The sequence below is a fragment of the Stegostoma tigrinum genome, chromosome 29 (assembly GCF_030684315.1).
Source record: "Stegostoma tigrinum isolate sSteTig4 chromosome 29, sSteTig4.hap1, whole genome shotgun sequence".
In the NCBI taxonomy this organism is placed as follows: Eukaryota; Metazoa; Chordata; class Chondrichthyes; order Orectolobiformes; family Stegostomatidae; genus Stegostoma; species Stegostoma tigrinum.
Genome location: NC_081382.1, coordinates 21,854,026 through 21,969,065, shown reverse-complemented (window position 1 = coordinate 21,969,065; position 115,040 = coordinate 21,854,026). Strand labels below are relative to the sequence as shown.

The 115,040-nt window shown below is 40.3% G+C and overlaps 1 protein-coding gene and 1 long non-coding RNA gene across 2 annotated transcripts; one reads left to right on the top strand and one right to left on the bottom strand.

Moving 5' to 3' along the window:
- Positions 1-6,252: 6,252 nt before the first annotated feature.
- LOC125465591 (hemicentin-2-like) lies at positions 6,253-109,960 on the bottom strand. Its single transcript, XM_048559286.2, has 18 exons — positions 109,847-109,960; positions 104,789-104,910; positions 97,338-97,425; positions 93,210-93,311; positions 62,284-62,473; positions 61,152-61,246; positions 60,515-60,707; positions 59,527-59,624; positions 50,022-50,180; positions 46,734-46,847; positions 46,168-46,371; positions 44,117-44,185; positions 36,089-37,058; positions 18,837-19,000; positions 15,286-15,352; positions 12,386-12,599; positions 10,588-11,115; positions 6,253-8,411 (listed from the first exon to the last, which is right to left on the bottom strand). Exons 4-18 carry the CDS (start codon positions 93,301-93,303, stop codon positions 8,388-8,390), a joined length of 3,183 nt encoding a protein of 1,060 aa, XP_048415243.1. The 5' UTR covers positions 93,304-93,311; positions 97,338-97,425; positions 104,789-104,910; positions 109,847-109,960; the 3' UTR covers positions 6,253-8,387.
- Positions 25,537-71,152, top strand: LOC125465594 (uncharacterized). The gene is made up of 3 exons (XR_007250284.2): positions 25,537-25,618; positions 27,783-27,818; positions 70,553-71,152. It is a non-coding gene; the product is annotated as an uncharacterized LOC125465594 (long non-coding RNA).
- Positions 109,961-115,040: the final 5,080 nt, after the last annotated feature.

The window sequence follows — 115,040 nt, the reverse complement described above, 5'->3', positions numbered from 1 at the left end:
TGAAAGTCCCAGCCTATTCAGCCTCCCTATATAGCTGAAACTCTCCAAACCTGGCAACATCCTTGTAAAGGTAATAATGTGTGAAGCTGGATCAACACAGCAGGCCAAGCAGCATCTCAGGAGCATAAAAGCAGATGTTTCGGGCCTAGACCCTTCATCAGAAACATTCTTGGAAATCTTTTTTGAACCCTTTCAAGTTTCACAACATCTTTTCTACATCAGGGAGACCAGAATTGAACACAGTATTCCAAAAGTGGCCTCAACCATGTCCTGTACAGCTGCAACACAACCTCTTAACACCTATACTCAAAGCACTGACCAATAAAGGCAAGCATGCCAAATGCCTTCGTCACCATCCTGTCTACTTGTGGTTCTACTTTCAATGAACCATGCATCCCCTAGGTCTGTTTGTTTGGCAACACTCCTCAGGACCTTACCATTAAGTGCATAAGTCCTGCATGATTTGCCTTTCTAAAATGCAACGCCTCATATTTATATTGATTATGCTCCATCTGCCACTCCTCAGCACATTGACCCATCTGATCAAGATCCAGTTGTACTCAGAGATAACCTTTTTCACTGTCCACCACACCACCAATTTTGGAGTTATCTGCAAACTTACTAACCATACCTCTTATATTCACATCCAAATCATTTGTGTGAATATCAAAAAGCAGTTGACCCAGCACCAATCCTTGTGTCACACCACTGGTCACAGGCTTCCAGTTTGAAAAACATCATCATTTTCTGTCTGCTATCTTCAAGTCAATATTGTAACCGATTGACTAGCTCCCCATGGATTCCATGTGATCTAACCTTGATAACCAGTCTACCTTGTGGAATGTTGTCAATTATCTTGCTGAAGTCCATATAGGCAATGTGTACTGCTTTGCCTCCATCAATCTTCTTTGTCACTTCTTCAAAGATTCAATCAAGTTAGCAAGACATGATTTCCCACGCACAAAGCCATGTTGACCATCCCCAGTCAATCCTTGCCTTTCCAAATACATGGAAATCCTATCTCTCAGAATCTTGTCCAACAACTTACCCATCACTGACATCAAGCTCACTCATGTAGAGTTCCCTGGCATTTCCTTACCAACTTTCTTAAATAATGGCACTACATTAGCCAACCTCCAGTCTTCCGGCGCCTCACCTGTGGCTACTGATGGTGCAAATCTCGCAGCAAGAAGCCCAGCAATCTGTTTCCCAGCTTCCCATAAAGTTAGGTGATATACCTGATCAGGTCTCGGGGATTTATCTAGCTTTATGCACATTAAGACATCCAACACCTCATCTTCTGAAATATGGACACTTTTCAAGATATTACTATTTATTTCCCCAGGTTCTCCAGCTTCCCCAGCTCCTTCTCCAACTTAAGTACTGACACAAAATACTTGTTTAGTATCTCACCCATTCATCTTATAGATGGCCTTACTGATCCTTATGGGCCCTATTCTCTCCCTAGTTACTGTTTCTCCACACCACTGGCAATCCTGGCTAGTTTTGGTTTGTCAGTAAACCATCCCAATCATTGATATATATTGTGAATAGCTGGGGCCCAAGCATTGATTCCTGTGATCAATTATATTGCTTTCCACTCTCAAAATGACCTAACTACTTCGATCCATACAAAACTCCACGAGCTTTATTAAACATGATTTCTCTTCCATCAATCCATGTCAACTTTGTGTAATTCTACTGATATTTTCTATATTTTCTGTTATCACCTCTTTTATCATAGACTTTTCCCATCTGTGGGAGCAAATGACTCTGTTATTACTGGACAAGCCAGATCCAAACTGACCTCTGATTTGATAGATCATAATTTGTTTTCATGGCTTTAACAAGGTTTGTTTTCACTCAAACACATGCACACAATGGTGTAAGATTGGTTTTAACTGTACATAGAAATTAAGATAAAATTGAATAAACCAAACTGTGTACATAAAATTAGAGCTTAAAGATTTTAAAATATGTGGTAAAGAAATTATACCAGCACCACTCTTTTATAACACTCCAACACCAGAGATATATTTGCCTTTGCTAAAGCATCAGTAGGCTAAACTTAACCAATGCATCAATTCCTGGCCTTGAGAATTCAGGTCTTCATACAACTGAGTTTAGACTTGCCCAGCTTCAAATAACTGGAGGTTTTAACCAAAGACTTCTGATCTGGAAATTTCAAACTAAACTTCTTAGACTTGGGGAATGTATTTCTTAACTGTCCTAATCATAGACTAAAATAGTTCTGAACTATCTCCCATCTTAGGAGAAACTGTTTTACATGTCCAGCTTCAACAAGGATGTTTACAAACTGAAACAAAATCAAAAACTTTCTTCGGACTATTGTGTTTTCCTTGAGCCAAAAAAAAATTCGATGTCCTTCTAACTGAATTCAAATGCACTACACTATTTACTTTATTCAGGGATAAAATCTTTCCCGATGTTAACAAGTTCCCATTAGCCTCAATGAACTATCTCTTTTATACTGTTTTATTTAAACAAACTATGGCTTCAGGGAGCTTACAAGTTAGTCATTAAACCCTTTCATATACAAAGATCAAAACCCACAGGCCATATGAGCTCAAAATTCAAACTCTAATATTGACAATATCTTAATATATATAACCCTGTAACTTGCATCACATTGACTTGAGATATTAGCTCTGTTTATCTCTGCACAAATATTGTCAAATCTGTTGAGCATTACAACAATGTAGATTTATGTTACACTTTTAGCATAGTAAATTAACCCAAGGCATTTGATAACAGTTTTATCAGTAAGTACACTATTTGTCACTGAACCATGGAAAGAGATAACAGTTCAGCCAATAGTTAGGCCATAAAGGTAGGTTTTAATGAGCATCATAATGAAAGTGGGAGAGCCTGGGTGGCAGAATGGTTCAGGGAGAGAATTCCAGCATTTTCTGATTTTATTTCAGTGTTCCAACAGCTCAGAATCATTCAAAAAAATCACAGATTTGTAACAGCAGAAATGGACCCCATAAAACCTATTGTATCTGTTCTAGCTTCCTAAAGGACAGTTCATCTTGCTCCATTTCCCTGCCTTCTCCCCAGAATTCTCCACACTCTTCCTTTTTAGATGAAAACCCAATTCCTTATGACTGAACCTGCTTTCCATCAGCCTGCATTTGTGAATTAGCTCTTTCCATTTTAACGTATGATCAATGAGGCTTCTTATGCTATGGATGGCTCCTCACCAACGCAATGTATCATCAGGAAACACCTGCAGTGCTCTCGGGTTTGGTAGTGATGAGATTGAAGGGGAATTGTGTTCTTGTTTATTCTTTATTCCAAAGCAAAACCATCTTTTGAAATGGGTGGTACTCCATCCTGCGTCTGTTCAGTATCAGAATTCAAAACAAAGGGAAATGCCAAAAGCAACTGAATTTCTCAAGAGTTTAATATTTTGATGTCCTTTATGCTGTAAACATGGCAAATCATTTAAAATGTTTGTATTTGTATGAATGAATGAAACTTTTGTCAAAATTTAGATATGCACTAAACAAAATGATTTATTTATATATTTTCCTTATTATAATGTCCAGAATGTCTAAGACATAATTAATATAAATTTATGAGGCCTAATTGGCAAATTCAAATGTATCGACATATATTAAGTTTTCTCATTAAGGTATCATGGTTAGTTGTGTTGGGCTGACTTTGGATGGATGTTTTATAATAAGCCAGGTACATTCCATAGTTGAAATACAGCAATGGTGCTTACAAAAATTTACTAATGCATTACCAGAAGACTGGACCCAATGTGTAAGATGTATTGTTCTAATCACTCTTAATATTAACAAGTCTTTTTTATGAGTAATTTGCACTGAAACTAAATACTCCAGAAAAGTTACTGCTCTGGAATTATTATTTCCAGACACAGTGACTGAATGGTTTCTGCCTGTGCTATAGGGTTCACTGGTCCTTTGGATAAATTGCCAGTTTGAGCTCAGTGTATATTCTCTCTTTAAGGCAACCTACATAATTCCTGTGGCTGAATTTACGCAACTTGGCCCAAAGAGATCCAATAACAAGGGCAAGGAACTGGGTGTGTTGTGTTGTGAACACTGTGTCAGGTAGCCCATGGCATGGCCCACAAATGACTCTGACACTGTCATTAGAAAAGCTCACCATGTTGTCATTATGATTTTTGTGGTGAGCATTTTCTTCAGAAAATGCTTTAATTGTTTTTGCAGAATAAATGCTGCATTGCAAAAGGACAAGATAGCATTTGGTTTAAATATTTAATTATAAAAGAATTACTTAACTAAGTTATGATCATGATCTTATTAAATGACAGGACAGGCTTGAGGGGCCAGATGACCTACTCCTGCTCATAGTTCTTCTGTTCTTATGTATGTGAGACAGGTTTGACAACCAAACAGGGGGATGCCATGATTAATATGACTGTGCGTCATTCCAAGAGTCAACATTTATGAAACAAATGTAATTCAGAATAGAATTAAACACAAGTAATTATTGACACAAGGGAGAATAAATACAATATCATTGTGCACAATTTTGATTGTGGACTTGACATGAGAAGGACCAAGTTCAGGGGGCAGTTTCCTGGACAGAAACACCTATTGAAGTGTGCTAGGTGCCACTTTGGAAGCTTGTCTCATTTAAGTGTGCAGATAGCCTGCTAATTTGAACATTAGATGGTCAACATGTGGAAGTCAGGTTTTGAACACTAGAATGTAAGTAATAGGGGTAGAAATAGGCCATATGACTCCTGAAGTCTGTTCCATTGTATGCATTAATATCATAGCTGAACTTTTATATTAACTCCAATTTTCTGCCTTTTCTGGATTGCCTTAGTACCCAAAAGACTATCATTTTCAGTCTTGAATGTACTGATTGACTGAGAAACCACTTGTTAGAGAATTTCAAAGATTCAATGGCAAGTTTCTCCCCTTCTCAATCCTAAATAGCTACCCACTTATCCTGACTCAACAATTCCACTTTCCACAGTGGAAATACCTTGTCATGTCCTTAAAGAATATCATTGATCTACACTGTAGGCTTCCCAATTGAAATGAATTTGGAAATTTTCCCAGGTCTTGATGAAGGTGGATAATTAGAAGGTGAGAAATATATCTTCATACACACTTTGTGTGAGTCAGCCGGCGCAGGAGATCTCCACAGAAATATTGTGGTCCACCATCAGCCTGGACCTACTTCCCCAACTTTGTCATGCCTCCACTCACAGAACTTAACCAACACCAAGATAACAAAGTGTGGAGCTGGATGAACACAGCAGGCCAAGCAGCATCTTAGAAGCACAAAAGCTGATGTTTTGGGCCTAGAACATCAGCTTTTGTGCTCCTAAGATGCTGCTTGGCCTGCTGTGTTCATCCAGCTCCACACTTTGTTATCTCGGATTCTCCAGCATCTGCAGTTCCCATTATCTTTGACCAACACTGAAACTGGCTAGGGTTTGTTAAGCCTCTACGAGACGGTGCATTGGAATGTCCAACTGGCAACCATAACCTGTTGTTTAAATACAGGTGGAACCTGATGTGCAAATTGAATCATCTTCAAGACCATGTTCTGGTTGAGTTGAATTTCTCCTGTAAAGAGCCAACTTAATCCAACATGAGAAATCTCATGACCCCAAAATTACTGTAAGGTCCAATCTTAGCAATGATAGAGCAGTTAGATTGTGGAACACAAAGCCACAGGGAGTTGCTGAAATGAACAGCATCTCTGTGTATAAAGTGTATGAGGGCAGAATGAGTAGAATGATACTTTAATAGAGCACGTTGAAGAGAGGTAGAACACTTGTATGGTGCCTAAACACCAGCATAGACAAATTGGGCTGAATGGCTTGTTTCTGTGTCGTAAATTCTGTGCAATTCTCTTTACTTTAAAAAAATTGCTTCCAAGCTAACATGATGTTTATCAGGGGTTGATGACAGTCCCTACTGCTTGTAGTTTAATATTTCAATTAAATGAACGCTTGCTTGCACCTTTACTCCTTCAACAAAAAAATGAACATTTTGCTATCCTTAGACATTGTTCATTGAAGCTTGTTTTAACTGGTCTATTAGATTAAGGATCTTAAGCTATGTTTTCTTTTCATGTATTATTCATCTGCTATTTTACAAAAAAATAAAAATGCTTTCTCAAGGGACTGATATTCACGGAAGTCAATTTTATTAGAATTTGCAAAACACAATGAGTCAACAAAAATAAAGAATTGTTTTACAGATTATTGTGCGTCTTTCCGCAATACAAAGAAAGTTTACAAAAGAAAGTGCCTCATTAAATCAACGGCAATTTAATGAGGCAAGGTCAATTGCCAGCTATGTTTAACACAAACGATTTCCTTCATTTAGACAACACTCATACCAATGGTGTAACACAAGTATTTGTAATACTTGTCTCAGCAGAACTATGCTGCACTAATCGTACTAAATGTCATGTTGATTCGCAACACTCAATTTTAGATTTAATTGTCTTTTATTTCTCCTATTCTATTGCTGCATGTATCTGTTTCACTATAATTACTACATATATATTAATACCCAGATTCACTTTCACCAATTTCAGACTAATTTAGGTTATTTATGATCTGTCTTTTCAGTCGTTCTGTGTACACACTTGTTACTTTTCACGGAATGCTGTCTGTAACCTGATAATGGACTAACATGAATAATGGGCATTTCACTCTAAACAATGCATCACTCCATACTGACTCAAATTAACTGCTACTGTAGTATTCAGCTGCTTCATATCAGTTTCAGTGTAACTGGGAATTCAAAATAATTAAAGTAAGCATATTAACCAGAGGGAAAGACTGAGGTTGGTATAAAATTGACAGAAACAAGTGGATCATCTACTCGTCATTAACAGCACCGCAACAACAATGTAAATGCAGCCAGTCCACTGAGGGTCTAACACATTCCTGTTATGATGTTAGGCAATTGATTGTCTTTGACCAAAGGACACATCTGTATAGGGTTTATATTATCTCAAACAGTCACGGGGGTGAGTGGCTCATGCAATTTACATTTAGGATATAACAAAAACACATAATTACTCCAGATGTAAGTGATGTGGCATAGTTGCATGATAGATAACCATGGTTTAATGACTAACACGTATGACATTCTCGTGTCACTGTTGCCATTGAGAGTGGTTACAAAGTGCTCTGGTAAACATTTCCATCAACAGAAACTGTTAATCCTACCATTTTGTAACAGAAGATGACAAATTACTCAGTGATCATTAGGCAATGGAAATTCATTCTTACTTTCAAGTAAAAGTATTGACTTATTGTAGACTTACATGAAAGATATAGAACATTTAAAGAAGATTTGTTGCCACATATATAAAACTTTTAGAAATACACCTTTCACACTTAAATGTTGATCTTTTCAAGCTAGTAATTGTGTATGCGTGAAGTTGATTAAATCATAGATCTTCCACAGATTCTATTATGCCACAAGTAGAATGGATGAATTGGTCTTCACATTGAATGATGTGGTTTGACAAAATGATGCAAAACAGAGTGGCCTTGTTACTAATTGCAGGACTCTTCAATGATCTCCCTCTTCAGAGAGACTGTTGGGAGTTAGACAAAAATTGATTGCACTGATCCTGATATATGTTTGTTGGGATGAATGTCAAGAGTGAAATTGCCACAGTTGATACTGACTGATGCCATTAGCAATTTTGATGAGCAGGAAGCTAATTGCCCTCATGTGGCAATCAAACAGCCATCTAAATATTACTACACGCTCAATGGTGACCTGCAAAAGTGTGCATTTGGAGGGACTGGCAATTTCTATTGATAGGAAGGTGCAACACTGCCATTAGATTTGGAAAGGGATGCAGAGACGTTAAGTTCTGGAGATATTGTCTACAAGTGAAACACTGCTTTCAGTGTAATTACCAAGGGCTTCTCTACTGGGATCAGGGAGCTACAGTCAAGTGTGTTGCTCCCGTTTTAGTTTTGTTTTTCATTCTTCACTGTCACTTGCTTTGGTAAATTTATAGTCAAGGGACACATAGGGATATCACAGGTTCATTAAAATATTTGTACAATGTTGATGTTTGATATGATGGATGCAATTCATTGGAAGTTTTCTTACTGTGGAAAGATTGTATGTTATGATACTTAAAATAAAAATATTCTTGTCAAAAAGAATGCCATTTTTTGATGAATGATCTTAAACCAGGAGCACACCCTTCACCTTATTAGCTTCTTGAATGGGATCCGGTTTCTTGATGGATCCATGCGTCCTCTGATTTGAGGTGACTGAAGGCTATCCAACCTCCTCAACTTCCATTTACCACATTCGCAGTGTTGAGGCAAACCAGCCTTTCGTGCTTTATCATCTATTTCCTGTCAATCATTCATAATCCAGTCCGTCTAGCTGTTGGCAAAAAAACACACAGACACATGATCTCAGGAATTTCAGAAAAACCAAAATCACTGATTTTGCGTCTAAAAAAAGCTAGAGACTGAATCCAAACTTGACAAAAAGCAAGCTGCTTTCAAAATCCAGGTAGGTAAGGCAATGCAGAATGATCAGAAGGTAATGCTTGAAACATGCCAAAGATGAAACACAGTTCAAGTTTTTGCCAATTTTATTGGGTTTCTTGTTACTCTGTTATACATCCAGGCCTTAGACATGTTTCAGAAATGAGGGGGACTGTGTTTTAAAAGCAGAAATGAGCAGGGTTTGCTATATAGACAAAAGCTTATTTAAAGCTGACCACAGGAATGTGAACAACAATTTTCTGCTTGATTCTACAACACCAGGAAAACGTTGGGTGGAGCGGAGGTTAGGGAATGTGTGCCTTTCAAACAATAGGCTGCCTTGTTAATTTCATGTGTAAACATTCCTTGAGGGCAGCCTACAGTTATCACATCTTTGTTGAGTTGGGCATATTTACAAAATCCAGAAGATGAATTGTATGTTTACTTATTTGTTTTTCCGGGGGGGTGACCAAACCTATCCTCCGTTGTGGGCAATTACACAATCGCCAATTACAATAAAAGTCAAGTACTGCAGATGCTGGAAATCTGAAAAAAAATCAGAAAAGTGCTGGAGAAACACAACAGATCTTGTAGCAACTGTGTAGAGAGTAATAGAGTTATTATTTCAATCCAGGATGACTCTTTATACCCCTGGTTCCTGCTGAGTTTCTCCAGCTGTTTGCGTTCTTACATTCATGTTTGGGAACTGTAAAAATTTACACATGCTCAGTACAGGATTAGCAAGTATTTAGGGCATGATATTGTGAGATTTACACAGTATATGGTAGGGACTTCTGTTGTTGCTTTGAGCAACATTTCTTGTTCCTCATGTGCCCAAACACTGCCATCAATGTCCCTCAAATCAATGGACAGAAATACCCACTGATACAATAAATAACTTGAGCACTTGAAGTTGTTTAAAGTTTCGCTCATTTTTGCCCTCACATTTTAATAGCCATGGGGGTGGATTTTCTCATCTCCAGGAGGTGGGAACAGCAACAACTGACCAACTCAAGGAGTTCGAAGGCTTCAACCATTTTCCATGACAATCCTCATTAACACCCTCTGACCAAACTGTTGTAGGTAATTGAAATCAATGGGAGAAGGGTTGGAATTCTACCACTCCACCATAAAACCGAATCATGCAGATGACTTAAGGATATAGTTGCATGAGTGCGCGTCTTGGGCATCTTGAGGCACAAACAGCAGTCCTTGAGTTGCTGTGGCAGCATGGACGTTTCCATGCATATCGTAGCCTAGTCTTATGGGTAGCGATGTTAGGGACTCCCAATTCCTTCCATCACTTGGCTGACCAAAAATCTCTCCCAATCTTACTGTCTGCTATTGGTATATGCTGGAAAGATTTACACGTTTGTACACACCCTGTTTGGCCAGGGTACGAACAGACCTGAATAGAAAACAAAGACGCTAGAAATCTAAAACAAAACAGAAGCAGCTGGAAAAACTCACAGGTCTGGCAGCATCTGTCCAGTGAAAGCAGTCAATGTGACCCTTCTACAGATAGTTTCTCCAACAATTTCTGATTTTGTTATGAACACACCTTCCTGAGTAATCAATTCTGGAGTGGACACGAACCCAGAGCATCTGGTTCATAGGTAGAGATGCTACCTACTGAGCCAGAAGCACTCCAATTACATTGCAGACTAAGCCTCAACAAAACTTAGCCCTTCCATGTTGTCATTATTCACACCTATGCACGAAATACATTTTTTGCTTTTGTGCCTTTGTCATTAATTCTCCATAATGATTGGTATCTCATTACGTTATCAAGTAGGAACAGCCAATATCTTCATTATCTACGGGGAATACTATGCTACTTTAATCTTGGAAATCAATAATATTCCAAGTACCAGCTAAGGATAAAAAAAATTTATTCTTTTCTTCAACGTCAATGAAATTGACACAATAGCCGAGTCCAACCGCACCACCTAATTGGAAATATAACCACACTAAGAAATGATTTTGCCCTTAGAGACAACAATGTTAGCTCAATGTGGTTATTTGCTGATTGTTCACAGTGTGCAGAGAGGTTCCTGCAGGAATGATACCTGTTTACGTGGAACCGACGCAAGCTGCACAGCTGCACTGCTGGAAACTGGGTTTGGAAGGGATGATGCCGCTGGGAGTTGGGAGTACTTGAGAACATCTGCAGCAACAGATTTAATCCCTGTGCTTGTTCCTGCAGCACTAGAAAAGCTTCTCGACAAGTCACTTGAAGTTGCCTCGGTGTGAAGCTGCACCATTCCGGGTTTCATAGACTGTTTTTCAATAGTCCACAAACTGGAATATGAGGCTCCTTGTATTTTGTCAGAATGGGAGCAAGCATTGAAAAGAGCTGGTTCCACCCTCCATGATGCCTTTTTGGTGCAACAGGGTATAGAGTTTGACCGAGTTAGCAGCTCTATTTTCCGATTTTCTTCTGTGAAAGAGTTCCTATTCAGTCCCACCATCAGCAGAGAGGTCAATAGCTTTTCCTGGAATAAAGTATTTTGCTTCCAAGTGTTTGGGTCCTGTACAATGTCTTCATGATGTGAAAGAGATGATCTACTCCTGCTGGGAATGGCAATTTTGGCCTTCTTATAGCAAAGAGAATCAGAGAATGATTAAAAACACACAGCATGGATTCTAAGCTTGTTAAGCATTAAACGTTAAAACATAAAACATTGAAAGGAAAACATTTTTCACTCACTGTACACAAAAATATCATTTAATTCTCTGAAATGGAACTTGGGAGGGAGGAGGTCAAAGTGAAGGGGTGTGAGATTCACTTCCATCGTTACTGAGTGATTCTTCCAATGTGAAAGAAAGACACAGTTTGGGGTCTGGGTGAAATAGGCAGAACCACAACACAGACCTGTTCAGGGATTATTGAGAAGAGTTCCTAGAAGGTGAATATCAAAGTAGTGGTGCTGGGAGATAATGGAGAGTGTCTGCAGTGGGAGGTTAGCCTTGGGGTCTCCAAGTAGTTAAAGAGGGCTGGTATGTTTTGCAGAAGTGAGAAGAATATTCTAAGATCAGAAGCATTTGCTTTGCTTAGGAGCACCCAAGCGAGGAGGTAAGGAAGCCAGGAGCAATGGAAGATGAGTAATGTACCTTGCAATCACCAAAATGTCCTGAATGCTGAGAACATTAGAAACAGGAGCATGTATATGTGAAACGTCAACAAGGAATGCGAAAGATCTGGGAACGTGGCAGAGTGGACATTTTTGGAGGTGGGTTGTGAGGATTTTTGATAATTGGGGATAGACCTGTGAGGTCCAGAATGACTGGTGTTAGGGTCCCATAATATTATGCGTGCCTGGGACAGAGCTCATTGGGCCAAATATTCATTTGAAAGGGAGGAGGTGAGGAAAATGAATTAATTCCTATAGATTTTTTTACAACACCATTTTCCCAGATTGACATGGTAAACCTGTTCTGATTACCTCACTCACCAATTAACAGCGTACACACACTAGGTGCCTTAACTAAGATACCACTTGGTCCTGTTTTCTGCTTGTTACACTTTGACCGCCTTTGCAAATGTTGCAGAAAGCTCTGTAAATAAATTAGCCAGTTTACACAGGAAACTACACTTCTGTGAGGAGTTGTTATAATGGGAGGACCATAGTAAGTTTAACCATGGCTATTTTTCCAGCTGACTAATTTCATAGAAACAAAATGTTCTCTTGTCAGTTATAACATTGACTGGTGCTTTTAAAAAGTTTCATTCATTGTGGCGCTGGTGAAACCCAGGTTCTGATTACCTCAGTTTCCCTGGCCTGATTACACTTACTCATGATTTCTTCCTTTCGCAAATTAAATTCATTCCCTACATCAGAGTAATAATGGAAGGACACCCCTGACCTGTTGCTCTCCTTTAGAAGAATCCTTGTTTGAAATCTGGAGGTGGTTGTTTCCACTGATGGAGAAGAGGTTCTCACTTTGACTGACCAGAGCAAATTCCGCTGTCACTGTTATGGCTTTGACTGATGACTGCTTTGGAGAGCAAGCTATTACATTTGGCCTCCCATGAGTAGTTTGCTCAACAGCATGACTGGGACTGTCCTCCTCAAATGCTCTGTATTCAAGAAATGTGAGATATTATAAAATCATGATTCCTTTTTTACAAATATATCCTACTTGTTAATTTATTTAGAGGTGATGTTTCATGTGTGCAATAAACACTTAACAATTTAAAAGTTGATGCATTATTTTGGACAATAGGGGCTTATTTTGGTCTTTGTACTTTCTCATTTTTTGGCACAGCAAGGCAGCAGAGAAATTGGACCACAATCTAACGATTTTGTGGTTCAGACACAGTTACACAGTTACAGAACAACAAATGGAAGTTTCAACAAAATCAAAGAAACATTTTATTTATTATTGGGCAGCACAGTGGCTCAATGGTTAGCACCATCATTAAGCTTTCCTGTTCCTCTGATGCTGCCTGGCCTGCTGTGTTCCTCCAGCTCCACACTGTAATGTCTCTGACTACAGCATCTGCAGTTCTTGCTATCCCTGGATACTTTGAGAATAGCGAACTGATTGGGCAGAGTCACCAGGAATTTATGAAAGAGAAATAATTTTTGACAAACTTGCTGAGAGTTTTTTTGAGGATATTACTAACAGCGCAGTTAAGAAGCAACTAGTGGGTGTGTGCGCTTAGATTTTCAAAAATAAGATCCCACACGAGATGTTCGTCAACAAAATGGCAGCACATGGCATGAGACAGTACATTGGCATGGAATGAGGATTAGTTTCTTGAAAGAAAACAGTGAGTGAGAGAAAATGGTTCAGTCTCAGGCTGACAGATTATGACCTATAGAGGACGATAAGGATCAGTGCCTGGGCCCCTAAGTCAATACTTTGGATGTGGAGACTCAACATAATATTCCCAAGTTTTTAGGTGACACAAAAACTGGTGGAAATATGAGATGTGAGGAGGATACAAAGAGGCTTCAAGTTTACTCAGGTTGAATGAGTGGGCAAGAGTATGGTAAATAGAAGGACAGGATTTCAGGTAGATGAAGCGAGGAGACGGATTACACACCACCACCTGCCGTAATCTAATCATTGATCAACTGATTCTCAGTCACTATTACTGGTAACCAATCAATGGTGCCAATAATCCTGTCCCTCCTCCAGTGACGTACACTGTCTGGAAAGAATTAAGGTCAAATGATCAAGAAAAAAAAAGGAAACCAAGAAATCATTTATCCCAACATAAAAAGGCATGCAATGCATTCAGCAGAACGCACTGAGAACACCGCCTCAACTTATTAGTAAAACGTTTTATCATGCAGTTGAAAAGCTTCCTAAAATCAACCACTGATTTGCTAAATTGAGGTAACATGGAATTAAAAACTTGTAGGAAACAAAAGAGCAAGTCAGAAATGAACATGATCATCTGGATTAGTGCATGGGTTTAGGAACAGCCTGTCACCTTCCCAACCAGGTTAATGTCGCGTTAATACATTGGTTCATGCCTACAAAGACACTTGTCCATACGTAGGTATTGCGGAGGAGGGGACAGCAGCAATGGTGATAATGTAATTACTTCAATAGCAGCCACATGTGCTGCAAAACGTGTTATCAAATAAAATTCAAACTGCATTATAAATTTGTATTGGAATAAGATGAGAGCAGTCAATTAGAGTGGGATACAACCTGAAAACAGTCCTATTCCTAACCAGGACAAAATATTTTCCTAACTTGATTTTCTTTTCTAAACATTTGTTGGCACCATGTTATTTTCACAATGGGTATTCAGATAAAGTACATTTAAAACAAAGAAATTCTGTTATGATACTCATTGAAACCACCTTTTAAAAAGTCTCCAACTCAATTCTTCTGAGTTAGTTGCACCTGCAGAACTTTTCCCTGTCAAATGCAGAGCTTGTATTCTCTTGCCACAAGGACATATTTCCCTACCCAAGTACCTTGGGCTTCAGCAGACCCTAGACTCGTATGTATCACAGATATGTGCAAGGGTTGAGAATGCTTGCAGACACTCTGGGTTTTATTCAATGAAAACCTCAAAATCATTGCTCCGTGTTTTCTATTTAGAAGCTTGAAATTAAACAACTTAATACCGATTGTTTACAGTTTATGAATGACAATAATTGGATTGTGAAAAGTCACAACACAGAAGGATGGCATTTGGTCTGTGGTGCTTATACAATATCTTTGAAAGAGCGGTCATTGTTAAACCCCATCCCTGGTTTCTGATTCTGATTGAACCGTTCATTGTCAATTGGTCTTGGAAGAATCCAGAACAATTTATGGCTTTACTGTGCAGACAATGCTCTATAACTATTGCTCCTAAATAGGAAGAATTTGTTCTCTTGTTAGTTTTCATTTGTCATTGTTTGAAAAAGCTTGGATATTTTAATTTCATACTTATGATTAATAAGTATTTTCCTTTTATTGGTACCCAGGACAAGTCGAGAAAAATGTGTTTTTCAAAAAAAAAGGAGTATCACACATATCTTAACCTACTGCTAATATACAACTATGCTGGGAAGCCCATCCCTTTAAGACTTTGGATCCTGGGGTCAATCAGAGTTTAACCCACATTGGTGGCAGAGTTCCGCACATTCATTGCTGTTTTTCTCACACTTTGGACACACCACAGTGTGAGATATGATATATCTGCAGCATGGCTTTTGCATGAAATTATACCACATGAAATTTGTACTTGGGCTCAAGATTATATTTTTAGAATGCAATCAGGTCTTGACAAATAATTAAATTTACTGCGGTACCTGTTTTCATGTGTGTGCATCTCAAAGCGATCTCTGTTCTGACATGACATTCTGGAATTACGCAGCACTGAAAGGAACCAGAGGAATGCAGTTGTCAAACAGAATTTCAGAAAAGCACGGGCTGATTTCTGACGTTAACTCCTACTGACATAAGTCTGTCATATCCCTCTTTAATGAAAATATGATGGAGCAACATGCACAAGCTGAAGCTTCCTGAAGTCATTTGCTTTATCCATATCAATTTATTAATGTTCTTGCATCATTTCTGGTAAGGGATTACACATTCCAACCTCCAATTCAATGGTACCTGCACTTCAAAATTACTTCATCAGCTACAGAGCGCTTTAAGGATGCCCTGAGATCAAAAGCAACATTGAACAAATACCATGTTTTCTCATTTTTAAATCTGTAGTCATATATATATTGTCAATTTTAAATACTACATAGATTTGCAATAGTCCTAATGTAATAAAAGAATTTTAAGCATTGATTCTTGCAGCTAGCCATTAAAAAAAACATATTTTATGTAGATTTTTGTCTGATCATGACCAAATATGATCTTTGTTATTCGGGTGAACAAAGCACAAATTTACGATCTTGAAGTGACCAGTTAGTCAAATGATCACCAAAAACAGAATAGCTAAGAAATATGTCTATTGTCCTTCAAGCAGTGGCATGGGATAGAACATAGAACATAGAACAGTACAGAATAGAACAGGCCCTTCAGCCCACGATGTTGTGCTGACCATTGATCCTCATGTACGCACCCTCAAATTTCTGTGACCATATGCATGTCCAGCAGTCTCTTAAATGTCTCCAATGACCTTGCTTCCACAACTGCTGCTGGCAACGCATTCCATGCTCTCACAACTCTCTGTGTAAGGAACTCACCTCTGACATCCCCTCTATACTTTCCTCCAACCAACTTAAAACTATGACTCCTCGTGTTAGCCTTTTCTGCCCTGGGAAATAGTCTCCGGCTATCAACTCTATCTATGCCTCTCATTATCTTGTATACCTCAATTAGGTCCCCTCTCCTCCTCCTTTTCTCCAATGAAAAGAGTCCGAGCTCAGTCAACCTCTCTTCATAAGATAAGCCCTCCAGTCCAGGCAGCATTCTGTAAACCTCCTCTGAACCCTGTCCAAAGCATCCACATCTTTCCTATAATATGGCGACCAGAACTGGACGCAGTATTCCAAGTGCGGTCTAACCAAAGTTTTATAGAGCTGCAACAAGATCTCATGACTCTTAAACTCAATCCCCCTGTTAATGAAAGCCAAAACACCATATGCTTTCTTAACAACCCTGTCCACTTGAGTGGCCATTTTAAGGGACCTATGTATCTGCACACCAAGATCCCTCTGTTCCTCCACACTGCCAAGAATCCTATCCTTAATCCTGTACTCAGCTTTCAAATTCGACCTTCCAAAATGCATCACCTCGCATTTATCCAGGTTGAACTCAACTGCCACCTCTCAGCTCATCTCTGCATCCTGTCAATGTCCCGCTGCAGCCTACAACAGCCCTCTATACTGTCAACGACACCTCCAACCTTGGTGTCGTCTGCAAACTTGCTGACCCATCCTTCAATCCCCTCATCCAAGTCATCAATAAAAATTACAAACAGTAGAGGCCCAAGGACAGAGCCCTGTGGAACACCACTCACCACTGACTTCCAGGCAGAATATTTTCCTTCTACTACCACTCGCTGTCTTCTGTTGGCCAGCCAATTCTGTATCCAGACAGCTAAGTTCCCCTGTATCCCATTCCTCCTGACCTTCTGAATGAGCCTACCATGGGGAACCTTATCAAATGCCTTGCTGAAGTCCCTATACACCACATCCACAGCTCTACCCTCGTCAACCTTTCTAGTCACATCCTCAAAGAACTCGATAAGGTTTGTGAGGCATGACCTGCCCCTCACAAAGCTGTGTTGACTGCATTTAATCAAGCCATGCTCTTCCAGATGGTCATAAATCCTATCCCTCAGAATCCTTTCTAACACCTTGCAGATGACAGACGTGAGACTTACTGGTCTGTAATTGCCAGCGATTTCCCTATTTCCTTTCTTGAAGAGAGGAATTGCATTTGCCTCTCTCCAGTCCTCAGGTACGACTCCAGTGGAGAGCGAGGATGCAAAGATCTTCGCAGGTGGCGAAGCAATTGCATTTCTCGTTTCCCAAAGCAGCCGAGGACAAATCTGGTCCGGACCTGGTGACTTGTCAATCTTAATGTTTGACAAAATTTTCAGCACATCAGCTTCCTCTATCTCTATCCATTCCAGCATGCACACCTGCTCTTCAAAGGTTTCATTCACTACAAAGTTCGTTTCTTTTGTAAAGACAGAAGCAAAATACTAATTTAGGGCTTCCTCTACCTCCTCAGACTCCACACACAAGTTCCCTATGCTATCCCTGATCGGCCCTACTCTTCCTTTGACCATTCTCTTATTCCTCACATACATGTAAAATGCCTTTGTGTTCTCCCTAATCCGTTCTGCCAAGCATTACTCGTGCCCCCTCCTGGCTCTCCACAGACCATTTTTCAGCTCTTTCCTCACCTGCCTGTAATCCTCTAGAGCTGAGTTTGACTCTAGCTTCCTCCACCTTATGTAAGCTACCTTCTTCCTTTTGACGAGAAGCTCCACCGCTCTTGTCATCCAAGGTTCCTTTATCTTACCCCTTCTTGCCTGTCTCAGAGGGACATATGTATTCATCACTCGCAACAACTGTTCCTTAAACAGTCTCCACATGTCTATAGTGCCTTTACCATGGAACAATTGCTCCCAGTCCATGCTTCCTAACTCATGTCTAATCGCATCATAGTTTCCTCTTCCCCAATTAAATATCCTCCCATTTTGCCTAATCCTCTCCTTCTCCATAGCTATGTCGAATGTGAGGCAGTTATGGTCACTATCACCAAAATGCTTCGCATCTGGCTAAAACCAGAGTTTAACATTCTCTCTAAAGGATCAATAGGGCTTTAACAATCTTAAATTGTGATGAAAGGTCAAGCTTTTAAATTTTCAGCAGTTCAATGAGGTTCAAGACAGAACTTCAGTCATGGGGAGCTTTACTCACTCCACTGCTGCAAAATGAGAGTTAAATACTAAGCGCGGTGCTCTTTTACATCCTATTGCGGTAACCCAGTTAAATAATGTTAATTTCATTCTTATTGTGCAGCTGGGACTCAGAAAGGATTCCATATTTCACTTGAAGAAAGCTATTGAGTCAAAAGTGGACAACGTCAAAAGTTCAACTGTTTCTTCACACCCCATAAAAATACTTTTAGGCTATTTCCACCAAGCAAGAACCCTACCAAACTTCCTGTCGTGATTGATCTTATTCCGACTGGATATTGTGCCAGTTTAAGGCTGGTGAGCTTCTTTTAGCTATGCGTTGGAGAAAATTGGCAGCTCATAGGCTCCAAATAGATAAAGCCCATAGTCCTCACCCCAGATAGTCTATGCGTGCACCCTGCTGGCTGACTGCTCAAGAGACTAAATTCCCCAAGTGAAGCGTTTTGCTTAAGCAAACAGCACAGCACTTACAGCGTTGTTCTGTCTCCTTGCTCTCGTTTTTCTTCTGCCTTACAGAATAGATGCACATTGTGATAAATATCATCACAAGGGAAATTGTGACGCCTACCACAATGGGAATATCATGCTTTTCTAGAGCAAAATATGAAGAGGACTCCTTTGGTTTTGTTTCTCCCCTGCCAAAAGGAAGAGAATCAATTCAGCAACAGAACCGTATTCATTCAGGCTCTTTATTAAAACAAAATTTTTCTATAACCCATACTGGAAGTCACAGACATTACACAAGAGAAGGTATACCAAGTGGAGTTATGACATTGAAATTAATAAACCATAAAAGGGTTGGCTTAGTGGCATCACTCTCATTTCTGATTCTGAAACTTGTAGGTTTGGACCCGTACCAACAGGTGAACACAATTTCAGATGGAACACACATGCAACACTGAGGGAATGCTGTACAGTCAGAGATGGAAGCATTCAACTGAGGTGAGAAACCAAGGTCCCATGTGACATTTCACATGGACACAAAAGATTCAAAGAAGAATTGGGGAGTTCTGCCTGGTGTCTTGACCATCACTTATCCCTCAAACAATCTCGGTGAAACAGATTATCTAGGTAGTCTCATGCTGCTGTATTTGGTATTTAGAGTCATAGAGCAGTGGAGCTGTATAGCACAGAAACAGACGCTTCGATCCAACCTGTCCCTGCCGACCAGATACCCTAAATTAATCTAGTCCCATCTTCCAGCATTTGCCCTATATCCCTCCAAACCCTTCCTATTCAGAGACCCATCCAGATGCCTTTTAAACGTTGAAATTGTACCATCACTTCCTTTGGCAGCTCATTCCATACACGCACCACCCACTGCGTGAACAAGTTGTCCCTTAGGTTCTTTAAATCCTTTCCCTTTCATCATTACCTGTTGCCTTCTAATTTTTGACCTCTCCACCCCTGAAAAAAACACCTTGTCTAATTACCCTATCCATGCCCCTCATGATTTTATAAAGCTCTGTAAGGTCACCCCTCAGCCTCCAACACTCCAGAGAGGATATCCCCAGCCTATTCAGCCTCTGTCTATAGCTCAAAACCTCCTTGTAAATCTGTACTGCACCCTTTCAAGCTTCACAATGTCCATCCTATAGCAGGGAGACCAGAACTGAATGCAGTATTCAAAAACTGGCTAAACTAATGGCCTGGCTAAACTAATGTACAGCAGCAACGAGACCTCCAAATTCTTATACTCAATGCACTGACCATTAAAGGCAAGCATACCAAACGCCTTCTTCACTATCCTGTCTACTCTCAACTCCACTTTCAAGGAACTATGAACCTGCACTCCAAGGCCTCCTTGTTCAGTAACACTCCCCAGGAACTTATCATTATTTGCTGTGATCAAATTAATAGCTACAAATCAGCTGCATTTGTAATTGTATTTCATTGATGGTTGATCATTGAGACACAATTTATGAAATCTGTAATGCGAGTGCAGATCTTTCTTTTCTTAAAATGTAAAACTTCAGTACTGACTTATTCAGCAATTTAAAAGTAATTTGTCAGGATTTCCTATGGATAGGCAAGTTCATTGACAACAAAGTGTGGAGCTGGATGAACACAGCAGGCCAAGCAGCATCTTAGGAGCACAAAAGCTGAGGTTTCGAGCCTAGTTTGGTTTTCACACTGTAGGATATGAGAAAACATTCATGTACAATTGTGGGATTTCAGTCATTAGGAAAAGAAAAGAGATCATTTGACTAAACGTGGAAATAGATGGCGAAAGTCCTTGGATCCAGAAGATGAGGTGACTGTGGTTGAAAATAGTCCTCTGGTCATAGTGTAAGTAAAGGCAAAAGAACAATAGATTTAGGAGGCGAGTATCCCCTTCTGACTGGGCACCTGAAATGTCTTAGCCTTTCAGATTCATCCACGTGACATTCCTGCTGCAGAGGGTTGTTATACATTGCAGTGTCTTTTAGGGGGAGGCAGAGATGTAACAGTAAAGTCACCAGACTACCAGGATAATGTTCAGGAGGCAAGGGTTCAGTTACCGTCATGCTGGATAGTGAAATTAGAATTCAATACAAATCTGGAATAAAAAGCTAACCCAATGGTGATTATAATGATAGTTGTAAAAACCCATGTGGTTCACTAATGTTCTTTACAGAAGAAAATCATTAACTGGTTAGCCTACATGCGACTCCAGACCCACTGCAAAGTGGTTGAATATTAATTGTCCTCTTGGCAATTGGGGATGGACAACAAATGAATGTGATGCCCAGCCAGTGATGCCCACATCTTGTGAATGAATGTTTTATAAGTTCCTAATTTTGATTTGGAATGGATGGGGTTTATGTTGTTGATTTTCTTCATTTTGGAAACAACAAAGTATTTTAAGAATGCTTAAGGGTTTCCAGACCGTACATTTTGATGTAATCTGTCTACATTGACTAGGTGTCAATTTTCTAGTTCTGTTATAATCAAGTCTAAGGATTGTAGGCAACAATGTTTCCTAAATGTATTTCTTTCATTGAAAATTATTTACAAGGTTTCAGAAAAGACCAGAAAAGTAAATTTCTAGCTGCTTCTCCCAATAGTTGAAAAATGTCAAAAACTCAGTGATCAAAAATACTTCTCACTGCATGGACATGTTCAAACATTGAGTATATATGATGAAAACACAGGGAAAATACCATGAAACCAGACCACATAAAATATAACAAAATGTGAGGCTGGATGAACACAGCAGGCCAAGCAACATCCCAGGAGCACAAAAGCTGACGTTTCGGGCCTAGACCCATCATCAGAGAGCCTTCATCTGCAGTTCCCATTATCTCTCACATAAAATATAGGTTGGTCATGGGGTTAAAGGGGACGATATAGGAATCTAAGAACAATAGACCATTCAACACCTCAAACCTTTGCCATTCCGTGAGATCATGGCTGATTTGTGGCCTACTCCATATAGCTGCTTTTTGCCTATATCCCTTAATACCTTCACTTAGCAAAAATTATCCATCTCAGGTGTGCAATTAACAACTGATCCAGTATCAACTGCTGTTTGTGAAAGAGCTCCAAGCCTCTACAACTCTTTGTGTGTAGAAGTGCTTCGTAACTTCTCTCCTGAATAGTTTGACTGAATTTTTTATACTATACACCCAGTTGTCCAACCAATCGAAATAGTTTATCATTATCTACCTTATTTCACTGTTAATATCATGAAGACTTTGATCACCCTATTTTCTCAACTTAAACTCTGACTTTTTTCACCTGCGTATGTCCATTTTTCACCCTCTTCACTGCTTACTTTCCCATCTAACTTGGATATATTATACTCACGGTACTCATTAATATCAATTGTCAATAGACCCTTATGGTACCTGATTAGTTACTGCCTGTCAATCTAAAAAATGCTTGTTTAATTCTGTCCATTGATCAATCCATAATTCATGCTAATGCATTACACTCAATCTCATGAGCCTCAATTTTGTGTATTAATAACTCAAGATATTTTGATGTTTTACATGTTGTCTATTTGCATTTGAACACGGAGTTCAGAGATCTCCTCAAGAGCAGGAGAAGAATGAGAGGTGCAAATGACTCCCATGCTTTAAGGTATCAGGATGACCATCAAGAAAGCCGTAGTGACAGCACAAGATGCCTCAACAAGGTACAACTATGAATAGTATTTAAGTCCATACATAATGAATGTCAGAGCTAGATAGACCATGTAATGATGGGGCAGTTACAGTTTTATTTTCCTGCCCTTCTTCCTCTCAGTCATTTCACCTCTCGTTTCTTCCATCACAAAGGGATCCTGACTCTCCAACTGCTCAACAGCCTATCCCTGAGAGCTCAGTAACGTTTCAGTAAATAAATAGCAACATTTATTCAATTAGGGTTCTTAGTTACTGAAATTATCTCATGCCTTCTCTAGTCTTCGAGAGTAGTCAGGCATCATATCAAGGCATGCCTTAGCTTCATTAAACAATGAAGAAACAAATGATCAGATGGTAACATGATACAATCACAGTGGAACTCAGTTACCCACAAAATAGTAACAATATATAACACAGTTAATAGCTTAGCTTACGCTTTATAAATAACTTAAATAATAATAATCTTCCTTGAATCATTTGGGAGCCTCTGAATCTAAACAATTTTTTAAAAAATCTCTTGTTTTTTTAACTTCTTCAAGAGTTTCAAACTGATCAGTTCCTTCGCTAATGTTTTCAGAACTAATGCCCCAGTTGAGAAAATCAATTAATGCTTTCATCCTCAAGAAATAGTAACTAACCCTATCGCAGTGGTCAGGATTCTCAATATGTAGCCAAGCATTTTTTCTCTCTGTGAAAGGGAGTGTTAATCAGATGGAAAGCAAACCAAGCACATATCATTGTTTTAGGTTGCATTAACCAGTGAACCTGTTATAGTAAAAACCAAATAATGGTGAAACTGTGCTAATAGAAACTTCATGAATCAAGAATGATAGAATTATAGAATCCCTATAGCATGGAAGCAGGCCACTCAGCCCATCAGGTCCACACCAACCCTCCAAGCAGCATGCTACCCAGACCTACCCATCGCACCTTATCCCTGTAATCCTGTATTTCCCATGGCTAATCCACCTAGCCTAAAAACCCCTCGACACTACGGGCAATTTAGCATGGCCAATCCACCTAACCTGCACATCTTTGGACTGTGGGAGGAAACCAGGGCACCTGCAGGAAACCCACGCAGACATGGGGAGAATGAGCAAACTCCACAGAATTGCTCAATTCTGGAACAGAACCTGGGCCTCTGATGCAGTGAGGCAGTGGTGCTAACCACTGAGTCGCCGCGCCTCCAAAAAAGACAACCTCTTTGTTGTGCTGAAAGAGGGTTCATAAGAAGGATCTGAACTGCTTTAAACTGTGACAGAGTTTTTAAAAAAGACCCACTAAATCATCATCACAAAATGATTACAATCCTGTGTCATTGTGGTTGGGGCCCAGCAGAGATCAAGCAGATTAGTGATGTCACTGGAATCTGTTCTCTCCTTTATCCCAGTAAAACATAATCAAAGGCCTAACAGGAAATCATGTCGGATTGAATAGGTTATTGCAAGGGGAAAACTAGGAGCTTAATGAGATTAAAGTAAATTGTATGAATAACTTGCTTTCCCAACTCAGCTTGTTATTTCCTCCCTTCATATCAAGCTTATGTTGTGGCTTTCTCAGTTTGTTTCCTGCATGTTTCTCTCTCTGTTTTCCTCAGCCAGATTTTACAAATGAGTCAAAGACCTGGAGTTCCTGTTTGTTCCCATTACTTTTATAATCTAAATGGAATCTACCAAACAAGCACAAAATGTTATGGAAATCTGGACATATATTACATCGTGGTAACAGGGCTCCTGTGATCTTTAATATTGATTAAATTTTTTTCTGTCGAATGGTGATCTGGTCCACCAAGCTAGCCACACCTTAAGTATAAGGTAATGGCTGTGGAAGAGTTCATGTTGAAGCGGCATTGAGCTCCATCCAATCTGATGCTGGCACACACAGTCAATGGATGGAGTCTCTGGCATTCCTGCACAAGGTCACAATGGAAATAAATGTTCACCTCTGAGTCCTGATAGTCTTCAGTAATTATGCCGAACTCATCAATGTAACCTGTATCTATTTTTATGATGCCATAAAGTGCCTCATATTATGTCAGACAAGTGCCTCTTCTTATTAAGATTCACCACTAGTCTATCCTGCACCAGGCTTTCCTCCAACTTAACCTCTGCCTTAAAATTATTTAAAAGATTCTTTTCTCAGTATCTTTTGTGAAGGGAATTCCAAAGACTTACAACCCTCTCTGAGAAAAAAATTCAGAGAGTTACATAAGCACTAGACTAGTTTTCAAAGTTTTTACAAAATAAAGAGCTACTATACAGAGGATACTTAATATTTAATATTATTCAGAGTTTTGAATGATTGAGGAAAAATTGATTTATGGCAAGTTTTGTGAAATTAGATGGGAGAATTTTCTTTAAAGGAGTTCTTTGAAAGAACATTGGAGATTTTTCATAAGAAAGGCTTCTTTAAAATCATGTGACTGGTGATAGCTGCCTACTTTTCTCAAGACCTCTGCTGAGGTTCTTTTGACTAGTGACTGGTTTTGGAGACCTCCTGCTTTACCTGGAGGAAAGCACACTGCCCAGCTGACCTCTCTCAATTCTGAAAAGAAAACCTTTTGTTGCGTGAAACCCATTTGTTTTATTTTGTTACTGTGATTGAAGGAACACCTCAAAACAATACTTTTGCAAAAGCTGTGTCTGTAAGATTCCAAAGCAACCAAGCAACCAGATATACCAGAAAATTAGAGCACCAGACTCCAGAATATTCTACACTCATGATTTTACTTTACAAGATTACCCCATTGACTAAACTTCTTTCAAGAAAACCAATCTCTGCAGATAAGTCGTTTTTTAAGCTTCTTTTCCTGATAACTGTATATATGTTTTTGTGTGTTTTGGGCACATTTGAAGAGATAAGCATTTCAATTTGTATAACACTAAATTTATGTTAAACGATTAATATGTCTTAATTGAATAAGTTTTCATTTTGATATTAAAGCAATAATTCTGTTAATTAAGAAACCTGGTTAATATATCATGTTATTTAAAACCTGAAAAAGTTAAGGAATTTAATTGATCATCTAGATATTTGGAGTATTTTTGTTTTATGTTGTGGCCCACACTATAGTGGTACAAGAGAGATGGTGCATTCCTCAAACCTCTGCCTTGACAATGCATAACCAACAAAGCCAGTAAGCAGGTTGGTACATTGATTTTTTGAGACATTCTATGATAAAAAACAAGTTATTTAGAAATGATAGCCTCGACACTTGTTTAGAAAATGCATATTTCTCTGACAACTATATTGAAGAAAAGCTGGTACAAAGCTTAAGTACATCAAAAATAATATTGGAAGAAAAGAAAAATAATTTGTGCTTTATTTCTATCAACCTAATAGAACTGGCTTGAGGGTGATTCGATGTTTGTAGTCAATTCATTGAAAGTGAAATTTGACAGTGATCCAACTGGTACGATTTCAAAAATCAAACCTCTCAACTGAGCCTGTAAATCAGAAACTCGGTCCGCAGTTTGATTGATATCTCACAAAGAAATACTTTAAATGTGTGTAATGACAAGCTTCACACATTATTCACGTTTGACTGCACAAACAGAAATATCAAAGAGTCATGGAGAGTCTGGCAAAGTGAGAAATAGACTGGAATGCTTATCACGGTAATGAGAGCCCAGAGACATGTTTCATTCCCAGCCAAACATAAAATAATTTTCACAGCATCACCAAACCATCAGGAAGTCTACCACATTATTATAAACTAACCCCTGGCCTTCTCCTCTGGTTTATGATCATTATCATTATGACTGTTGCATGCAGTATAACATTTCCCATGAATTTCCTTCCTGAAAATGGTGGTATTAATTGTCTTTGTTGAGAAGGATATCAGTGCCAAAGAAGAAAACAATGCAAAATTTTCCACTGTCTGGTCTTAATTGTCATTAGTTATGAAAAATGACTTCTGAGTCAATATACAAAATTTTGGGATAGTTAAGGTGGAGAATGTCTGCCAGCCTCTTCCTGGCAGAGTGCCAGCTCCACTATTTCTCACATTGGTTAACTGTGCCATTTCTTGAGTTAAGTAAGTTTAATAGCCCTTCCATAACACCCAACCAACAAAGGTGAAAATAGTTCTCCTTCACTTTTGGTATCACCTGTGCTGAGACAGAAAATAATTAGGACAGGGCCTATAACAAGGGACAATTTGGCTTAAATCTCTGCAGACATGGAACAGATTCTTGCTTTAACAGGCCTGGCACCTTACATCCAGTAATCACACCCTCATATCTATCTGCCAATATTTTTGGTAGGGTAGAGGATAGGGTATCTGGAATGCACACTCTACACATTTTTGGAAACAGTAATATTATGAAAATTGCAGCTGCCCTCTCTCAGAAGCAATTTTTGCCCCTAGAATTCTGAAACATGATTCATTATTTTTTACGAATTTGAGGAAGAGACCTAAATCTACTGGAGTTCTTTGCAGAGGTCAGAACAACCTTTCAAAAACAGAAACAGAAGTTGCTGGAAAAGTTCAGCAGGTCAAAGTTAACGTTTCAGGTCCGGTGATCTTTTCTCAGAACCCTCATCTTGGTTACCTCCTCAAAAAACTCAATCAAGTTTGTGAGACATGATTTCGCACCCACAAAGCCTTGGTGACCATCCCTGATCAGATCTTGTCTCTCCAAATGCATATCAATCCTATCTTTCAGCATCACCTCCAACAACTTACACATCATTGAAGTCAGACTCACCGGAATGTTAACGCTGACTTTTTCTTCTCAGATGCTGCCAGACCAGATAGTTTGTCCAGCTACTTCTGTTTCTGTTCTTGATTTACAGCATCCGCAATTCTTTCGGGCTTTTATTTACCCTTTCAGAAAGGTCAGATTTCCTTTGGATTTGTTAAGAGTAGACATGCATGTGCATAAAATGTGACTGAGGTTTGTGGAACTATTAAACTGGCAAATCATTGAAACACCTTGCTCTTCAAATTTTGGGTAAATAGGCTGCTGTGTCTCTTAGTATAGCAAGTTTTGGTATTTCTCAGCATAAGTCTGAAGGATGTCTTATAGCACCAGTGATGCTTACGGCTTCTACAATCTATCATTCTCACAACGTTGGATGGAGAGCTGTAAATTCACAGATGATTGACAGTTTCAATTAGTTACAAGGTCTTTGCTATTTTTGCAGGACTATAAATAAAGTTGCTTTTGTAAGGGATTTAATTACTTGAATGGACTTAAATGTGGTAAATGGGCTTTTTTGTTAATGAGATTTCAATGAAATTTTTTAAAATATAATCAGTGAAGTCTGTAACAAGTACTTGGAATTTTGTTTTATTTCCTCTCAGCAGAACATTCTGACATCAGCCAACGATGACCACATGGTGAGTATTAATGAAGGTTGTAAGGGCAATGGGTGATGGGTGAGGAACATGCATGAGCATCATCACAATATCATAGATTTGTTATGATACAGAAGGAGGCAATTGTCTTCTCTGAGATTAGCTCTCTGAGCAATTTAATAAGGTGCCAAACTCTTACCTTTAGTCTGTAACCCTAGACATGGTTTCTAATTACATAATAATCCCAGGCCCTCTTCAATATCTCAATTAAAACTTCCTCCATCATGGTTTCAGTCAGTGTATTCAAGAACCCAACTAGTTTACTGTGTGAATTTTGCTCTCCTCACTTCTCATTTGCATCTTTAGCAAGTCACTTTAAAACTATGCTGTCTGGTCCTTGATCTTTTAGGAGCGGGGTCAGCTTCTTCCTAATTACTCTGTCTATACCCTTCATGTCTTTGAAAACTTCTATGAAACCTCCTCTTAACCTTCCCCTCTCCAAGGAAAATAGTCTCTACTTCTCCAATCTTTCATCATAACTAAAATGTCTCATCTCTGGAATGATTCTTGTGAAATTATTCTGCACTTTCTCCAATGCAACACAACTTTCCTACAATGTGGCATCAAGAACTTCATATAATACTCTAGCTAAGGTTTAACCAGTGTCCTATGTAAGTTTATCATGATATTTCTGTTCTTCTGCTCTATGACAATATTGATGAAGCTTAGAACACTGCATTCTTTATTACAAGCTACTGGTTTGCCATAATGGCTATAAAGGGCAACAGAAAAGTGTCAGGAGTGATGGGTTTCATGGAAAGTATGAGAGGCCAGGGGCTGGGCAGGGGACATGAGTTGCATGGATGGGGAATGATGTAAACAACGCTTGACATAGAATGTGTCAAGGTGTGGAATGAGTATAACGGTGAGGGTGTAAGGCCACTACTGTTTTGATTATAGCTAGGATGAAATCCTACAGCTTACAAATGACACGTGAATTGATGGTGTTATTGTTAATGAGGAGCATTGTCCCAGGCCACAGTCCGATATTGATCAGCTTATAAATTGGGCAGTGCAATGGCAGTTGGAATTTAATCCTGATAAGTGCACGAAGATGCATTTTGGGACATCTAGTAAAGGAAGGATAGTTACAATGAATGGTATAGCTCCCGAGGGAGTAGTGCAGAACTAAAGGACTGTCCAAGTCCATAGATCCCTGAATGTATCAGGGATTCCTGAAGGTCAACAGGGTGGTGAAGAAGGCATATGGAATGCTTGCCTTCGTTAGCCAGAGCATTGACTATAGTGGTAATGAAGTCTTGCTACAACTCTATAAAACATTGGTTAGGTCACCAATGGAATACTGTGTACAGATCTGGTCGCTCTACTACCAGAAGGACATGATCACATTGAAGAAGGGGCAGAGGAGATTCACCAGGATGTTGCCTGGGATGAAATGTCTCTGTTATGAGGAGAGACTGGATAGGCTTGGCTTGTTTTCCCTGGAGCAGAAGCTGCTGAGGAGGCTGAGATTGAAACATACAAAATTATGACAGGCAGAGGCAGAGTAGATCTTGAGAATCTTTGCCCCGTGGCAAGACCACATAAGTTTAAAGTGAGGAGTAAGTGATTTCGAGGAAATCTGAGAAAAAGAAGGTGCACCCAGGGAGTGGTAGAAATATGGCATGCTGCCTGGGAGGGTGGTGGAGGTAAGTACTCTTGTGATGTTTAAGAAGCATCCAGATGAGCACTTAAAATGCCAGGACATTGTTGGCTATGGACCAAGTGCAGATCAATGGGATTAGTGAAGTTGGTATTTGTCTGTTCACATAAACATGGTGCTGCTATGCTGTATGAATCTATGACTCATGCTTCAATTGTTGTCTTCTCGATACTGAAAATGCAGGATTCTTTTTCTATGCCTTACCCTTGCACAAAGGATATGTTTAAACAAAGTAATAATGAAAACAGGGTTCCCACCTCGTCAAAGTAGCCTTTACTGTTGTGGAAATGGCAACTAGGGTCTGTGACAAAAACTTGTGCTTTGCTGTGCTGGTCAGAGATAACGGGAACTGCAGATGCTGGAGAATCGAAGATAACAAAGTGTGAAGGTGGATGAACGCAGCAGGCCAAGCAGCATCTCAGGAGCACAAAAGCTGACGTTTCTGGCCTCGACCCTTCATCAGAAAAGGGGGATGGGGAGAGGGTTCTGGAATAAATAGGGAGAGAGAGGGAGGCGGACTGAAGATGGATAGTGGAGAAGATAGGTGGAGAGGAGAGTGTGGGTGGGGATGTAGGGAGGGGATCGGTCAGTCCGGGGAGGACGGACAGGTCAAGGGGGTGGGATGAGGTTAGTAGGTACACCCCGCCCTCGCAATAACCGCCCCAAGAGAATCCCCCTAGTCCTCACATACCACCCTACCAACCTCTGGATACAACGCGTCATCCTCCGACACTTCCGCCATCTACAATCTGACCCCACCACCAAAGACATTTTTCCCACCCCACCCTTGTCTGCCTTCCGGAGAGGCCACTCTCTCTGTGGCTCCCTTGTCCACTCCACACTCCCCTCCAACCCCACCACACCCGGCACCTTCCCCTGCACCGCAGGAATTGCTACACCTGCCCCCACACCTCTTGCCTCACCCCTATCCCAGGCCCTAAGATGACTTTCCACATCAAGCAAATGTTCACCTGCACGTCTGCCAATGTGGTACTCTGCATCCGCTGTACCCAGTGTGGCTTCCACTACATCGGGGAAACCACGCAGAGGCTTGGGGACCGCTTTGCAGAACACCTCCGCTGAGTTCACACTAAACAACTGCACCTCCCAGTCGCAAACCATTTCAACTCCCCCTCCCATTCCTTAGACGACATGTCCATCCTGGGCCTCCTGCAGTTGCATAATGATGCCACCTGTAGGTTGCAGGAACAGCAACTCATATTCCACTTGGGATCCCTGCAGCCCAATGGTATCAATGTGGATTTCACAAGCTTCAAAATCTCCCCTTCCCCCACCGCATCCCAAAACCAGCCCAGCTCGTCCCAGCCTGCGGAACCTGTTCTTCCTCTCACCCATCCCCTCCTCCCACCTCAAGCCGCACCTCCATTTCCTACCTACTAACCTCATCCTGACGCCTTGACCCGTCCATCCTCCCCAGACTGACCTATCCCCTCCCTACCTCCCCACCCACACTCCCCTCTCCACGTATCTTCTCCTCTACCCATCTTCAGTCCACCTCCCCCTCTCTCCCTAATTATTTCAGAATCCTCTGCCCATCCCCCTCTCTGATGAAGGATCTAGGCCCAAAACGTCAGCTTTTGTCCTCCTAAGATGCTGCTTGGCCTGCTGTGTTCATCCAGCTTCACACTTTGTTATCTTTGCTGTGCTGGTGTTTGGCATTAGGAAAGTACACTGCATCATCAAGTCATAGTTTCTTTTCTGGAGAATTTTAAAGGTAGGGCAACGGGGAACTGGACTAATTAGGTGAGTGACAGTAGGAACTGCCAATGCTGGAGAATCTGAGATAACAAGGTGTAGAGCTGGATGAATACAGCAGGCCAAGCAGCATTAGAGGAGCAGGAGAGCTTTCTGAAGAAGGGTCTATCCCGAAAGCATCCCTGCTCCCCTGATCCTGCATGGCCTGCTGTGTTCATCCAGCTCTACACCTTATTATCCTGGACTAATCGGGTAGTATTTTCATCATGAATTATATAGTTCAGGCAGATGGGCTGAGTGGTCCCTTCTGTGCTGAAATGCAGTAGAAATTTACTGCAACTGAAAATTAAACAATGCTTATGAAGGCACAGGTATAATTTCAGTGTAAATGATGGTCTGAAAGCCACATCTCATTGAAATGTGTGTACGTTTGATTCCCTTTCACTTCAGGTCAGTGCATGTCTACACACATGCCTCTGCACCCAAAAATCAGCAAAATTCTGTGCCTTAATCAATTTTTCCCAAAAGCAAAATGAAACCATAGCAAACCAGAACACAGAGCAAGAAAATGTGGTTTCTCCAAAATAAAAATCAGTGGTGTTCGTGATTTATGCAATCAGCAACATTCACTCATTTAACTTTTGTAATTTATTATCAAAACTGAACACTGAGATTCTTTGTGAAATTCCATTAGCTTTCTCATTATGAAACAATGTGGTTCAGAGTCATCAATAAAGTTTTTCTATCCAAAGTGGCTGCATCCCAGCAAATTAACTTCTTGTATCAGGATTATTCCATTAGAACTACGATACATACTTACGAGAACCACAATATCTAGAGGTAGGCCGAACAGAAACAAATTATGCCGTAGATGTGAGATGGCAAATGAGACCCTACCACACATCTCAGGATACTGCCCATTCGTTAAGAACGCTCGAATCAAACGCCATAATAAGATCGCTGACCAGTTGCAGAAACACGTCAGTAAGTACGGCTGGACATCGTACGTGGAGCCCAGACTATTCGACAGACACGGCTCCCTATGGAAACCCGATCTCATATTTAAGAAAGACAAGAAGATCGCGGTCGTAGATGTCACAGTGCGGTACGAAAATGACAATAAAGCACTGGAAACAGCATGGCGAGAAAAAGTGGAAAAATATAAACATCTGAATGCTGAGATCACGAAACTGACAGGAGGCGAGGTGCCCAGCTATTTTGGCTTCGTGATGGGCGCACGAGGCAAATGGTCGGAAATGAATAACCGCCTCATGACATTCCTCGGCATCGAGAGATATGACACATTCGCCCAAAAGACCTCGAGACTCACTTTGTCACTGACACTCAAACTTCTGCAACTCTTCAGTGACAAGTGAGGAAAAACCTCAAACGGTGAGATAAGTCCCTTCACCAAGACATAAGAACATCAAAGTTGCACATAACATCTGTCTCCGTTAATGACAATAACAACCTGCCTCATATAACATCAGTATCACCCGGGCCCTTGGTCTACGGTGACGCTAGAGAGTACAACAACATCGACGAGCGATGTAAAGACTCGGAAAAGGCACTTTTGTGCTCCTGTGATGCTGCTTGGCCTGCTGTGTTCATCCAGCCTCACATTTTATTATCTTGGAATTCTCCAGCATCTGCAGTTCCCATTATCTCTGATACATACTTCAGCTTCACTTTATCAGCAGTGATGCTAATTCCCTGGCATTATAAAAATGTGTCAGCACTAAAGTTGTATTATATTGGAAATATATGTTGTGAGCAGGTTTACATGCTTTTGTAGACCTACAGTAACAAGTGGGATCTCAACTTCTGCTTTTTACATCTATCATTGAATGGATTTCCAGTTAGTGTGCAGTCTCAAACTATAGCCTAAAATAAGGTGGGTGTGTTTTCATGCATAGGTTGATTGGATGTAATACTTGACACACAGTCCAACAGTGACAAAATTAGAATTACAGGGGTTTAAATTGACAGTCCTCAAAACAGACGCAGAGATGATGATGCACAATTTACACATACTTGCTCACTGTAATACAGGCAGCATCCTGCTGTTCCCTCCTTTGAATGTTAGCTCTGCGTCACCAACTCTAAATGTGCTGTTCATTAGCGCTGACACTTCTACAAAAAGGTTGTTGCTTATGAAGAGAGCAGCTATAATTTCAATGTAAAGGATAGTTTGAAAGCCACATTTCACTGAAACAGGTATATATTTGATTCCCCTTAACTTCAGGTCAGTGAATATGTCTTCACACATGGCTCTGCACCCTTTACCAGCAGTTCTACCCAAAAATCAGCAAAAATTCTGTGCCTTAATAACTTGTTTAGACCACTTAAAACTTGTTTCTCTTAAAGGGAAGGTGCATTGTGACTGCAGCAGATGCAACAAACTGTGTAGGAAGAGAATCAGACCTAGCAAACAGTGAGGATTTGCACTATGTGGGGTGAAAGCAGCCCCAAGATTTTCGGATGTTGCACTGGAGGCTTAGTGGAGGAGAGGAAAAGCAAGTGAGATGTGCTGTATTCATAGACTCTCAAGAGCATGCTCTGAAGGCAGTGGGAGCAGATCATCATTGAGGTCAATGCTAGGTGTCAAGACCTGAAATCCTGCATGTAATGTCAAAAGCAGTTCATTAACCTCACACAGGAAGTCATGGTCAGCAAGATTGAATGTTATATTCTGCCTATCCCACCATTAGTCTCAGACAATTTACCACAGCCCACCATTCATGTACCCCAATCTTTATCAATCAGTCCCATTTCTAACAGTGACATGTTTCACCTCATCCTCACAAACTGAGCACCACTGTAAGCCTCTCAGCTTGCACACATACTGTGAGAACAGTATAATCGATTTGGTTGATCTGGCTGTTATGATTGAATCGATTTTTCACAAACTGGGACTGGGTCAGGGAGACATATGATTCCCTACATGTGCGGAATTCTGTGGCTGCTTTCTGTCCTCCTCTCTCTTCCAGCAGCTTGGCTAATTCTTCACAATCTCAGTTAATTCATTAAGTCTGCAATGCTCCAAAGGGAATGTGCAATAGTGCACCTATGTATGGCAGCAACTCGTTTGTGACAGAAGCTTAAAGTGAGCACCATTTCCTTCATGTCCGCTATCACTTTCTGTGCACTTATACAATTTAGAAATCTATCAAAATATCAAGCGTTCAGTCAGAAGTGGTCAATGAGCAACTAAACTGCAGGTAGTTGCTGATCCCTTTTAAAAGGGGACACAATGGCCTAGTAGTATCGTCACTAGACTGCTAATCCAGGGACCCAGGTTTGAATCCCACCATTGCAGATGGTGGAATTTGAATTTAATATTTTTATAAAAGGTGTCTAATGATGACCATGAATCCACTGTTGATTGTTGGAAAAACTCATTTGTTTCATGAATATCCTTTGGGGAAGGAAACTGCCATCTTTACCTGTTCTTACTAATGCATTTGGACCCACAGCAATGTGAGTGACTCTTAGGTAATTAGGGGTGGGCAATAAACGCTGGCCTAGCCAGTGATGTCCTCAGCCCGTGAATGAATTTAAAAAAAGCATCATTAAGTGTTTATTTCTGCTGCTGAACAGTTTTCCAAAGATTAAGTGAAACCATCGCCTGGATGGTTGAGCTCCACAGAAGCAACAGGCCAGGAAGAACTATTAATATTAATTCAGTGTTGCAGGCCAATTACCATCATGATTTGCCCATCTGTATGATCTCCCTGCACTGTGCACAACTAACATCAATCTGATTCACCCCACTTTAAAGTTCTCAGGGTATTTGGGCTTCATAATGGTCGGTGCTAAAGAGACCAAATTCTCACCTAGAAAACATTACAATGCATTTCGTGTTAGTCTCCATTGTGACCACTCTCTGAAAATGCTATTCTCTTACTGATATTCCCCTGCTTTATCCTCACAAACTTTCAAATATTTCTCTATTTTTTAAATTTCTCTTATAATCATATCTTGTAGTTGCTTGGAAAAGGTTTTTAAGTTTCCATCCTATTTCCAAGTGTCTCCCCATATGAATTACTTTGGTATCATAAATTACTTAATACTTTGCTTCACAAAAATAATAATGGACTTGTGTTACATTTAAACAATGGGCTTAAAACAAAATTAATTCATATTATTATTTGCAGCTCCTCCTAAAATCTTTAAAAACTGCTGCAGCCCACATTCTGACCATATAATTATTTAATTCCAAAGGTTTTAATAACAGAGAATAGTTCACATCTATTTTTACAGATAGCTTGTCGAAGTTTTGAAAAGCTTCATCAAAGATTCTTAATGAACTGATGAAGGTGTGGGAAAGTAAGCTGAATATTTTTTCCTCATTAATACTAAGCAGAGTGAACATTAGAGTTGGCTAATCGATATTATCCTAACAGTAAAATAAAGAAAATCATGCTTTTTATTATCTTGATCCTATGCACTTCACAGATGGCAAATACTTTTGAAATGAAGTCACTGTTGTTATGTAGGAAAAACAACAATCTATTTGTGCACAGTTACGTCCCAAAACAACAGAGGTACTTGACCAGAAAATCTGTTTCAAAGGTGTTGCTTTAGAATTGTTGGCTAATACACAGGAGAACTCTCCTGTTCTTTTTGGACCAGCACCAAAAATGCTTTTACAACCTCCTGAAAGGGTAGCTGAGGATTCAGTTTGGCATATCATCCAAAGGACAAACCATACAGCAATAAAATGCTCCTTCAGAACTTCAGCTAGATCATGATCTCAAGTTCCTGGAGCGTATTTTAAAGGGGACCTTCTGATTCAGGGGAGAGAGTGTAACCACCTTTGAATTACATAAATGTTTCACCCCTTATTCTAGTTAAAATTAAAAGGACAGACCGTTTAATGATTCCAATGGTTCCAGCTGATGAGCGAAATGGTTGGCTTGTGGTACAATTAGAACTCCAAGCTGGTTCTGAAGAATACTTTGCCATCTCTTTACTCAAGTAGCGCAGGTATGTCCTAAGTGATGGCAGAGTGGAATTCCTTGTAAGCAGGTGAAGTTGTTCCTGCGTGACAATAGTTGTTCTTCCTGGGTTTGAAGACAGATATATCTCCAGTAAAGAATTAGCATTGCTGGTTTGTGTTGTGCCACTCACTGTTGAGGAAACTCTAGCTGGATTTAAAGCAACTTCCACTGGAGTAGAATGTTGTATAAGGAGAGATGTGTCCAGGGATGGAGAACCTAAAGCTAAAGGTGTTAAAGTTGAGAATGCATTCATTATAGATATTGTTGGGATTATAGGCATTGCCTGAGATTGAAAGGGCCTCACTGAAGACATTGATGGAGAGAGGAAATATTTCATTGTAGATGCTACTGGAGATGATAAAGGCCTCTTTGCAACTGATGCTGAAGATGAAAAAAGTTTCATTGCAGATATTACGCAAGATTGAAAGGGATTCACTGTGGATATTTTCCCAGATGGAAAGCTTTTGCCTGTAGTCATTTCTGAAGATTGGAAAGGTCTCTCTGCTGCTAATGCTGAAGGTGGAGAGGGTCTCGCTGTAAGCATTGTTGCAGATGGAAATGGTTTAACTGTAGATGTTACAGCAATGTTTAAAGCTACAACTGCTTCTGGGGCTGAAGACTGTGAGTCAAGTGATGTTACTGAGCTAGCCGATACAGGCAATGATCTGATTACTTTTGAGGAAGGAGAATGAGAATGATGCAGATGTTTAGATTTCATTGAACTTGACGGAGACACAATAGCTGTCAGAATGTCTGAATGCATGAAGTTTTCCTCTGGTGCCAAACTTGTGGGAGCAGAGATGTAGGATGCTGGTATGGAAAGATCATCTGGCTCTGGAGCTAAAAAAAAATAACTTAATTAAAAATAGGCATCTGTATCCTTGGGCAGGGTGAACAGAAGTTATTGTAAATTTCTATTACAGAAAACATACTGGTAGCAACCCAGGAACTACTTGTAAATATCTGAAATTAATTTGCAGTCTTGATCAAAAAATATAATAGATCTAACTGATCTTCAGTACATATCTGCAATTCAAATTTCTGAGTTGCACTGTTCAATTGCAATCTCTCAGGCTTCCAGCTGCAAATTTGCTAACTTTCAGTAACCATCTAGAAATGTAACTATGAGATAAATAAAATGCAAAAAATGTAAATCTGAAAGGCTTTAATGTGCAGGATGAAATGAAGAAATCAGTCCACAAATAAATAGTTTGGAACAGAGAAACAAAATCCAGTCTAAAAACCTCGCTATTTGAATCTCCACTATTACATTTATCTTCCAAAACACACAGCAACATTACTTCAGACTCATATGCAAAAGTTCAATAAATATCATGCCATCATCTGGTACTTAATTCGAAAATGTGCTTGATTTGCTAAGATATATATGTACGGAACTATGGAGCCAAATTTAATCTCTGAAGAGAAAGCATTTCTGGTAATACAAACCGAACTGTTGAGTCACGGTGAGAGTTCTGTTTATAAATACAGCAAGTTATCAGAGTAGAAATTCTCAAATATTCACTGATGAGGCTAAAAATGGGCTGATTTGTGGTATGAAGAACTTAAATGTTAACAGTTTATAACATGTTGCTCGGTGGACTTTATCCAATGGGTGGAAGAATAAAGGCTTATGTATTGCAATTAAAATAGCAAGAGGGAAGAAAAGTGGGAAATGCTAGCTGGAGAGAATGACCAGCCACTAATCACCAACCAGAAACCTGCAGTAACCAAGGAACAAATGCAAATAATAAAATGTGAGGCTGGATGAACACAGCAGGCCAAGCAGCATCTCAGGAGCACAAAAGCTGACGTTTCGGGCCTAGACCCTTCATCAGAGAGGGGGATGGGGTGAGGGTTCTGGAATAAATAGGGAGAGAGGGGGAGGCAGACCGAAGGTGGAGAGAAAAGAAGATAGGTGGAGAGAGTTTAGGTGGGGAGGTAGGGAGGGGATAAGTCAGTCCAGGGAAGACGGACAGGTCAAGGAGGTGGGATGAGGTTAGTAGGTAGGAGATGGGGGTGCGGCTTGGGGTGGGAGGAAGGGGTGGGTGAGAGGAAGAACAGGTTAGGGAGGCAGAGACAGGTTGGACTGGTTTTGGGATGCAGTGGGTGGAGGGGAAGAGCTGGGCTGGTTGTGTGGGGCAGTGGGGGGAGGGGACGAACTGGGCTGGTTTAGGGATGCGGTGGGGGAAGGGGAGATTTTGAAGCTGGTGAAGTCCACATTGATACCATTAGGCTGCAGGGTTCCCAAGCGGAATATGAGTTGCTGTTCCTGCAACCTTCGGGTGGCATCATTGTGGCACTGCAGGAGGCCCATGATGGACATGTCATCTAAAGAATGGGAGGGGGAGTGGAAATGGTTGGCAACTGGGAGGTGCAGTTGTTTGTTGCGAACTGAGCAGAGGTGTGTTGCAAATATATTGATGTTAGTGTGGCATTGACTTTACATTGTGCCTTTTGTTCATGTTGGGTGTGAAAACAGGGCTTTTCTTAAATGGTGAGGAACTGGAAAGTGTTGAATGTCAAAGGGGCTTAAACATCCTTGAAAGTTAACATGTTGGACAACTGTTGTGAGGAAGGGTCACCAGACCCAAAATGTTAACTCTGATTTCTCTTCACAGATGCTGCCAGAGCTAAGCCTTTTGAGCAATTTCTGTTTGTGTTTCTCATGCCGGTACAAAGTAAAGAGCTTATTGGCCTTTGTTGTAAGAGGATTTAAATAAAAGAGCAAAGGTATTTTGCTGAAATTATGGGGCATGTTGGTGAGACTGTACATGGAGTATAGTGTGCAGTTTTCATCTCCATAGCTTTAGAAAGACATATTTACGATTGAGACAGTGTGACAAAGGTTCAACAAACTAATTCCTAAAATGGAGAAAAAAAAATAGACTGGGCCTGTATTCTCAGGAGTTTAGAAGAATGAGAGGTGACCTCATTCAAACATGGAAAATTCTTCCACAGCTCTGCAGGTTAGATGAGAAGGATGTTTCCCCTGGCTGAGTAATCTAGAATCAGGGCACACAGTCTCAAAAAAAAGCACTGTGATGAGAAGGAAGCCCTTCACACCGAGGGTGCTGGAATCTGTGGAATTCTCTATCCCAGAAGCCTGTGGAGGCCCATTGTCGTGTATGTTCAAGGCTGAGATTGATAGATCTCTACAAATTAAAAACATCAATGAAAATGTAGATTGTGCAGAGATAATTAATAGTGTTGAATTATAATGTCAGCCACAATCTCATTGAAAGGTGAAGTGGGTTCAAAGGACAGAATGGCTTACTTCTGCTCTTACTTTCTACATCTTTATATGTTTAAGGAGTAATTGGAGGCTACGTTGTCTCATTTTCAGATCATTCAGCTGAAATGGTATACACACTTGGGCGTACTGTGGACATAACGTGATGCCAGTTCCCTGTTCCCAAATCTCTGCTTTGCACCTAATGTCTCTCAAAGGGTAAAAAAGAATCTTCTGCAGCTTAACAAAGTGTGAAGATGGATGAACACAGCAGGTCAAGCAGCATCTCAGGAGCACAAAAGCTGGCGTTTCGGGCCTAGGCCCTTCATCAGAGAGGGGGATGGGGAGAGAGAGAGGGGAGGGGGACCGAAGATGGAGAGAAAAGAAGATAGGTGGAGAGGAGAGTATAGGTGGGGAGGTAGGGAGGGGATAAGTCAGCCGCCTCCCCCTCTCTCCCTATTTATTTCAGAACCCTCTCCCCATCCCCCTCTCTGATGTAGGGTCTAGGCCCGAAACGTCAGCTTTTGTGCTCCTGAGATGCTGCTTGGCCTGCTGTGTTCATTTAGCTTCACACTTTGTTATCTTGGATTCTCCAGCATCTGCAGTTCCCATTATCTTCTGCAGCTTACATCCCTTTTGACTCTAACAGTGAATTACAAGTATTATTTGTGATTCTTGATGGTACAGTGTAGATCATGCGTTAAAATTTTGTTTAGGAACTGCATGTGCCTTAAATTGGGTGGTGCACTTCGCAATAATTATCGCTTCAAAAATGCAGAAGTTGCATGTCTCCTTCAACATGCCTTTTCATAGGCTGCTTTTTCAGCCATTCTGATTGCAGTAACATTTTGGTAAACACTAGCAGTGTAACAGCATCAGAATCCAAACCAGAAGATTGCCTATTCCTGTATTTACAGACCACATCCTTGGGCCCTAACACCACAGACACAGTACATGTTCCAGACCCCACATTCAACATTGCGTGCAAAGTATGGACATTAAGACTAACATGAGCTTTCTACAATAAATTCACAAACAAGAATTTGCCATTTAAGCGCAAATAAATTGAGGCCAAGATTGCAGTACTGTGAGTGATAAAGTGAATATAAACATTTCTGTAAAAGCTCATGGTTGTTTCTGTTTGCTCTCTTTGAAATCCATTGATACCGTTAGTTCACTGAAAATACTCAAGTTATTTTATTTCGAATGTGATTTAGAAGCAGTGCATTCTATCTTACATAATCTAACTTTCTTTCTTTCAAATTTAAACCTTTCAAAATATTTACATTCTCTTTACTTAATTTATGACTGCAATTTAAAACCCTAACCATAGCCTATTATGGAATTTCAATGAAGCCAAACATAGGCAAGTCAGTATCAGTCAGCATGCTTCATATTCAAACATTTCAGGGAATGTCCATTTCCCCAGCCAAAATCCAACATTTCATGTTCATTCCAAATGAAAGCATGACTAAGTAGATGAAAGTTTTTATAACACGGTATTAGGTAATTACTTGATTACATCCGTTTCACCTCATTAACACAGATTTTGTGTCAACAGGAAAAAAAAGGTTGACATCTAAAAATCAACACACAAAGATTACGTAGTTTTAGACACCAGGGTCATTTTATTCAAATGAAAGTTTGAAGATCATGCCAACTGTGGAGGTCAGGAGCAATACAGAGATCAGGCAGACTTATCGAACAACAGGATTGAAGAATGCTCCCAGGCAAGCAATATAATGTAGGCTTTAATCATTTTACAGAAAGTGAAAGATGAATGGATTAAGATAGAGACTGCAATATCAAAATCAGGCATTAAGAAAACAAAAAAAATTCTTTTGTTACTTAAACTATGCCTTGTCAAATATTCAGACAGATTGTAGTTTATTACTTAAAAATTTAGATTTTCAGCATCAGAACAAATGTTCAGCAATATTTATAACTTAAAATTCTCTGTAGAAGAGTTATACCCAAATGTACTAGGCTTAAAATCAGCTTTGATTTTATTCGCAGGAACAATGCACAAAAAGTTTGAATTCATGTCAATTCATTGAGTCTATATTGATTGTAGGTGAGAAGGTTACAATAGTGCACACTTTGGAACAGCAGGGCAGTAGTGACTGCAGCATCCTGATTTCTGTGTTTAATTGTAAATGTATACATGCCAGGCATCGTTGTTAGTTCTACACAGTATTGGCAAGTATTGACCATTTGTCATCCTTCCAACCACAAAATCCAGCACAGTGTATCTTCTGATATATTTTCACAATATGGTTTCATATTATTTATGGATGAAATCCTAGGATTTAGAACTGAATCCAGGCAACAACTAATTTCTTGAGCATATGAATCCTAAGATATGTGGATCTTAAATTAGATTCAGATGGGTTTAAACCAGTACTAAGTGTGAATTTCATAAAATTTAATTCCTCACTACTTGAAGCAAGTGGATTATTATATGTCAACATCTTCATAGGAACAAACTATAAGTTGGCAAAAACCTTTAGAGTCTGTAATAATGCTCGGGGTGCAGGATATTAAAAAAAGCCGTCTTAAAAAATAAGTTACAGCCATTTTTTATGTCATTATAGACAAACATTATTGTTTCAGGTGTGAATTCCTTTCCATTCTGACATTAGACTGACAAGATACAACACAGCTGGATGTAAAGTGTTCACTCAGCTCTGACATCCCAAGGTGCCTAAAGCCCATTTCAGAAGAGCACTGTGAATGTTTCCACGTCCCTCATTACTTATAGCCCTTTTATAAAAATGCCAGCCCAAAACCTCAGAACATTAACCTGGTACTCTGAATTACAACATCTGGCAGCATCTGTAAAGAGAAATCAGAGTTAACATTTCCAGTCCAGTTCTGAGGAAGGGTCACTGGGCCCAAGACATTAATTCTGATTTCACATCAAATGTTGCCCAACCTGCTGAACTTTTCCAGCAACTTCTGTTTTTGTTTCTGATTTAAAGCATCCGCAGCTCTTTCAGTTTTTTCTCTGAATTGCAAGTTCAGTGGCATTACCTTGAAGCCACCATCTCCCCTAAAGAACAATTCATTGCACCAGCTGTGTTTTTGGACGAGCAATTATTACTCCATTAGCAAATGGCGGTAGCTGTAATGCTGCAGCATTGTCTCACTCTCAGCAAGGAAACAGACAACTGGTTCATGAAAAACATGAACACTAAAAATGCAACTAACAAAACATTTTCACCTGTAGCTTTCCCATGGGTTCAACAGACAGACTGTGCAGGGCTTTATGCAGTCAGCAAAGTCATGACTAAAGTTTATCATTTCCTGTTTACACATTTCTAAACCTGCTACCATTGTCTATTTGGTAACTAAGCAATAAAAGAGGTAAAATGATAAATTTGATGAAACAGGAAAACCGCTTAGAAAATGTCAATTGAAACCTGAAAAAAAACATTTAGGCAAATGCAACCAGTATCCCATTTAATCAATTATGTCTTGAATTGCTGTACTAACTCTCATCAATCCAATGAACTAGCAAACTTTTGTGTGAACAACCTGGCAGTGTTTAGAACAAGAGAGTGTCGTGCCACAGGTGACATACTTTTCTTATTGTTTCATGTGTGTATTTGCAAGAATTGTTTTAATTCCCGCCTAGTATTGTCTTGTTTCGAAACATGTGCAGCATCTCGAATATCAAACCAGAATCAACAGGCAAAGTCTGAACCCAGCCCAGAGGCTGAAGTTATTTTGTCAATTTTGCAAAAAACTAATACGATTTCAGAGTTTCTATCCTAAGATTTTTATAATTTCCGGATTATATATAAGAGTACGTTTGTAAGGCTCTGGTCCCAATTTGGGGAGCCAATAGATTGGAGCATGGGTTAGCAATAGAGCTGAAATCTATATCTAATGCTCCTTTCTGCTGAGCGACTCCCTGTCAGAGTCATAGCCACATCAAAAATTAGGGTTTTCAAGTACAGGTTACACCTAAAAAATTCCCCTTCATGATTTTGAATTGCCTCTTCATTTCTTCACCATGGATTAAAATCCTGGAACTGCCTTCCTGAGAGCATTGTGGGTATACGTCATCCCCATGGACTATAATGGTTTAAGAAGGCAGGTCGCTGTCACCTCTTCCAAGGCAATTACAGACCCAAATCCCATAAGCAAGTTATAAAATAAGCAACTAATCCCATCCAATCAGTTTCCAATGTGGGGTGCTGATTTATTTCAGCGTAGTTACCTGCTAGTAACATCACTAGGTATTTTGATAGGCACTATTATTGTCACATCCCACATTCCTGAGTATTGTGATTCTCTTAAGGAGAGTATAGAACCAGGTCAAACCTACAACTCTTCAAATGTGTTTGAAGTATCAAAATCTAGTGTTTAACCATGATGTTACATGTAGGTAGCTGTCACCTTGTGGAGCATGCACTATGATCTATTCAGACCAAATCACGGCTCACTGGGCAATCCACTTTTATTCCAAACACCAAGAGCCAATCAGTGTTATTTTTGTCTGATCTCCCTTACCAAAATTAGGTTGGTCACAACTCCCACTGCATTGATCAACAGCGCTGAGAACAAAAATATTTTGGCACTGTACGATAGTGAAAAGATGGAAGAGTAGAACTCATCAACACTTTTAAAACAATATAGATGGAGTTTAAAGAAAACTTACCTTCAATATATACAGCTACAGATCTTTTTGCTGACCCTGCTTCATTCACAGCTTCACATTCATAAATACCTGAAATAAAAAAACAATTTACATTGACCCAGTTAAGGTTGGCCATTAATCCATTGGCAGCTAAATATCGAGGCTCATCTAAAGCAAATACCAAACTGGACTCTCTCCTTTTAAGTAATGTTCCTTCCAAATGTTAAATAACTTCTACTTAACAGAGTTGAAGAAGTGTAATAATGGAATGCATCAAAAATATCCCACAATATACTATTTCACCATGTAGAATTGGTACAAAAGCAGGAACAGGGTACTGAGTGGATGATCAGCCATGATCATATCAAATTATGAAGCAGGATTAAAGAGCTGAATGGCCTACACCTAGACCTGTTACTATTTTCTATGCTTCTACATAGTTCCAACATATCACCCATTTTTAATTCAAGGAAGAGAAACTTGATGAACTTGTAGGCCAATGACATGATTAGAATAGTTACATAATCGCCATGATTCTCAGAGTCAGGCTGTCTCTGGAAGCATTTTAAATTAACAGGTAAAACCAGGAGTCCCACCCCTGTTCCTGCCACCAGCAATTTTCACTGGTATGGGATAAGGATGTAGGTAGTGATGCTACACCCTGCTCTCCCAATCCAGCTAGTTCTTTAGCAGGGTCAGCATCTCATTCCCCCTGTCATGTTGTGAAATCAGGGCAGGTTCTAAATGCCTCATGATTCAAATCACCAGTCCTGAACCATTGTCTGATTTTGAAAGGTCTGTTTAAAAGGTCTTATGCATGTTCCTCATGTCCACTTCATGTCTTCCATTTTCCTTTCCTGGCTTCTATGCCCCAAGACTCCTTCCTGAGCCTTCACTTTGCAGAAACAGAACTCTGGCATTGGTCTCTGTGCATACAGTTTCCAGAGAGCCTCATTATGAATGCTTAGCTAGATTCCAAGACAGTTGGATTATTTCAGCAGGTTCTTTGCTTTGAAAGGTTGAAGTTGGACAGATTGACATTTAATGAGTTTGTAAGAGCAATAATTAGATTTCAAATCTGATTTATGAATGGACATTCTTTTTCCCTTAGAATTCAAGATTGATCAATGTATTTGAAGTATCAGAATCTAATGTTTAACCATGATGTTACACATGGGGATCATTGTTATTATGTGGCACAATGGTACTGTGCAGAAGGTAAACTGGGTGAGTGAGCATGAAGAGGGCATGGAAAGCCTATGACAATACGTGAATGAGACACTGGGGTGTGGAGGGAACATAGAGAGTAAGTGGAGTGATGAGGGAGAGGTAAAAGCTAGAGGAGCAAACTATTCACAGACCAACAGTCCTAGAGAGCTGAGCTGGGACTTCTAACCAGTCAGCCTCAGGACTCACACACCGCTGAAGTCTGACTCAATTGTGCCCCATCTCCTCAGAGCGAAAAATGCTTCTAACTGGGTCTTTTATGTTGAGGTGAATTTACTAAGTCGGGAAGTTTTCTGACTTAAGCCATCCGTTTCGCCAGTAAAACTCCAGCACACTGAGTTTTAAATGTTGCTGTAGGCAAAGTAAATTTGTGTGCACTATTTTACTCACCCAGTTTATCTAATTTACTTATATCCTGCATGTGCCTTGTGTTTCATCCACTGGACAGCTATTTAATGATTTTATGGTTTATCCCATGTCTCCGGATTACTATCCCAGGGATAACACCACAACACATCATCTCCCACTATGTTATACTAATTTAAAGTCCTACACCAATGCTTACTTTGTAGACTTCAGGATTTGAAAACACATTTCACAGAAGGGCAGTGCATCAAAAATAGAAGTTGTCGTCTGGACAAAATACTGGTACTTTCTCCTTAATGGAATTGTGGATCTATCTACAGTATATGGACTGCAGTGATCAAGAAGGCAGCACACCATCACACTCTCAAAAGCAACTAGGGTGAGCAACAAATGCTGGCCCAGTCAGCGATACCCATGTTCCACAGTTGAATTTAACAAAAAAAATGTTATCCATTTAAAAATACCAGATTGGCACATACCTTCAACACTTTGCATTGCCTTTCTTATTGTAAGTATCCCATTCTCTGTGAGAAAGTTGGGCCAATCACTGGCAATTAAAGGCCTGTTCTTGAAGAACCAGAAGATATTAGGCTTTGGAATTCCAGAGACATCACAGAACAGTGTAAATTCCAACCCATGATGAACCTGCGTTGAGGCATTGAGGAACAGAATACTGGGTGGAACTGTAGCAAGAGCAGCAGATGAAGGAAAGCCAGAGTAAAGAAGACAAGAAGCAATAGAGGAATGGGAACCAAAAGATGAAGATGACAGAAAAGTGAAGAAAATAATGCAAAGTGCATGAAAGCATTGGGCACAAACAGTGAGAGATGGAATACAGAGAAATATGAAGGGAAAAGTTAAAAAGATGGAGCAACATTGTAAGACACAATGTGGGAATAGTAAGAAATAGAGAACAGAAAGGAATAACAGAATTTGAGCTAAAATTAGAAATATAAAAAATATAGTGATCAATTAGTGCACAAGAATAAACAGAATATCAAAAAGTAGTGACAGAAATCAACAGATTATAAAGCTGTAGCAGTACCATGCACTTTTAATCTTCCAGTCCTTTCATATCTTCCCAGTGTGCTTGAAGCCGCACAGCGATATATACTTTCATCAGCCAGATTAACCCTAGGAATCAGCAACATCTCTTGTCCTACAAGGCAAGGTTTAACACAAAGAATGTCAGTCGATAAGTGGTGGAACATTTTGTTTTCTCGTCCTGGGATTTCCCCTTGGACGGGCAGCAGCCCTATAACATATGACACCCGAGACACACGAAATTCAGAAATGTGGCCAAATTCCTATTCCACCCACACAGTGGTGAGGGCTCCAGCTTTCTATCAAAGAAAAAGAACAACAAGAATCAAAGGCTCTTCTTCTCAGGGCTGCCCTTGTACTCCTCATTTTAGCTCGATCAAGAGGAAATGTTGTTAACGACAAGATTGCAGAGCATCGACTGTACCTGAAAATGAATGACACTCAACGGTTTAAAAATTGGGCTGAAAATGGTTTTAACTTAACTATTCCTATTGGGGTACAATTATTCCTGCTTGCTAATATGCCGCAACATTACACATGTAATGGGACTAATGTTCCATTAACCCTGTGAATTTCAGCACAGCATTTGAATATAGCTGGAAAGCAAATAAGCTAACCCAACCACAGCTAGGAATTCCCATCAGTTTTGCAAGGTTCAGAACTGCAGCTTGCAACCTTCATGACCAGAGACAGTGTTGTCATAGAGACAGTCTCCCCGTGTTTCTGTTTCCTAAGCCTTTAAGAGGCCTACCTTAACATTCTTGGCTGGAACACTGAGTGAAGATCAAAGTGTCTGAATAGAAGGGAAGGATTAATCCAGGTGACTCCCATGAAATGAAATAATGGCACAGGCTTGATGAACCTATCTCTGTGAAGTAAACATTCCATCATTCCAACATTTTTCATGTAACTATTTCCACTTCCAGTTTGCTGGGGCTCCATTCCCATCTGAAATGTATAACATCCCCCAGTACAATTAAGGTGGCAAACAGTTGAGAAGCAACATACAAAGATCCATGACAGCTCAATGCTAAATGAACTGATCTCAGCTGCCCATAAGCAACAAACCAGGGCCAGGAAAAGAGATGAAGTTGTCTCTTGGTTATGCTCCAGTGACTGATATTGAAATGTCCATGATGTTGGTCACGAAGAGAATCGGGTTAGGTTGAGTAATCCGGGCTCACACATCAGGCTGGCAAACAGTCTAAGTACAACATGGTATACAGCACCTAAGAAGCTCCAATGCAACCACAGTTAACAGCATTAGGAAAGACAAAGAGAAGAAACAATGTTTGCACAAATCATGAGCCGCCTGGTGACCCAGTGGTTAGCGCTGCTGCCTCACAGCACAAGGGACCCGGGTTTGATTCCAGCTTTGGGCGACTATTTGTGTGGAGTTTGCACATTTTCCCCGTGTGTATGTGGGTTTCCTCCGGGTGCTCCCATTTCCTCCCACGACCCAAAAATTTGCATGTTAGGTGGGTTGGCTACGTTAAATTGCCCACAGCGTCCAGGGATATGCAGACTAAGTGGATTACCAATAGTAAATGCATAGATAGGGTGATGGCCTAGGTGGGATGCTGTTTGGAGTATTGGTACAGACCCAGTGGGCTGAATGGCCTTTTTCTGCACTGTAGGGCTTCTATGCATTACATTAATTTAGCCTATTGCCAGAGTGAAGCTTGTGTCTTATTGCTAATAGTGCTATTGTTGGTGATCAGCAGAGAGGGTTGTTGCTTTCCAAATCATAAGCTTTCCTGTTCACTTACTGTTCAAGTAATCTCTGAGGTATGCGAACTCTTTGATTACCTCCCTTTCAAACATTTCTTATTGATATTTTACATTTACTTTTAAAAGATATCTTACGGAAAATATAGAAAGGGAATTAAAAGAAGCAAAAAAAAATTCTTATCATGAATCAGCTGATCTCATTACAGCCTTGGTTCAAACATGGACAAAAAAGCTGAATTCCAGAGGTGAGGTGAGAATGACAGCCCTTGACATCAAGGCTGCATTCAACCGAGTGTGGCATCAAGGAAACCTAGCAAAACTGGACACAATGGGTATCAAGGGGCAAACTCTCCACTGGTTGGAATCATACCTAGCAAATAGGAAGGTGGTTGTGGTTGTTGGAACTCAATCATATCAGGTCCCAGCCACCTCTGCAGTAGTACCTCAGGGTAATGTCCTAGGCACAACCATCTTCAGTGACTTTATCAACAACCTTCCTCCACCATAAGGTCAGAAGTAGGAACTTTCACCGATGATTGCACAATGTTCTTCAACTCCTCAAACACAGGCACAACCCATGTTCAAATGCAACAAGATTTGGACAATATCCAGGGTTGGGCTGAAAACTAGCATTCGTGCCACATAAATGTCATGCAATGGCCATCTCCAATAAGAGACAATCTAAACATCAACCCTTGACATCCTAGCATTGCCAGTGACCAGAGACTGAACACAGTGGCTGCAAGAGCAGGTCAGGGGCTAGGGAATACAGAGGCAAGTAACTCACCACCCAAATACTCAAAGCCTGTCCACTATCTACAAGGCACAAGTCAGCAGCATGATGGAATACTCCCCTCTTGCCTGGATGGGTGCAGCTCCAACAACACTCAAGAAGCTTGACACCGTCCAGGACTAAAAGAGGCTCACTGGATTAGTGTGACATCCACAAATATCCACTCCCTCCGCTACTAACGGTCAATAATGTACTATCTACAAGATGCACTGCAGAAGTTCACCAAAGATCCTCATAAACCGTCTTCCAAACTGATTAACCTCTTCGATCCAGAAGGACAAGGGCAGCAGATACATGGGAACACCACCACCTCCAAGTTCCCCACCAAGCCACTCAACATCCTGACTTGGAAATATATCAATGTTTCTTCACTGTCACTGGGTCAACATCCTAGAATTCTGTCCCTGATAGCATTGTGGATCAATCTGCAGCATATGGCCTGCAATGGTTCAAGAGGGCAGCTCAGCACCACTTACTCAAGGGCAACTAAGGATGGTCAATAAATAATGGCTAGCCAGTGATGCCTATGCCCCATGAATGAATAAATAAAATAAATTTTGAGTTTAATAAAGAGAATAGCTTCACTCCTGTAAGCTAAAACATCATTTAGTTACCGAAGTATTTATGTATGTGTATAATGTATTATGTTTAAATCATTACCATTTATCTTTCCTAATCATGTAACAATGAGATGTATTACAAATACTTTAAATAATCATTCACTGCAGGAACAAGTTGGAACAAATTGATGATATACGAGCTTACCTTTATTCCTGTGTTTTCCTTCAGAGTTTTTAATTAAATGGCCGCTCTTATACCATGGATAAACAATGATACCATTTCCAGTGGCTATGCAGGTCATAGCAGCAGAGAACCCTTTTGAAACAGTGAGGTCAGTTTTGAAAGAGACAGTCATTGGTGGAACTGAAAAGTAAGAAAAGTCATTGTGGTTTTTCCCTTCATCCAGAGGAGTTCATTACCTCCAAATTAACTCTCGTTTTAATGCAGTACTGAGTATCAAACCCACAGACAGCATGACTAGATGAAGTCAGTTCCTATGCCAGCCAGAAACACTGTGCATTGAAAATAAATTCCTTTTGGCTGACTATTGGAATCTATTTGTATTAATGCAGAGGCTCTTACTACTGGAATGCAAAACTCCATCTTTCATTTTACTAATTTACCTCTCTGTGTAATTCCACAGGGGGAGAATTTTGGCTTTGTGTAGTAAAATTGCACACAGCCTATAAGCCATTTTACACAAGATCTATTCCAGGCACTGAATACCAAGTGCTTACTTTGAGTAAAAACGGACTTAGAGAATGGAGGATAATTGGACAGAAATGCACATTAATTCAGCCTCCATTTTAGCTGTGGGTTTAAACCCCACCCTAGAAATTTGTGCACACAATCCAGGCTGATACTTCAAACAGAATAGTAGGAACACTGCTTCCTCATCTGAATAACACTGCAAACTGAGGCTCGACCTAATCTCTGAAGAAAATAAAAGGTATCATAACACATTTGTAAACAGCAAGTGAGTTCTTCAAGACTTTTCCCCAGGGCAGGATTGACTGCCACGAGGGGTCATAGTTTAAAACTGTTAGGAGGAAGGTATAGAGAAGACGTCAGAGGGAGGCTCTTCACCCAGAGAGTTGTGAGCGCATGGAATACTTTGCCAGTGGTAGTCGTGGAAGCGGAGTCATTAGTGACATTTAAGCGACTGCTGGACATGCACATGGACAGCGGTGAATTGAGGGGAATATAGGTTAGGTTATTTTATTTTTTTGGATTAGCATTATTCCACGGCACAACATCGTTGTCCAAAGGGCCTGTACTGAACTGTACTTTTTTATGCTCTATGTTCTATGTTCTAAGGGTCTTGGTTGACATTTAACTTATCAAGTCTTATAGTCATACAGCAGGAAACAGACCTAAAATGTCTACACTGACCAGACGTCCCAATGTGATCTAGTCCCATTTGGCCCAAATCCATCTAACTCCTTCCTATTCATGTACCAATCCAGATGTCTCTTAAATGTTGTAATTATGCCCATCTCCACCACATCCTCTTGCAGTTTCACACACACACTGCCGTCTACATGAAACAATTACTTCTCAGGTCCTTGCTAACTCTGTCTTCTCTCACCTTAAAGCTATACCTCTAGTTTTGGACTCACCCACCCCTCCACTCTCAACAAAAATCTGTAATAAATTAGTTAGTTATTACCGTACCCAAGTATATCGTTGTGGTTCCCCAAATTATAATAGGGACTACACTTCAAATAGGAACTCATTGGTTGTTGTGTGCTATGGGACATCCTGAGGTCAGGAATGTTGCTCATTCAAAAACGTGGAGCCCTCTCCCTATTGCTTTGCAGACATACCTATGCTGCCTTGTCTGCTGCATTTCAAAAAAGCTGGCTTTCTTTTATCTGCAATGGGATCATTTGGTTTGGGCAACAAATGCTGACTTTGACAGTGATACATCTATGAAAAAACTACATGCATTTTATCTTTTCTTTCAGTACATTCTTCCACTTTCTACACCAGCAGTTTGAAAAATAAAATTAGTTGCAGCAAGAGTTTCCCCGCTGTTAAAGCTGATTGGATGGTAGGTGCAAAACAAGAAGCAAAATATTATTCTTGCATAAGTATAGTTGCAGTATGACAAAATAACATGGAGTTTCAATTGATAAATGTAGATAAAAAGATATATAATAGGGCACGTTGCGATAGGAATACATCAGTTTACTCTTAAAGATACCAATGCATTGCCATTCATCAGTAGTTGTGTTCCATGACATAATTACATCATCACAGCATTAATCATATTCCAGTGATAGTAGGAACTGCAGATGCTGGAGAATCTGAGATAACAAGGTGTAGAGCTGGATGAACACAGCAGGCCAAGCAGCATCAGAGGAGCAGGAAGGCTGATGTTTCGGGCCTAGGCTCTTCTTCAGAAATGGGGGAAGGGTAGGGGGTTCTAAAATAAATAGGGAGAGAGGGGGAGGCAGATAGAAGATGGATAGAGGAGAAGATAGGCAGAGAGGAGGCAGACAGGTCAAATGGGTGGGGATGGAACCAGTCAAGGTGGTTTAAACAAAAACGGTAAAGAAAATGCCATGTGTCACAGCTATAATGTTATAGATGGTGTGACATACTTGATTTGCTGTTGGTATATGGCATGAATAAACATTCTGTCTCAAGGTTTTAATTAATTCGTCATTCATTATTGCTGCATCACGTGCCTGTGGTAAAAGTCACTTTGGGAATCTTTTCCATACCTTAATGCAAAACTTGCTATTGAATACTGGTTAGTTATTGTTTCAGAGATAGTAGGAACTGCAGATGCTGGAGAATCTGAGATAACAAGGTGTAGAGCTGGATGAACACAGCAGGCCAAGCAGCATCAGAGGAGCAGGAAAGCCCAAAACGTCAGCCTTCCTGCTCCTATGATGCAGCTTGGCCTGCTGTGTTCATTCAGCTCTACACCGTGTTATCACTGGTTAGTTGTTGCTTTTAGGTTGGTAGCTATCGTAAAAGTCTTAAAATGTAAAAGCTTATCATATAATGCTTCCAGTCAGTTACTGGAAAATCAAATATCTTTTAAAGTGAATTGGTCTCTACAGAGATCAAAACACTCTACACACTTTGACACTGAGTGTAAACAGTATGAAGACATATGAATCAGGAGAGTGATGGAATCTTCAAAGTTAATCACTCTAATCACTCTATCTAAAGTTTAATTTTTGTTTAACCCTAGTAACTAAATTCGCTCCAGACTCTTTGAAGCACAAGGCAAGCTGAATTCACCAGGTACCCACTCTGACTTCCATGTTGAAAATTTTCAGTAGTAGGATAGAAAGCTGCATTTCAATTTAGCAAGATGCGCACAAAGCAAGATCATTAACGTACAGTAATCAACCTCACTAGGATCTTGCCTTGGTGGAACTTAGTTAAAAGGTGCAGTAAGTTGCTCCTTAAGTTGAAATAGACCTCACTGGATTTCTTGTGCTATTGCACTACAGCTCTCACCGTAGCCCACGTCATTCAGCCCCTTTATGGTTCAACCCCTTGTTTCTGTGAATTTTGTAATTACATTCTTCTATGAAGACAGACACAATGGGGAATCTTTGGTAAACAAGGAACTGGAAGATATTAAGATTAGTTACAGAAGTAGCACTAGAAAATATAATGGGACTTAGAATAGATAAATTCCCTTGACATGAATGATATATCTTCCAAAGCGCTGAAACCGATGGCTGGGGAAGGTAATAGATTAGTAGACAATGACCATTAATAATCTTGCAAAATTCTACGGGCACTGAATTGTCTTTACTGAGTGGAACATAGCCATGTAACCCCACTACTAAAGGAATGAGGGAGAGGGAAAAAATAGTAATTACATACTTGTTAGCTTAACATCAGTTGTGTGGGAAATGGTAGCGTCTATAATCAAGGATGTAATTACAAGAACCTGAGAAGTAATGGCAGAATTGATAAGGAGGAACCAGCCAACGTGATATATTTAAATTTTCAGAGTGATTTTAAAAAGGTTCCACAGAAGAGGTGGATAAATAAAATTAATTCACATGGAAATGGGGATGGATATACTGACTTTGAGAACTCACCAACATACAGTAAACAAACGGTAGGAAAGGCACTGTGACCGATGTGGTATTGCATAGGCCATTACTGTTCACAGTATATCAATGATTTGGATGTGCCGATTAAAAAGAATTCCAAGTTTGCAGATGGCACAGAACTAGATGGGAATGGGAGTTGTGAGGATGATACAAAATTTGTCAAAGGCATTTGGAGAGGCTAAGTCTGTGAGCAAAAAAATGGTAGCTGGAATACAATGCAGAGAAATGTGAGGTAGGAAATGTTGAGAAGCTGGACAATGTTGAACTTCAAAGGGATTTGGATGTCCTTGAAAGTTAACATGCCAGCAATTAAGAAGCTAAATAACATTGTCCTTCATTTTGTCACTAGTTCAACCAATACACACCAAAAAACCCTCCTTCTTTCCGGCATGTGTATTCCTTATGTACTTTTTAATACAATTAACAAATTAGCTAACAATACCTCTTTCTCTTACTAACCCTTAACTCATATATAGCTAATATCCTATTCACAGACTTAAATGCTGACATGTTCAAGACTGAGATAGCTAGACATTAACATATTAAAAATGTTAAGGGATATGGAGTTAGTGAAGGTATTAGCCATGGTCTCACTGAATAGAGCTTATATAGACAAGATAAACTTCTAACTCTCCCCTTGCCATGTTATTCCCAATTAACTAAAATCAATATGCTTGTCCCTGTATCCATGTGTCCATCTGTGTTTCTATACTGAAACCCTTCACTTCCATCCATAACATCATGTTCAATGTACTCCTACCTTGTCAAACCATTACATCACTGTCAAAATGTGTCCTGTAGGAACAGTTAGGCACATTGACAGACCAAAAACAGAAATTGCTGGCAAAACTCAGTAGGTCTGCCCATATCTGAGGAGAGAAAACAGAGTTAGTGCTTCAAGTCCAGGGACTCTTCTTCAGAACTGTTAGCAGCTAAGTTTGTTGACATCTTTCACAATTAGTGAACAGATTCTGCTGTGAATGTTTTTGCTACTACTTTGATATCCATCATTTTCTCTGAAATATGAATCATCAATGTTTATGTGTTTCTGCTCAACTGTGTCATAGAAACAGCCTCGGCAACACAAGATCCTACAAGTGAGTTCTTCTCCATCGTCACTTAACTCCTTCTAATACAAGTATGTCATGTAGGACAGTATTCATTTCTGTTCCACTTAATTAATTTATCTGACATCAGCTCCAGTTGTGGGGAAGCAATTACACTTTTGGGCTTGGAATTCTGCACCACTTAGACACGAATCCTGCAGTCACAGTTCTGCATGGAGGGGTGTGTATTTTCAAATGGATAACCTAGTCATACTTCGTGTAGGCTGTCCCCAATCCAGTTAGAATGATGTTGCATCAAAGGGACATATATAAAGCATTGATGAGACTACATCTCAACTTCTGTGCACAGTTTTCATCTCCCTATTTAAGGAAGGATGCAACTGCATTGGAGGTATCCAGAGAAATTTGTCAGATTGCTGCCTGGAGTGAGAGGGTTGAGTTTAGAAGAATTTAAAGGTTAGAAGACCATGGGATGATTTGAATAAAGTTTAAAATATCCTGAACGATCATGACAGGGTGGACCTGGAAATGATACTTACTCTGTGGGCAATCCCAGAACTGAGGGACACATTTAAACCTAGAGATCACCCTTTTAGGACAGCGATGAGGGGATCTTTCTTTCTTCTCTGACATTGTATGACTTTGAAACTGCATCAGAAGATAGTGAAGGCAGCTTCAGCAAGTATTTTTCAGGCAGAAGTAGATAGATTCTTGATAGGCAGGGGAATAAATTGTGCACAGCGATGGATTTGAATGTGAATTGGGAACACAAACTAATCAGTCATAATCTTACTGAGTGGCAGAGCCGTTCACATCAATAGCTCTCATAATTTAGCCATCAGACACAGCATCTGCGTAGGCAGTCATAGAGTCATACAATATGGAAACAGACCCTTCGGTCCAATTTGTCTACTCTAACCAAGTTTCCTAAACTAAATTAGTCTCATTTCCTGTGAATGGCTCATATCCCTCTAAAGTTTTCCTATTCAAGTAACTGTCCAAATGTCTTTTAAACATTGTATCTGTACTTGGATCTGCCACTTCCTCTGGCAGTTTATTCCACAGACGAATTACTCTGTCTGTGAAGAAGTTGCCCCTCGGGTCCCTTTCAAATCTTTCTCCTCTCACCTTAAAATTATACAGTTTTGAACTCCCTTACCCTAGGGAAAAGACCTTTGCTATTCACCTTACCCATGCCCCTCATGATTTTATAACCCTCTATAAGATCACCGCTCAGCTTCTTACATTCCAGGGTAAAAAGTCCCAGCTTATTCAGCCTCCTATAACTCAAAACCTCCAGTCCCAGTAACATCCTTGGATATCTTTTCCGCACTCTGTCCAATTTAATAACATCCTTCCTAAAGCCTGCTCAATTGTAAAGCAACTGAATGAAATAACTATACTCATCACACTCAGAAATTTTAATTGGTAGCTACATCCCAATAAATTGGTTGCTTCACAGGTGTAAAACTCCTCAGTGCTTATAGCCACATCAGAAATGTCTAGTGTTTGATTTCACAATCTGAGGGCAGGAAAACAACAGTCTTTTTAAAAAGGTAACAATAGAAAGAAGTTACATTAATTTAAATAGGTCAAAATATTAACATTTCATATAACTTATGTTCAGATTTAGAACATAAAAAATGGTCTGTACGTTTGAAGAAATATAACATTAATATAACCAACTGGTTAACATGGCAAAGATTCAAATTTCAACTAATTTTCTTCCATTCTGAAGCCAGCAAAAAAAACTGAAATAAATTCAGAAACAAACTTTCAGCTGATCACTTTGTTTACTATTATACATGAACATATTGCCCCCAGAAACACAATATCACCAACACGTTGCCCCTCAGGTTGACCAAAACTCAGTTATGATTGCAACTTTTGTAATGCATTTATCTAATGTCATTTGATAATACTCTTGGCAGTGACTATGGCTTTGAATTTACTGGAGTGGGACATGTTGTCATGTGCGCCATGTATTAGTTTCCTCACAGCATCAGCATAAAATATTCACACCTACAAGTCGCTGTGCGTACGATGTGATAAAGTCAGTGAGTGCAGTGCATTTTCTGGGATCTTCATGAACAATTAGATCAGTAGTAGATCATGGCACCAGTTCCCTTGATAGATTGCCAAATCATTTAGCAGAATACCTTATTTTCAGGAATTTCAGACAAGAGTCAAGATGGCTGACCGTGAGAAATATTCTTCCCTTCAGATCCTTCTTACATGCTTGGAATCTCACCCCTTTGCACATTGGACTCAAAGTGGCCTTGATTGGGAAGAGACCATGATCCAGCACTTGATGGGTTATGACTTTACAAAGAAAGACTGGAGAGTTATGGAAAGTTTTTTTTGTCCCAATTAATCCCAAACATTTCTGTGATGCAGAATTCTGTGCTTTTTAAGCCGCTCCCAGGGTTGGGTTAAATCACCCAAAATTGGAGGACAAGCAGCTCAGTGAAAGGCACTCATTGGTCTTCCGAAAATTTGCTGGTCTTCCCATGCGAAGAGTTGTCCTTGACAGAGCATTATGGACCAGTACATTCCAGGCAAGAACAATGTGCTGAGAGATGCGTTAAATCTTGGGGCAGCCAGAAAGTAAACATGGATTAACACAGAAAATAATAGACAAAAAGGAAAAGGAAGCAAGAAACAAAACAAACACTTAAAAAACCTCAAGAATCAAATTACCGCCTGTAAAGCCGAAAGTCTACTGATTCATTAGTTCCATTTCTGGGCTAGAGATGTTGACTACAAGTAAGGGAATATTAATCTCATGATTAAAAGAGCTGTTACATTGTCAAGTATAAGCCCTAATTTTCTGCAGTTAATTTCTAAGTTTAATTCAATTTAACCACGTGAAGCAGGTATTTCCTATTACTCACCAGAAGGCCATCAGAGAGACCTGGATTTTGTAGCATTGATAGCCAAATTTGGCCAGTAATTTTGCCAAAAAGTACTTTGTATTTACAAGCACATTGATTATGTCAGCAAGGATAGAACATAGAATATAGAACATAGAACAATACAGCGCAGAACAGGCTCTTTGGCTCTCGATATTGCGCCAACCTGTGAACTAATCTAAGCCCCTCCCCCTACACTATCCCATCATTATCCATATGCTTATCCAAAGACTGTTTAAATGCTCCTAATGTGGCTGAGTTAACTACATTGGCAGGCAGGGCGTTCCACGCCTTTACCACTCTCTGAGTAAAGAACCTGCCTCTGACATCTGTCTTAAATCTATCACCCCTCAATTTGTAGCTGTGCCCCCTTGTACAAGCTGAAGTCATCATCCTCGGAAAAAGACTCTCACTGTCCACCCTATCTTATATGCTTGTTACTCCCCTACTCATTCTGGGCCATTGTTCCTGCTTCAGACACTTGGGAACTTGGCCAAACTCACCCTAAAAATATCCTCCATCTGGCAATGATCAGCATCTTCCCCTTGTGCTAGAGCACAGATGGAGCTGGACTGCCCTCAACCTGGAAATATAATGTGGCTCCAGAGACCAATAGCACATTGTGTATTTCAAAAGTGAACAATCACATTTGGCAGAACTTTAGAAACAAGAAGTAGCAAAAGCATGCTGAAGGTTTCTTTTATAAAAATATATGAGAAATGGCTGAGAATCAACAAGATAAATAGCCGATTTTCCTTTACATTTTTAGCTGTGCTGAAACAAGCTTCAAATGAGCTATTTACATGGCAAATAGAATTGAATATTCTGGACATAAGCATTTGAACACTTAATAGCTCCAAATCTTATCCCATTTTAATAGATATTGAGCATTTTATTTTAAGTTTGGTAGACAGAGCAACATTATATGAATGCTTTAAACATCTGCCCAGTTGTATCATCAGCAGTCACTTCAAGGCTCATAGTCATGAAATTACAAGGACTAGCTTAGCATTTCACAGATATTAATGTCAGCCCTCATTAATCCAGAAAGGGACATTAAAAAGCACAGTAAATAAAAACCAAAAGAACTAACGATGCTATAAAGGGTCTGAGGAATGGTTACCCAATCCAAAACGTTCATTCTGATTTCTCTCCAACGATGCTGCCAGGCCTACTGAGCTTTTCCAGCAATTTATGTTTTTCTTTGTTATTAAAAGGTACAGAACTATTTAGAAACAAGTCCTAATTTAAAAGACGGCATTTTCTTCTCAAAATATCGTTTGTTAAGATTTTTGTTATGAACAGGATTCAGTAGGAACTACCAGGTGACATTGTCTAAGTGTTAAACTCGCCCAATGTAAAAGTATGCCAAAATGAACTGATGATAAGAGATAATGGGAACTGCAGATGCTGGAGAATCCAAGATAACAAAGTGTGAAGCTGGATGAACACAGCAGGCCAAGCAGCATCTCAGGAGCACAAAAGCTGACGTTTCAGGCCTAGACCCCCGAAACGTCAGTTTTTGTGCTCCTGAGATGCTGCTTGGCCTCCTGTGTTCATCCAGCTTCACACTTTGTTATCTTGAACAGATGATAAAATAGCTTTGCAACGTCTACCATCTAGGGAGGGATTTACTCACCTAATACTTTGAGACTGATCTGTCGAGAGGTCACAGTGCAAGAGATGTGTGGATTCAAAGCTCGGCAAAAATATTCCTCAGCATCAGATTCCTGAACACTACACAGAAAAGGAATTAAGTGATTTGTGAAAAATCACTGAAATTATGTCAGGAATATAACTAGTTAATTAATTACTCATTCAGGTGACTGTAAATGTGAGAATGATAAAACAAAACACATCACCTCAGGCAGATTGAAATAATTTGTCACAAAACACCTCAGTGCATTGTAATCACACACTGGAGTATCTCTCCTGAATCTGCACCAGTGCTAAAGTACCCCACCCTCATCACTAACATGAAATGAAAACATGGAGCCACATGTATTGCAAACTAATTTCCTTTATAGCTCTGCTATGGAAATGCTAAACTCACAGAGTGGATTGCTGTGATTATGTGTACACTGTTCTGCCACAGTAACTTCACAAAAATATCTTATGGTCCTCTCATTCAGGAGCAATATTTTCATCTTTGATAGTCATGTGTTCAAGCCTGCAGACCATCGTTGTTCTCTCTTATAAAGCAAGGAATGAATTAGCCATGAATCAAACATATATATAAGTGCTCCAGTGGGACATTCTTCACAGTTGCACTGGAGAGTCTGGTTTTTGTATTGCATGACATTGGCCTAAGCAGTGTATCAAACACATAGAGCTCTAAGTTTTACAAGCTTAAAGTATGGCTATTTCAAATATCTGGGAACCAACAGATAATGAGAAGACATAACAAAGCAGCACACAAGGAATATTGCCTTTAATCTTGGCTGTCAATTTAACATAGTAGCCTGGAGGTGTTGTCTTTTAGATGATCCTATTCAGATGGACTGAGAAATACCATTACGCTACTGAAGTCAATGGAGTTGAATAGTGGAGCACAGTTAGCACCTGAACCATGCCCAAGATGAATTTCTATATTCTAGAGTCATTGCATTGTGAAAATGTACTGTCACCTGCTGACTGCAAGGTCACCGTTCTCCTTTGAGACAAGGTGTAGATTTTCCTGGTTGCTCAGCAATCGGTTATTGTTGAACCAGCTAACCCTGGCTGCAGGGTTGTCAAAAGGCAGTTCACACTCCACACTTCCGACATCTCCTCTTCTGACAGTGACACAGCTCCATTGTCGTGTAAATTTCCGATCCATTGCTAGAAATGAAAGAGAAAGGCAACAGCTAGAAACGCAGCTATAAAAGTGAATGCCAAGACATTGAAATAGCTAATCATATGGCTTGAAAATTAATTCAAGTGACTGTTCTGCACAAACATCTCTTTCTACATGGCAAAGGTCTTTACCAGGGTCACTAAAATGTACACATTATTTTACGAAGATGGGAGCATGCATGCATCATTTATAAAAGCATTTTATTCTTTCCATCAAGTTATTTTGCTGATTAGGTTCATTTAAAAATTGTTTACTCATTATAAAATATAACGGAGAACAAGTTACTTGGTGCCCATTTTCAGGAGGGAACAAGCCAGAAGAGGCAACCTAACAATCAGCAATACTGCAATTCTGTAAAATCCAATCTTACAAGTCACAGTAATTTTAAGGTCTGATTGTTGGCTGATAGTCTGCTGAGTTGGCTTTACCAGCAGGCAGGAGATATGCTGCCTGTAAAGTTACTATTTCAATCCTATTATTCCCTTCACAGTGATAGAGGCCTTCATCTTCTAAAGACGTATTCCTGTAAAACACAACATCAGAAAGAGCCCATAAAATATACATCATTACAGAACTAGCCAGTAACATACTGTCCACACAAGGGTTTTCTCTCTTGAGCGGATTTCTTAATAGTTTAGAAGTGATGCTTGTGAGCTGAGCAATACCAACGTCATGAATCATCTGTGATGTTATCATTTACTGTCATTTCATCTGTCAAGGTGGAATATTAAAGATTATTTTTATGTGGTGCCCTTTAATGTTTTAAACATTAAACCTTATCAGCAGTATCATTGGTGAATGAATGTTGCAGGAATCATTCCAGTTTCAAACTTAAATGGAATCTCTGTGCTGTGTTATATTTTGCATGAGCAGGGTCGTGGCTCCAATAGACTCCCATTATTCAGACATTTTTGTGCAATGCTAACAGTTCAGAGTCCAGGTGAAGCTGTTTTTTAATATCTTGGGTATGACTCAGTCTCAAACTTCTGGTTTGACAGAAAACAGAACTCACCAAAAACCCCCCTCCCCGAAGATTGGATTTTTTTTCTTGATCAACTGAATCCCAACTCTGTGGAAATACATCAATTGATAGGCCCTGGTTAGAATTCAAATATTCAGAACACAGTATGAGGACCTTTGATGTGTTCCCCTGTTGCCTGTATCTAGTGTTGAAACAGGTTCCTCTGGTTCAAAAGTTAAATATTTGCATATCTACAGGACTCAACTGTCTGGAAACAAAACACAAGGTCACACAGAAATGATGTGAAAAGGATAGTGTATCCTTCAAAAGTTGGTTTGTGCTCTTCGTACACCTTTTCAAAACAGCATGACTGTAGATACCTATGTCTGCTGTGACAATAGTGTTTTTTAAAACAAGCATGAACACAATCAGTATGGAAAGCTAATAATTCCTATTCTAATATCAAAGATAACCGTTGATAATTTAATAAATCCATTTCACAGCAGGCAAATGAACAAGGCAGGAAATTACAATTAATTTTATAATTCTGCACTATATAATCAGCATGCTTTACTAGAAAGTGTTAAATGCTTATTTACCGTAATATTAACATGTGTCGGTTGTCATCATATTTATGTTCCCTGACACCATTTAAAGGCTGGTTGTTTTTGTACCATGTGACATTTGGCCAAGGGAATCCCTGAATTGTGCGATGCATGGTCGCTGTTTCTCCCCATGCTCCAGTGATGTTCTCTGGGTTCCTAGTGATGAGGAGTTTGGACATTGAGGCTAAAGAAGAAGCACAAACAGACAGTCATCAAACTTCCCACATTAACCTCAGTTTTAAAATCATCTTAATCATCTGTTCAGAGTCAGCATACACTTGCAACACAAAACCTAAAAAGATGCATTGGTCACCTAATTAATAGTCAATCAATGTTTTAAGGACAGCAAACAGTGAAGGAGTTCTTAGCAGAGGGTCAGTGGGGACCCATGCCCCCATACCATCCCAGGGAGGGGCTCACTGCCCCAGAGGAGAGTCTGAGTGAGGAAATTAACCTCGCCCTGCTCACCTGGGGCAGGACCTTGACAGCCCCAACCGCTAGATATCACACCAGGAGCAAGACAGCAGATATTGTCATCCCTGGGATATGTGCTGGAACTGAGCGCCCAGTTAAAGGCGTTGCGCAAAATTGTAAGGGACAGACTGGAAGGACAAGATGATCAGAGGGCATGACAGGATTGCTTCGATGTCCCATCTGTAGTTAGCAAGATTATGGTAAAGACCCGACCCAGGAAACCTGGGTTCGCCCCCTTTTGGAATGGCCCCATGAAGTTATCATCAGTGGAGGCACATCGATATGCGAGGGAAGGGCGTCTGGAAACACCGGTCCCAACTTAAAGAATATGCGGACACCAATTGAGACCCTGAATGATATGTTTGATTCACAGAATGACCCCCTACCAGACGTCCAAGCAAGTTGATCGGGAGCACGGGAAGTTGCGCGAGGCGACGTAGCCTTTGGAACATTGTTAACATAAAGTGGTCAGACACAGTTTTCGCCATTTGAGTTTAAACATGTTTAAGGTGATGCATGTAGTCATGGTGTTCTTATTATCATGGTTGCAGGGGTGTCAGGATTAGAGGATAACTTGTTTCACAAGACCCACATACTCCTACACAGTAATTGGACCGTGTGCTACCCACTTGCCCAGTCAGTTGCAGCATTGTTTGTAGCCACCCCTGGCAGATACACTAGACGCACCCTGTGTGGGCTGAACCGGTACATATCCATGAGGTATACAAGGGAGACGTGTGGAACTGATAAACTCAATTAAGTCTCTACGCGCAGCAGACCCGGTATGCCATTGATTACCGGTTAGCCCAGCAGGGCGGGGTACGTACAATAGTAGTAGGAGACAGGTGTATAACACACATCACGGGTGAGTCCTACAACATCACCCAGGCCATTAACAATTTGCGTAAACAGGCTGACGCCTTCAGGCAAGGACCCGGGAAAGGGGACGGTTGGCTCGAGTGGTTCTTGGGGACCATACCTTCTGCGTGCCTTAATTATATTGATTGTCATCATTGCTGCTTGCTGTGTTGTTATGGCTGTCTTTAATTCATGCTGTAAAACACTGACTTCCAGAATTATGCCCGATGCAAGTGTCCATACCCACGAGACTGTTGCGTGCCTCTTGATGGGTGGCTCAGGGACGTTCCAACAATGGCTGTAAGTGGTTGAGAGGCAATGAGCACTCATGACTCTGACCACAAGGGGGGACGAAAGGAGTAAGCAACGTAATTTACTGAAGAAGGAAGTAAAGACATTAATTTTTAGAAGACATTGTAAAGTAATTAAAAGACATTAACTTTTAAAAGGCATTAACTGACTGAAGGAAGAAGTAAAGAGATCAACAGCATAAAGGACCCGTTAGATTGAACTTTACACAATGAAGATGTGAACACCCGCTTTGCAAGACACCGGGAACAGATTGAAGAACTGTGTACATGACTTGTGGGGGAGGCTGGCGAGTAACAGCAAATGTATATAAGCTTTGAAATCGTCTGTAATAGCTGAGAAGTTTGGTGAGGCCCCTTTGAGGTCCCTGCTTCTCCCAAGAGCTTTTAAAGCTTTTGTTATTAAACTGTGTCTGACTCACTGCAGAATCGTACTTGGTAATATTTCACCTACAACAGTAGTATAAAAATGTGATTATCAATATTTTTCAAAAATGTGAACGAGATACTCCTGTCAATTATGAATGAACTGCATTGTGACATTTGAATATATGGAAGGCTCAAAGATCATGAAGCTGGAATTCTTTATTCCACTGCCATCAGATCATCGCAAACATGAAGAGAAATTAAGGAACAACAAGGAGCTACTGTGGACAACAGAAACGTTGGCAGAGCTGTGCATAGTGAGGAGGACTGCCGGATGATTATGGGCAGCATGGTGGCTCAGTGGTTAGCATTGCTACCTCACAGTGCCAGGGACCCGGGTTTGACTCCAGCCGCGGGTGACAGTCTGTGTGAAGTTTGCATGTCCTCTCTCTGTTTGCATGGGTTTCCTCTGGGTGCTCCGGTTTCCTCCCACAGGCCAAAGGTGTGCAGGTTAGGTGGATTGGCTATGTTAAATTGCCCATAGTGTTCAGGAGTGTGTAGATTAGCAGGGTTATGTGGGTCTGGATGGGATGCTCCAAGGATCAGTGTGGACTTGTTGGGCCGAATGGCCTATTTCCACACTGTAGGGATTCAATGAACTATCTAGATGATTGCATAATATAGATAGACTAAAGATTTGTGTGGGGAAGTAGCAGCTGAAACTTAATCTAGCCCAATGTGAGATGGCGTATTTGGAAGTCCTAATGCTAGAGGAAATTATACAATGGCAGAACGCTTAGTAGCATCAGCATACAGTGGGATGTGAGCGCAAGGGACCACATTTCGCTGAAAGTGGATAAGGTGGCCTTCATCAATAAGGGCATCGTGCATAAAAATTGCTAAGTCATGTTGAAGCTGTATAGAACCTTAGCTCGGCCACATGTGGAATATGGTGTACAGTCCTGGTCGCCACACTGCCAGAAGGGCATGAAGGCTTTGAGAAAGTACAGGAATGATTTACCAGGTTGTTGCTTGGTTTGGAGGGTATTAGCTATGAGGACAGACTGGGCAAACTTGGGTTTGTTTTCACTTGAATGTCGAAAATCGAAAGGTGATCTGATAGAAAGTTTACAAAAATATGAAAGGAATGGATAGTTAGAAACTTTTTTTCAGTGCGGTATAAATGTCAATTACTAGGAGTCATAGGTTTAAGACGGGGTAAGTTTAAAAGAAACATGAGAAGTTAATATTTGACACAGAGGTGGTAAATTCCTGGAATGCACTGCCAGAGAAGGTGGTGGAGGTCAATAAAATAACAACATTTAAGATACATGAATAGGCAGGGAATAGAGGAGTATGGACTGCATGGAAGCCAAAAGTTTTTAGTTTAGAAAGGCATTGTGTGTCAGCATAGTCTTGGTGGGCCAAAGGGTCTGTGCTTGTGTTGTTATGTTCCTAAGTTGTACTGTTCTTCGTTCTCTTTATTTGGGCAGGGAATAACCTTGTGGATTACAATGAGCTGAAGAATTCCTTTTCTGTCTGCTTTCCCTTGCATCAGCCCTCTCTCTACCAAAGATGCTCTTTCTTTTCCATCGAGAATCTGTTTAACTGCTGCAGCTGTCCTCCCTTGCCACTGCCTCCTGCTGCTTGAGGTCCTGTCATAGCACTAGAAACATAAATATAGGCAGTCCTTGGGTTGTGAATGGGTTCCATTTTTGAGTCCACTCGTGAATTGATATGTAAGCAAGTTGGTACACAATACAGGACATAAAGTAGCCATCGGTAATCACAGAAAACATTCGTGTGTCAGATCTTTAAAATTACACACCTGTATGGGATTGCGATCATAAGTACAAGCAATCATCAGTTGGGCATCACTAAACTGGGGGCACCATACAAGTCGAATGTCGGTGGGGAATAGGTCCTAGATTATTCGCTTAGATTTATTTGGACCATAGTTAAGCAGCAAACAATGCTAAACAGTCAGTGGTACAGCAGTGACACAACTACAAAGATTTTCCTAGAAATACCAGAATAGCTTTGCTGAAAATATCACTTCGCTACAAACTCAATTTCACACATAACTGTCAACTTCAAAGTACAAACCACTTCAGCAACAGTAAATCATTTATATCAAACCATATTTTCTGACTCAATCTCACTTTGTCAATTAATGTAGAGGACTGAATTATGAAGTCCTTTATTCCAAAAGCACTTCCAAATGTGTAACTATATAAATTAAATTCATGTCAGTTGTTACTAATATCTGAAAAGGTTACAATTAAACTCATTTGCTGTATCTGATTCCAAGGCATTAAGAAAGACAGCCAACAATTTAATTCATTTCAAGAACATTTTTTAACAGGAGGGCTTGATAGAGGATGCCATTAAAAATATCAACTTGTAGCTTTCTAATTTAACTTGTAATGAAAGTGCTGTGTGGTTTATTTAGTTTCTGCTTCGCTTTAAGATTTCCAGTGCTTTGTTCAATCCCACTGTGATTCGTACAGAAAGATCCCCATCTGTTGGCATAGGATAGTAGCATATAAACCATTTCCAGACATTTTCCCCTTGATACTAAATTTCACTTTTCAGAATTTGTAAGAACTGTAAAAAATCAGTGGATCCGCAAATAGCTCCCTTTTGTAGAGATTACTTCAACCTATTCACCTCCTAGATCCCTCAATCTCATCTCTCTCCAGAAAAACAACTAATTTTCTTATTCAATTTGCTACTATCTCCATTAGAACATAGAAATAGAACAATACAGCGCAGAACAGCCCCTTCGGCCCTCAATGTTGCGCCGACCTGTGAACTAATCTAAGCCCCTCCCCCTACACTATCCCATAGCTTCAGAATACCTCATCACCTTGTAACTGTTAACCTAGCTTGTGATCTCCAGGATAACCTTTGGCATGGCAGTTTCACTGGTGATCTTGCTGACTGTCATGTTTCTCTGAATCATCTCTATCATTGTGTCACATGTCTCTGCCTTCGTAAGATGGCCTCTTGCCAGCTACATGCCTCCCCCAACTTGCTCCATTTACACACTGTAATTAATGACCTTGTTCTGGCACATTTCTATGAATTCGACATTTCTCGAGGATTCCATTCTATATCCTATTTTTTTCTCCATTTTACTTATAGCCCTAGAATCATCAGCCAACCACATTCAAACAATTGCAGATGATTCTATCCTACTTCCCTCACATTGCAAACCCTTGTGTCTATAACCACCAGTTTGCTTTCTGTGCACTGATTCACTCACAGTTGATCTGATCTCTATCATGCCTCTTGATAAAGAATACATCATTTTCCTAAGGCCCCAAGGTCTCATGTCTAATCAACAGCCTCCTTTTCTTCCCATATAAGGTTCTGTCCTTTCTCTTACTTCGTCCAAGAACAAGAAATGGGACAGACAGTATGGAAAAGCTCAGGAATCTAACTTCAAAAACAGCAGATACTCTCAAAGCCTTTAGAGAGAGATGGGCACTCTTCCAACTCCATGTTGACTTAATCCCTTCCCTCTCTCCCAACCCTGATGGTCTTTATTGCCACAGCAAGCTTTGCACATAAATTAGCCAATTGGAAACTGCAGGTTACTTAGTCGTGGTGCATGATGGATGAAAATACCATGGGTGATTCGGTGACGGGAGAACCAAATTATTAACAAAAGACCTCAACTCCCCCACACTCTCAATTGCTAACCAGTCAAAGCATGTATAATGCCAGGTGAGTACAGCACCCAATTGGGGAATCATGTGCTACATGGGAGAATAGTCTGCCAACTTTCATATTCTGCTCTTATACATGAACAATGCCAAATTCAGCACAGTACTAGAGGATAGTTAATGGCCATTGAATCATTCCCCAGCAGACAACCAACTTAAAGGAAAATGAAAGAAATGCTACACATGAAACAGACCAGATCTTATACTTGAATATCAACATAACCTTAATAAATAACCACCAACTAGATGTGTCAGGAATGAGTCTGTTTGTAACCATTGGTAAATGCCATGTCCACTACTCCTCACAGAGGAATATTAATACTCAACTCCAAAGATATTGAGTTAAGCAGTTTAACAATCTCTGTTTCCAGTTCCTGGGTTAAAAGTTACCAAAGTGTTCATACCTGGAACTGTAACCCTTCACTGACACTCCTTCTGTCTTTAGTCCACCTGATCCCTACCAAGGGGTGACTATCTCCAGAAACACAATGAAAGGACACTCTTTCTCCTTTGTCTACTGTCTGAGAGCTTGCGCTGTAAGACACTGGCTCAATGTCTGCAAGAGAAGTCAGATGCTTTGTGTAATTTTTGCAAATATTTCCTTTAAGCTGGGTATTAAGTGGCCTTTCAATTTAGATACAAAACTGTGACATTTCAAAAGGTATTTGAAGGCTCTATAACCGATATTAGTTTTCTATGATAATTAAGCACATTGGATATTCGAACAAATCACCTATAGTATTTTCCTTACATCCTGAAGTCAAGTGCTGCAGTCACTGGAATGAAACTATGTTTTCTGTGTTGTTTTAATATGCTTTAGCTCTGTAGCATCCATATTAAAAATCCATTAAATCATAGCGAATTAAATACAGATCATTTTTATAACAGGTACTACATTCCTGTTCAAAGGAGAACAAGGGACTGAAGTAATCCACAGTTCTCAATCTGTGATAGCCAAATCACTCTAGGTACCACTGGCAAATTCCTACTGCCACATACCAGTCTAGTGACCAGCTGTATGCTGTAAATTTCATGCTGTTACCCCTTTCCCAAAGACAGAGCATGAATCTCAGGGGGCAAGAAAAGCAGGAGCTTCTTCAGTTCACTACTCCAAACATTGACCCCAAAATGCTAGCAACTCATTTAACCCTTTCACTAAAGGGAAATCACATCACCTGATCTTATGGATCGGGGAAATTTCTTCCAATCTTGGATGAGATAAACATGAGGATTCTGCTCACTGAGTGCCATGTGACAATGTTTGCCAACATTGGATAATCTGACAGAGCACACCCTATTTATAATACTAATACTCACAGCAAAGATTCCCCAGTTCAAGAGCAGAGCTCAAGGCTCATGCTGTCAGCTGGAAGCCTTGCTCACGGGTCACGCACATCAAGTTATCACAGTTGTCATCCAAATATTTTCCATTCATTAGAAATGGAAAATCACAGGCAGTGCATCTATCATTGCGTGTTAATTAAAGCAAGCACACAGGCCTTCCTTACCTTGGTAATTTGTTCCATTATGTATGAAAAGAAATGAATGTGATTATGTATTGTGCTTGACAACTGATAAAGTATTAACCTCCCCATATTCATAGGTCTGTGAGCTGACACTTTCTGGGTTGGCTGTATTGAGTTAAAATCACTAGATGGATACCAATGAAGAATATCATTTACCCAAACTGTCTCATTCCTTCAAAGAAAATGTGCAGATTCCCTTTGTGGCATTGAACTGTTTCTTAAATCATTCCCGAGCTCTCACCTTCACCGCCCTCACCACATACCTACTCTGTCAAATTATCACTCTTTGGGGAAAGCTTGTCAAATTTGCCCTTTTATTTGTTTGAACAATGTTCCCTTACTACTAAACAAATTTACTCTTAAGTATTGTTACTGACCTAACATTTTTCCTTACTTTCTGTTGATGTTACTCAAGTTATGGATTCACCGGAGAACGATATAGATTAAATTGGACAACCTATGGTCATATTTGATCATTTTACCTACTGAACAGGATATTCAGAGAAGGTTCAGTCACAGAGAGGAGCTGGGGTTGCACAAATCAGAAATAGGCAATATTATTTTAAAAACTTTGTTTCTCTAGCCTGCACGCCCATCTACTAAAATTGTACACCACCGAGAAACTGATGCAAAACAACCAAAACTTGCTACAATTCATTTAGCACTATCAGACCATGTTCAATAGAATATCAGTGATGTTGCATTGTTTCAGGAATACAGAAGTTGGGAAATAATCCACATATGTAAAATGTATGAAGAATCATTGCACATCAAATGTCCTAAAATTCGAATGGCAAGTTTATAGTGAATCATAGTCTTCACATGTTACTGAGAAAATTACTGACATCTAGTTGTGAAAAGACTGCTAGCAACCACAATATGATTTTCATTTAACTTTATTATTAACTTCATTTTGCTTTAATTAAAGATGTGCCACTTACAGGCCTTATAAATGCTAAGAGTAGTTTTAATACTGGGCAATCCCAACTTCGCTTTGCAGGTGTATTTTCCATGGTCTTCCTCCTTCGTACAAGGAAAGAACAGAAATCCGGTGTGTGACTGGTAAACCCAAACATTAATCCAGGGATGGGATCCTCCAAGGTAAGAAGCCAGAAGACAGAAGCAGACATACGAAGACCTTTCTCAACAGTGACACAAGAAATGTTCAAGAGTTTCTTTGTTAAAGCCACCATGTCAGAAGGATTGGATGTGAATATGAGAATATCCAAGACAGGTAATCAGAAGCAGAACCTAAAAATATCTTGCCTGCCACCTACAGATACACATAGCTAAATTCCCATGGCTGTTTAAATACCATCCAAGACTGTACTCCTCTGCATTCATGAAATTACCTTTATTTTCATGACCATTTTCAAAGCTTAAGCTCTATAGTTCAGGTTGATGAGAAGTCATCTTTGTCAGATTTACAACAACGTTGCAAATATGTTTATGAAGATTTCCAGTGGTCCTATTTCTACTGAATTTGTTTGCAATTCCATGAGCAATACCAAAGAAATGCTCATTGAGCAATTCACAATGTGCAATGCACCAGGGAATTTATACTGCATTGAGACACTATTACATTGTCTTAACTCTCGTGTGTCACTCATTTAAAAGTATATAAAATATATGATATATTCATATTATAAAACAAAGAACTGCAGATGCTGAAGATGTGAAACAAATAAAAAGAGAAATCATTGGAGAAACTCAGCAGGCCTGGCAGTATCTCTGGAGAGATAACAGGGTTAACTTTTCGAGTCAAGTGACCATTCTTCAGAACTCCTGATGAGTAAGGAGGACGAAGCCTTCAGCTCCTTCAGCTTACTTCACCATTCAATACAACCTTGGCTGATCTAACTGTGGTCATAACTCTACTTCTTGTCTACTTCCCATAATCCTTGACCTGATTGTTAATCTAACTCATCCTTGTATGTATTCACCAACAGATCCTCAACTTCTTTTAGCTAAGAGAATTTCACAGACTGATGACCTCTGAAATTTTTCCTTTCCTCAATCTTAAATGGGAGAGTGCTAATTTTAACAGTGCCATCTACTTTTAGACTCTCCAATACGAGCAGACATTCTCCCAATTAGGATTGATTAATTGTTCAATAATTTTGATTTGACTAAGCAACTGGGGAATTAAATTACATTCTATTTAACTGGGATTACAAACATCATGTGTTTATGATTTTATGGCTGCTTTTATAGCCGAAGCTAATATAAATTTGGCTAACAAATATAAAGATGCTTTGAGCTAAAACGTTTTATTGAAGGACACAGCTTTGTTTTAACTTATTTAAGTTCTTAAATGAACTTCAATTAACTTAATTTATTGAGTTAATTTAACATGGGGCGGCACGGTGGCTCAGTGGTTAGCACTGCTGCCTCACAGCACCAGGGACTATTGGGTGGCTGTCAGCGTGGAGTTTGTACATTCTCCCCATGTCTACTCCCAGTTTCCTCTGGGTGCTCCGGTTTCCTCTGACAGTCCGAAGATGTGCCGGTTAGGTGGACTGGCTATGTTAAATTGCCATAGTGTCCAGAGACATGCAGAGGCTAGGTGGGTTAGCCATGGGAAATGCAGGGTTACCGGCATGGGTGGGGGGTGGTGGTGGATTCTTTTTGTGTGGACACAATGGGCCAAATGGCCTGCTTCCACACTGCAGGGATTTCTATGAAAATATATCCCCTATGTATATTTGGTCTGTATGCTTATTTTGAACATGACATATTTTGCTGTATCTTGTAATAGAACTGCATAATCTCAATTTAACATATTCATTAGTATATAAATTGGGATTCTTGTTATAACCAGATCCCAGTCAAGGGTCTCCAAACCATTACAGTTCCAGATAGATTACCTCATACTGTTAAACTCACAGGTGAGGATGGATAAAATGGTTCCCCTTTTTATTGGATAGAAGATACAAAAGACATGTACTAATAAATTTAAGAACAGTTTCTTCCATGCTGTTATCAGTCTTATGAACAGACCTCTCCTATATTAGAATTGATCTTTCTCTGCACCTTCTTTGTAGCTTTAACAGTATATTCTGCATTCTGTTCTTTTACCCTGATGTACTATGTAAGGTACGATTTGCCTGGTTAGCATGCCATGCAATGCTTTTCCCTGATTTTCGGTACATGTGACAATAATAAATCAAATCTCCCACTGCTTGGTTGATACAACAAGGGAAATTTATAAAGGATTCCTGCCTTGTGGATACAATTCTTCCAGGCCTAAGTAAAATTATGTATTAAAATGAGCCAATTTAAGTAAGTTTTGTTCAATTCACAAAAGAATTAACAAAGTGAGTGAGTTTATTAATTGCTATTCACCTAACTTACATATTATAAATGAAGATAAATCCAAAAAGATTTTTTTCAAATGTACATGGTACAGTCTTTGATCATGAAGAATAGTATATGTCAAAAATTGCAGGAGTTACAGAGGTGGTTACTGCAAGTATGATATTGAATTTCTTGGTTTTGTAGGTTAATTGAAGTTCCTCTGTCCTGATTCCATTTTTTAAACGAGAATTCAGCAATCAGAATGAGAAAGAATCTTCCCTTTTATCTGGCTGCTGTTTCGCTGACTTCTAGCACTCAGAGTGAGTGGAAATCTTTACCTGCAATACAGGCGACTAAGGGATAGTTCTATAGCTTTTTCAGCACAATGGTGCTTGAACATAGATGGTACACACAAGAGCATTCATTTCCACCAGTCCCTCCAGTAGAGTAGAAATTGACTTTTCTTTAAAGGGAAAAATACAAACTGTGACTTCAGTTTAGGACAAAATTTGCAAGGGTAGTTTTCTGGCAGTGGGGTGGTTGGGGGGGACGCGGGTGCGTTGTTGTATCTCTTGTTGTTAAGTCTCTCCCTGTTTAAAGTTTCCCTGGTAATTTACGAGCTCAATAATCGACAGGTTTCATACAGCACTTTACCATGGAGTCCCTTATTTAAATCCACAGTCAAAGTTCTTCTTTGAACAGACATGCATTTGACAACATGTTTTGGAATTAAAGGTACAAATCAAAATTCAATAAACAGTTTGAAATTCTGCAGCATTGCCATAACAACACAAACATTTACATTGGTGCCACATTATCAGTGAAGACGTAAGGTGTCAGGCTAATACAGAAAACCTATCATGAAAGGAACTTCGTTGATGTTCTAATGAACAGATAAGGAGATTGGAGGAAGTGAAAATAGTAAGGCGATTATTATTTTACTATCATATGTTTACTATCCAATCAGAGTTCAGGATTTCGCTGACTATGTAATGGCTAGTAAGTGTTAATAAGTGATGATTTGTAGTGAGTTAGTGCACAAAAATGGATGAGCAAACACAGCGGAGAACACACTCAACACAACACCGCAGGAGAAGTACACCCAGTCAACTAGTTTCTCCAGATGGCATGCCTAGTTGATTAATGGAAAACCACTGCTTTTATTAAATATTATTAATTTTGTAATAGTTACATACACTCAATAAATTCTGTTAAATATTTTAAAACAAACTTGTGTCTGTGTCTTGTGATTATTCAGGAACAGTAAAGCTATTGACGGCCCTCCCGAACGCAGTAATTGATTTGAAATTGGAATTGGAATTGACTCAGGGCTTAGAATTAAAGTTAAAGAAAATCTCAAAATCTGTAGCTGTAACACTACATTCTGCATTCTATTCCATTACGCTGATGTACTTATGCCTGGTATGATTTGTCTGGTCAGCATGCAATACAGTACTTTTTACTGCATCTTGGTACATGTGACAACAATAAACCAAATCATTTCAAATCATCCACCCCTTGGTTGGTTCCAAAAAGGAATCCAATCAAATCCCCTCAGAATCCCATACGCTTTAATGAGATCAGCTCTCATTCTTCCAAACTTCAGTGAGAATAAGCCCATCCTGTTCAATAATTCCTCATTAGACAACTCATTCATCTCAGGAAGTAATCAACTGGCCCTTCTCTGGCCTACTATTAAGGTAATTATATCCTTTCTTAAGAGATGAAACTACATACTATTTCAAATGTGGTCTCACTAAAGTCCTGTTCCACTGCTGCAACCTTTACATATTATCACATTGCATTCCCCTTGCAATAAATCCAACTTTCTATCTGCCTTCCTAATGATTTGCTGTACCTGTATACTAATTGCTGTACTTGACCTTTAAGATCCCCATGCACTATAGAGTTCGGCAATTACTCTCCTTTCTTCGTGCTAGAGTGGACAAGTCCACATTTTCTTATATTATACTGTGTCTGCAAAGCTTTTGCCCACTCATTTAACAATCTAAACTCCTCTGTACCTGAAAAATTGCGTTCCTGCCTTACTTTGTGTTATCAGCAAATTTTGCAACATGCATTTGGTTCTTTCATCCAAGCCGTTGATATAGATTGTATTTAAGATCCAGCACTGAGCCCTACAGCATTTCACTAGCAACAGTTTAACAACCCAAAGATGGCATGTTTATCCCTACTATTTGCTTCTTTTTAATTAAGCAATCTTTTAACTGCATTAATAAGTCATCCACTACAACATGGGCTTTTATATTGTCTATGTGTGGTCGGAAATGATGCTCTTTCTTTACAAATTATACCATTTCCTGTATTGTACAATTTTCAAATGTTTGAACAATCATACAGAAATACCATTTATCTGTAGTGCAATATTTGCTTCAAACCTGTAAGTTTTTAATAGGCATCTAGAAGCCGCAGCCAATAAATATTACTGAAAATATTAATGAAAGAGGCGTTATGAATGTCAACGGGCAGTTTTCAGTTGCTTCAAGGCCACTGCCTATTGACAGCAGTCACATGGATAGTGTTAAATTTCAAGGGCAACTATTCCAACCATACAATAAAAAGTAAGTCTAAACAAATTTGCTTTGACGTGTGTCTGTATATTACATGTATCTACTTGATTTGATACCAATGCCCTATGTAGGCAGGGATAGCTTGTACACTGTGCAAAGCCAAGCAGAAACTAAGTAGTTTATCTGTTGATTTTCTGCATCTACAGTCTTTTGTTTCTGCATATATTAATTATACTCAATTTCCCTACAATTAATGGGGGGTTTTCCCCTTAATATGTGCAATATGTTCAAAATTTCCATTGTATTTTCTTCAGACATGGGATATTTTTTGTGAAGTGTTGGACTACTATGGTAGGAACGACATATATATTTTTCACAATATCAGATCGTCAAGGCTAATTCTTGTCTAGTTGTCAGTAAGGTGTTCAAATTGGCTGTCAGATCCACACTGTGGAAACAACCCAAAGCAGTGGTGGGTGGTGCACCTTTCAGGGATATTCTGAACTGCAGTAACTACTGTCAAATGATTAGTTCCAACTCTTCTATTCTACCTATATAACTTCCCAAAACACCCTGAAATTAATCACAGTCATTGGGTCACAATAATTCTTTAAGCATCCGAGCATTTAATAAACTATGCACAATACAACATTATAAATATATGGCCAAAACCTTGAGTTCATGTTTTAACACACCATTAACTCACAATCACTCATCATTTTTTCACTCCTTTCACTCAGTTTTGGATTTCTAAGATAAGAATGAGCTGAACTACAGCCTTCTAAGGGGAGGATATCCTCGCAGCTTGGCACAATGTGCACATGAAAGTAGACTGGTTGGGTGGAATGATTTGTATCTGTGCTATAAATTCTATATGAAACTATTTGTCATCACTGCATCCACCTACTGTGGGCTGTTATGAGCACCGAGCTTCATACGATGGTTATGTTTTAAGAAGTTCCCTTTATCTTAAGGCGAAACAGAACATTCTGAAAAAGGGAATTGTGGAGTCATGACAAATGTGTGTCTTGAAACAAACCCATGTGATCTCATTGCCATGGGGACAAAATCAAGCAGCAACTTATTAAAATGTCAAGTGATGGTTTTCACACTTTATACTCAGTGATTGACAGAAAGAAATGACAGCTGTTTTTTGAGAAGCAGTAAGACAAGGAAGTAATTACTGTCTACAAGCAGAGGAAGACTCTTTCCTGTTAACATCCAAAAATGATGCTGATCACAGTTTATTTTCAATTTGAAAGGAAACAGATAGAATATACTGGGCTCTTGGAGATTTAGTGAACAGCAAATCACCAAAGTAGCGAAAAATGGATCCAGGAAACTCAGGCTAAGATTAACAATTTCAAAGGACACATGAAATTTTGACCTGATATGATGGGGAGAAGTAAGCACGTTGTACAGCTGAATTGCACTGGCTAGTTTTTTACCTTCATCCTTTATAGTCATGTGCATTCAATGTAAAATAGAGCGAAAAGTATGTCGCATCACTCATACATAAGTGCAATTCACAGAATAAAATAAAAAACATAACTTAAACAGAGTCCAACTTGTCCTTCTGCGCTGCCATGGCATACCACTGTCAGAAGTTCACTCCGGGTTTCCCAGCCCATGCCATATCACGAGACAGCGTACCTCTCTGTGTTCCCCAGCCCATGCCATATCACAAGACAGCGTACCTCTCTGGGTTCCCCAGACCATACCATATCACCGAGACAGCGTACCTCTCTGGGTTTCCCAGCCCATACCATATCACGGAGACAGCGTACCTCTCTGGATTCCCCAGCCCATGCCATATCACAAGACAGCGTACCTCTCTGGTTTCCCCAGACCATACCATATCACCGAGACAGCGTACCTCTCTGGGTTTCCCAGCCCATACCATGTAACCGAGACAGCGTACCTCTCTGGGTTCCCCAGCCCATACCATGTCACCGAGACAGTGTACCTCTCTGGGTTCCCCAGCCCATACCGTGTCACCGAGACAGCGTACCTCTCTGGGTTTCCCAGCCCATACCATGTCACCGAGACAGCGTACCTCTCTGGGTTTCCCAGCCCATACCATATCACAGAGACAGCGTACCTCTCTGGGTTTCCCAGCCCATACCATATCACAGAGACAGCGTACTTCTCTGGGTTTCCCAGCCCATACCATATCACAGAGACAGCGTACCTCTCTGGGTTTCCCAGCCCATACCATATCACCGAGACAGCGTACCTCTCTGGGTTTCCCAGCCCATACCATATCACCGAGACAGCGTACCTCTCTGGGTTTCCCAGCCCATACCATGTCACCGAGACAGCGTACCTCTCTGGGTTTCCCAGCCCATACCATATCACCGAGACAGCATACCTCTCTGGGTTTCCCAGCCCATACCATGTCACCGAGACAGCGTACCTCTCTGGGTTTCCCAGCCCATACCATATCACAGAGACAGCGTACCTCTCTGGGTTCCCCAGCCCATACCATGTCACCAAGACAGCGTACCTCTCTGGGTTTCCCAGCCCATACCATATCACAGAGACAGCGTACCTCTCCGGGTTTCCCAGCCCACACTATGTCGCCGAGCCTGGGTACAGGGGCTCGAATACTTCACACCCCACCGCTGCCATCTGGTTCATTGTTAATGACTAGTTAATGCAATTGTATGTTTTATTTAGTTTGGCTATTAGTTGCCTGTTAAGTAACATTGGATCTATATTGAGCTTAGTTTGTTTAATTAACAGTGCTAAATCAAAAAACGCCTTGACCATAGGTTATTTCCATTATGTTTATGAAGTTATTGATAGTAAAAGAGGTCATAACAAGACTTCCAGGTTTAACAAAGAAAATTGGTTTGTGTTTGAGTTTTATGCCAGGCTGCAATCTATGCAAATGATAAATAACTTTTTCATTCTGTTAAAAACCAAAAGAACTGCGATTGATTGAAATCCAAAACAAAAAATAGAAATTGCCAGAAAAGCTCAGCAGGTCTAGTCGTATCTGTAGACAGAAATCAGAGTTAATGTTTTGGTTCCAAAGGCCCTTTTCCAGTTCCTGCTGAGATTTTCCAGCAATTTCTGTTTTTGTTTCTTCATTCTGTTGCTGTACTGAATTGGTGGCAGAGAAACTCATTGATCTAACATGAGATGTTGATGAAAAAGATAGGCCGAGTACTAGAAAGACATTTTTTCTCGTTCTTATGCTTCCGATGTTTGTAATTGGAAATATGTAACAATCTCTTACATAGACAGCCTCATTGCTATTGACCCTAATTGGCTGGATGGGCTATGAATGTATTTTTAAACCTATTAGGCAGGGGCTATAATGTTTTGTTAAGGGCCTTGTTGTTCTGCATTGAATGTTGTCCTAATTTATGTTTGATTAATTTCTGTGGTCCTTGAAATAAATTATTGTTTTCAGTCTTCATGGGGATGTATAAATTGGATATGTTGAAAAATATTTTATACTAGAGTGCAATATCTGAATTGGATTCCGGGAAACCTGGCATTAATTGACATATTTTAATTGATTGTTCTATTTCACTTGTATTTAATTTCTCTTCCAACTGACCTGAACTCATATTAACACTACTTTTGAAACAGTTTTTAATGGAGGTACACTTCAGAAATGTAGGTTGATTCAATACTGATTTAGTTTTCTTCTCCCCATTTGGCTGCCTTCTGAACTTAAAATACTGCATTCCAAGTACATCTGAACTGTTATCTTTTCAACTGGAGCAGAGGACAATATTATTGAAAAAAAAGGGTTAAGCATGGCCTTTTATAAAGAGGCAAACTTGAAGTATTCAGCTTACAGCCATGTACCTGGGGTTTAGAGATTGGAATTTCCAGCTTCGCTTTGTTATGATCTATGGGGTGACTGATTTCCTTAAAAATAAATGCAAGTTCCCAGTGACCATGTTAAGGTGATTGCACAGCAGATTTCAAGTTACAAGACATTACTTGTAATGCACAAAATAAATGCAACCTTGACCTAAGCACTATTTCAGTAGGTAGCTTTTCCTCTGAACTACTTTTAAAATGACTCTACCTTCATGGATATATTTCACTACATCTTTAAATAGACCTGTCCAGAATGGACGCAGAACCAGTCCAAAGTGTTTCTTAGATTCTGAGAGTTTGCTTCCGGTCTTTTTCCTTTTCCAGTTAGCAAATGTTTCATCCCCAAACTGGCTGCTTTGAGAGAGTTAAATTGTAGATTCCTTCCCCGACCAAAGCCAAACAATCCTTAAGACTCTTTAAATCGTTACAAAACCGATCTCTTCAATTGGAACAAGCACTCTGTAACATAATGTGTATGAGATATATTAATGCATATATACTTATTTATAACTTGTATCAAAGTTTACATTTTGAACTGGTGGCATATGGTCTTTGATCTGTGTATGAGAGGTTTTAATGATTAACTTGCCTGTACTTCTGGAGCCAAAGGTTATTTTTAAACTAGAATGATAAGGTGAGTTATTGGATCCTAATGGGAATTTGTTTGCATTGGGAGAGTTTATGAGCAGACAGAGTAAACTGTGAACAGCAGTAGATTGCTTAGAGTTAAAATAATTGAGAATTGTTTTATCTGCTTCAGAGAAAATCCATAGCTTGAAAATGTTTGGTTTCAGCTTGCACAACTCCTGGTGAAGTTTGAGATAAGAATAGAGAAAGGGGGTTCATTCAGGAAGCTTAGGAAATAGTTTACTTCACCGTAAGAATCTTAGTTTGAACGTTCCAAACATTGAACTATTTGGTTAGGACCCTGCATAGATTATGCAAAACTGGCAAAGTCTAAGCTCAGTTGTGTGAATAAATAAGGAAGAGACTGTCAACCTAACAAGACTAGGAATTGCAAGATAAAGCTAAGTCGAATCTCTAAACATGTTAGGAAGGAAAATCACCTCTGGTGTTTGAGTGCCTTAATGTGATGGTGTTCGAATAGAAGGGATTGTATCTTATACGTTTTGAAATTATTAAATTGCGTCATACATAAAGAAACTTGTTTATTCTATTTTGTGTAATAAACTTCTGTCTTACTGTTTAAACCAGATCTGTAGCATTTAGTAGTTGTGTTTCAGTGGAAGCCTACCTCATTAAATAAACAAAAACTATGATCTATCAAAGATAATGGGAACTGCAGATGCTGGAGATTCCAAGATAACAAAATGTGAGGCTGGATGAACACAGCAGGCCAAGCAGCATCTCAGGAGCACAAAAGCTGACGTTTCGGGCCTAGACCCTTCATCAGAGATCTATCAAGCCAGATTTCAGTCTGGATATCACTTATCCAGTAATAATATCAACTGTGAACTATAGAATATTGCTGCTTCTATGTCTTAGACACCTCTCTTTCTGTCAGATTCAGACAGAGTGACCCTGTCTGCAAAGTTTATCGACAGTTTAAGAAAATAACCTATAAGCTAATTCCACAATGACTCTCCATAGACTTCTTCTTCCAACAAAGCGCATTCCAATGGCAACATGAATTACATAAACCTCAGACCCAGGTAGAAATGTCTATTAGCTACATTCTGTCTTGAACTCCTTTCTATCTTGAAACTAAGTGGAAAGTTCAAAGTATAACCATTTTCACCTTGTAAATTTGGAAACCAGCAGCCCAGTCAGAACAAATGCTTTGGTCATTCCTTCCATGTGTGAACATCTTGCAAGAATAACAACCTGGGCTCCTCCTTAATCTTTAACACCCATGCCAGCCCAGGTTTGCTGTCAGTATAATAATCCATAACAGGCTGCAGAATCCCTTTTGCTTCTCCATTTTATCCTAAATTAAAGGCACACAGTCTCAAGGCATAACAATCTAGTAAAACCTAACATCTATAATAGCTGCTAACTGTTCATCTGTTTCTGGTTCATATAGCAGTTGATTTTTAATGACAAATAATATCTGGGTCTATTTAGGAGAAACCTGATAGCTCGTTAGGCTATTTCACTATTCCATTAAAAGTAAAAGAGGGAAGCATTGTTGGCTAAAGTTATTCTGATCTTTTAAAATATTTAGCAAATTTTCATAAATTCATGAAGAGAATTCAAATTTACTTTCTTAGTTGTGAAAATGATAGGCTGCAAAGCAGTATGTTTCCAAACAGCTGTCAAGTCACATGACTCTTACTTTTTAGCACTTTCATGTCTTACAGAAAAAATTAATTCTCTCATTTATGCGCGATGAGATTTGTGAATTAACAGCCCTGCTTCTGATCAAACTGTTTTATGTCTTCAAAAATGAAATAACCGCAGTCCAGGGACAGTGTGTCCCTGTTAGGGTGAAGGGCAAGCCTGGCCAGTGCAGGGAATGCTGGATGACAAGGGAAATTGAGATTTTGGTCAAGAATAATGGCAGAAGCATATGTCGGGTACAGACAACAGAAATTAATTGATTCTCTAAAACAGTATAAAGGCAATAGGTGTTTACCTATAAGGGCAAAAAAGGGGACATGAGATAGCCTTGGCAAATAGGGTTGAGGAGGATCCAAAGGGATTCTACAGATACATTTACGACAAAAGTGTAACTAGGGAGAGAATAAGGCACTTTAAAAGATCAGCAAGGCCACTTATGTGCGAAACGTTAGGAGATGAGGGAGATACTAAATGAGTATTTTGCATCAGTGTTCACTATGGAGAAGGATATGGAAGATGTAGAACATGGGAAAATAAATAGTGACATCTTGAAAAATGTCCATGTTACAGAGGAGGTGGCGCTGGTCGGCTTAAAATGCATAAAGGTGGATAAATTCCCAGGGCCTTATCAGGTGTACCCTAGCACTCTGTGAGAAGCCAAGGAAGTGATTGCTGGGCCCCTTGCTGAGGTACTTGCGTCAGCGATAGCCATAGGTGATGTGTTGGAAGATTGGAGATTGGCTTACATGGTGCCACTATTTAGGAAAAGGTGGTAAAGAAAAGTCAGGGAACTATAGACCAGTGAGTCTGACATTGGTAGTGGGCAAATTATTGGAAGGAATCCTGAGGGACAGGATTTACATGCATTTCGAAAGGCAAGGACTGACTAGGGATAGTCAACATGGCTTTGTGTGTGGGAAATCATATCTCATGAACTTGATTGAGTTTTTTAAAGAAGGAATGAAGAGAATTGATGAGGGCAGAGTGGTTGATGTGATCTATATGGACTTCAGTAAGGCATTCTACAAGGTTCCTCATGGCAGACTGGTTAGCAAGGTTATAATCACATGGAATACAGGTAGAACTAACCATTGGGATACAGAACTAGCTGAAAGGCAGATGACAGAGGGTGGTGGTGGTGAAGGGTTGTTTATCAGACTGGAGGTCTATGACCAGTGGTGCTGGTCCACTGCTTTTTGACACTTATATAAATGATTTGTATGTGAACACAGAGGGTACGGTCAGTAAGTTTGCAGATGACACCAGAATTAGTAGATAGCAAAGGGCTACCTCAGAGTACAATGCGATCTTGATCAGGTGGGCCAAGGAGTGGCAGATGGAGCTGAATTCAGATAAATGGGAGACGTTGTGTTTTGGAAAGACAAATCAGGGCAGGACTTATACACTTAATGGTAAGTTCCTGGGGAGTGTTGCTGAACAAACATACCTTGGAGTGTAGGTTCATAGCTCCTTTAAAGTGGAGTCACAGGTAGATGGATAGTGAAGAAAGCATTTGGTATGCTTGAGAGATAATGGGAACTGCAGATGCTGGAGAATCTGAGATAACAAAGTGTGGAGCTGGATGAACACAGCAGGCCAAGCAGCATCTCAGGAGCACAAAAGCTGACGTTCTAGACCCTTCATCAGAAAAGGGGAAGGGGGAGAGGGTTCTGAAATAAATAGGGAGAGGGGGGAGACAGATCGAAGATGGATAGAGGAGAAGATAGGTGGACAGAAGACTCCCACAGCTACCTGGAATACACCTCCTCCCACCCACTCAAAAATTCCATCCCCTATTCACAATTCCTTCACATCTGCCGCATCTGCTCCCAGGATGAGGCATTCCAACCCCCATACATCCCAGATGTCCACGTTCTTCAAGGACCGCAACATCCCCCCCGCAGTGGTCGAGAATGCCCTCGACCATGTCTCCCACATTTCCCGCAACTTATCCCTCACACCCCGCCCCCGCAATAACCGCAAAAGAGAATCCCCCTTGCCCTCACATACCACCCCACCAAACTCCGGATACAACGCATCATCCTCCGACACTTCCACCATCTACAATCCGACACCACCACCAAAGACATTTTTTCCACCCCACCCTTGTCTGCTTTCCGGAGGGACCACTCTCTCCGTGACTCCCTTATCCGCTCCACACTCCCCTCCTACCCCACCACACCCGGCACCTTCCCCTGCAACCGCAGGAAGTGCTACACTTGCCCCCACACCTCCTCCCTCACCCCCATCCCAGGCCTCAAGATGACCTTCCATATTAAGCAGATGTTCACCTGCACATCTGCCAATGTGGTATACTGCATCCATTGTACCCGGTGTGGCTTCCTCTACATTGGGGAAACCAAGCGGAGGCTTGGGCACCGCTTTGCAGAACACCTCCGCTCAGTTCGCAACAAACAACTGCACCTCCCAGTCGCGAACCATTTTAACTCGCCCTCCCATTCCTCAGACGACATGTCCATCATGGGCTTCCTGCAGTTGCATTAATGATGCCACCCGTAGGTTGCAGGAACAGCAACTCATATTCCACTTGGGAACCCTGCAGCTCAATGGTATCAATGTAGATTTCACAAGCTTCAAAATCTCCCCTCCCCCTACTGCATCCCAAAACCAGCCCAGCTCGTCCCCGCCTCCCTAACCTATTCTTCCTCTCACCGATCCCCTCCTCCCACCTCAAGCCGCACCTCCATTTCCTCCCTACTAACCTCATCCCGCCCACTTGACCTGTCCATCCTTCCTGGACTGATCTATCCTATCCCTACCTCCCCTTGTACACTCACCTTTACAGGCTCCATCCCTGCCCCTTTAACTTGTCTGTCTCCTCTCCACCTATCTTCTCCTCTATACATCTTGGCTCTGCGTCCCCCTCTCTCCCTATTTATTTCAGAACCCTCTCCCCATCCCCCTTTTCCAATGAAGGGTCTAGGCTGGAAACATCAGATCTTGTGCTCCTAAGATGCTGCTTGGCCTGCTGTGCTCATCCAGCTCCACACTTTGTTATTTGGTATGGTTGCCTTTGTTGGTCAGTGTATTGAGTATAGGAGTTGGGAGGTCATGTTGCAGCTCTACAGGACATTGGTTAGGCCGCTTTTGAAATACTGCGTTCAAATGTGGTGTCCCTTCTATAGAAAAGATGTTGTGAAACTTAAAAGGGTTCAGAAAAGACTTACAGGGATTTTGCCAAGGTTGGAGGGTTTGAGCTATTGAGAGAGGCTGAATAGACTGGGGCTATTCTCCCTGGAGCGTTGAAGACTGAGGGGTGACTTTGTAGAGGTTTATAAATCATGAAGGATATGGATAGGGTAAATAGACAAGGTCTTTTCCCTGGGTGGGGCAGTCCAAAACAAGAGGGCATAGGTTTAAGGTGAAAGGCGAACGTTTTAAAATGGACACAAGGGGGCAACATTTTCATGCAGTGGACGGTGCGTGTATGGAATGAGCTACCAGAGGAAGTGGTGGAGGCTGGTACAATTACAACATTTAAAAGGATGGGTATATGAATAGGAAGGGTTTAGAGGGATATGTGCCAAATGCTGCAAATGGGACTAGACTCATCTTGGATACCTGGTCGGCATGGACAAGTTGGACTGAAGAGTCTGTTTCTGTGCTGTATGTCTCTGTGCATCTCTATGACTCGAAATGCAAATGATGAGATGAAAAGAGAATCAATCACTTGTCCACCCTCCCATTTCTGATCTGTTGTCCTGTTTACACCCTTTCAGTTTAAATTATAATTGAATCTTCCAGTGCACATTTCAAAGCGCTCCTTACAATGAACTTTACAAGCAACAATGAGAAAATATGAAACAATATTGAAGTAGCAGCAAGTTGCTACCTTATTTTGGATCTTGACCAAATTTCCCACATCTGTCAACATTTGCAACTTTAAGAAAAATCTTTAGTGGCTCCCTTAAACCACTTGACCAGAACAAAATAATTAGGCAGAGTCAGTCAGCACAGAAGGAAACCCATTCAGCCCATCATGTCATACTGGCTGTCTATAAGAAATAGCAATTATTCTCACCATCTGCTCTATTAACAAGAATTTTTCTTCTCTATGTTTCAGTTCTCCATTTGTTCAAGAGCCTGAAATTCTTAGGCTTTATTTTAAAATCAACCTGCTCAGAAGTATAATGGTATATCTCTGGAGCTGGTCGGCCTAGAATCCAGGCTTTCCATCTCACAGGTTTGAACACTATCACTGCATTACAAGACCCCTAGAAGTTCTTAACTAATTTTAGGGGGGGTGGGAGGGTATCCTAGGGGAATTATTGCGAGACGATTAATCCAGAGGTCAAGGATTGTTTTGGGGACCAAGTTTGAATCCTGCCATGGCAAAAGACAGAATTTGAGAACTATTTTTTAAAAGCTGCAATTAGGAATCTAATGATGATCACAAAACCATTATCGACTATTTGGGAAACCAGCTGGTTCACTTATGTCCTTTAGGGAAGGAAGATACCATCCTTAACTGGTCTTGCCTGCCTATGACTCCAGACCTACAGCAATGTTGTAAATTCTTAACTGCTCCGAAGGGAACTAAGATGGGTACCAAATGTGGACCCAATCAGCAATGCTCATCTGCTCTGAATGAGTAAGACAAATCTATGTGGCATAGTAACATTTAGCTGGTCTGCGAGGAGCATAAACACCAACATAGATTTGATGGGCCAAATGGTCTGTTTCAGGGCTGTAAAATTCAGTGTGTCTGGTATAAGCGATTGCTTTAAATAAAAAAAAAACTGATTATAGCAGATGACATTTAGGGATAGGTGATAGTTGCAGTGATATACGATAATGTGATCAGGTTTTTAAGAGTTACTAAACAGTGAACACAGCACTAACAAAATAAAAGAAATAAAAAAATTAGGAACAGAATACACTACTGATCAGAAAAAGTCTTTACAATTCAAGTTCTGTCTTTTTTAAAGCAGGAATTTTATATTCCCTGCAGAATATCAACTGATGCTGATATAATTACTTTTTCGTATTATTACAGGCTTGCCTGTATTGTAGTTTCAGCCATGCTCTTGTTTATTAAATCTTCACCTCAAACGGATTCAAAGTTGATTGTCTTCTGAAGAGCCTTCATTCATATCATTTTTAATAAGAAGTTGCATTGATTGTTTAAATCTCTGGAGAGCCTACATTCCTGTAGGATATGAATGACAGTGAGTTCTGTTAAAATTGCAAAGCCTTCAAAGCACTACTTCTGTTGATTTGATTTGATTTTCTCATTGTCACATGCACTTAGGTATAGTGACAAGTTCTTTTTTCAGGTGCAGTACAGGCAGATCATACCATACAAAGCGCGTCAGTAATAGAACAGAGCAAAGAGTACAATATTATGGCTGCAAAGAAAGTGCACAGACAGCAAAATCACATTAAATATATAATTTGTCTGCAACAATGGCATCTTTTCATGTTTGAAGTCAGGCTGCTTCCAGTTAGAACTTCAAGCTTCATTGTCAAAAATTGTTATCTTTAATCAATAAATAAATAAATTAGAAATTGGAACAGAGTTGAGGAAAAACGTCTTCCCCCAGAGAGTGGTGGATATATGGAATGCCCTGCCCCAGAAGGCAGTGGAGGCCAAGTCTCTGGATAGTTTCAAGAAAGAGATGGACATAGCTCTTAAAGATACTGGAATCAAGGGTTATGGGGATAAGGCAGGAACAGGATACTGATTGTGGATGATCAGCCATGATCATAATGAATGGTGGTGCTGGCTCGAAGGGCTGAATGGCCTACTCTAGCACCTATTGTCTATTGTCTATAAATTCTACAAAATGAGGTATGAGTTAGTTCATTCTTAGATTATTTGATCCAGTAATTTTTGCACTAGCAACAGATCCCAGTTAAAATAGTTATTGTAATACAAAATTCAGCAATGATCACACAAAGAATCATTGTCAATATGTGCCCACATATTTTCATGAATCTCTGGGTGGAATTTTCCACCAGCCCCAGATTGGGCTGGCAGGTGGGTTGGTGGGGTGGGGTGCAGAAGGAGTAAACTTGGTTCCTTGGCAGCAGTGCCCTGTGCATTGCCTACGATTTCTGTTGGCATTTTACCTGCAGCCAGGGACATAACAGGATGCCTGCAAGCCCTTGAGGCCCTTAAATTGCCAAACGAATATTGACATAATGACATTTCTCCAATCACCTCTAATATTTTACTAATTGTGAGAGATGCACAGATCATATTCCGAATGGTCACTTCACACTTAGGGAAGGATGCCACCTTGTTTGTATCCAATAGAAGGCACCCCTATGATCCAGCCCTCATCTGCTCCCTATTCACTATCAGCTTCCCGAACCAGTCCTCCACTCCCTTCCTAAAGCCTGTCTTGCAGGTCCATTTCACTGGCTGACAGCTCTCAGGGGCAGACTGGAAGTTCAAGTCCTGCCCAGAACCAATTAAAATCAGCTTAGTCTTGATTTGATTAATTTGTTTTGTTTAATATTTGTCAGTTACATCCTAGGTAGAGTGAAAAGTGAATAATGTCGCCATGTTCTGGCGCCATCTTGGATTACAGAATAAATTAATGAATAAATTGCATAAATTGTAAAATACTGAAGAAATTAATGTCACTGAAACTGAAACAAATTCAAAAGTTCATCTTTCCATCTCTGTAGACTTTACCGTCTCTGCTCAACCATCCAACATCATTCCTGGGGTTCTGGCACCGAGCTGGAGATGGTCACACTGCGCAGCCAAACTGTCTTCCCAGCCAAACTGAGGCAGGCCTGCTCCTGGTGACACTGCCTCTGCATTATATCCAGGTGGCTGTTTTCATTTTAATCTTTAAATCTGAGTCAAAAGCACTTACAACTTTCAAATGAGCATATGTGGCATTTGGCACGTTTGCTTCAAAGGCTATTTGATAGGAAAGGTCTTTCTATACCAGAGAAAACAGAATGACTGGCAACATCAAAACGTAAGGTCTTCAGTTGTGTTCAGGTCTGTGGCCTTTTTCTCTCACAAACCACCAGTTATGTGTAAGATTGATACTAGACTATTTAAAACATTACAATAGAACATAAAGGGAATCCTTCAAGTCTAAACAGCAGAATACAAGCAGAATACAGAATAGAAACATTAGTTAATATACAATAGAGATGATAGATTGGGTAATGTGTTGCAGCTGTAACATATTGGAGTGTCTGGACACCAAGGTGATCCACAGTGAAATCCATCTGTATCAAGTGTCTACAGTTCGCAAAACTGCGGATCTGAATGGAGGAGCCTGAGTTACAGACACTGGCTACATGAGGCAGGGGAAAATTACCTAGAGACATTGCTCTTGGAGGCAGTCACAGCCCTTAGACTAGGTGATTCGAATTTGATCTGCAATCAAGGACAGGAGATTGTGATTGAACCAACTGGAATTGCTGAGGGAATTCAGCTGGTCTGACAGCATGTGTGGAACAGAAAGCTTTGTAAATGTTTTGGGTCCAGTAACCTTACTTCAAAACACTGACCTGATGAATGGAATAACCAGTACTGTGAATGAGCTTTAAAGTTATTAATGGCAGGAAAGAGGGTTTGGGAGAGGGAAAATGCAGTTTACAAAGCAAAGGGATATAGCAGCATTGCAAGGCAACTATTTGGACAATATTCCTCAGTGGGACAGGAATAGACAGCGTACAAACATAGAAAAGCATCAACGACTGGAGCCAAAAGAGAGTGAAATGGCAAAAAGACTAAATTAAAAGCGCTTTATTTAATTGCATGTAGCTTATAGAACAAAATACACTAATTAATGACACAAATAGAAGTTAATGGTATGATCTTACAGCCATTACAGAGATGTGGTTACAAAGAGAACAAAGGTGGGGACTAATTACTCAAAGGCATGTGACTTTTCAAAAGAACAGGCAGGAAGGAAAGGGTGATGGGAGAACTTTGTTAGTATGGCAAGTATTTTATTAACCAGCACCGACGGGACCAGGAATGTACCAGTTGATCAAATATCCTGGTTGATCAAGAAGTCTACATAATCAATGTAAAACACATACTAAGTAAAAGAACCATTATGCAAGAGAGTATACACATCACTCTTACGCATAATTTACAGCATAAATAATAATGCAACTTTGCCTTAAATAAAATTCACCAGCAGACAGCCTGCTCACTTGCACCCTCAAAAGACTACTCCAACACCATAGGGATTGCAATAAGACAGTAAGCTTCCAGTTTTTCAGATTTATAATTTTTGTTGGCTTACTAAGAGCATCTGTCCTATGGTGCCAGTTAAACAAAGTTTGCTTTACAATATATAATACTTAGAATGGTAAGAAATGACCTTGGATTGGATGATGTGGAATCCATATGGTAGAAGTAAGAAATAACAAGGGGGAAAAGATACTGGTGGGAGTAATCTACAGGCCCACAAACAAAGTTGCTGGAAAAGCTCGGCAGGTCTGGCAGCATCTGTAAAGGCAAAACTGAGTTAACGTTTCGGGTCCAGTTACCCTCAGAACTCCAGCAATTTTGTTTTTGATCCTGTTTTATAACATCTGCAGGTTTTTCGGTTTTTATTTTGTATTCAATAGGCCCCTAGTTGTAGCTGGGCAATAAGTCAGAGAATAAATCAAGAGATGATGAGAACAAGTAAAATAAAAAAGCACAATAATCACAGGTGGAAATAATCTTTACATAGATTGTGAAATTCAGTTGACAGAGGGAGCCAGAAGGAAGAATTCATAGAGTATATTCAGGACTGTTTTCTAGAACAATATGTAGTGGGATTAGTAAAGTATAATGAAGCAGAGTTAATAAATGATCTAAAGTAAAAGATCTCCTGGAAAACAATAGCCAATTTACTATTTGCCTTGAGAGTGAGAACCTTGGGTCAGGACAAATGGTGCTAAACTTATACAAGGATAATTATAAAGGAATGTGGGCAGAGTTAGGTGGAGTAGACTGGGAGAGAGAAAAAGATGGCTGAGGAACCATGGCAGATATTTTAAAATAACGTTAATGAATCACAGGAAAGATATATCAGAGTGAGGAAGAAGTCTAGAAAAGGATAAACCAACCCAGGTAAACCAAACAAGCCAAAGAAACCAAAAATTGAAAATATGGCAAAGATCAGTGGTCAGCAGAGGACTGGGAAAGTTTTAAAAACTGACAAACAAAAGGGGACAAACTAAATTGAGAGTAAATTAGCAAGTAATATCAAGAAAGAAAGCAAGAACTTCTTTAAATGTACAAATAAGAGAGAGGTAAAAGTGATCATTGGACCCCTCCGAGGCCAGAGAAATAATAGTAGGCAGCCAGGAAATGTCAGAAAAGTTAATAAATGCTTTGCATCAGTTTTCAAAGTAGAAGCCATTAATAGCATTCCAAAACATTAAATGGCCAAAAGGCAAAACTGGACAGGGAGGAACATATACAAGAATTATAAATGGGAGTGAGACCCAGGTCTACATAATCGGTCATCCAGATAGGAAAGGGATGAGGAGAAATTTCTTCTTTCAAAGGGTAGAGAATCTGCGGAATTATTAACCACAGAGGACTGCAGAGATTATTTTGTTAAACATTATCTATCTCAGCCTTGAATATACTTATCAGTAAGGGATTCAAGGGTTATATGGAAAAGGCAGGAAAGAGGAGAGGAGGATTATCAGATCAGCCATGAACTCAATGAAAGACTCTTTCTCCTGCATCTTTTTGTCTAATGATCTAACCAATTTTTTTTTCCTGGTTGATGCAGCAATATTTCTCTCCAATAATTATCGGGAGACTGTATTCAAAGTTCTGTATATTCCTTGAGTATAAAACTAACTTTCCACAGCCTGAAGGTTTCCAGCAAAACAACTCAGTGACTCCACAACTGATGAAAATGAACATTACAATGGTACATGAATTATAAATCAAAGAATTTATTATATATTATAACATTTCTGCGAACAGTGCAAAAGTTCTTTCTGTCACCTGCAAATTGCAACTGATCAGGAAATGTTAATGAGTCCTCAAATGAAGAAGGTTTGTGGTGAAAATTAAATGGTGATTATTCTTAATTAAATAGAGTCTTAAAGCTTCCTTCTACCTAATTATACAACTTCCACCTGATTTAAAACTACGAACACATTGTCCCTCCTAACGTCCTCTCAGTATTCTCTCAATGCCCATGACATTTAATAGAAATTCTCCTTTTGATCACTGATTTCAGTCTAATCTGCGACATGGAATGGTTACAGCACAGAGAGGCCGATCAGTCCATTGTGTCCATACATAATAGCCGCTCAACTAGCCCCAGCCTACGAATTGTTTCTCTGCACATAATTATCCAATTCCCTTTTGAGAGTCACAATTGAATCTGCCTTCACCGCACTCTCAGGCAGTGCTATTTGCTGGATAAACCATTTTCCTTATGCGGTGTCTGGTTCTTCTACCAATCACATTTTTCACATTCAGTCTAGTTCTGAATTGTGTTGTCAACCTATCAGCCACTTGCATTATTTGTTGGGTTTATCTTGCTCTATGTCTCTTTGGTCATCCAGGGAATTCTGGCTTTGTTTGCCCTACCTTTCCCCTATGTAGGAATGTGTTTTGACTGCATCTGAACTATCTCCTCTGTAAAGGCACTCCATTCTTCAATTACAGTCTTCCCTTCTCGCCTCCGATCCTAGGTTTTTTCCTCACTCAAGGGAAATTAGTCCTCCCTTAATAAATTATTTCTAATCATTAATAAATGTTAATAATAAATATGTTAATAAATTAATACATTTTAAATTATTTTTGGTCTGGACTGCTCCTTGTATTTTTAAACTAAGCCTTGTGCCAACCTGCTCGCTGTCCCCTAAATGACCACTGATCCATTTGTCCTGCCTCATTCCTGAAAACAACTCCAGCATTACATCTTGAGTTCAAAAATCAGAAGCAATCAGCAAGAAATGCTCGGGAAGAGGAAACTGAAAATGAATCCTGAGCACCTTAACTGAAGTTAAGAACAAGCTTTAGTGTTTAAATGTCATACTTCTGGATGAGCAACGGAAAGCAGCAAAATGGTTTTGGTCATTCAAATAGGGTTTGGTAAAGTTTTGTTGATGGTCAAACAATTCAGAGTTACAGTGGGTGTCATCACTATTTCCTACACAAATTACCTCAGTGAGGAGAAAAATAACTTGCAAATAAGTCAATCTCATTTGCATTTACACTTTGCATCCACTAAAACCAAGTCAAATTCCTCACCTAACATATGATGGTCTGGGCATAGCATATCATTTGAGATTTCTGTTTTTCATCAAAAGACAAAGATCTACCATTTTCAACTAATGGTGAAATTTTGTGTTCATCACTGTGATTCTAGCTTAGGTGTCCTTCCTTGATATGACAAATTACTGCTCATTTTCCTTTCTAACTATTAAAACTATTTATTGAACAATCTAGGAGAAGGGAAAGCAATGTTGAAATTCATTAGGAAGAGCTTAATTATGTAATAAGTAACTTAGCAACTAATGCTGTAAAATTTGTCAGGACTTTTTTGTTAAGAGATAATAAATACAGTTGTTAAAATAATGCAGTATCATCCATTTAATATATTCAAAAGTCTGGTTCTTTGACTTTCTCCGATTAGTTTCTATCAACAACACCATGATTTTCTTTCCTTCGTTGGCAGTTTCCAAGTAACAGCTACCATTGATGACCTGACTTACCAAGCTCTGCTGCACAAATGCTGTTCCATATATAGCAGTCCTGGATTACACTCCAGAGCAGGAAACACACAACTGCAATGCTTGCCTTTTCCATCACCTGGGCTGAAAAACAATATCATTCCACACTAGAAAACAATGAATTCCACTTCCGACACAGATCCCCAACTCACAGGCAATTGTCTGGCTTTAACAGAGATACTACTTTTCTGTGATGATAAAGGGGAATTATTATTCATATATAAAATATACACACAGAAAAATACCCAGGCACTAAGCTCCATCATATATTTGTTTTAAACCTGTTCGGGTTATTGCACACCTCTGGAGCAGGTGGAACTTGAACCTGGGCCTCTCAGGCAATGGGGTTGGGACAACTACCACTGAACCACAAGAGGGCCCTTGAGGTAACTCCCACCTGTAATGGTACAATTACACAGACCAATGACCCAACCATCACCTGCAATCACCAAAATGAAAAAAAACTAGCTCACGAAGACAATCAATGTGACTGCAAAAGCCCAATATTTCCTCATAGCTATAAATGGCTACAAAGTAAATCTCCTTCGCAGGTAATGCCTTTGCTCATAAAAACCAAAAAAAGTTTTGTTTTATTATTCATTTGTGAGTGCAGACTGGTTGCCCTTGTGAAGGTGCTTGAAATGCTGCAGTCCATACTTTTACAATGCCGTTAGGGAGGGAATTCCAGGATTTTGATCCAGCAACGCTGATGGAAGAGCAACACTTTTCCAAGTCAGGCTGAGTAAGCGGCTTGGAGGAGAACTTGCAGGTGGTGATTTTGACATATAATTTTAAAGGAGCTTTAGGGCAACAAAATGTCATCAGTCTGAGGCAGTGACTCTCTGTGAAGCGAGATTGCTCAAAGGCATTCCATCTGGTCCCACAACTGCACTCCTCTTTAATATCCCAAACATCCTTTTTAAAATCCCATTTCAAAATCTTAAACTTTGTTCTGAATTTCTCTAAACCAAGTAGTCCAATTCTCCAAGCCAATCTTGATAAATAAGAGCTTTCAAGTTAGGTACTATTCTGATCAGGTACCGCTACCTTTCCAACCCCAACTCTGCACCTTTATCATCTTTGCCCATACGCGTAAGTGAAACCAGGATGCTGTAATCCAATTGTAGGGAATAAAAGGCTTCGATTCAGAAATCTAGCATTTTTCCTTTTTACCCCAGAACAAAAGCCTGGTATTCTGGATTTGAAGACAAGTAACACTGTCTTCGCTTAACTACCCCCATAATTTGGCATTAAATAATATCAAAACCAGGATTTCGACAGTGCTCAATTTTCCTTTCTGACATATTTTTATAACTTGTACATTTTTAATATTCTTCGTTTTGGTATTATTTAATGCTATAGTGTGGGGGTAGTTAAATCAAGGCAGTGTCACTCATCTTGTAATTCAGAATATCAGGCTTTTGTTCTGGGCTAAAAAGGCAAAATACTGGAATTCTGAAACAAAACAAATTTGAAATGTTAACACTATTGTTCTGGGATGATGGAATTGAAATGTTAACACTATTGTTCTGGGATGATGGATTTGATATGTTAACACTATTGTTCTGGGATGATGGATTTGAAAGCCACCAATGCCCATGATGAAAATTTGAATTCAGTATAGCCTGGAATTAAAAGCTAGCTCCATGATAGCCATGTCAATTGGTATAAAAACCCATCTGGCTCACTCATGTCGTTAATGGAAAGAAATCTGCCATTCTTACGTAGACTGGTCTACTTGTGACTCCAACAATTTCTCATTGAGTCATAGAACTGTACAACATAGAAACAGACCCTTCAGTGCAACTCATCCATGCCTTCCCGATATCACAAACTAATCTAGTCCCACTTGCCAGTATTTGGCCCATATCCCTTTGAATTCTTCCTATTCAGGTAGACATCCAGATGCTTTTAAAATGGTGTATTTGTACCAGCCTCCACCACTTCCTCTGGCAGCTCATTCTATACATGCACCACCCACTGCGTGAAAAATTGTCACTTAGGGGCCCTTTTAAATCTTTTCCCTCTTACCTTAAACTTATGTTCTTTAGTTTTGGACTCCCCACATTGGGGAAAACTATTCACCCTATCCACGACCCTCATGATTTTATAAATCACTGTAAGGTCATCTCTCGACCTCTGGCACCCCAGGGAAAATAGCCCCAGCCTATTCAGCCTCTCCCTAAAGCTCAAACCCTCCGACCCTGGCAACATCCTTGTGAATCTTTTCTGAACTCTTTCAAATTTCACATTTTTCTTATAGCAGGAAGACCACAGTTGAATGCAGTATTCCAGAAGTGGCCTAAACAATGTCCTGTACCGCCACAACATGACCTCCCAACTTCTACACTTAATGCACTGACCAATAAAGGCAAGCATACCAAAAGCCTTCTTCGTTATCCTGTCAACCTGCAACTGCACTTTCAAATAGCTACGAACCTGCACTCTAAGGTCTCTTTGTTCAGCAACGTTCCCCAGGACCTTATCTTTAAGTGTATAAGTCCTGTCCTGATTCACCTTTCAAAAATGCAACATCTCACATTTATCTAAACTAAACTGCATTTGCCACCCCTCAGCCCATTACCCCATCTGATCATGGTCCCTTGTACTTTGAGGTAACCTTCTTCGCTGCCAACTACACCTTCAACTTTGGTGTCATTTTGAAAACGAGCTAACCATATCTTCTATGTTCACATACAAATCATTTATATAAATGACAAATAGCAGTGGACCCAGCACACTGGTCACGGTCCTCCAGTCTGAAAAGCAACCCTGCACCAACACCCTGTGTCTTCTATCTTTGAGCTAGTTCTGTATCCAAATGGCCAGTTCTCCCTGTGTTCCATGGGAATCTAACCTTGCTAACCAGTCTATCATGAGGAACCGTGTGGAATGCTTTACTGAAGTCCATATAGATCATGGACTCCCGACACCTACCAACATTACCCTTCACCCTGACATACTGTGTGGAAACAGGCCCTTTGGCCCAACAAGTCCACACCAACCCTCAGAGCATCCCACCCAGACCCATCCCCCATAACCCACCTAATCTACACATCCCTGAACATTACAGGCAATTTAGCACGGCCAATCCGCCTAACCTGCACATCTTTGGACTGTCTGAGGAAATCGGAGCACCCGGAGGAAACCCACACAGACGCGGGGAGAATGTGCAAACATCCTACAAACGGTCACCCGAGGGCTGAATCAAACCCAGGTCCCTGGTGCTGTCAGGCAGCAATACTAACCACTGTGCCACCCCTAATCATGATTAATTTCTGGAAAGTTCTCTTCGGAAGTCACATATTGCAATACAAAATATGCGGCTGTTAAATTTATGGGTGCAGGTTTTATTACTGATGCTCCCAAGATACCATCACAGTAGTTACATTTTCTTCGTACCAATTAGGGAATATCAATTTTATTTTAGGGAGTTAATATTTTGTCCATTCTTGGAGGTCTTAAAATAAGACACAAGTAAAATTCTGATTATTTTTGATCTGTGGCAGACTTTAGGACAAAATAATGGTTAACAATACGTCCTGTCTGTCATGTATGTAATCAGAGCAACTAAATTCAAGTTATCTGATGCTGATCAGGTTAAAATTAGATAAACTGGGTGAAGGCTGGTATGAAATGCAATTATAAGCATAGACTTAAATAAAGCAAAATAGTGGGGATGCTGGAAATCTGAAACTAATGCAGAGAATGCTGGAGAAACTCAGTAGATCTGTGGAAAGAGAAACAGAGTTAATATTTTGATTTTGGTATGACTCTTCTTCAAAATCAGATGTGTCATATCAGACTCAAAACATTAACTGTTCCTCTCTCCTCAGGCACTGCCAGATCAACTGGATTTCTCCAGCATTTTCTGTGACTGTACCAGCAGAGTCTTGTTGTGTTGAATGGTTTGTTTCCATGCTGTACATTTTATTTAATTTTGTGTCACACATCCCTGTATTATTCTCCGAAATAGGGTGTGACTAACAAGGTATTTACACCTCTGTATACGTGTGTTAAAGTGTGACTTGCTGCTTTTATCTTGATCCTGCTAGAGGAACATTGAAAAATGCAGGGTAGCAGGAACTAAAAGAAACAGCAACAACTTACCCTTCACAGCTGTTTGGTTATTTCCTGCAATTGGTTACATTCTTGTCAGAGAACACTTTTGTTTTATTATTCTTCTATTTCCTTTAATCTGTCAAAAGATTGAAATAGTGTTTACTACATGCAAAAGGGACAGTGCCACCTGCTCTAAAACTCTATCTGGCAGAGAACTGCTCTGAGATTGAAGACATTCTTGCAAATTATGCATCCTGTCTTTCTCTACAAAAGCCTGAATACAGGAGTTACTCACACATCTGAGTCAACCTTAGTTTAGTAGTTATAATCGTCCCATTAAGTCAGGAGATCATAGGTTCAAGTCCCACTCCAGATTCTTGAACAGGTAATCTGTGGGCTGACCCTGTAGTGTGGCACTAAGGGAGTGTTATTACCTTTCAAATGAGGCAATAAACTGAGGGACCAGTCCCTTAGGTGGATGTTTAAGATTGGACTACTTTTCAAAGTGAGATAGGATGTGTCTACGCAATGTTTAGTCAAACACCATCTAGAGACCACTCTCTCCGTGACTCCCTTGTTCGCTCCACACTGCCGTCCAACCCCACCACACCCGGCACCTTCCCCTGCAACCGCAGGAAATGCTACACTTGCCCCCCACACCTCCTCCCTCACCGCTATCCCAGGCCCCAAGATGACTTTCCACATTAAGCAGAGGTTCACCTGCACATCTGCCAATGTGGTATACTGCATCCACTGTACCCGGTGTGGCTTCCTCTACATTGGGGAAACCAAGCGGTTGGGGACCGCTTTGCAGAACACCTCCGCTCGGTTCGCAATAAACAACTGCACCTCCCAGTCGCAAACCATTTCCACTCCCCCTCCCATTCTTTAGATGATATGTCCATCATGGGCCTCCTGCAGTGCCACAATGATGCCACCCGAAGGTTGCAGGAACAGCAACTCATATTCCGCTTGGGAAACCTGCAGCCCAATGGCATCAATGTGGACTTCACCAGCTTCAAAATCTCCCCTTCCCCCACCGCATCCCAAAACCAGCCCAGCTCGTCCCCACCCCCCACTGCACCACACAACCAGCCCAGCTCTTGCCCCCCCCACCCACTGCATCCCAAAACAAGTCCAACCTGACTCTGCCTCCCTAACCTGTTCTTCCTCTCACCCATCCCTTCCTCCCACCCCAAGCAGCACCTCCATCTCCTACTTACTAACCTCATCCCAACTCCTTGACCTGTCCGTCTTCCCTGGACTGACCTATCCCCCCCCCCTACCTCCCCACCTATACTCTCCTCTCCACATATCTTCTTTTCTCTCCATCTTCGGTCCTCCTCCCCCTCTCTCCCTATTTATTCCTGAACCCTCACCCCATCCCCCTCTCTGATGAAGGCTCTAGGCCTGAAACGTCAGCTTTTGTGCTCCTGAGATGCTGCTGGGCCTGCTGTGTTCATCCAGCCTCACATTTCATTACCCTCTAAGACTGCTTGTGTTGTACAGCACAGTTATTTCATCACTACTTGTGGATGTTTGCTGTGCACTGAATGGTAGTTCTGTTTCCCGTACTACAAAAGCAGATGTGCCTTTCTTGTTCTTGTTTGTTGAAATGGCAGTACTCAAACAGAAAATCAATAATTGATGTCAAATGTTCAGACCAGCTCTGCATTGGGACAGTGCTTTGATATTTGAACAGAGGTTACACATACATTTGAGACTCCATTGCATTTAGCACATAGAAGAAACCTTTCCCCTTCACCTGTAACTACACTGGAGGTCAGCTTTCATTCCTTGGCAAGAAGTTCAACACTTCCCACAAACATACTGGACTTTGCCCTTTGTCACTTGTACTGAGCTGCTCAAGCAGCACTGCATGGGTCTGTCAGTTGGGGAGAGCTGTACAACACAAGCAGGCTGCAAATACAAAGAAAAAAATGACCTCTCTTTTTATTACTGATGTTCATTATGACCTTAATTCTCTACACTAAAAGACACTTTATGCACTGAATTTATGAATTGCTTTTCATACCTGGGATAAGGCAAAGGTATTTTGCTGTCCTGGAAACTAATGTGCACCAAAGGAGAAATACTCTGGAAATGCTGTTCATCACACATGACTACTCTGTATGAACCTCTCATTTCATACAGAAGACAGTTTTGAATTTGTATGACAAAGGAGCTTTTAATAGCAACATTGGTTCCCATGTCATTAGGCAAAAAGAAGAGACAGTATTTTAAATGAAAATAAAACAACGTTGCAGCGTTTTTACAAAAATGCAATGTAGTCTGGATTTACAGCTTCCTTCGATTTTGATCATTATACATAATGTATTCATTTCTGTCTTGAATGGTGGCTACACATCTTTGTCAAGTTAGAAACAAGAGAGACAACAGCCCCTTCAATTGCACTGTAAAAGCAGTACTTACATTTACAAGATGTTATGCAATCAGACATTACATCTCATTTCAAATACTGTTTTTTAAACTGTGTGCAATTATACAAAAATGTAAAGATATTTACAGTCCGGTGCAAATCAGAATAGGGCTATTTTTTAAAATAATAGCAATTCCACTAATTGGTAATACTCTGCAAATAAGATCTCAGTGCTGTTTCACAGTTGATCTCAACTAATTCTTATTCTACTCATTTTCATTTCTTTTGATAGAGTTTTTGTTAATGAAAGTCTGAAAATGTGTTAAATGTGTCTGACAGTCCTTAGAGCTCCTACTGTAGTCTCATCTGAACTGAAAACCTCTTTGATCACTCAGATCAAAGAAGCCTGGCATTCTGAGATTTTGATGAGACTCTGCGCTGAGCCATTTCATCTCCTGTACACCCCACTTTTTAAATTTATTTCAGTGTACAAGAGCTCTTGCCCCAATCCAAGGCTGAAGCAGCCAACCAAAAATAAAGCAAGCTTGTGCTCACTAATATCTCATCATTCCCACAGTAATTGAGTAATTCTTACTGAATTCACATTCTGAGGTGATGGAGTGCACTGACAGAGATAATAGGAACTGCAGATGCTGGAGAATCCACAATAACAAAGTGTAGAGCTGGATGAACACAGCAGGCCAAGCAGCATCTCAGGAGCAGAAACGCTGATGTTTCAGGCCTGGATCCTTCAACAGAAAGGGTCTAGGCCTGAAACGTCAGCTTTCCTGCTCCTTAGATGCTGCTTGGCCTGCTGTGTTCATCCAGCTCTACACCTTGTTACCTTGGAGTGCACTGACAGATGTGTTCCTACAAACACTGTGGGGAGTGTTCACCACCCCTCCCCTCACAACAACTGTGGGGTTTTCTGGGGTAAATAAAGTTCCCATCCATTTTGCTGAGATATACTTAATGTAATGTCCAAGTCCTGAGCAGGTGAATAATTCTCTCTCTTGCCATTCCTGAGATCAGTACAATGCAATTTTTAAAATGCTTTTTAATTTGTGTCCCTGTTATAGGGAGAATATTATTTATCCAGGCAGGGTTCAGCAGAAATTTACCAGGACGTTGCCGAGTTTGGAAGGTTTCAGATATAAGGAGAGGCTAGATATGTTTGGACTTTATTCACAGAGAGGTTGAGAAGTGCCCCTAAAAGAGGTTTCCAAAATCATGATGGGTATAGGTAGGGTTAATGGTAGGTGTCATTTCCCTAGAATGGGGGCTTCCAAGATCAGGGCATATTTTTAAGATGAGAGGAGAGGGAATTAAAAAGCCATGAGGGGCAATTTTTTCTTTTAAACACAGAGGGTGGTTCATGTGTGGAAGTAGTAAATGTGGGCACAGTTACATTTGAAAGACACTTAGATAAGTACATGAATAGGAAAGATTTGGAGGAATATGAGCCTGGAGCAGGCAGGTGGGACAAGTTTACTTTGAGACTATGTTCAGCATGGACCAGTTGGACCAAAGGGTCTGTTTCCGTGCTGTACAACACTATGTACTCAACCACATGTAATACTGTAGTGAAGCAAGCCAGTCTTGAGATAATCCATATTAAGTAGTTAGGCTTTTTTTGTCCAAACTCACTCAGTAAAAGTATAAACATCACTAGAAGGTAAAACCTGTCCCAAATGCATACCACATCCACAAACACGCTAGTACCTAAGCAAACAGAATGCTGTACCAGTATGAGGGGAGGTGGAATTGAAACTAATTGCAGTTCTTAGGTGAAAGAATTACACATTCTAATGTTGACCATTAACACTCCTGTTGGAGCTAGCAAAACTGGTTGCTCTTCTGGTGACTGTCTTCTTAAATTGTGGTCAGTCCTTTCTTCAGAGTAGATGCTATGGTCCTTGAAGTTCCTTTCTGTTTGAATTCTCCATCTCTGCCCTATATCCCATTCTATAACAGAGCTAGGGTTCCAGCTAGAGATCTGCAGAATGAGAGACAGGTGAAAGTACATTCTGCGGGGCGTTCTTCTTGAAGTTACAGGGTGCTGCTGTTTGCTGTAGCAAAATCACGCAATTATACATGCATAATCATGGCTTCCCACAGGAGCTGGGTTTTCAATTTGTGAATATGGCTGTTTGACCTCAATCTGGGTATTTTAACAAAGCATTTTGATAGCCCATTGTCAGAGTTACCCAAATTTCCCTGGTTATGGATGAGAGGCAGTTCAACTCTCCTCTTTATGTATCGATTTTCAAAGGATGGTCTTTGTATCAGCAATAATTGTGGTCAAGAAGTTTCATCCCTGAGGACGTTTGAAGGCATCATCGTGACCTAAAAATTCCAGATGATGGACTTTCATTCTCAGGATGGGATAACAGTTACAAGGCAGTTTCCAGTTTTGGTCATTTGTTTGCAACAATAGTTATTTTCCAGAATCACCGAGTGTTGCTAAAGGAGACCAACTTTCCATTGTGTCTGCACTGATTCTCCGAATGAGCACCGTAACTTTGCATCATCCTTCTGCCATTTCCCCAGACCCTCGCCTATCGCTTTTATTCAAAGAAGCATTCAATGCTCTTTCGACTGCCTTAACTGACTCTATCTCCACCACACTTCTAATGCATTCCAGACCCAAACAACTCATCATGTGAAAAGATATTATAATATTTAATAAATATAAAATATAATAAATAAGTTTTATAATATAACAATATTTGCAAATCACTTTAAATCTGCCTTCTCGATGCTTTTATAAGTAAGAACAGTTTCAGTGGAACCCAGGTTCAATTCCAGTCTTGGGTGGCTGTCTGTGTGGAGCTTGTATGTTCTCCCCATGTCTGCTGGGCACTCCAGTTTCCTCCCACAGACCAAAGAAGTGCAGGTCAGATAGATTGTCCTTGCTGATTGGCCCCATAGGGTCCAAGGATATGTAAGCTAGATGGATTTGTTATGGTAAGTGCTGGATTATAGGGATATGTTGGAGGGCTGAGTCGGGGCAGGATGGTCTTCAGAGGATGCAGACTCAATGGGCCAAATGGCCTCTTTATACACTAAAGGGTTTCTATGACTTTCCCCATCTACTCTTCCAGATCAAACACTTCAATCCGTCCTCATTACTGAACACCACACTGAAACCATTTTTGTATATTTCTTCTCATTCAAATGCATTCACATCACTCTTATACAGCTGAATTTTACGTTTGTTTGGCTAAATGCAAAAGATTTTTGGAGGGATTCTCACAGCAAAGCCTGGGGAGATTTTGTGCCACATTTTACCCATCAGACCTCATTAAATGCTCACCCTGCTCCAACAGCATCTCTGATGTCCAAATCTAGCCCCACCCACCACTGCCCAGAGAGAAAATCATTACTGCCCAGCAAAATCGTAAAAGGTGGGAGACAGGTGCTCCTGACATCGAGATAAGCCTCACCATGCCTCTCAGCCATTCCTACCACAAATCTAACCAAAATGTAACATGTCTCTTGTAAAGGTTTACCACAACCTCCTTGTCCTTGCTCTTTAACTCGATTTACCTTTGATAAAGCCCAGATACAGATTAACTGCATCTCCACATATCCTGCCACCTTCAGCAATCTAGACACATAAACACACAGGCCTTTCTGTTCATGTACCTCCTTAAATATTGTGCCTCCTATTTTATAGTGTCTGTCCATGTTCTTCCAATGAAAATGCATCACCTCACACTTCTCCACACTGAACTTCATCTGCCACCCATTTATCTGCCTATTTTGCCTACTTGTGCACATCCTTTTGAAGTTCTACATTATCCTCTTTACAGGTAGCACTGTTTCCAAGTTTCATATCACCCACAAACCTTGAAGTTGTCCTCTGCATACCAAGATCTAGGACATTAATGTGTATCACAAAACCCAAAAATGTCACAATTCTGAATTCCACTACAAATTTACCTGCAGCCCTAAAAATATGCATCGACTAATATGCTCCATTTCCCAATATTCAACCAAGTTTGAATCTAATTGCCATCTTTTTTAGAGGTTCCTTTGTAAACTCCTATTGATATTAGCTCCTTTCAAGTCAGGAGGCTTTGATAACCGTTTTACAATGTCCCATCTCATTTTTAAGTTTTCAATATAAAATCTGAGGCTTTCAAGTCAGTCAATAAGATTTAAAGATTAATACCAGGAACAAAAACAAAGTTGCTGGAAAAGCTCATCAGGTCTGGCAGCATATGCAAAGGAAAAAACAGAATTAACATTTCAGGTCCGGTGACCCTTCCTCAGAACTGATGGTGGCTGGGAAAACATCAGTTTATATGCAGAAAATAGGGAGATGGGTGAGGTAGGGAGTAAACAATAGGCTAGGGCCCAGCCACCATCAGTTCTGAGGAAGGGTCACCGGACCCAAAAAATTAATTCTGTTTCTTCCTTCAAAGATGCCGCCAGACCTGCTGAGTTTTTCCAGCAACTTTGCTTTTGTTCCTGATTTACAGCATCTGCAGTTCTTTCGGTTTCTATTTAAAGATTAATAACCTGTTTTAGTCATGTCAATGTGTTGTCCTATAAGGCTCACTTCTACTCTCTCACATTGTCCATTTTATTTCCATTCAAGAAACCTATTTCTGCTGGTGTTGGAATTATAGAATAGTTAAATCCGGCCGATAAACAATGATTTGATGAAGAGTGAAATTTAATTCATGCTATGGCAGTAAATGATCACTTAAACTGGTGTTTTAGTTGGCAGACACCACCTACATAGGTGGGAGGAATGCAATTACATTCAAGGTCATACTATTTACCATTCAATGTTGAGAGACTGTAGGTGGTTATTGCTCTCAGGCCAAAACAGGTTAGGACAAATGAGATAAAATGCAGTATGACTGAAAATTGAATATTAATTTGCTTCTCTCTCAAACTGAATCATAACAAATGTAAAAATTTAATGGTATTCACCATATTAATGAAGGATCTGTAGAATCAGAGTACTTGATGAAAGATAAATCGACCAGTTAAAAGAAAGCAGGATCAATCTGGACATCAGCTTGAAGTTGATTTTGTTTCTAAACAGCAGAAGCATTGATGTGACAATTAAACAGCAGCTTAGAAGAGCAGCAAGCAAACTCACCTGGCAAACTGAGTCCTTTTACACCCAGCCAAAGATTAATTCACAATAGAGAAAACTGATGATAATCCAGGCTCCTTTCTTGTCAGAAGATTCATTCCATACTCATACAGGTGATATCAGGCCTGAAAGAAACTTTAGTTTAATTCAGTTTTCTATCTTTCAGAGATAGTGAGACTGAAAAGATCCCTCAGTATCAGAACTGGTAGCTGCACAATCACAGTTATCACCGTTTGTCTTGCAAGGTGACAGTAAGATATAGGAGCAGAATTAGGCCATTCGGCCCAGCAACTGTTCTCCACCATTCAATCGTGGCTAATCCCATTCTCTAGTCTTCACCCTGTAGCCATTTCTCCTCTATCTATCCCTGTCTTAAATACACTCAATGACTTGGCTTCCACAGTCCTCTGCAGCAATGAGTTCCATAGATTTACCACACTATGGCTGAAGAAATTCCTCCACATTTGAATTCTAAAGGATGCTCCCTTTACTCTGAGACTATGCCATCAGGTCCTGTCTCTTCTACTAGTGGAAACATCTCCTCTACATCCACTCTAATTAAGCCTTTCAGTATTTTGTAATTTTCACACCAGATTCACACCACACAACCCCACCCCGCTCCATCCTTCTAAACTCCATGGAGTACAGACCTGGAGTCCTCAATTGCTCCTCATATGTCAAGTCCTTATCCCCGGGTTCATTCCTGTAAAATCTCTTTGGACCTCCTACAAGACCAACACATCCTTCTTCAGATATGGACCCAAAACTGCTCACAATATTCCAAAAGCTGTCTGACCAGAACCTTACACAGCCTTGGCACTACATCTCTGCTCTTGTATTCGAGCCCTGTTGAAATTAATGCTAACATTGCATTTGCCTTCCTAAGTGCCAACTAAACCTGTTTGTTAACTTTAAGAGAATCCTGAACTAGGATTTCCAAATCCCTTGTGCCATTTACAAAATAGTTGACGCTGCTTTTCTTTCTACCAAAGTGCATAACATCACACTTTCTGACATTGTATTCCACGTACCACTGCTTTGCCCACTCCCCTGGCCTGTCTGAGTCCTTCTGTGGTCTTGCTACTTCATCCGCACTACCTGTTCCTCTACCTATTTTTGTGTTATTTGCAAACTTGGCAACAATGCCTTCAGTTTCTTCATCCAATCATTAATGTAACTTAATGACCAGTGGGATTCTGCAAGGCTCAGCACTAGGTCACTTGCTTTCTGTGGTATATAATTTAGACTTGGGTGTAAGGATATGATTAGGAAGTTTGCAGGTAATACAGACATTGGCTGCCTGGTTGACAACTAAAGAACAAAGAGGAACAAAGCTTTGGAATGCATGATCAGGTGAGCAGAAGAGTGACAAATAGAATTAAATCTGGAAAAGTGTGAGAATGGGAAAGTCTAACAAGATGCAGGAATACACAATAAATGGTAAGTTAGAGGAAACAACACAGGAACAAAAAGACTTTGGAATTCTAGCCCACAGATCCCTAAAGGAGACTGGATAAGTCGATAAGATAGTCAAGAATGCATACAGGATTCTTGCCTTTATTAGCTGAGGCACAGAATATAAAAACAGGCAGTTAGTGCTGGAACTATATTAAGCATTCATTATTGTTAGTAATTGTGCTGAACTGGTACTGATAAGATTTGAGAAAGTTGCCCAGGCCGGGGAAGTTAAGATATAAGGCTCAGCTTATTTTCTTTGGAACAAAGGACGTTACTGGGAGACATAATTGCAGTCTATAAATTAATGAGGAGCTTTGATACAGCAGATTAAAAAATCCTAGTTCCCTTGCTTGGGATACCCATAACCAGAGGGCATAAACATAAGATCAGAGATGAGAGTTACAGTGAATTCTTTTTACCCGGAGGATGCTCAGGATCTGGAACTTTTTGGATAAAATATTTAGGACCTCAAAGTGTTAACTAAATTCCTGAGGTAGGCTCTGCCCATCAGGATATAAAGGAGTACTTCTGGGACAGCCAACTGAGTCTGTGCTTGTTACCATACTGTATGAGAATATTTTAGTCACAGTACTTTCTCTTACTATTAAGTTGAGCCTGGTATCTCGCAAGAGATGATCATATATCTTTGATGCAATGCAGCTATCCATTAATATATAATAAATCTATTTATTGTTTATCATGAGAGACCACATGTTCTGCCTAAAACATTAAATGGGCATCTTTCTCCACGTGGTACATTTGTTTACATTATTACCTGCGAGAATGATGGGGCAGTGAAACTTCCAAAATGCCCAAGATCTTGTCATTATAAGATGTTGACAATAAGAACAGGTTAATGAATTTGCTACATAGAAAATGTAGGGATATTTCACCCCTGTAAGTTAATTACATGCAAACTGAGTGTTTGCAATTTCTGAATTAAAGGACAAAAATAATTTACCAATAGTAATTAATAACACCAATGACGGGGGAGGAACCTATTTCGCCTGAAATAAGATGACATCTCTACTGTAATACTTGGCAAACATGTAAAGAATTTGGTGAAGTAATGCTCTGGGAAGAAGACAGGAACCTTCAGAAACAGGTGGTCATGGTGCACAGAGGAATTCTGAAGCAGAATGATACCCTGGAGGTAAACACAGTAATAAGAAACTCTGTCAGATCCATAACAGGAAGGGGTGTGATGCTTAAACAATGCTGAGCAGAAGGAAACCTTTGAGCATTCCACACAGTATCATCACACCAACTCTATTGCTCTCACTGTCCATTGTTTCTGAACATATAAATTATAAATAGATGTAGGCCATTCCACTCCTCAAGCTCATTTTACTGATTGCAATCTCAATTTACCATCTGACTCGGAGCAGAACTTCCAGTCCCACATCTCCTTCATCAGAAAGACCACCCAACTTCAGAATAACTTCCATCTCCACTGTGTCTCAGCACATTTTGCAGAAACTCTCACCTATGCATTTGCCACCTCTATTATTTCATTGCTCCCCATTCTCCCCACATTCTCTGCATACCCATAAACTTCTGCTCCTCAGCTGCCCATCATCTATTTTGCACCAAGTCACATTGATCTAACATCCTTCTGTCTACTGATCTGCATTGGCACCTGGACAGCAATGTCTCCACTTACATAATTTATTCAAATCATTCATAGTCTTGCCCTTTCCTGTTTCTGTAAACTCCCCAGCCTACACCTTTTCAGAGCTCTGCTTTGCATTCTTGCAAATCCAGCCCCACCAACCTTCACTCCCTACAATCCCCAATTTATAGTTGTGTTTTCAGCTATATGGGCCCTGAGTTTTGGAATCACTTTACTCAACTTCTCCTCCTCTCTCTTCTCCTTTAAGATCCTGCTGCGAATGTGTCACTGACTAAACTTCACCATCCTGCCTAATATGTTTTCTTGTGCAAAGTTTTGACTGATTATGCTTCTGTTATACACTTTGGGATGCTATGCTACATGAGAGGCAGTATTATAAGGCAAATAGTAATCGTAAATTCAAACAATTGCTGATGAACAGAAAATTATTAACATTCTCAATTATTATCTGCTTGAGGCATTCACTTGAGTGATTGTTCATACCTGACCCTCCTCAAACATAGATAATGCCAGTCTTTTAGGTTTTAAGATGAAAAAGATGGAGTTCCTCTACAGGTTTCAGAAGCTGAATACAAACAAATGCAGGGCATGGATTACGCTGATCCAAAATGGTGAGTAATAAAAGAATTGGTACTTATAAACATTAATACCCATTGTGATTAAGTTAATCAATAATGGGGAGATCTCACTGGATCAGAAATAGCATTGCATTGCACCTATATTCGGGAAAATAACTTTACAAATCAGCTGTAGATAAATTAAATTTACATTTAGTGATCTAGAAGTGGAAAAACATGAGTGTCATTGAAAGAAGCCATGTTGTTGAAGTTTTTGTTTTGCATTCATCAGAACCTTAGTAATAAAGACCAATGTAATGGAAACAAAAAGAAAAAACGCCGTGCCTTTCACCACCACAGAACGTCCCAATGCATCCGACAACCAATGAAGCATTTCTGAAGTGCAGTCACGTCTACAATGTAGGAAATGCAGCACGCAATTTACCCACAGCAAGCTCTAAGGAACAGCAATGTGATAATGATCAGATCATTTTTTTAATGGTGTTGACAATAAGAAATAAGGTGCTTAAAGTTTAGAAATTTTGGTACTGAATCTAAGACTAAATCACAATACCTATAGCTAAACACTGCAGCAATGTATTTTAGTAATTAATTCAGTGATACATTTCTTCAAACTACCAATGAACCGCTGTAATATACTGCACAGATAAAACTACTGAAGAAAGTGTTGTGATTAAAATATTTAACATTTCAAAACGCATGTGAATTAGCTGTGTTGATGTATTATTAGACACTGCTATGTGTTCGTTTAGGTTTTAAGTCATAGGCCCTGTAACTGAACTAGTTGTCAATTCCTGGGATGTTTCGCCCTAATTTTTAGAGTGAATTGAAAGGTCCCTTTTCTTTCTATATCCCAACTTCGAACTCTAACCGAAACTTTTCCTCTTAGACTCACTCTTGATCCGATTCCCTTTGCTCCATGTCACTAGAGGAGCAAGGTTTGACGAGCTGTCTGTCCGAATACTCTTGCTCGCTGTTGTTGAGTAACAAGTCTGCATTTTCGTTTCAATAAGTTTATTTTTATTTGTCGGTGAAAAACATGTCCCCAAATTTCTCATCAACAGCTCTGCCCTCTGGATACTGCGCCTTGTATTCATTGTACTGTTCCCTATATCTAGCGCAATGAGTTGCTGCCCGGGCATTTCAATTGTCCCAATGAATTTTGACAGAAATGGGCATGAGCTGCACAGAATATACACCGAGCGTTTAATAACTCCTAATTAATTGACCATCAATTTCGTTTAAACAATCGATTTAATTGGCCAAGTCTGCTCATCAGTAATAATATTTTGTTCATCGACAGAATCACATTCCATTTTAAAAAATATATAGATGGGCTCAGATTTTCAAAATGTGTCCAATGACAGTTCAATTCTCAGCTGCCTCCCTTACCTTTAAGAAGCTCAAACTTTGTACCTGCACCTGCCGTGCCACGCGAGAGGGTTTTCAGGAACTTTGTTTCTGCAGGAAGAGGAGATTATGTCGCTCAGGGTCAGCCCGTTTCACTCCCAATGAGACCAGGGACTCTGCACGCTGTCTGATCCACCAACTATATATTTCCCCAGGTTTACAACTCCTCCCCTGAGCACAGCAGCCTGTGTGCACACAATGCTGGGTCTGAAGATCCTCGCTCTTTTTCTTTGCATTAATTGGAAGCAAACTGGGATAAAACTCCCCCTGCAAACTACTCTTTTCTCTTGAAAGATGTGAGGCCACGGGAAAAGTCGCCAAAGCGTGTGATATGTCTCTGATTTAAATGAAATTATCAATTTACCAGCGCTCAAACAGAATCTTCATTGACTTTACTAAAAGATCGCTTCCCCATACAAAATGAGATTCTCAACATCAAGAAAAGAAAGTGCAGTTTTCCATCCAAGGTTTGAACATTGAGACAAGCATCATTAGTGAGGGCCGAGGGGCAACATCTTACTATTGCCTGATTTATCTAATTTCTGCACAGTTTGCCATTTCCCAGGCGGTGAAGAGGGACTAAATAAGGTCGCAAGTCTGACCGTTCCAGCTCACTCTTTGCTCCTCTGGGTCTCCATCCTGGCCCGTAGTGCCCAACATCTCAGGGCAAGCCCCATGGGCAGTGACTGGCTGTATCCTTCGGGCATGAAGGTTGGCATTGGGTATACACCAACTCACCACATCATTATGGAGCATCTCCAACTCAATTAAAATACAGTTCTCTCCTTCAATAACTGCACTTTGAAGCTTGCCCTCACTTTCCATAATATTGCTGTTGTCAGGTTACCTTCTGCACAGGGACAGGAATGGCCCAAAGATGTGCAGGTTAGGTGGATTGGCCATGGGAACTGCAGGGTTACAGGGATAGGGTAGTGTGGGTGGGTCTAGGTGGGATGCTGTTCAGAGAGGTGGCGAGGACTTGATGGGCCGAATGGCCTGCTTCCACACTGTAGGAATTTTATGATTCTATGATTCTACATCATGCATTGGAGCAAGGTGTATCTCAGATTTCTTGCATTCACTCACTTTATACCTAGTAGAATGCCTTGCCTTGTAATTTTTTTTGCGCACTGTCTCATCATACAAAACTTATAGTCTCATGGCATTTCTACCTTGATAATAAAATGTGAGGCTGGATGAACACAGCAGGCACAGCAGTATCTCAGGAGCACAAAAGCTGACGTTTTGGGCCTAGGCCCTTCATCAGAGAGGGGGATGGGGTGAGGGTTCTGGAATAAATAGGGAGAGAGGGGGAGGCGGACCGAAGATGGAGGGAAAAGAAGATAGGTGGAGAGGAGAGTATAGGTGGGGAGGTGGGGGGTGGGGGGTTAGGTCAGTCCAGGGAAGACAGACAGGTCAAGGAGGTGGGATGAGGTTAGTAGGTAGGAGATGGAGGTGCGGCTTGGGGTGGGAGGAAGGGATGGGTGAGAAGAAGAACAGGTTAGGGAGGCAGAGACAGGTTGGACTGGTTTTGGGATGCAGTGGGTGGAGGGGAAGACCTGGGCTGGTTGTGTGATTCAGTGGGGGGAGGGGACAAACTGGGCTGGTTTTGGGATGCGGTGGGGGAAGGGGAGATTTTGAAGCTGGTGAAGTCCACATTGATGCCATTGGGCTGCAGGTTTCCCAAGCGGAATATGAGTTGCTGTTCCTGCAACCTTCGGGTGGCATCATTGTGGCACTGCAGGAGGCCCATGATGGACATGTCATCTAAAGAATGGGAGGGGGAGTGGAAATGGTTTGTGACTGGGAGGTGCAGATGTTTTTTGCGAACCGAGCGGAGGTGTTCTGCAAAGCGGTCCCCGAGCCTCCACTTGGTTTCCCCAATGTAGAGGAAGCCACACCAGGTACAGTGGATGCAGTATACCACATTGGCAGATGTGCAGGTGAACCTCTTTCTACCTTGACTTACCTTTTACTCAGATACCAAGCCAGGCACCTTGCCGTGGTTCCCAGCAGTGGTCAATCACGGGTGCTGACAAGTTATGATACCTCACCGTGCTATGCCAAAGTCACAATGCATCTTGCACCAGCAGCTTATGCAGCTTATATACTGCAAGTGTTTCAATTTGCAACGTATTTCAAAATCTAGTAGTCACTATCAAATCAGGGCGAATGGTCAACAGTCATTGGGTCCCAGTACTGTCAGTCAAAGGCATCAACCAGTCTCAACCCAGTGGTCTGGAACAGTCAGTGAGCCATTGGGATATTCAAGGTCAGCAGTTTTGTATGATGCGGAGGTGCCGGTGTTGGAATGGGGTGGACAAAGTCAAAAAGCACATGGCACCAAGTTATAGTCCGACAGGTTTATTTGAAATCACAAGCTTTTGGAGCACACACCTTTGTCAGGTGCAGTGAGAGGAGAGCACACAGACATAGAGTTTATAGGCAGAGAGATGAAGAACAGAGAAACTAAAGTATCATGCAGCTGGTGTGAGTGGAGTGAACAAACTAAAATGGATGGCTGACTGCCTCCCTCCTGTGAAACTTTAATCATTCATACATTCCTGCATTCTAGAAATTGCAGAAGCAGGGTATGGAGAACTCTGTTAGAAAGGAGGCACAAGTTTTGATTGATTAAGATGTAATTTGCTGGTCCAGTGCAACCTGTTCAAGGATTCACAGTAAACCAGTCAGGGAGCTACATAAATGTCACTTGGGGTCCTTCCTAGTCAGCAGTTGGTAAGGGGCTGTCCTTCCAAGTTGGTCGGGGAGTTAGGCCACAGTCAGTCCTGGCGAGGTTTGTTCACTGTGGATCGTGGCTGTAGGAGGGAAGCTAGGGAAATCAACTGTAGTCTGGGATGCAGAGGGGACAATTACTGTTACAATGGTGGGATACTCAACAAAAAAGAGTCAGCATAATAAGAGGGCACAGATTAAAGTGGGAGATTTGGTCATTGGCAGTCATGCACTCTCAGGCTTTTAACAGGAGTGGGGCTACAATGCATCACAATGATGACGCAAGCTGTGGGCCCAAGGTTTGAAATAATGTTGGGAAATTAAACCTTGAATGATTTGTTAGAGAACATGGAGAATTTCAGAACTGATGTGGTCAACAGGGAGTACAAGGAAGAAAGAATTATGAAAGTTTGGGAAGAGTCATCTAGATTACCAGACTGAGTTGATGATGCACTCTGTGAAGAGTTACCTGTACTACCTTCCATCATCCTTTGAGTTGTGAATGCACTATTTAAATGAAAGATTGCACAATCCCATCTAGAGTGGGTGGAATGAGATATTTTCAACGTCAGGAAGAAGGCTATACCCATGAGTGATGTGAGGTTCTTCAAGGACCAGGCACCGACACAGTACAGGTTTCAGATAGCTGTAATCATTGAATTCTGCATGTGAATCACATGTAGTCACCAATCACGCTGTATAGAAATTTTGGCTGCAAACAATCTTAACCATTTCATTGGTCATTACAAATTCATCATAGTCATCACTGTGAAGCAGAAACAATAAGCTGTGACCCACAATTCACAAACACAATCCAAGGTCCTGTGGGTTAATCAAAGACCTGGAGCTGATTTCCTCCCACACTGACCTATAAGTAATGATAAGACAATGTGCTTTTATTTGCAACGCTGCTTTTCGTGGGTAATTTGAGCCGGCCAGGTTTCAGTAATCCTACCACACTTAAAATCTCCTACCATATTTGTGCAGCATGGCTGGTACAGCACACCACAGAATAAGGTCCACTATGTCAGAGATCCATGTAAAAGTATTGCATGGTCCTTCTTGTCTGAGTTCTCCATGTCCCACTGTCTCAAGGGCTGTAATAAACTGTCATTTGTGAGTGACATGAATGCAAACTGTTCACATTTCTCAAGATCTGCTTTGTTTATACTGTTTCCTACACTGGAGCCATGGCTAATGGATCCAGCCACAACAGGATCATAATTGCGAGGCAGAGAAAGTGAGGAAGAAACATGTGCCAGCAAGTCAAGGGCCAACGTCGACCTTCAGCTGCTACTGAACAACTTCCATGTGGAGAAGCATAGCTGAAGATTCCCTTCAGAATGTTGAGGAGGTACAGGAGGCTCAAACTATATTGTTCTCAATATCATTTCCTACAGATGAATGAGGTGTAACATTGCTGCTGACTAAAGATGTTCCAGGAAACAATCATAGAACGGTCTCTGTGACCTGAGGAGTGAGGGGCTTTCCTATCCCAGCAACTGTCAAGGAGACAGCTGTGTTCCATTTTTATCCAATTGGCTGCTTCCAAGGATCCACTGGGGATCTTTGTGGGATCTCTCAATCCTCAATCCACAAATGTATCAAGGCTGTTACTGAGGCTGTTAGGACCAGATCAAACAGCTCCATCTTGTTTCCCTGTGGTGAACTCAATGCTGCAGTCCTAGCAGTAAGCTATGCCAATACAGCCAGATTTCCCCAAGTACAGAGTGCTGTAGACTATACATTTGTCACATTGAGAACACCACATTATAATGCAGCTGATTTCATCACTAGAAAATTATTTCCACTTGGTCAATATACAAATCATCTGTGATCATCGGTACCATATCTTAAGAGTGGGTCAGTGATTCCTATACCTTTGGCAACTTTCAGATTTCTTCTTCATTTCAAAGACTGGATGCCTTACAAGGATGGCTGCTGGGAGACAAGGACCAATATTAACAACCACGGTTAATGACTCCCTTACACAACCCCATGACTAGGGCTGAGTATAGGTACAATGAACAAAGAATGGTACAGCATGGGAACAGGCCCTTTTGCCCACCAAGACTGCACTGACACACCACGCTTTCCTAAACCAAAAAACTTTTTACATCGATACAGCCCATATCCCCCTATTCCCTCACAAAAACAGAACGGTTCTGAGGAAGGGTCATCGGTCCCAAAATATTAACTCTGCTTTTTCCTTCACAGATGCTGCCAGACCTGGTGAGCTTTACCAGCAACTTCTGTTTTAATTCCAGATTTACAGCATCTGCAGTTCTTTCAGTTTTCCCTCTATTCCCTGCCTATCATATATCTGTCAAGATGCCTTCAGCATCATTACTGTATGTGCCTCTACCATCTCCTCCAGCCTTGCATTCCTTACACGGGAACCTGTACTTAAAAGCATGACATAAGACGATATGCAAAAACT

Excerpts from the sequence above, each read along its gene's own strand:
- LOC125465591 (XM_048559286.2), bottom strand. The coding sequence starts at position 93,303 with ATGGAAAAGGCAAGCATTGCAGTTGTGTGTTTCCTGCTCTGGAGTGTA. Across the intron at positions 61,247-62,283 it reads CGACACATGTTAATATTACG|GAATACGTCTTTAGAAGATG; the intron begins GTAAATAAGCAT and ends TGTGTTTTACAG. Across the intron at positions 11,116-12,385 it reads CTTCTAAAGGAGAGCAACAG|AAGGCCAAAATTGCCATTCC; the intron begins GTCAGGGGTGTC and ends CTTTGCTATAAG.